This window comes from Microtus pennsylvanicus, chromosome 4, assembly GCF_037038515.1.
Source record: "Microtus pennsylvanicus isolate mMicPen1 chromosome 4, mMicPen1.hap1, whole genome shotgun sequence".
Classification (NCBI taxonomy): domain Eukaryota; kingdom Metazoa; phylum Chordata; class Mammalia; order Rodentia; family Cricetidae; genus Microtus; species Microtus pennsylvanicus.
Window position 1 is genome coordinate 121,772,082 of NC_134582.1, and position 117,151 is coordinate 121,889,232.

General features: G+C 40.0%; 2 protein-coding genes across 6 annotated transcripts; one reads left to right on the plus strand and one right to left on the minus strand.

The window, feature by feature from the left end:
- The first annotated feature begins 8,701 nt into the window (after positions 1–8,701).
- On the plus strand, positions 8,702–60,585 carry Tasor2 (transcription activation suppressor family member 2). Of its 5 annotated transcripts, none has more exons than XM_075970311.1 (20): positions 8,702–8,854; positions 17,940–18,064; positions 18,204–18,340; positions 18,422–18,447; positions 18,537–18,636; positions 20,862–20,962; positions 21,975–22,078; positions 23,187–23,259; positions 23,362–23,424; positions 27,062–27,778; positions 28,877–29,119; positions 31,783–32,656; positions 41,984–42,398; positions 47,316–51,002; positions 53,942–54,067; positions 54,731–54,884; positions 56,021–56,126; positions 58,786–58,967; positions 59,373–59,487; positions 59,893–60,585. In XM_075970311.1, the coding sequence occupies exons 3-20, from the start codon at positions 18,315–18,317 to the stop codon at positions 59,894–59,896; spliced, it is 7,116 nt and encodes a 2,371-aa protein (XP_075826426.1). In that variant the 5' UTR covers positions 8,702–8,854; positions 17,940–18,064; positions 18,204–18,314; the 3' UTR covers positions 59,897–60,585. The 5 variants fall into 5 exon arrangements, with proteins under 5 accessions (XP_075826426.1, XP_075826425.1, XP_075826428.1 ...); XM_075970310.1 differs by having other exon boundaries at positions 8,706–9,037; XM_075970308.1 differs by having other exon boundaries at positions 8,795–9,037; positions 20,862–20,974.
- Positions 60,586–60,834: 249 nt separating this feature from the next.
- Gdi2 (GDP dissociation inhibitor 2) lies at positions 60,835–83,785 on the minus strand. The gene is made up of 11 exons (XM_075970314.1): positions 83,105–83,785; positions 75,618–75,725; positions 73,255–73,354; positions 71,180–71,314; positions 69,841–70,039; positions 69,285–69,416; positions 65,848–65,947; positions 64,310–64,481; positions 62,049–62,193; positions 61,814–61,868; positions 60,835–61,723 (listed from the first exon to the last, which is right to left on the minus strand). The coding sequence occupies exons 1-11, from the start codon at positions 83,147–83,149 to the stop codon at positions 61,577–61,579; spliced, it is 1,338 nt and encodes a 445-aa protein (XP_075826429.1). The 5' UTR covers positions 83,150–83,785; the 3' UTR covers positions 60,835–61,576.
- Positions 83,786–117,151: the final 33,366 nt, after the last annotated feature.

Here is a 117,151-nt window from a genome sequence, read left to right on the forward strand (position 1 = left end):
TAAGATTGCTTATTTCTGCCAGCAAGAGCATCAGTTGGGATTTTGATTGAGGAATGTATTTTACCTATAAGTCAGCAGGAAGGCACTGTCTTCTTAACAGTGTTCAATGTTTTGACTCAAAACATGAAGTAACGGCCCATTTATTTCTGTCTTACTTTGTTTCAATTTTTTTCTCTAGCTTTCAGTATACATGGCTTCCATTTTTTGTGAGATCTATTTCTAAATATCTTATTGGGTTTTGTAGTATTGGAAATTACTTTCTTAAACTTAATAGTCTTTATTATAAATGTAGAAAACATGATTGATAATAGATTTGGTTTTTTATTGATATTTATTGAGCTCTACATTTTTCTCTGCTCCCCTCTCTGCCTCTCTGCTCTCCCCTTCAATACTCCCCCAAGGTCCCCATGCTCATAATTTACTCAGGAGATAATGCCTTTTTTTTCACTTTCTACTTCCCATGTAGATTAGATCTATGTAAGTCTCTCTTAGTGTCCTCATTGTTGTCTAAGTTCTCTGAGATTGTGGTTTGTAGACTGGCTTTCTTTGCTTTATGTTTAAAAACCACCTATGAGTGAGTACATGTGATAATTGTCTTTCAGGGACTGGGTTACCTCACTCAAACTGATGTTTTCTAGCTTCATCCATTTGCCTGCAAAATTCAAGATGTCTTTTTTTTTTTTCTGTGTAGTACTCCATTGTGTAAATGGACCACATTTTCCTTATCCATTCTTTGGTCATGGGACATTTAGGTTATTTCCAGGCCCTGGCTATGACAAACAAAGCTGCTATGAACATAGTTGACCATATGTCCTTGTGGCATGATTGAGCATCCTTTGAATATATAATGAAAAGTGATATTACTTGGTCTTGAGGAAGGTTGTTTCCTAATTTTCTGAGAAATCGCCACATTGACATCCAAAGGGGCTGTACTAGCTTGCATTCCCACCAGCAAGGCAGAAGTGTTCCCTTTTCCCCACAACCTCTCCAGCATAAGTTGTCATCAGTGTGTTTGATTTGGGCCATTCTTACAGGTGTAAGATGGAATCTCAGAGTTGTTTTGATTTGCATTTCTCTGGTGACTAAGGATGTTGAACCTTTCCTTAAGTGTCTTTCAGCCATTTTAGATTCCTCTGTTGAGAGTTCTCTGTTTAGGTCTGTACTCCTTTGTTTTTTATTGGATTATGTGATCTTTTGGTGTCCAATTTCTTGAGTTCTTTGTATATTTTGGAGATCAGACCTCTGTCTGATGTAGGGTTGGTGAAGATCTTTTCCCATTCTGTAGGCTGTCATTTTGTCTTGTTGACCATATCCTTTGCTTTACAGAAGCTTTTCAGTTTCAGGAGGTCCCATTTATTAATTGTTTCTCTCAGTGTCTGTGCTGCTGGGGTTATATTTAGGAAGTGCCAATGCATTCAAGTGTACTTCCCATTTTCTCTTCTATAAGGTTCAGTGTGACTGGCTTTATGTTGAGGTCTTTGATCCATTTGGACTTGAGTTTTGTAGATGGTGATAGATATGAGTCTCTTTTCATTCTTCTACATGTTGATATGCAGTTATGCCAGCACCACTTGTTAAATATGCCTTCTCTTTTCCATTTGATGTTTTTTGCTTCTTTATCAAAGATCAGGTGTTCAAAGATGTGTTGATATCCAGGTCTTCTATTCAGTTCCATTGGTCCTCTTGTCTGTTCTTATGCCAATACCGTGTGTAAACTTTTAAATTACTAACTTAAACCTACTTCAGATAGGTTTGTTCACATTTTCTATTGCTTTTAATAGGTTTGTTCACATTTTCTATTGCTTTTTAAATTATTTTAAATTACATTTATCTATTTGTCATAAGTATGTGTGTAGACATCAGAGGGCAGCTTGCAAGAGTCAATTCTCACCTTCCATAATATGGGTTCTGGGTGTGAACTCGGGTTGTTAGATTTAGAGGCAAGTGTCTTAGCTCACTGAAACATCTTGCTAGCCTAGATTTCTATTCCTTCTTGGCTCAGTTTTATCAATCTGTTCCTTTCTCAAAATGTGTCTATACAATTTACCTAATTTGTTGCCTTGAGTTGTTCATAGTAGTTCCTTAGAATATTTTTTTATTCCTGTGTTTTCATCGCTGTTCTTCTTTTGTAAAGAACCACCATGACCAAGGCAATTTTTTGTTGTTTTTTTTTTAAATATTTTATTTATTTATTTATTTGGTTTGGTTTGGTTCGGTTTTTTGAGACAGGGTTTCTTTGAAGACTGTCCTGGAACTCACTTTGTAGACCAGACTGGGCCTAGAACTCAGAGAGATCCACCTGCCTCTGCCTTTCAAGTGCTAGGATTAAAGGCATGCACCACCACCACCCAGGTCCAAGGCAATTCTTAAAAGAGAAACTATTTAGTTGGAGGCTTGCTTATAGTTTCAGAGGTTTAGTCCATTATCATTATGGCAGGAAGCATGGTGGCATGGAGGTAGATGCTGGAGCAATAGCTGAGACCTACATCAAAATCATTGGGCATAGAGAAAAAGGGTTTGTTGAAACCCAAAACCCATCCCAAGTGACATACTTCCTCCCAAAAGGCCAAACCCCTTATCTTTCTAATTCTACCAAAGAGTTCCACTCCCTAGTAACTAAACACTCAAATATATGAACCTCTAGGGGTATTATTATTCAAACCACCACATTCTACTTCCTGGCCTTAATAGGCTGCAAGCCTTATCAAAATGCAAAAATACATTTAGTCTAACTTCAAAAGTTCCCACGTCTACCACAATCTCAACTGTTTAAAAGTTCAAAGTCTCTTCTGAAATTCATGGCAATTGGTTAACTGTAACCCCCTGTAAAATCTAAACCAAAAAGCAGATGACAAACTTCCAACATACCGTGACACAAAATATACACTACTATTCAAAAATGAAGGTAAGGAAATATAGTGAGGAAATACTAGACCAAAGCAAATCTAAAACTCAGCAGGGTAAACTCTAAATGCTATATTTCCATGTCTGATGTCAAAGGGCATTTCAGATCTCCAACCCCTTTCAGCTTTGTTGACTGAAACATATTTCTCTCTCGTATGCCGGTTCCATACCCTGTCTGCAATTTTCCTTGACAGGTGTCTCATGACTCTGGCATCTCCACCATCTTGGGGTTTCCAACATAATCCAGAATTCACCTTGACGGTTTTATATGATAGCCTCTCTAAGCCTCCTTGCAGGGACTTCCCTGACCTGGCCTGGCCTGAGCAGCTTTCCTTAGCTACAAAGGGAAACTCCACAATCAATTTCTTGTGTCCTTGACTATAAAGTCAGAACCACTTAACTGCTCCCCCATTCCAGTCTCTCCCGGAGGCTGCCAAGTTCTACTGCTTGCCAGCGCTGGAACTTGGACCCCTCCTTCGGTCACATTTGCATGAGCTTTCTGTTTTTAATGATTTCCTTCGCCACTTAAGCTTTCCTGTAATTACTTTCACAAGTTGGAAGATTAGCTGGGTGGGGTCTTGCCCTGAGCTCAACACTCCTTTTAGTCCCTCTAAAATCAGGCTTTTCTTTAAACTTTTTCTCTTTGATCACAGGACTTGACTCCAACTAAACACTACCAAGAACTCTTTTTCTCCTCCAACTGCACACTTTTCACTTTGCTTTGTCCACCTCGCACCTTTTCATTATAGATCTGCATAAGAGTGATTACTGATAACCCCTTGACTAAGTCAATACTCCACTGTTTTTTGTTATGAGAAAAAACGAGCAACCCATTCCCAAGCTGGAAGGACCGAGTCTTACACAGTAGTTTGTCTACCTGTCTACTTTACCAATAATGTGATAATCACACACCAGCCATCTTTTTGCACTGAGCTATTTTTTTTGTGGTTATGCTTTATTTTATTGTAGGCACTTCTTGAGATTATGCCATATGTAATAATAGGAGGCCTTAATTTTTTTTAGCTTCATGTGTATTTTTTGTCTGCACATATGGCAGTGCATCACTTGCATGCCTGGTGCCCTTGGAAACCAGAAGAGAATGTCAGATCTCTTGGAATTGGGATTACAGAAGGTTGTGATTTACCATGAAGATGCTTGAAATAGAACCTGAGTTCTCCAGACCTCCCAGGAGACCTTCTTTTTAAAAACTGTTTTTTTTTTACATTTGTAGATTAATATGATTAGATAATCCTTCCCTTTCCTCTTTCCAAACCCTTGGTGTTGGGTAATTGTCTCCATCAGTTGCAAAGAGAAGTTTCCCTGATGTGGTATGAGGACTATAATTACCTGTGAGTTTAAGAATAAATGTTTAGCATATAATTAGAGAGTGGACTGGTAAAGTGGTGGTTATAGTACTCCAAGATCCATAACATCACCAGCCCTGAGTAACTGGCCTAGGTTCCAGTACCAAGGCATGATTGCTCTCTTATTGAGTAGGTCTTAAATTCGATTAGAGAGATGTTAGATGTAATGGTAAAAATAAAACAGTGCCATTTCCCGAGGGGTGGCAGCAGGAAGCAAGCAGTGAGCAGGAGGTCACAAGGGGCAGCAGGTCCCAGGCAGGTGAGAAACCTCAGGGGGTCAGCAGGTCCCAGGAGGAGTAAGGAGTGGGTAAGAGACAGAGAGGATAGGCACACCATGTAGAGAAAGTGGGTATTTATTTAGTGGGTTATAGAAGGGAAGGGAAAAGGGGAGAGGGAGGGAGAAGGGAGACAAGGAGAGAGAGACAGAGACACAGAAAAGAGAGAGAGTGCACAGGTTGGAAGCAGAGGGACAGAGGAGGGAGTGGGGAGGGGCTTGTTTCTTAAAGGGACAGGAAAGACCAGTATGTTAGCTACTATCAAGGTATGTGTGCCACTATTGTACTCTAAAGATTATGGTGCCATGTGGTTCAGTTCATTGGTGTCAGAGCTATGTAGGACTGGTGGTTGACTCTCTCATTTGGAAGTTTACGTGGTGCCTTCTGGTAGCATGAAAGCTAGTCTTCAACTAGCTTTCAGGTCAGTTCCAGTTCAAGGGTTTTTGGGTCCTGTGTCTGAAGTGCATGGTGTCTTCAGTAATAGGGACTTACTTTCCACCCCCAGGAGGTCTTCTTAAACTAAGAAGTCATTCTCTTTCTAATTTCCCCTTTTATGAATTGTTTACCTATCGTATAAAATAATGGGTATATGTGGTTTGAGTAAGAATGGCCCCCATAAGGTCATATATTTGAATGCTTAGTCACTAGGGAGTGGCATTATTTGAAAGGATTAAAGGGAATAGGAGGTGTGACATTATTGGAGGAAGTATGTCTTTAGGGGTAGGTTTTTGAGGTTTCAACAAACCCACACTCACTCTGCCTAATGATGATGATGTGATGGAGCTCTCAACTACTGCTCTAGAACCTGCCTGCATGCCGCCATGCTCCCTGCCATAATGATAATGAATTAAACCTCTGAAACTCTAAGGAAGCCCCAACTAAATGATTTCTCTTATAAGAGTTGCCCTGGTCATGGTGTCTCTTCACAACAATAAAACAGTGACTAAGACAAGGATGAAGATGTGTGTGTTTATGCATATATATTGCTTGTACTTTGCACAAGTTCACATCTGAGATTGCTGCTATTATTCAAATGAGAAAGTAAAATTAGCAGCTAACTTAAGAGCAAATTTGGAACAAGAAGATTTCAAATAACAAATCATTACTCAACCAATTTTACAGGGCTTTTCCCCCAAAGCAGTAGAATGAATAAACTCAGTATGCTGTGGCTCTTTGAACGCATTGTTCTTTGTCTTCTCCCAACACTAGTTCTTTCTTCTTTCTCCTTTGATGGAACATCCTTTGTCAGTATTTAACTACTGAGATTGTGTTTAAGTAAAATTTTGTACAAGGTACCATGGGGGATGGAAAAGAAAAGGAAACTATGATCCTCAAACTAAGTCTCCTCTACTTTCCTCCTCTGCTCCACACTTTCGAACACAGTATTCTGTGTGACCATTAGATTATTTCCAAAACACAGTTCTCATCAGACCCTATCATACCTCTGACACACTAGACACCTGGCAATGGGCTATTTCTTGACATGGCTGGTTTAAGACAAACCATTAAGGTGTAGTCTGTGTAGTTTTTGATAGGTTCTCTTGTGGTTTAGCCTGGATTCAAATTTGATATACAGCTGAGGGTGACTTTGAATTCCTGATCTTCTTACTCCCACCTTCTGAGATTATATACCCGCACTACCATACCCAATTTGTGCATTTCTGGGGATCAAACCCTGGTGTAGGAGGTCCTTCTGTCTATGTGTTGCTCTCATTGGTTGAATAAAGAAACTGCCTTGGCCTTTTGATAAGGCAGAACTTAGGTAGGTGGTATAGACAGAACAAAATGCTAGGAAGAAGGGCCGTGTGGCAGATGCCATGAAGCTCCTGCCTGAGACTGATGCTGGTTAGAATCTTTCCTGGTAAGCCACAACCTTGTGGTGTTACACAGATTAATAGAAATGGGTTAGATCAGGATGTGAGAAAGAAATTGAAGAAGACACCAGAAAGTGGAAAGAATTCCCATGCTCTTGGGTAGGCAGAATTAACATAGTAAAAATGGCAATCTTACCAAAAGCAATCTACAGATTCAACACAATGCCCAGAAAAATTCTTCAAAGACCTCAAAAGAACAGTACTCAACTTCATTGGGAAAAAAAAATCCAGGATAGCCAAAACAATCCTGTGCAATAAAAGAACTTCTGGAGGCATCACAATCCCTGACTTCAAACTCTACTACAGAGAGAGCTACAGTACTGAAAACAGCCTGGTGTTGGCATAAGAACAGACAAGAGGACCAATGGAAGTGAATAGAAGACCTGGATATCAATCCACACATCTTCGAACACCTGATCTTTGATAAAGAAGTAAAAAATATCAAATGGAAAAAAGAAAGCACATTAACAAGTGGTGCTGGCATAACTGGATAGCAACATGTAGAAGAATGAAAAGAGACTCATATCTACCACCATCCACAAAACTCAAGTCCAAATGGATCAAAGACCTCAACATAAAGCCAGTCACACTGAACCTTATAGAAGAGAAAATGGGAAGTACACTTGAATGCATTGGCACTTCCTAAATATAACCCCAGCAGCACAGACACTGAGAGAAACAATTAATAAATGGGACCTCCTGAAACTGAAAAGCTTCTGTAAAGCAAAGGATATGGTCAACAAGACAAAATGACAGCCTACAGAATGGGAAAAGATCTTCACCAACCCTACATCAGACAGAGGTCTGATCTCCAAAATATACAAAGAACTCAAGAAATTGGACACCAAAAGATCACATAATCCAATAAAAAACAAAGGAGTACAGACCTAAACAGAGAACTCTCAACAGAGGAATCTAAAATGGCTGAAAGACACTTAAGGAAAGGTTCAACATCCTTAGTCACCAGAGAAATGCAAATCAAAACAACTCTGAGATTCCATCTTACACCTGTAAGAATGGCCCAAATCAAACACACTGATGACAACTTATGCTGGAGAGGTTGTGGGGAAAAGGGAACACTTCTGCCTTGCTGGTAGGAGTGCAAGCTGGTACAGCCCCTTTGGATGTCAGTGTGGCGATTTCTCAGAAAATTAGGAAACAACCTTCCTCAAGACCCAGCACTTTTGGATATATATCCAAAGGTTGCTCAATCATGCCACAAGGACATCTGCTCAACTATGTTCATAGCAGCTTTGTTTGTCATAGCCAGGACCCGGAAACCACCTAAATGCCCCTCGACTGAAGAATGGTTAAGAATAATGTGGTCCATTTACACAATGAAGTACTACACAGCAGAAAAAAATAATGACAGCTTGAATTTTGCAGGAAAATGGATGGAACTAGAAAACAATGATTTGAGTGAGGTAACCCAGTCCCAGAAAGACAATTATCACATGTACTCACTCATAGGTGGTTTTTAAACATAAAGCAAAGAAAGCCTACAAACCCTAATCCCAGAGAATTTAGACAACAATGCAGACACTAAGAGAGACTTACTATAGATACATGGTAAGTAGAAAGTATAAAAAGACAAGATCTCCTGAGTAAATTGGGAGCATGGAGACCTTGGAGGAGATTTGAAGGGGGAAGGGAAGGGGCAGGGAGGGAAGCTGAGAAAAATGTAGAGCTCAATAAATATCAATAAAAAAATATACGAAAAAAAAGTAACAACTGGGCCAATGAGATGGCTCAGAAAAAAAAAAAGAATGAAAAGCTCTAAGTATAGCAAATTTTAAAAAAAAAAGGTAAAACTACATCCCAGTATCTCATCCAGCAGCTGAAGGGGGTTGGTTTAGACAAGCAAGCATTTAAATAGAAGTCAGCTGGGGCATATTGGCCTACGGTCTTAGAACAGAAGTGGGTAATTTTCTACAGGATCCTCCATTAAGGAGATCAGATTCTAATTAAACCTGAAGTGACCTCAGCAATAATACATGACGGAAGTCTGTGTACCATCTAGCCCTATCTCAATAGCACCTGGTACACGAAGCACAGGAAGTTGCGCAGAAGCGAGGCACGAGACACTAGAGGCCCTGACTGAGGAACTTCACTTCCTGTGCACGATTCCATATCCCGCTGCCTACATCCGGTGAGAAGTAGCGGAACTGGGTTGGCCGTCCAATGCGAAGCAAGCTGTATCCGCCCCGCGCCTGCGCAGAGAGGAAAAGCAAGCGCAACGTGGACGCCGCGGGCGGTCGCGCCTGCGCCTTGGCGTCCTCCTCGTGATTGGCTCCCGTCTGTTACGAGACCAGGGCGCTTCAGTTTTCACTTTCTGTCTGTCTAGCCCCCTCCCTATTTCCTAGGGCCACGAGGTTTCACTTCCGGTTGCGGGTGCCCGGGGCTAGAGACGGGACCCGTTCCCAGCGCCGGGGTTGAGGTGAGGCTGCTACCCGCCTGTGTGACTGAGCGACTGGTGCGCACGCGGCCCGCGTCTGAGGAGAGGTCGGGAGTCGCCTCAGGGTGAGGGGCCAGGAGGAGACAGGGACGGGCAGGAAAAGCATGGGAAGGACGCTGAGCGGTGAGCTCGACTCCTCGGGGAAGGCGGCCGCGGCGGGGACAGGTAACGTTCCCTTGAGTGGCGGGGCGTCTCGGGCGAGGATTTCCACAGACACCCGTCGGGAAGGCGGAGCGCGGCTCCCGCGCGCGCGTCGGGGGCACCCGCGGTGATTGAGGGTTGGCGGGCGGGGTGGGCGTCCCTCGGGGGCCGCTGGACAGATGGCTGGGTCGTCCCGGACGGGCAGCCGCGGTCATTTGCTCCAGCGTGGGGAAGGTAGTCATGGTGCGAGCCCGTGGACGGCTTCGGAATTGGTCTCTGCACTCGGAGGGGCAGGACGACTCGTCAGAGCGTTTTGTTTGTGTCGCCTGTCACAGGTCAGCTCCATTCCCAAGGGATGCGGTCAGTTCTGCACTCAAGTTTCCCCTTTATTCGGGGCGGACTTGCTCATTCCCTGAGGGTTCTTAGGCAAACCCTCAAGTTTGTGAAGGCTGTAGGCGGCGAGGCAACACGTGGCATTACTTACTTATTTATTACGTATAAATGGGCCTACCCATATGGCAGCAGGCGGCTGGAGTGACGGTGAAGGAATATTGCAGTGGGTAGGGTCCCGCAGTTGCTCAGAAGACAGTACCAACCAGCACTTGGTAGCAAAAGTGGCTTAGCTTCAGAATCGGAGATTGAACGTTGTTGAGTTTCCCTTCATCGCGATTTACTAGTTCGAAAGGCCTAACTTTAAGCAGCTTGAACCTGTATTCTCTCTGAAGGATGGGAAAGTTAATGAAATTCTTTCTTAACACTTGTCCAGTGACCCGAGGACTCACAGTGTTTCCCCCCTGAGACAGCAGAAAGAAGGCGGGAGCGTCTATGTGGTAGTATAGAATCTGAGATTGTTGGAAATCCTACCTAAGAGGTTTAGTAAAGAGCGCATACACTTGGTAGTGTAAGAGGGTGCTTTTCTATTGGAAAATTGTCTTGTAGTAAAGGAGAGTTCTATTGTCACTAGTACACTAATACCCAGTGAGCCCATGTTAGAAAAAAAATAATAAAAGATAGCCAAGTTATTTCTCTGTAATTATTATTTTAAGGAAGATGATGTTTGAAGTGTGTTGCCAGTGTATTTTCTCACTTTCACATTCTTTTATCTCATTACATTCTTTTAAGTAAGAAAGATAAATTGGCAGGCATCTCTTCTAGCCCAAACATTTGTTTAAATAAATTGAAATTTGAAAATTGCTAGAAAACCTGGCTGGTACTTGTTTCCCATAGCATATCTATTTAATACAAGTATCTTAGACATGTTTATTCTTTGTGTCTCATCGGTGGATTTTAAGATTTTTCTCACAGCAATACTGTAGAGCTGAATTTTGTTTTGTTTTGCACTACAGATATTATAAACAGGTTTGGGTGCTGCTGATGTTTCTGTGGACTCAAATTCTTAGGAGAACGCTAGGCAGTCTGTTAAATGCCCTGGGGTGATTGTAGTTTTACATTTTCATTTCCTCTTAGGTATGGTTTTCATTACTCCTAGGCAGCACTGGAAGGTAACAATGTTTTCTAAACATCTAAACCCATCTGATAGCTGAAAAAGATCTTGTTTTAATTTTTAATTTTCCCTAGACATTTGGGACAGTCTGTTAGCCCTTGTTTATGACCTTGAATCTGAACACTCTTTGACCTATTTAGCAGCTGCCATACTGTTTTACTTGTGGTAGCTTTATAATATAAATTGGTACTTTCTTTTAGGGAACCAGAAAAAACTGTGGATTCTTCTTCTTTTTTTTTTTTTTCTTTTTTCCAGACAAATCGTCTCAATTTCTATAGAAACTCTCACTGGAATACTTGTATTTGCAGTGAGTAGCTTATTCCTTGCATTTATAAATTTATAGATTTGCTGGGCAGTGGTGGCGCACGCCTTTAATCCCAGCACTTGGGAGGCAGAGGCAGGCGGATCTCTGTGAGTTCGAGGCCAGCCTGGTCTACAAGAGCTAGTTCCAGGACAGGCTCCAAAGCTACAGAGAAACCCTGTCTCAAAAAATAAATAAATTTATAGATTTAAGAAAAGACATTGTTTTGATTTTTTTTCCTTTCTAAAAGAACAGATTTTATTGCATTGAAAATGTATTTACAAAGAAAAAGCAAGCAGGGTATCTCTGCACCTTGCTTAGTAGAGCACTGCGGGTACAATAGAATGGCTTGTGTGCATCTATTCTAGAAGGAAAGTATCCCTTGAACTGTCATCATGCATGGTCTTTATTTCATTAACCAATAAATATTCACCTGTTTTGAACTTAAAGAGAATTATACTTTATACTTATATGTTCTGTTCCAAGATTATGTTACAGCAGTATTCATGCTCTTTCACACTTTTCTTTAAACTGTAGCCCAGGCTATCCTTGAACTTGATCTGTAGCAAAGGCTGGATTCAAACACTTGATTTTCTTGCTGCCTTAAATGCTGGGATTATAGACACACTGCCATACTGGATTTGTGCAGTGCTAGGGATTGAGGTGGGACTTTGTGTGTTCCAGACAAGCACGCTTCTACATTCCCAGCCAACTCCTTTACAATTCAAAAACTATTGCACACTCCAGGTGTATCTGTGATAGATGTTAAGCTGATTGCTCTCAAACATATTTATTGTTATCTTTAAAAAACAAATCAATTACATCTTTACTTAAGTAGCATTTTAAGTGAAAAATAGCTATTTCTCTTCCAGAAAATATTAGTGATAAGAGTGGCATTGTAATATGTTTTTGCAAATAGCCTTCCTGCCACTATTATTGTTCAAGTATTGCTTCTGCGCTTAGTCTGTTGTAATAGATTGTTTTAGTTGAAGTATATGGCACAATAGTCTGGCATTGGCTAGCTAAGTATTTGGAAAAAGAGAGACATTTTAATAGCATTTTCAGATGTGTTTTCTTTGGTATTCATCAATTTTGATAAAAGTTTCTTAAAGTTGCCTACAGTGTAAATTTGAAACCTTATGAATGAACTTATTAAAATCAGTTTATCTAGTTTGCACTTTGGCTTTCATTCTTTCATTAGTCATTTGGGAAAATACTGGTCTTCCAAATGATGGCAAGTGTTACTGTGTGTGTGCCTGTGAGATCACATTAACTAACATAGTCATCACCTCTTAGAGCCTTTGCTTATCATTCATTTCCTTTGAGATACAATTTATTGTAAGAATATGTTCTGTTCCTCACCATATCTCTGTCATTCTGTCATTGGACTGCTCCTAATCACTTGAGCCTACAGTTTTGTTTGTGGCAGATGTTAGGTTAGTGGTTTAATCTCGTTAGTGGTTAAAAGCTACTTTTTTTTGTTTGTTTTTTTGTTTTTGTTTTTGTTTTTGTTTTTGTTTTGGTTTTTCGAGACAGAGTTTCTCTGTAGCTCTGGAACCTGTCCTGGAACTAGTTCTTTCCAGGCTGACCTCGAACTCACAGAGATCCACCTGCCTTTGCCTCCCAAGTGCGGGATTAAAGGCATGCACCACCACCGCCCAGCTTTAAGATTTTTTTTAAAAATTAGTTTAGGGTGCCACGTGTGGTAAATTAGATTTTTCTAGGATTTGTTTTAATATTTTTCATTGGTTATTACAGGTATCCTCTTACTATTTTACATCTCCGTTTTTAAATTTTAATTTTGACTATCTTTTCTTACTACCCAAGTTGCTTTGATTCATCTTACCTCTAAGCTTCTCATTTATATTACTCTTAACAATGAAAACTATGCTTATTTTAAATTTCTCAGTAAACTATTTTGATATAACTAGATGGGTTAGACACTTGTATGTTTTATTTATTCATTTATTTTGTCGTGCTAAGAATTCTAAAGTTTAATACAAACTAAGCTACAACTGAGCAATATCCCCATCCCTTTACATTTATATTTCAAGTAAATACTAATGGAAGAGCTCTAAATGTTAACATATGCCTAGTATTTGTACCACCCTGGATTCAATTCCTAGTACCACTAATAAATAAAAAAGTATCTGTTAGAATTTTCTTTTTTCTTTCTTTGATTTTTTGACATTATGTAGTTTAGGTTGCCCTTGTACCTATGATTTCCCTGCCAAGTCTCCCAAGTTCTGGGATTACAGGTATGTTCCATCATGCCTGGCTGGGATTTTTTGTTTTAAGACTTCATTTTTATTTTAAATTTTACATATGTCGTTGTGAGGGTACAGTTACTTGAGGGCAGGTATCTGTTAAGGCCAGAAGAGGGTGTTGGATCCTGGATCTGGAGCTACAGGATGCTAAGTTTTGGGGCCTCTTCAAGAGCGATATGTGCCCTTAACCACGTAACCATCACCTCTGTTGCCTGGAAATTTTTAAAAGCAATTTTAAATATCTTTAGGGGCAGAGCATTACAATTTATTTGAATTTAGTGTAATTTTTTTGTTGTTTGTTTGCCTTGTCCTATGTTTCTAGTCTTTTCATTTTTATATTGATTTAAGATCTATTTGTTTGGAAATTACATATTTTCCTACAATTCTATGTTCTTGATTATTCAAAATTAAGTTTACAAGCATCTTTATCTTAGAATTGCTAACTTCAATCACCCTCCTCATGATTTATATGCTATTTTTGTCATGTAATAGAACTCCTTTTAAAGTTATTATCACATAGCTGGCAGCCTGTTGAGATTGTTGGGATTTAGAAAGCCAGTACTTAATATTTCTCAGATGTCTTCTGTGCTCTCCACTCATGACTGTCTTTATCCATCTGGAGCTATCTTCCTTGTGATTAAAGTAGAGGCTTTTATTAAAAGTTTGTGGTTTTTTTTTTTTAGTTTTGATGATAAACTTTTTTGATTCGCTTTCTTTCTTAGAAAATGTTTTTGCTGAATGTAAACATTGTACTTTGATGATTGTCTTTTAGCATGTTGGTTTTAAATACTCCTTACATGTCCTCAGATAGCCTCATTTCTGTTTTTGGCTTCCATTCTTGCTACCAATTCACCTGTTAAAATCTTTGGGTTTGTTTTTCTCTGACTGCAATTATATAAGTTTGTAAACTGAAAGTGTTTTTTAATGCTTATTGGCTATTAAATGGCTCTTGAAATGTGAATTTTAATTTTTTTTAAATTCTGTCTTAATGTATTAGTATAAATCTTTTATTATTTGTATAGTGAATATTCTCTTCTAGTCTTTTTCTTTTTGTCTTTTTCAATTGGTTTCTGTTTTAATTACTGCCTTTGTCATAAGAAATGTGCCTAGGGCATACTTTCTGTTTTTCCTTAATAAGATATAATAACATTTAATTGGAGAACTAAACCCCCTGCTAATAGTCAGTACACTGTTGCTTGATCAAATACGCCCTTTAATGTACAGCTGCTCTCTAGTTAGGAGAAGAGATATTTGACCTCAGCTCTTAAGGCCCAGCTCATTTGGTACAGGACCTGTTTCACCTCAGTGGAAATCCTCTACTTTGTGCTCAGAGCATTTGGGGTGGAATATATCTAGCGGTGAAAACAGTTTTAAACATTACTTTATTTTTGCCTCTTTGTAAGATACAATGATGGAGAGAATCAAAGGTGGATTTTAAAATGTAATTGTCACAGAAAAATTAATTCAGCTTTTTCTTTTAGATTTTCTTCTAAGAGAAAAACTACTTAATATCTTTTTTGGAAGGTACACAGCATACCAGTGAGTTTGGTGCAACCACTTCATTGAGAATTAATAGTTTAAATGCCATAGCACAAATTCATAAACCCAATTTGATGAGTCAGAACATTGTCACTGAGATTATATGGATGTCATTATAAAGGACAGGGAGGGTGTGCCTCGAAGGATTTAGCATGTGGGATCCCCAGTATCACAAGAGAGAAATGCACATACCACATACATGTTAAAATAATTTTAATAATAACAAAATTATATGATCTCAAACAATTTATTTACTTTTGTACATCATGCCAAAACAAAAAATAATACTTTCAAAATTGTAAGTATCAGCCTGGTGATCAGAAACTTTGTATGTCAAATTTTAAGAATATTAAAAACAGTCTTCAGAAATTGAATGTTGCACTTAGGAGACTGAGACAGAAAGATTGCTACAAGTTCAAGGCCACTTTTGGGCTACAGGATGACAGGGACCCTGTATCAAAAATCATGGAGGAGGGGGCAAAGTAGCTCAATGGATAAAAAAAAGCACTTGCTGTCAAACCTGATAGTCTGAGTTTGACCTCAAATCTACTTGGTGGACAGAGAGAACCAACTCCTTCCAGTTGCCCTCTGACCTCCACACATATACATGTTTAAAAAAATGTAGTTTACATTTATTTTAAAGTTGAATATTGAATCCAAATGTAAGCAATTTGCAGTCAGATGAAAACGTCATCATTTGTAGATATAACTTGTTTATTGTACATGAGCTTGTTTTGAGCTATGAATATACAGTGATCAGATTGTATATTGCTTTATAGATTATATAAATTATATTTTAAGATTTATAATTTTAATTTTAACATTTGTAATAAGCAAAATAGTTCCATTGTTAAAAGGCAAAATTGGCATGTCATTGTGCACTCTATATTGGCCAAGTGCTGTTACCACAGATAACAGCCAGATGTAGGACTGAGGAAAGTGAATTTCGACTTCTACAAAATGAAGTGAGACTTAGTTATTTCCCTGAGATGACTATAATAAAAGCTAGATTCATTAGTGTTAAGAAGGTCATAATCTTCAATTAGAAGTTTAGACATAATTGAGTTTTGAATCTAAAACGATATTTTTCAGTGCCAAGAGATTAGTACTTTGGTAAGACTCCTATGCCATTGTAATGATAAAAGAATAGAGAACAAATAGATCTGAGCAAGCTTGACAACTGTGGAATGTTAGGGGTGAGCGAGACTGTAATGCTGTCAACACACTGCAGTGGTGCCCTGAGTAGAAAGAAAGAAAGAAGAAAAGATTGACAGGGATGTTTATGAATTCAGGGCGATAAGTAGGTAATAGTTAAAAACATAATCAGCATGAAAGTTTTAGGCTTTGTTTTCTTATTTGGAAAAATAGTTAACTTTGTAGGATTACTGTGAGGATTAAATGACATTTAGAGTCCTTTACCAAGGAAAAAGAACTTGTACTTAATAATTTCTCAGTAAGTGGACAGGTACTATTTTATGAATTAAAGAAATACTCAGCCTTTCAAGATGTTTCTGAAATAGCCTTGTAGTAATAAAAGTAGTGTAAGAGGGATCCAGGGTTGGGGGTATTAGTTGAAGCCAAGACGGCATTAGGTGGCTTGTATAGGAATAGTAGAGTAGATGAATCTAGATAATAGGGAAGTGGAGGAACATATGCACCCCACAGCAGCAGGAACTCAAAAAGAGGGTGTTTAGTAGTGTTGATAAAGCAAAATATAACAGAGGACTGAAAAAGATCATTATGCACGCTGGCTGATTATTGATGATTGTGGTTTTTAAGGTGCTTCGCAGTATTTCCTGTGCAGTAGTATTCACCCATTTAAATTGTGTAGTCTAGCATGTGTGTTGTTCTCATGTATTCAGATTTGTGAAACCATCACTGTAATCAATCTGCGACCCTCTCGTCACCAACCCAGGCAACTAGTCTATTTCCCACCTTTTTAGATCTGTCTATTTTAGATATGTATGTAAATAGGACCACACAGTATACAGATTTGTTTTTAGTTTGTATATGAATGTTTTGCTTAAACATCTATCTGGATACAGTATACATGCCTGGTGCCCGAGGAGGCCAGAAGAGGGTTTCAGATCCCCTGGAGCTAGAAGTAACATTCAGTTAATAGTCATCATTTGTATGCTGGGAATTAAATCCAAGTCCTCTAGAAGAGTAGCCAGTGTTCTTAATCATTTGAGCCAGCCCCTGTTCTTTTACTTACTATAGTAGTTTTGTTAATTATTTGAGGATTTCATATAATGTATTTTGATATTTACTTCTTGTAATTCTCAGATTCATCTCCCGCTTCCCTAACCCTTCTCAACTACCTGTTCTTTTTTTCCCCTAAGTAAACTACCTAGTCCCATTTGTGCTGCCCATATAACCATGAGTGTGGTGTCACTCACTGGGAGTGTGGTGGACATATTGGGACTATACCCTTAAAGAGAACTCTCCCTCCCCCAGAAGTCATCAACTGTCAGTAACTCCTCAGCTACTAGTAGAGGCTTATGAGCCCCTCCCCCCCTTAGCACTTACTCATTCTATGCCAGTTCATCCTATGTTAAGACTTGACTTTTTTTTTTCCTATTGCTAGAAATCAAAACTAAGGCCTTTCCCCTATTTGCCCACGTTGGGTGAGCACTCTACTACTTAGTTATACTCCTAGCTTCAGGAAACCCGACTTTTAATTCTTCATCTAATCTATCACAGAAAATACTGTTGTATCTGCCTGTGATTCACTTTATTACATGTTCTCCCTTTGAGGACTTTCTGGGCACTGGCTTAATTTACAATTCATCAATTCTTTGCTTTGGAACCTCATCTTGTTTTGTCTTTTGAGACAGGGTTTCTTTGTGTGACAGCTCTAGCTGTCCTGGAACTAGCTTTGTAGACCAAGCTGTCTTCCACCTCACAGAGATCCACCTGCCTCTGCCTCCCAAGTGCTGGGATTAAGGGTGTGTACCACCAGTGTCCAGAGGAAATTCATAATTTAGGTTTTATTTGTTACATTTCCTATTACAACTACTACATAGCCGTTCAGTGAAGTTTCATTAAAGGTAATTGGTGTGATCAAGTATTCCTTTGATACTTGATGGAAACTTTTGAAAGATACCCAAGTACAGCTATTTTTTCAAGTTTTAAAGTGCTTATGAGTGATTAAAACCATCAGTGACTATAAGATGATTATTTTTCTAAGAAGCATAACTTTTATTTTTGTTACTAGTGAAAAAAATACATCTATATCCCTATTTTAAAATGAGCCCTACTGTTAAGGCTATTGCTATTTGAAGACATCTCATGAGTCTTTTGTTTTAATTCTAGGGAAAAATCAAGTTTGTGTCTGAGAATTGTACAGGCCATCTTCTGATAGTGTCTGATATGTGGCTGCAGATACCTACATGTTTTCTTACAAAAGAAGTCATTTTCGTGCCTTCGAACTAAGTCAGGTATAGTCACTATAAATAAATTATGCCTAAAAAATATTTCTTAGACTAATGTCCTAAATTTCAGGTTTGACTAGGGTTGGGATGAATTTAATCCATGGGTAATTCTATAGTACTGATAATACATTTTTCCTTCTTTCAGAATTTTCTTTCAGAATTACCTCTATGAACTTTCACGCAACACTGTTATTAAATGACCCAGACAGAACTTTCCTCTTATAATTGTAGCTTTTCAATCCTGGGAACCTAAAAGATGGCAACGCCCACTTATAAAAACATGTGAGTGATTGCCTATGTACTTTGTTTGTTTGCTTTGGTTTTTTTTTTCCTCTAATAAAAATATTTTTTGTTTCTTTCTAGACTTGAAAGAAGTCTCAATAAAAATGGTAAGGAATTAAATAATTCTTATAGATTTTGTTGTTTTAGTAAATGTTTCACAAAGTAATCAGCTTCTTTCTGTCCTCATTTCTTCAAGCTCTCACCTCTCCATGGAAAGGGCAGTTAATTATTCAGGGTTGTTTCCTGTGTGATATAACTCTTTGTTCTACTTATGGCACAGTAATTCCAGTACAACTGTAAGTATTATATTTGATGTCATCCTTAATGCATATTTTGTTTTTCCAGTCCTAGGTACTTGGTACTCTTTTCAAGGTGTGAAATATATTTTATATATTTTACTTGGTTTTAGGTTAGAATACATTTGTTTAAGTGTGTAGAGTAGAAGTACACAAGTGACCTGAATTCTGATCCTTAAGGGAAAATAGTATTTCTCTTGTTGTAGTTGAGATGGGATCTTGCTATATTGGCCAAGCTGGTTTGGAATTTATAGGTTCAAGTGATCCTCTCACTTCAGCTTCCTGAATAACTGGGACTCCATGAATCTGTTGTCATGCCTGACTGAATTACTTTATATTTAAAGCTTGCATTTCCTCTAAAGCAAATGAAATTTGTCCAGTGAGCAATACAGCTAATGATAGTCCCTATTGATTCTTCATTAAGATTTATGTTATCTGATGTTCTAATACTCAAATCACTCCCTTGCAAAAAATAGTAAAAGTAACTGTTAAATCTGTTTGTAGTATGATGAATTATGATAATGAAGTTGTTTCCGTTTTTTTCTTCATTTCTCTCTCTCCTGGAGAACTGTGAAGGACGTCTTAAGAAACCATTTTGCTTCTTCTGTTCATACTTTGTACTCCATATCACTGAAAGATAGATATAGTTTAGTTGACTTGACAATTTTATTCTGTCAGAATTCATTTTCTTTTGGCCATTTGTAAGAACAGAGAATAGGGATAGTATAGCCCATAAATAGTAAAGTAAGAATTTTGTCAAAAATAATTTTAAAAGAAAGAAAAGCTCTTTCTTGCTGTAGAATGTAGTTACTAAATGTAGGAAAAATGGTAGCACATAGTATTCAATTAGATGATAAAGTGAAAATCTGGTTGTGTATCTTTTAATATTTTCCTACAACCTGCATATTAATCAGAAATGAAAAAAAAGGCAGACTCTTCACTGGAGACAACTGAAAATCTTTTTGGTTTTTCAAGACAGGGTTTCTCTGTGTAGACCATTCTGGCCTCGAACTCAGAGATCCACCTGTCTCTGCCTCCTGAGTGCTGGGATTAAAGGTGCGCTATCTGTCTAGCAAAATCTATTTTTAAAGTTTTTTGTTTTTGAGACAGTTTCTCTGTGTAGCTCTGGCTATCCTGGAACTTGCTTTGCAGACCAGGCTGGCCTCTGCCTCTCAGAGTGCTGGGATTAAAGACTTGAGCCACCACTGCCCAGCTTTTTAAAAGTTTTCAAAAATGCTTTTAACTGAAATAGATTTACATCACTTTACGCCTTCCCTTTCTTTTAGTCCCTCCCCTCAAGCTTCTCTTTTGTCCCCTCCTTAAATAGATAGCCTCGTTTTCTTGATTACTATTTGTGCAACTTTCTCAGTCTGTTTTTCTTAGGGATAGTTGGTTTTTGAAGAATCTTAGCAAAGTTTGGATAAGGTATAAGCTAAGTAATAGTAATCTGTGATTGTGAATTTGTTCATTTTTGGTAATTTATTGTACAAGGAAATACTATTTGGGGGAGGAATGTGAGGAAGTATTTTGAGGTAATAGGGTATCAGATATGCCTCTCAAAAAAAAAAAAAGAAAATTAGAAAAAACAAAAGCATGTAGAGTAAGCAAATATAGTACAGTATAGAATTTTTTTGTGCTGCTTTTACAACTTTTATATAGGTCCGATACCATTTCAAAATAAATTGTGAAGAAAGAAAAATTTTGGGGAGACAATAGAATAAAGATCTGCACATGACTCATTCTATGGTATAACCCAGTATTTCAGAGACTTTTCAATTTAGTAAGTTTTGAAAAGTCTCAGTTTTAGAACATAATTTTTAACATACCTGGATAATTGAGCGTTGCCAGAAATACATGTATTCAGAAGATGTAAACATGTTTATACATGATATCTGTGGGTCATATGTGTGAGAATTTATATTGTTTATAGATATCTAAATTACCTAGCCTGGAATTTAAGGGCTTTAAAACATTGTGTATGTATGCATGCCTTTTGTGGGAATATGTATGTGCAGGTGCCAGTAGAGGCCAAAAGGAGGGGTCAAACTGCCCATTGTGGGTGCTAGGAACCAAACTCAGCAAGAGTAGGACTCTTTAACAACTAGGCCATTTCTCCAGCCCTGAAGGACTGTTTTATGGTTATATTTTTGTTTTCATTTGAATTATAAAGTGATAAGCTTATGTCACTATTTATTACACTGATTGATAACATTCTTGTTTTTTAGGCCACAGGAACTAGATTTTAAGTATGTAATGAAAGTATCTTCTCTGAAAGAAAGCCTACCAGAAGCTGCCTTTAGAAGACAGAATTATTTGGAGCAGAAAGGTCTGTCAAAATGTAATAGCACAGTACATACTCTGGGCTTACTATAGTTACTGTCCACTCTGTCATCCAATCATTCGCATACATGTCTAAATTTCATCTTAAATGATTCATAAAATGGTCTTTTGAGAAAGCTGTAGAATTACCTTGTTGTCTACTTCTTGGATGCCTGTTAGAAACTGACTGATTCATCTGAGATGACAAAGATTTTATCTTTAATACAGAATGCTTAGAGAATTGAGCAAATGCACTTAAAAAAAAAAAAGCTGAGGGGCTGGAGAAATGGCTCAGAGGTTAAGAGCATTGCCTGTTCTTCCAAAGGTCCTGAGTTCAATTCCTAGCGACCACATGGTGGCTCACAACCATCTGTAATGGGGTCTGGTGCCCTCTTCTGGCCTGCAGGCATAAACACAGACAGAATATTGTATACATAATAAATAAATAAATAAATAAATAAATAAATGAATGAATGAATGAATGAATAAATAAATAAATATTTTTAAAGAAAGCTGAAAACTCTGACCCATTCCTCTCCTGCACAAAGTTTTTATTGTTTTTAATTTATGCACTGTTAAATTAAAAATAAATAAGAGATCAGCATTTGGGAGGCAGAGGCAAATGGCTGGAGCTCTAGGAGTTCGAGGCCAACCTGCTCTATAGAGCTAGTTCTAGGGCAGCCAAGGCTGTACAAAGAAACACTGTTTCAACAAACAAATGTTCTAAAGCATGGTAAGGTGGCTCATGCCTTTAATCCCAATCCTAAGGAGGCAGAGGCAGATAGGTCTCTGAGTTCAAGGTCATTCTGGTCTATAAAGCAAGTTTCAGGCCAGCTAGGAAAACACAGTGACACACTATATAGTGTCTGTATGTACGTAATACATACATATATGTCTTAAGGAGAGGGCATTGGGAGTGTATGTGATCAAAACACTTTATACACCTATATGGAATTGTCAAAGAATACTTTTAAATTAAAATTTAAAATGTTATTGTGTATTTCTGATTCCCTCTACAGTTTGTTGCCAGGATTTATGCTTTGATTTATATGAAGTGGAACTGTCAAACAAACAAGGGGAAAACATAGATAAACTAATCGAGTACATTAAAAATCAGCAATTGGTAAGAATCACTAATTTCAAGTGTAATTATTTTTTTCCTTAAACTGGGAAATTAGCTGAATTACTTAGCTTGTTGGTAGGGGTTTCATTGTTGTGTATAATGATATATTATAACTGGCATTTTCATTTTTCTTACATCTCAGCTTACCTTTTGTCTTATTATTCAGTTTTTATTTCTAACTAAAAGAACAAGGTTTTTTTTTCCTCTTAAGTCTTTGTTCTTTGATACATTGATAGTTATCTAGGTGTGTTTGCGTTAGTTGCAGTACCACTTCCGAGATGCTTCTTTGAAAGCTACGTTTACCATTTTTCAGGGGTTTATGAAAGTTTTTCTTGTGTTTTCGTAATAGAGGCAATAAGACTGAGGAATAGCCACTGGTTTAAAGGACTCTGTCATGTTAGCCAAAGTTGCTCAGAGTAAAGATAGAAATAGATGCTTGACCCAGAGTTTGAACTAGCTTTTATGATGAGTTATTTCTAAATATTACAACGGAAATGATGCAAATGTTGAACTACAGTAATGAAGCAAGCCAGGACTTGTCTGTCCCCATAACAGACATTAAGAAATCAATGAAGTGGGCTGGAGAGATGGCTCAGTGGTTAAGTCCCAGCAACCACATGTGGCCCACAACCATCTATAATGAGATCTGGTGCCCTCTTCTGGCATACAGATGTATATATAGACAGAATACTATACATAATACTTTAATCTTAAAAGAAAGAAGTCAGTAAAGTAAAACAGACCATGCATTCATGCACATGTGTTGGGACAGTGACTTGTCTTAATGATAACGTTGGTTTAAACACTGACTTGCAAATAACATTAGTTTCTGTGTGATTGTTTTGTCCTGTGACTGCCAGTCAGGGTTCCATGCTTCCTTTCCTCATGGGTGGGAAGAGACAGAGCTCCTTCTGACCACCACTTTAGTTTCATTAGAAAGGTTAGTATGATCTGCACACCTCTCAGTAGCTCAAAATGGCATGAGTTACACTGATAAGTGGAAACTTTTATGGAGCCCACCTTTCAAAAATATCAGTCCTGTTCAGTCTGTAGTAGTTCTCCTGAAGTAGATTGAATAGACCTCTTTTATTTTTGTTTTTTTAATTAGGCAATCATCAAATGCTTAGAAGATAGGGAATTTTTCATTTTACTTACATCATCAGCCTTAACACCAGAACCAGGTAAGAGCAAGTTTTTGGGGGAAAATTTTTTTTTAATGTTTTTACTTTTGTTTCAAAAGATTAACAACCTACATTTTCTTCTCCTGATTCTTACTCTTACAGATTTTGGAGATGAGCAGATGGGTCTACACGGTTTACATTTATTCCACTCACCTCAATCAACAGGTGAGGTTACAGTGGTACCCAGTTTACTTAGCCTGTTGCATACTTTCCAAACTGTATCTTCTCAGTAGCACAGAGCACTTGTTAACTGTGTTTTTTCTCCAAGTATCTGCCTGTCTTTTGTCTTCCTAGTTGACCTTTACAAGTAGACTCTAAGCTTCAGACCTGGGTCTTTACCCACTGACAGCATATCTAGTATGTCTAAGCTTCCTCAAATTCTAAATAGCCAAAATTGAATTCATTTGTTGTTCAACGGTAGCTAGGATATGCTTTTTCCATGCCTGTCTAAAAACAGTGACTTGGAGTTTTCATGGCTATTATTCATATCTAGATGGTGGGACTTTGTATTTGGACCATGCATTCCCAAGATGATATTGACCCCAACGACAAATACTTGATTGATAGAGACAAAAAATTTTTTTTCTCTTTTTGGTTTTTTGAGACAGGGTTTCTCTCTATAGATTTAGCTATCCTGGAACTTGCTCTGTAGACCAGGCTGACCTTGAACTCAAAGATATAGCTCCTCTTGCTTTTGCCTCCCAAGAGCTGGGATTAAAGGCATGTGCTGCTATCACCTGGCCTCAAAGGGTAATATTAATCACGTTAGTGACTTTTCTGTCGCAGTGATAAAACAGCGTGACTAAAGCAGCATAAAGAGAGAAGCGTCTGTTTGGGCTCATGGTTCCAGAGGACTAGGATCGGTGATGTTGGATAGGAGACAGCAGACTGGGGGCTGGAGCAGCAAGCTGAGAGAACTTGCTAGTAATGGCAAGAGGCTCTGAAACCTCAAAGCTTGCCCCATTGACATGCTTCTTTCAGGAAGGCCACACCTTCAAACCTCCCAAACAACTGCCATCCATTGGAGACCAACACTGAAACATCTGAGCCCATGGAGGACATTCTCATTCAGACTCTCACAAGTCAAGTCATATAGTACCTGACACAATATGTCACGTGTATCATATTGCAGTTAAAACATTTCTGGGATGGGAGTGTAGCTCAGTTGGTAGAGTGTTAGTCACATAGGCATAAAGCTCTGGATTTGATCTTCCAGAACTGCATCACCTGGGATTTTAGCTATTTGCCATCATACCTGGCTGTGCTTATCATACAAATATATTAATGCACTTTATTTGGTTTTTGGTTCATGATGCTGGGGTTCTGAGCATGCAGTTTACCGCTGGGCTACATAATGTCTACCTTGGTTTTATTATGTATCTTCAGAGCATATGTGTGTCAGGCATCTAAAGAAATAAGGTGTTTTAAAGAAATGTAACAGGGTAATCCTAGATTTAATATTTCTAAAATTATAAAATATAAAAATGTTCTTTAAAAATTATTAGACCAATGATGGTGGTGTAGGCCTTTAATCCCAGCACTTGGGAGGCAGAGGCAGGGGATCTTTGTGCGTTCAAGGCCAGCCTGGTCTACAGTGTGAGTTCCAAGATAGCCAGGACTCTGTCTCAGAAAAAATTAAAATAAAATGATTGTACTTTATGTTTATGAGTATTTTGCCTACATGTATGTATGTGTAGCACATGTGTGCAGTGACTTTGAAGGCTAGAAGAGGGCATTGAGTCCCCAGAAACTGGAGTTTGGAGTAGTTTTGAGCCTCTGTGTTTACTTGAACTGAACTTAGGTCCTGTGGAAGAGTGACCACTGCTCTTAATTGATGAGCCATCTCTACAGCCCCTTAAAGTTGATTTTTAAGTATATATAAGGTAGTCGAAGAAAGAGCACAGTACTTTTTGACATTTTGGAACAAATAAAACAACCAGTTATACAAACAGATTGACAAAGGATATTTACATTTATTGTGTTATGTATTTTTTCTAAGTATAACTGATTTTTTGCAATCCTTAAAGTAAGTATTTTTATAATCGTTTTAAAGATGAAGAAACAGACAGATTTGCCCTAAATCAACCTGATTCCAGGGCTGCCTCTCTTTTTCTGTTAAGGTTTTTTTTTTTTTATTTTGGAGCTGTAGAGGTGGTTCTTTGGTTAAGAACACTTGCTGTTCTTTTAGAGGATCCAGGTTTGGTTCCCAGCACCTACCTTAGTTGATTCAACCTGCAGCTCTATCTTCAAGGGGTTCAGTACCAGCATTTGCAGATACATGTGTAGTCACATACACAAAAAGTACAATAACCTTATAAAAGATTTATGGTTAAATTCTTCACTTTTTGTCTCTCACTTCCCTTTCCCCTACTTCCTTTCCTTTCTCCTGGAGATTTGAATTCAAGGCATCATCATGCTTCTTGAACCCCCTGCTACTGAGCCACATCCCAGCCCTCATTTTTCCTCTTTAATTATAAACCGCCAGTCTGATAACTCTTACTTGAACCCAGGAAAAGCACAGGAATGCTGTGTGAATGAATAAAACAGTGTTGGATTACTTTTTTATATCTTCCTCATTGAGACAGTTCTTAGTCTTATTCAGAGCTTTAGCTACTTTTCTTAAGTTGAAATTTTGCTTAGCCAACTTAATCTTCATGTTTTGTGGTAAGTCTACTACAAAGCGTATTAACTCTTACTTTTCTTTTTGAGACGCGGTTTCTCTGTGTACTAGCGCTGGTTGTCCTGGAACTCACTTTGTAGACCAGTTTGGCCTTGAACTCACAGAGATTCTCCTGCCTCTGCTCCCAAGTGCTGGGATTGAAGACTGCATTACCACTTCCTGGCGACTTCTGTCTTTCTAAGTTTCATGAAAAAGGAACATTCCATGAAACTGTCTTTAGTAATACATACAGATCTTTTCTATATTTTCTTTTTCTTCCTTTTGGTACTCTGAATAATGAGCTTTAAAGAAAGAAATTTTATTTTAATATTGAACTACATTTTTTTATTTGCTCTTTTTGCCTTTTCTAATATTTGCTACAGTGTTAGTGTATTTAACTAAGATGATTTTGGTATTTCATAATTCTACATTTTAATGTCATAATTCCTGTTTCGATTTAGTAGGCACTGGAGTTGTTTCTGTAGATTTATAGTACTGGTGACAGATATTTTTAGGATTTTGTTAAGTAGTTCATAGAAATCTGACATTCTCCTTTTTTCTCATTTGTGAGGTTATTGATTTGCTTTAAAAATAAAAACAAAATTAATTGGAGAGTGGACCAGGAAGATGAGGTACAATACACATTAGACAGTATAGTTAATTTTTAAGATATGTGTAAAATATAATTTCATAGAGAACGCAAAATAGCAGCTTTTAGTTCAGTTACATTTGAGGTTTAAGGCCTCTGTTCTGTTTGTATTGTAGCTTCTTAAAAGAGTGTAAGTGGAGCTGGAAGCGGGCTGCTTGTCCTTAGGGTAGTAGTACTGCTGCTATAAGGTCCACTGGGCTGTCTCTAAACACCCTGTAGGTGAGGTGGAATTGGAGGCAGAGTTTTTACTCGTTGTAACATAGTATTCATATATCAAATCATTCTTTTTCAATGTATGTGTGTGTGAGAGAGATAGAAGTATATGGAGATACATATTTGTTAAATTTACTCATTAAACTTTTACTAGTTGCCACTTTGGTTTTTATTTGCAGTACTGTAGCATATTTAACCTGGTAATAATTTTGAAATCTAATATTTTTTCTGTTTGTCTGAAACAGTGTCAAATTTTTAATGTATGTGTATATGTGTTTTAGGGGCAAAGGACTTAAAAGTTGAAGATGACATCTCTCTGAAAGTGATACCTATTATACCCGCCCTTAGTTGTGCACTTCTAGAAGCAAAGAAATCACTTCCTGAAAAAGGAATCTCTCCAAATGTCTTAGTAAAACATAGTTTCCAAGACCTGTATAAGGTGGACAAAAGCCTGTCATTGATGGCTCCTCAAGATGGAATGAGAGACACTGCGTTCATTAGGAAACTGTCCTATAGTTTTGACTTGGCATCCCCAGATGAAAAGTGCCCTTCAGAGTCTCTGATTCAGTTGAAGAGTTATTTTTCAGACCCTACTGGCTACACTCTGGATCTGTCTACTACTTTAGACTTGTTAGCAGAGCATCCTCAGTGTCCTCGTATTTCAGATGGGATTTGTGATGCTGGATTTTCTTTAGTTATGGCTTCAGATCCTGTATTTCTTGACTCAGAGATGGAAGTAAGAAAAGAAACTGAAACAACAAAAAAATCTGGGAAAAGGCTTAGAGTGAAGAAGAGAGCTGTGGCTCCATTAACTCCACCTTCAAATCTGAGAGTTCAGCCAAAGAGAAAGGCCAGCACATCAGCTGTTACGCTTCCAAATAAACGATTAAGCCTGGGCCGCCCCCTTTCCAAAAGAACTGCGCCCAGGGCAGACAGCGGATCATGCATCCCAACTCTTAAGTTAGTTAAAGGGCAGTTTCCTCAGAAGATAAAAAGAGGTAAGAATTATATATGTGATTATTATAGTTATGCTTCACCTCAAACCCTATTATTTGACTGGATTCATGTGACCTAGAACTTAACAGTTTGTTAGAAAAGCCATTTTTTTTCCTGAGTGATACGCACGTATATAAAAACTAAGACAGTGATTTAGGTAAGGTACATACTTTCTGGTCAAGTGGGAGGTCAAGGTCAAGTTTGAGGAAGGATGAAAGACAGGGAAGAACAAATGGTTTTTTCAGAAGCTTCGCTTTTAAGTAAATATGTTTCCCATCATTAAAAGAAAAGATTTGCAAACATTTCCCACGAAGAACCAGAAAGTATATACTTCCAGCTTTGAAGGCTATATGATCTCTGTCTTAATTTTCCAACTCTACCTATATAAAGTGACAGAGCCAGAGATGATCAATGTATGAATGAATAGAAGAAACATTGGTTATATAATGTGTTGACCCCTTTGCTTATGGGCTGACCTTATGTTCCAGGGCTGGATCTCTTGTTGACAACAGTTTTGTCCAAGGGGATGTCCACAGAGGACCTGTGGGCATGAGGCGATGGTACTTACAAACCTTCACAAAGGACATGATCTTTGGTCTCTTGGCGATTTTCTTCTTGCTCGTGGCAGCTGTCACTTTTTGGGGATAAGGTTAATTCTAGCCACCAGGGCATGGCTGTAAGGGCGGTCTGAGGTGCCCTTATCTATATTTATCACAATGATGGCTTTGTATCCAGAGTAGCATCCAGCCAGGACCAGCACCACGTTCCTGGGTTTCATGAACTTACCCATTTTGACAACAAGCAGCTGGTCTTGTTTTTTGTTTTTAACTTGGAAATGTTGGTGTCTAAGAAGCATAAAATATGCTGATTACCAAGATCTGAATGTTAAGCTTGACCCCTGTAATTTAACAACTAGTTATTTTCCTGCATTTTGCTTTAATTTTGAAATCTTTTACTGATACCCAGAACTTTCTAATGTATTTCCTAATATTAGTTAGCTCCCACTTCCCTGAAATAAAATAAAGGACGGGTTATGCCACTAAATTTCTGGGTAACACACACACACGTCCTTAAAACGGTCTTGTTTTTCTCTGCATAAGGTGCAGAAGTGCTGACTGCACAATTTGTACAGAAAACCAGACTGGATAGGAAAAAGCGTGAAGTTTCTGTCTCTAAAGATGCTCCAGTAGCTACAAATGCTAAAAGAGCAAAGAAACAAGAGAAATCTCCAGGTAGAGTTGTTTCCCAGCCTAAACCACCTGTGAAAAAGTGTCCCCCAAAACAAAAGGTAAATGTAACAAGAGGTCGTCGGAATTCCAAAACCAGAAAGCAGCTGCATCCTGGTAAGAAACCCTATTCTTGTAACTATGAACACTAAAATAAATGTCTTAACAGATTGTAAGAAAACATATTGCAATATATAACAGCAATTGAAACATATCAATAACACTATAGCCTTCAGTTCAGACATGAATGAAAATAATATGATTTCTTCTTTCTTAAGTTTAGATAAGTTTTATGTGTAAAGTGTGTTACGTGCATTTATGTCTGTATGCCATGTGCATCCAGTGCTCATGGAGGCCAGAAGAAGGAGTCTGGTCCCCTGGAACTGGAGTTAGAAATGTATGGGAGCCTCATGTGGGTGCTAGGAACTGAACCCAGATCCTCTGCCAGAGCAATAGTGTTCTGGATCCCTGAGCCATACATAGCCCCTGGTTTCTTAATTGTGCTATATACTTCAAAGACAGAGAAGTAAAATAACTTAAATTGCTTCTTTTTAAACCTAATACATTATTTTAGATTATTGGCAGTTTTGAGCAAACTACATATGATTTTCTTTAAATAACTTAGAAAACCTGTAAGCTTCAAACAGTAGTTTCTACTTTAATTTTAAAGCCTGAACAAAGATTTTATTAGAGTTAAAGGATAAACAATCCTTTTTTATGATTAAATATTCTTGCAGGTAGTATCTGCTAGTGTTTGTCTGAACTGTAATCATTTAGAAAAGGCTGTAAAAGTTTTTAAAAATAATTACAAGCAGTAACCAAAAGTGTGTTTGTTTTAAAAGGTGATGTAATTTTAAGATACCTTATTTTTATTTTTTTATTTTTTTATTTTTTGGTTTTTCAAGACAGGGTTTCTCTGTAGCTTTGGAGCCTGTCCTGGAACTAGCTCTGTAGACCAGGCTGGTCTCGAACTCACAGAGATCCGCCTACCTCTGCCTCCCAAGTGCTGGGATTAAAGGCGTGCGCCACCATCGCCCGGGTTAAGATACCTTACTTTTGATAAAACTTATATACATAAACTAAAAGCGGTCTGTTATTAGTCTTATATTTCCACCTCTTGGACATTAATTCTTTTTTTTAAAATATTTATTTATTTATTATGTATACAATATTCTGTCTGCATGTATGTCTGCAGGCCAGAAGAGGGCACCAGACCTCATTACAGATGGTTGTGAGCCACCATGTGGTTGCTGGGAATTGAACTCAGGACCTTTGGAAGAGCAGGCAATGCTCTTAACCACTGAGCCATCTCTCCAGCCCTGGACATTAATTCTTGATCAGAATTATAAGTCACCTCAACCTTAACCTTAATACAACCGAACATACAACACCCTACCCTTAGGCCTATTTTTCTTCTTAATTTTAATCTTCTTTATATGATGTGTTTTTTCTTCCAAATGGAAAAGTCTTGTTTTTAGATTTTATTTATCTACCACCCCATTATTATATTTTAATTGATTGAGAATCAGTAAGAACTCAGTAATTTTTTAATTAAATTATAATTAACACTACTTTTCTTGACATTAGTAGTCATTATCATAGTAGCCATAACTTATAAGTGGTACTCGATATAAGAAATAGATGAGTATATGTAAACTAATGTTAACAAAAGTAGAGAAAAATCAGTGTAACTTACAGGACATCAAGTCATAAAATAAATTCAATGTTTCCTGTGTGTCTCAGGCCAACAAGAAAATTCTTTACTTTGGACCCTTTTCTATCTGGCTCTCTTTAGGTTTTGCTATGTTAAACAGCTAAGCTGTGCTTCATTAATTTTTCCTTCCAGTACCCTTCTCATTCCAAATGAAGCATCATAGGCTAGAATTTCCCTCTCCTTAAATGTATTAGTGAGTTAAATTTATGGACTGGCCTTTTACAGGCAGTTTATTGATCCATTTCAGACATCCTGTGATTGATCCAGCATCCATCTGGCTCTTCTCTGTATCCATTTATCTGCAAAGGGAATTGTTATATAGTATAGTTGTGAATTTTATTTTTTATAATAACAGCATTTAAGAAAGATTAGTGAGAATGCCTTGCAAACCACCAAAAATTTAATTTTTCTGATAAGGGAAAATGGTTACATTCTATTATTACAGAAAGAAATTGTTAGGAGATTGCCTCTTTTGTGGGTCATAGTGTTTTTATTGCTAAAACTAAAATTTTTAGTATAAAATTAATTAAATTTAAAATTAATTGATTATAGTTGAATATTCACCACTTTTATATAATGTTTTATATGCCGGGTGGCGGCGGCACACGTCTTTTAATCCCAGCATTTGGGAGGCAGAGGTAGGTAGATCTCTATGAGTTCAAGGCCAGCCTTGTCTACAAGAGCTAGTTCCAGGACAGCTAGAGCTGTTAAACAGAGAAACTCGGTCTCAAAAACAACAAAATGATAATAATGATGATAATAATGATAATAATAATGTTTTATGCATATCATTATAAAGCAAAATATCTATGTTTTGAATTTAATTGCTTCTTGGGAAATGGGTTCTTAGAAGTGTGTTAGCAAACGGCATAAAACTTCACATTTCTAAATTACATTTTAGCTAGAATGTAAGCACGCTAAAGGGAGAACTCTGGATTTTTGTTTTCCCTACCCTCTTTTCGTAAATCTTTTGTATTGACTGTTAGTTCAGTTAAGTATAGGAATGTGTAAGATATTCTAAGAAAAACAAATATTATATCTGTTCTTTTTGTTTTTTATTATGAAGCTGAAAAAGACATTACTTTACATCTTCAATCAGAAATTTCATCAAATGGTCAGAAAGATGGAATTAACCTAAGTACTACTCAACAAGAAAGTATTGCAATGATTCCTAAAGGTTTTCCTGAAAACTCGGTTGTCAACTGTGACTCCCAGGCCTTAAATATGTTGGCTGATCTGGCATTAAGCTCTGCTGCTTCTTCCATACCACCTTGTGAGCTTAGGAACCTTCCCAGTGTCTCTGAATTGCCACAAAATAATGTTTTACTCTCTAAAGAAAATTCATTGCACGGTACCTCTGACCATGAATATCATAGGGGAGTTAAAAGTCAAAAAGGTGTTCTACTAACTAAACCATCTTCTGATGAGAAGCTTAATTCAGAGTCAGATTTACCTGTTAGCCAAGAAGAAAACTTGGTACCTTTTTCTCAGTTTCCTACTATTGCCCAATCAGTACCTCCTGAGGAAGGCCAAGAATCCTCAGATGCAAGTCAAAACTCTGTTGCTGTGGAACATTCCTATGCCTTGCTTCTTGCTGAGCAGTCAAAGAAACATCTGCATCAGAGAAAGTTACCAAGCCCTGCTTTTGCAAAGAATGGGGCAAAAGGCCCCGAAGCTGGAACTCCTATAGGAAAGGTCATGCCATTTCGGCATCTTCAGAACACCTCCCCTCTACAAAAGCTTTCTGAAGATTCATTGACTAAGCGCAAAAGTCTGTTCGTGTCTTCCAGTCTCAAAGATTTTTTTTGCTCTCATACGGTTCTTAGTTGTGATGGCTCCTTTAAGATCACTTTCAAATGTGAAGGAGAATATGCATTCAGCTTAGATAGCAAATACACCAGCAACCCTCTGGAGAAAACTGTTGTGAGAGCATTACATGGGTAAGTAGGAAGGGTACAACAGCTGTTTGTCAAGATCTGTGTGGTAAGATGGAAGACTTGGGGAAGAAGAAAAAGTTATAAAGCTATAATATAATAATAATATAATATCAGGTAGGTTGAATATGACAGATTTTGCCATTGTTGATGATCACATGGAGATTTATTGTATAGATAAATGAGACTTATGAATGGATTTTCATTTGCTTGTTCATCAAATTGATGGGAGTGGCCAATGAGTGATTTTGTAAGTCTTCCTTAAGGATTGATAGAGCTGGGTGGTGGTGGTGCACACCTTTATTCCCAGCATTCAGGAGACAGAGACAGGTCTGTGAGTTTGAAGCCCGCCTAGTTCAGAGTTTCAGGACAGCCAGGGCTACAAAGAGAAACCCTGTCTCAAAAAAACAAAACAAGGGGCCTGGACAGATGGCTCAGTGGTTAAGAGCACTCACTGACTGCTCTTCCAGAGGACTTGGAGCAGAGCACCCACATGGCAGATAACAACTGTCTCTAACTTCAAGATTTTTTTTTCTTATTTATTTATTTATTAAAGATTTCTGCCTCCTCCCCGCCACCGCCTCCCATTTCCCTCCCCCTCCCCTGATCAAGTCCCCCTCCCTCATCTGCTCGAAGAGCAATCAGGGTTCCCTGACCTGTGGGAAGTCCAAGGACCACCCCCTCCATCCAGGTGTAGTAAGGTGAGCATCCAAACTGCCTAGGCTCCCCCAAAGCCAGTACGTGCAGAAGGACCAAAAACCCATTGCCATTGTTCTTGAGTTCTCAGTAGTCCTCATTGTCCACTATATTCAGAGAGTCCGGTTTTATCCCAGGCTTTTTCAGACCCAGGCCAGCTGGCCTTGGTGAATTCCCAATAGAACACCCCCATTGTCTCAGTGTGTGGGTGCACCCCTCGCGGTCCTGAGTTCCTTGCTCGTGCTCTCTCTCCATCTGCTCCTGATTTGGACCTTGAGATTTTTGTCCGGTGCTCCAATGTGGGTCTCTGTCTCTGTCTCCTTTCATCGCCTGATGAAGGTTAATATTCAGGAGGATGCCGATATGTTTTTCTTTGGGTTCACCTTCTTATTTAGCTTCTCTAGGATCACGAATTATAGGCTCAATGTCCTTTATTTATGGCTAGAAACCAAATATGAGTGAGTACATCCCATGGTCCTCTTTTTGGGTCTGGCTTACCTCACTCAGGATAGTATATTCTATTTCCATCCGTTTGTATGCCAAATTCAAGAAGTCATTGTTTTTTACTGCTGAGTAGTATTCTAATATGTATATATTCCATACTTTGTTCATCCATTCTTCCATTGAAGGGCATCTTGGTTGTTTCCAGGTTCTGGCTATTACAAACAATGCTGCTATGAACATAGTTGAGCATATACTTTTGTTGTATGATAGGGCCTCTCTTGGGTATATTCCCAAGAGTGGTATTGCTGGGTCCAGGGGTAGGTTGATCCTGAATTTCCTGAGAAACCACCACACTGCTTTCCAAAGTGGTTGCACAAGTTTGCATTCCCACCAGCAATGGATGAGTGTACCCCTTTCTCCACAACCTCTCCAGCAAAGGCTATCATTGGTGTTTTTGATTTTAGCCATTCTGGCAGGTGTAAGATGGTATCTTAAAGTTGTCTTAATTTGCATTTCCCTGATCGCTAAGGAAGTTGAGCATGACCTTAAGTGTCTTTTGGCCATTTGAAGTTCTTCTGTTGAGAATTTTCTGTTCAGCTCAGTGCCCCATTTTATAATTGGGTTGATTAGTTTTTTACAGTCTAGTTTCTTGAGTTATTTATATATTTTGGAAATCAGACCTTTCTCAGTTGCAGGGTTGGTGAAGATCTTCTCCCAGTCAGTGGGTTGCCTTTTTGTCTTAGTGACAATGTCCTTTGCTTTATGGAAGCTTCTCAGTTTCAGTAGGTCCCATTTATTCAATGTTGCCCTTAATGCCTGTGCTGCTGGGGTTATATGTAGGAAGCGGTCTCCTGTGCTCATATGTTGTAGAGTACTTCCTACTTTCTCTTCTATCTGGTTCAGTGTGCTCAGACTGATATCGAGGTCTTTAATCCATTTGGACTTGAGTTTTGTGCATGGTGATAGATATGGATCTATTTTCATTCTTCTACAGATTGACTTCCAGTTATGCCAGCACACTTTGTTGAAGATGCTGTCTTTTTTTCCATTGTATATTTTTAGCTCCTTTATCGAAAATCGGGTGTTCATAGGTTTGTGGGTTAAAGTCAGGGTCTTCTATTGGATTCCATTGGTCGACTTCTCTGTTTTTATGCTAATACCAAGCTGTTTTCAGTACTGTAGCTCTGTAATAGAGTTTGAAGTCAGGGATGGTAATGCCTCCAGACAATTCTTTATTGTATAGGATTGTTTTAGCTATCCTAGGTTTGTTGTTTTTCCATATGAAGTTGATTATTGTCTTCTCCAGGTCTGTGAAGAATTTTGATGGGATTTTGATGGGGATTGCATTGAATCTATAGATTGCTTTTGGTAGAATTGCCATTTTTACTATGTTGATCCTCCCAATCCAAGAGCAAGGGAGATCCTTCCATTTTCTGGTGTCCTCTTCAATTTCTTTCTTCAAAGACTTAAGGTTCTTGTCAAATAGATCTTTCACTTCCTTGGTCAGAGTTACCCCAAGATATTTTATGCTATTTGTGGCTATCGTGAAAGGTGATGCTTCTCTGATTTCCCTCTCTGCTTCCTTATCCTTAGTGTATAGGAAGGCAACTGATTTTTTGGGGTTGATCTTATATCCTGCCACATTACCAAAGGTGTTTATCAGCTATATGAGTTCTTTGGTAGAGTTTTTGGGGTCGCTTATGTATACTATCATATCATCTGCAAATAACGAAAGCTTAAGTTCTTCCTTTCCAATACGAATCCCCTTGATCCCCCTATGTTGTCTTATTGCTATTGCTAGAACTTCAAGCACTATATTGAAGAGGTATGGAGAGAGTGGACATCCTTGTCATGTTCCTGATTTTAGTGGGATGGCTTTGAGTTTTTCTCCATTTAATTTAATGTTAGCTGTCGGCTTGCTGTAAATAGCTTTTATTATATTTAGGTATGACCCTTATATCCCTAATCTCTCCAAGACCTTTATCATAAAGGGGTGTTGAATTTTGTCGAATGCTTTTTCAGCATCTAATGAAATGATCATATGGTTTTTTTCTTTCAGTTTATTTATATGGTGGATTACATTGATAGATTTGCGAATGTTGAACCAGCCCTGCATCTCTGGGATGAAGCCTACTTGACCATAATGGATAATTTTTGTAATGTGTTCTTAGATTTGGTTTGCCAGTATTTTATTGAGAATTTTTGGGTCGATATTCATGAGTGATATAGGCCTGTAATTCTCTTTCTTGGTTGGGTCTTTGTGGGGTTTTGGTATCAGGGTAACTGTAGCTTCATAAAAGGAATTTGGCAATGACTCTTCTGTTTCTATATTGTGAAATACATTAAGGAGTATAGGTATTAGCTCTTCTTGGAAGTTTGGTAGAATTCTGCATTGAAACCATCTGGTCCTGGGCTTTTTTTGAAAGGGAGATTTTTGATAACAGTTTCTAATTTCTCGCGACTAACAGGTCTATTTAGATCATTCACCTGGTCTTGGTTTAGCTTTGGTATATGGTACTTATCTAAAAAAAATGTCCATTTCTTTTGCATTTTCCAGTTTTGTGGCATACAGGCTTTTGTAGTAAGATCTAATGATTCTCTGAATTTCCTCTGTGTCTGTGGTTATGTCCCCCTTTTCATTTCTGATCTTATTTATTTGCGTGTTCTTTCTCTGTCTTTTAATTAGTTTGGATAGGGGTTTGCGAACTTGTTGATTTTTCTCCAAGAACTAACCAACTTTTTGTTTCATTGATTCTTTGGACTGTTTTCTGTGTTTCTATTTTGTTGATTTCAGCCCTCAGTTTGATTATTTCCAGTCTTCTACTCCTCCCGGGCGCATCTGCTGCTTTTTTTTTCCTAGAGCTTTCAGGTATGCTGTTAAGTCTCCAATTTATGCTTTCTCCGTTTTCTTTAAGTGGGCACTTAATGCTATGAACTTTCCTCTTAGCACTGCTTTCATAGTGTCCCATAGGTTTGGGTATGTTGTGTCTTTATTTTCATTAAATTCAAGGAAGACTTTAATTTCTTTCTTAATTTCTTCCTTGACCCAGGTGTGGTTCAGTAGTTGACTGTTCAGTTTCCATGAGTATGTAGGCTTTCTGGGGGTAGCATTGTTGTTGCCTTCTAACTTTAATCCGTGGTGATCTGATAAGACACAGGTGGACACTGATATTTTTTTGTATCTGTGGAGGTTTTTTTTTTAATTATTTATTATGTATACAGTATTCTGCCTGCATGTATCTCTGCAGGCCAGAAGAGGGCATCAAGTCTCACTGCAGATGGTTGTGAGCCACCATGTGGTTGCTGGGAATTGAACTCAGGACCTCTAGAAGAGCAGGCAAAGCTCTTAACCACTGAGCCATCTCTCCAGCCCTGGCGGTTTTCTTTGTTTAGGAGTATGTAGTCAGTTTTCGAGAAGGTTCCATGAGCTGCAGAGAAGAAGATATATTCTTTCCTATTTGGGTGGAGTGTTCTATAGATATCTGTTAAGTCCACTTGCTTCATTACCTCCAACAATTCTCTTAATTCTCTATTAGGTTTCTGCCTGATTGACCTGTCCATTGGCGAGAGAGGTGTGTTGAAGTCTCCTACTACTAGGGTGTGTGGTTTGATGTCTGCCTTGAGTTTTAGTAATATTTCTTTTATATAAGTGGGTGCTTTTATATTAGGGGCGTAAGTATTCAGGATTGAGACTTCATCCTGATGAATTGTTCCTGTTATGAGTATAAAGTGTCCATCTCTATCTCTTCTGATTGATTTTAGTTTGAAGTCAGTTTTATTAGAAATTAGTATGGCCACACCTGCTTTTTTCTTAGGACCATTTGCTTGAAAAACCTTTTCCCAGCCCTTTAGTCTGAGTAGATGCCTGTCTTTGTGGTTGAGATGTGTTTCTTGCAAATAGCAGAATGTTGGATCTTGTTTTCGTATCCAATCTCTTAGACTGTGCATTTTTATAGGTGAATTGAGACCATTAATATTAAGTGATATTAATGACCAGTGGTTGTTTACTCCGGTTATTCTTATTGTTTTTGGTAGTAGAGTTTGTGTGTCTCCCTTCTTTGAGTTGTGCTGGTGAAGGGTCACTAGATGCCTGAGTTATTGTAGGCAGTGTTGGCAATGTTGGATTCCTTGGGTTGTGATTTTCATTCTATTACTTTCTGTAGGGCTGGATTTGTGGCTACGTATTGTTTAAATTTGTTCTTATCCTGGAATGTCTTGTTTTCTCCATTGATAGTGAAGATAGCTTGGCTGGGTATAGTAGTTTGGGTTTGCATCCATGGTCTCTTAGTTTCTGCAATACTTTCTTCCACAATATAACACAGTATCATCTACTCCTCTGAGTCACTGGTCCTCTTTCAACACAGAACATGGCATGATTCCTTCACCGAGCTGAAGCCTGCATGTATTGCCACATCAACATAGAAGGCATATATGAGAAGAGTTCCATTCAAAACGTATTTTCCCAATAACTAAATCTCAATGATCTCTCGGAGAAGCCCAAATAACTCTAATACACATGTGCGAATATTTCAGTTACCCCATATATTAGTGATTGGCCATCAAACCCAGAAAAGTCAAGGGACCCATCCGAGGTCACTGAGTTCGGCCTGGCAACACCAGAAACCGCATCTGATACACAGATCACACTCCCTGCACAAACTCTCATTCCATTGCCTTCAGCTCCTCAAAAACTCGTTCAGTCCTCAGAATGAGTTCAATGCCTCTGAGTGCGAAGCAAAGTAGAGAACAAACGATATGTATTCAGCAGTGCTGTTTCTAATACACACCCTTGCGTTGGTGCACAATAATCCAGGACCTTCTGGCTTTCATGGTTTCCAATGAGAAGTCAGGTGTAAGTCTGATCGGTTTACCTTTATAAGTTATGTGCCCTTTTTCCTTTGCAGCTCTTAATATTCTTTCTTTATTCTGTATATTTTGTGTTTTGATTATTATATGGCGAGGGGATTTTTTTTTTTTGATCCGGTCTGTTTGGTGTTCTGTATGCTTCTTGAATATTTAAAGAAATATCTTTCTTTATATTGGGAAAATTTTCTTCCATAATTTTGTTAAAAATATTTTCTGGGCCTTTGAGCTGTGAGTCTTCTTTTTCTTCTATCCCTATTATTCTTAGGTTTGGTCTTTTTATTGTGTCCCACATTTCCTGAATGTTTTGTGGTGAGAATTTGTTGGCTTTGCTGTTTTCTTTGATCAGTGCATTTATTTTCTCTATGGTGTCTTCAGAATCTGAGATTCTTCTATCTCTTGTAATCTATTGATTATGCTTGTTTCTGTAGGCTCTGCTCGTTGACCTAGATTTTCCATATCCAGCTGGTCCTCAGTTTGTGTTTTCTTCCGTGCTTCCATTTCAGTTTTCAATTCTTGAACTGTTTCCATTACCTGTTTGATCGTTTTTTCTTGGTTTCCCAGGGTATCATTTATGTATTTACTCATTTTTTCAAACTTTTTGTTATACTTCTCATCCATTTTTATAAGGGCATTTTTTTACATGTTGTTTAAGGGACTCTATTTCATAAAGTCAATTTTTTCCTCTTCTTCTGTGTTAGGGTGTTCAAGTCCTTCTGTTGTAAGATCATTGGGTTCTGGTGTTTTCATGTTGTTTTTCAGATTGTTGTGTGAATTCTTGCCTTGGCGCCAGCCCATCTCCTCCTATTGATGCTATCTAATGGGTCTTTTAAAACAGGATCAGGTTTCCCTGCTGGCCAGGGGCCCCACTTACAAATTGCCCTCGCTCTGTTTCCTGGCTTCTGCCGCGGGCCAAGATCCCTCTCACCACTCAGAAGGGTCTTCAGGACCAGGCTCCCCGTTCGCCAGGGACCTCACCAACTAAAGGCCTACCACTCTGCAGGCCAGCCACCAAAACAGAGAAACTCCCGCTGCCCTCTGCCTTGAGCTCCGGACCCAGCGCCCCACAGGCTAAACTGGGTGATCCTGTGGCCCCGCAGAAGGGAGGGGGAGTGAAGGAGGCCCCTGGGCTCAAGCTGGGATGGGTCAGGGAGAGTGAGGTCACAGCAGAAGAGGAGCAGCCCCAGTAGAGGGTACCAGCCCTCGCAGACTAACGGGGGGGGGGTCAAGAGTGTCGGGGGAATGCCTCGCCAATGAAAGGCCTACCACTCTGCAGGCCAGGCCCCAAAAAACCTACTTGATTTAATTGTAGTGGGGCGATCTGCTCTCAGTGTGGGCTTAACTGTTTCATGCTTGGACTATCCCGCAGCGTCTGCGTGGCGTGCGGGCCTGCGCGCTGATCTCTAACTTAAAGATTTGACACTCTCACACAGACATACATGCAGGCAAAGTATCAATGCAAATGAAATAAAAGTAAATTAGTAAAGACAAAACAGTAACAAAAAGGAATCCTGGCAATAACAACAGACTTATTAGCATTACAGGGTTTTGGAGCATAAACTAATGGCTTTCCTAGTTAAGCCTCTTGTGAACTGGAATAAGTATGTACTTCTAGGCAGTGATTCTCAAGTTTATTGTGTAAATACAGTTTACTTAGGAATCTCGTCAAGCTGCAGATTCTGGTATATTCTGGGGTCTACGTCTCTTAAAAAATTTCAGGTGTCAGTGGCAGATTCCAGCCGTCTGGAGAGTATGGTTTTTAAGTACAGGTTTAACAGAAGCGACATTCTGAGGGTCGTTAATATATTATTTTTTGCATAATGACTGGCCCACTCTAATAAATGGTAGCCATTATTGTTTACAAGAAGAATTAACACCATGAAATGACACTCAAATATTTGTGGACCATTTCATATTTACTAAACGGCATTCGACATTACCAGGTTTCTTCTTTGCATGGGTTCACATACATAGAGATAGTTAGCGTCCTAATTAGTCTGTCTCCAGTATGACAACTGTTGCCTAACTCTAGTTTAGCCTGTGTCAGCTGTCTGTCATCTTTTTCCCTAAGGACAAGAACTGTTTTGTGTCTATCTAGAACTGTAACGTGAAAATAGTATAGTTTTTGCAATATTGCCAAGAATATTCTCTTTATTATTTTTCTATTTAATTTTTTAAAGATTTTTTTTGAGCTATATATTTTTCGCCTCTACCCTCCTTCCTTCTTCCCTCCTCTTCTACCCTCTCCCAAGGTCCCCCATGTTCCCAATTTACTCAGGAGATTTTTCTTTTTCTACTTCCCATGTAGATTATATCCATGTATGTCTCTCTTAGGGTCCTCTTTGTTATCTAGTTTCTCTGGGGTTGTGAATTGTAGGCTGGTATTTTTTGTTTGATTTGTTGTTTTTTCAGGGTTTTTTGTTGTTTTTGCTTTATTTCTAAAAGCTACTTATGAGTGAGTACATATGCTATTTGTCTTTCTGAGTTACCTCACTCAATATAATGTTTTCTATATTCACCCATTTGCCCACAAATTTCAATATGTCATTATATTTTTTCTTCTGTGTAGTACTCTATTGTTTAAATGTACCACATTTTCCTTATCCATTCTTCAGTCAAGGGGCATTAAGGTTGTTTCCAGGTTGTGGCTGTGACAAACAATGCTGCTTTAAACATAGTTGAGCACATGTCTTTGTGGTACGATTGGTATATACCCAAAGTGGTTTTGCTGGGTCTTGAGGTGGGTTGTTTCCTAATTTTCTGAGAAATAGCCACACTGATAACCAAAGTGGCTGTATCAGTTTGCACTCCCACCAGCAAGCCCAGAGAATATTCTAATCATCATACTTTTCCAACTATTAAAAGGGATAAAAGGAAAGCTAATTACAAAGCTACTTTCAATATAGCCAGGACTGTTGCACAGAGAAATCCTGTCTCAAAAAAGAAAAAAAAGAAAGAAAATTAAATTAATTAACAATCCTCAGCCTAACTAAAGTGATAAGAATTTGAGTAGTTGCAAGAATATTAATCTTACAATAAAAAGACTGTCTCCAGAGTGAGTTTGTGTGGTATGAAAGACAAGTGCTGGGCCAGAAATCAGTAGACCCAGCTGCTCTTCCATATAAGTTTTGTGATTTGAAATAAGTCACTTAATGTTCTGATTGTTGGTTTACTTCTCTTTAAAACACTTTATAATTATTTGTTAAATTAACTTGTACCACATTTGTAATATTTATAAGTAAACACAATTTATTATTGATAGAACTTGTTTATGATAATTAAGTAAAAATAATATTTCAATTATTTTTTGTGTTCCCTTTAACATCATAGACCCTGGAACACTGATTGGCCTGAAAATATGGAAGATGTGAAGCTTTTACTTCATATGTGGGTAGCTCTGTTCTACAGCAAACAGAACAAAGTCATGGGGTCACCTCGAAAGGTGGTAGAACACAGAAACCCAGCAAAATACGTATGCATCAATAGGTCTATAGAATCTTTTGACCAAAGTGAAATTGAGGAGTTTCCCAGTGTGGAACAATATTCTGAAGACTCTCTGTTGGAGAACAAGGAAGCATGTGAAGGTCATGCCACCAATATGACCATTCCTGGACCTTTCGTTAATCCACCAACCACCAGAAACTTGGAACTCTGTGTACAGAATGAACAAAAAGAAATATTTACAGGAGAGAGTCACCTGGATACTTCAGGAAGCCAGAATTTCATCCATTCTTGTAATAATGAGGTGAGGTACTATTATAAATGCTGGGTTGTTTTTCTTTTTTTTTTTTTTTTTTTTTAAATAGTGCCTTTTCATTTTATTTGTGGTCATATTCAAAAGAAAAAAATGGATCTTCCAGCTATGTAAAGGATTTTAATTTTCCAAACAAAATTTTCATAAAGTGTTCCTCTGTATTGTCCATAGGTAGGTTTGTCTACCGTCTTCATTGAGCAAGATACAGGAATCAGTTATGTGGGACCCCAGCTTGATAGTTATTTATTAATATTATAATTTGGGACAAAGTGTTTGCTCTGAACTTGTTTTAAAATAACTAGCTATAAGGACTAGGGAGATAGCTTCATGGATAAATTGCTTGCTGTGCAACCATATGGACCTGAGTCCGAATCTGGAGCATCCGTGTATAAGGTAGGTATGGCAGTGCACATCTCTAACCTGGCACTAGGGGAATGGGCAGGGGTAGACACAGATTAATCCCTGGAGCTTGTTGACCCTAGCATATTCAGTGCACTCCAAGCCAATGAGAGAAAATACACGGTGAATGATACCTGAAGAACAACAACCAAAGTCAAAGCACACACAAATAACTTAAGTTCTGACTTACATATACACCACAGGAGCACACACAACTAACTGAATATGGTTTACCTACATACTAAGGATCTGTGAGTATCTATTTCTAAGTTTGGAAAGCATACTTTGTTTTACTCTTTTTCAACCAGGCCAAGTAATCCATATTTTATATAGAATAAATGCTATAGTGGTAACAAAAACCTTCTAAAGCTCATAGCCCAGATTTAATCTAGAAATTTGTGACAAAATGTGAATATCATCTGGTACTTTTCCCTACATTGGGTAGACTGTGTTGCTGCACATGAGGTATGAATAAGGACGCTTAAAAGAAATCCCACACTAGATCAGAATTGGGAAATAGGCGGTTATTTATTTAGGGGTAGACTCACAAATCAGAATCCTCAGCTGGAAAAGGGCTGGATGCATGCTCCACATCGGCATAAATAGTTTAAGGGGCCACGCCCCAGTGGGCAGGTAACTACTGGCTTGTAGAACTTCCTACAGCAGAGGTCAGTGGGGACTTGCAGAGCCAAGAATGAGCCAAGGAAGATGAGTATCTTCAGGTGACCCATCATTAGCAAATTTAACATATCTATCATTAGCACTGTATACCAAAATAGTGTTCCAAGTGCTTCCCTCATAACAACTCAGTTAATTCTGAAACAAAGCAAGCAAAGTAAGAACTGTTAGCTTACGAAACTATGATGAGGAAACTGAGACCAAGTCAGTTGTCTGAAGTCACAATGTAAATTGCAAAGCCAAATTCATTTCCAAATAGTCTAGTTGTTTCTGCATCATATTCTGTGGATGTAGTTTTGTATGTACACAAATCCAGATGACTATTTTGTGCATAGTAATATTTTTTTTTCTAAAAATGAGGTTCAGAAATTTTCACCTATTCTCAAGGATATAAATAAAATTCAGTTAAGAGCAACTATACATTAGACTAAGAAAATAATTAGCAAGGCAGACTTCAGTTACTACCTAAGTCCATACTAGTTTTTTTCTCTCATTCATTCATTCATTTTTTTCTTTTTTCTTTTCTTTTTTTCTTTTTCTTTTTTTTTTTCTGAAAGGAAGGTTTCTCTGTGTAGCCTTGGCTGTCCTGGAACTAGCTCTTGTAGACCAGGCTGGCCTCGAACTCACATAGGTCCACTTGCCTCTGCCTCCAAGTGTGTGATTAAAGGCATGTACCACCATACCCAGTGAGGATGGTTTCTAACAAACATGAAATAGGGTATAAAGAAGGCGGAACCTGGCTTGGTAAGATGGCTCACCAGGTAAAAAGTCATGCAAGCCTAATAACCTAAGTTTGATCCTGGAACTCTCAATGGAAGGAGAACCAGCTTGTAAAGTTATCTTCTGACCTCCATAGATGAGCTGTGGCATACTCTCTGCATGAGTGTGAACACACACATGGAATAGTAATAAATACTTTTTTTTATTTATTTAAAAAGAAGATGAAGGGTAAGCCAGGCATGGCACAAGCCTGTAATCCCTGCACTTGAGATGTGAAGACAATAGAATCAGGAGTTCAAGGCCAGCCTCAGCTACGTAAGATCCTGTTTCAAAAAAGGGAGAGAGGACACTATACATATAAAATTGAAGAATAAAAATAGTATATATTTTTTAAAGGTTAAGCATTGAGTAAAATTGTACTAAATGTTTATGTGAAACAAATTCAGAACCTATTCATATCGTTCATTAAATTTGCTAGTTGGAGAAAAAATAATTACAATGAATGACTTTTAATTGATCTTTATAGTATATGCTGGTTAAATATTTTTCATTCAAAAATTTTAGAACCAAAAATTGAGATATGGGAAAACTTCCGAATTTAGAATTTTGCTTCTGGAACATCACTGTCTCAAAACTCATTGAAGTAGTCTATTCAAAGCTTAAGTATCATGTCACCAAGTAAAGACTTTAGATATCAAAAAATGTGGGTTTCAGATTTTCAGATGTTCTAGCTTATGGTCCTAAGAGTATTTGAGGGTTGGGGGCAGGGGCTGGGGATTGAGTAGTGTGCCTGCACCTAAAAGCATGTGACTGCTATAACATCCCCTTGTTCCACAAATGACACACGGAGTGTGAACAATATTTTACCACAAAAGACTAGAGGCCAAAGTGCCGGGCGGTGGTGGCGCACGCCTTTAATCCCAGCACTTGGGAGGCAGAGGCAGGCGGATCTCTGTGAGTTCGAGACCAGCCTGGTCTACAAGAATTAGTTCCAGGACAGGCTCCAAAACCACAGAGAAACCCTGTCTCGAAAAACCAAAAAAAAAAAAAAAAGACTAGAGGCCAATACCATGTTGCTTGTGGTCACAGGTGTATTTGACCAATTTTTAAATAGACAATTTTTAGAAATATCCCATTGTACCTTTAATTAAATATATATCTTAAGTATAAATATACCAAGATTGTCACAACTAGCATTTCACTAATCGCCATAGTGTGTTTTAGAATTTTGGTTGGATGTTTTCAGGCATGGTGTTACTAGGAAGACTGCAGGAAGATTCTAAGGTTTCTTCTCGTTGAGACTTTTCTTTAGCCAGATGGTGGTGGCACACATCTTTAATCCCAGCACACAGGAGGCAGAGGCACACGGATTTCTGTTGAGTTCCAGGCCAGCCTAGTCTACAGAGAGGGTTTCAGGAGAGCTAGGACTTAACAGAAAAGCTCTATGGTCTAAGAGAAGAAAGAAAGAAAAGAATTTTCTTTCTCCTTGTCCTTTTAAAACTGACATCTTGGTGTTCCCTACCCTGACTACTAAAGTTAATATCTCTTTGGTTGGGACAGAAAGTTTTTAATGAGTTAAGTCTTCACTTAGACCATATGCCTGTAGACATAGCAATCTGTGAGCATCGTGCTCCAAACATTGCCATGTGTGGTAAATTGTATTCGTTTGTTTTTCAACAAATTTAGACAAGATTATGTGGAGACTTAACAAAACAACCTCCTTATAAATTCATCAAAATTATCCTGTTGATAGTTTATCTAAATTCTATTTAATACTGTTTATCTCAGTCCTTTTATTATATGAATGAAAAGTCATTGACAAATTTTCTGTTGCTTTGTAGAATAAGAGGCAATAAAATGAATAGTTGTCTCCACATTTACACAAAGAAGTAGTTAGGGATTGAGGAAGGACTCTTACTAACAGAATCAGTTATTCAGAATTCATGGGGTGTAATTATTACTGTCTCATGGGAAAATTCCAGATGTCAGTGTTTGTATAGTGTAGTTGGAAATTGCTGTTTAAGAATAAAAGGTTAGCCGGGTGGTGGTGGCGCATGCCTTTAATCCCAGCACTCGGGAGGCAGAGGCAGGCCTGGTCTACAAGAGCTAGTTCCAGGACAGGAACCAAAAAGCTACGGAGAAACCCTGTCTTGAAAAATCCAAAAGTAAAAAAACAAAAGAATAAAAGGTTATTTTTGTCCTTAAAAGTTATTTAATTTCATTAATAGCAAAATTGAGTGCTATTATTTCTCTGGTGCTTCATTTCTGTATTGATAAATGACACATTTAAATTTGGGAGTAGGGTGTGTGTGTGTGTGTGTGTGTGTGTGTGTGTGTGTGTGTGTGTGTGTGTGTGTGTGTGTGTGTGGTGTCTCTGTGAGTGCAGGTCTATGCGGCCCTGGCTGGCCTCCAACTCAGAGATGTGCCTGCCTCTGCCTATCAACACCTCACACATTTAAGATCTAGTAAACTGGTCAATTAATAAAGTATGGAACTCTGTCTGTGATACTTGTTTTTATTTTTTCTTCCTTTTTGAATGTTTGTTTGTTTGTTTGAGACAGGTCTTAACTTTATGGCCAGGGGCCTTGAACTCATTATTTTCCTGATTCAATCTTCTGAGTACTGGAGTTAACCGGGGTGTGCCACCACCTGCACTTCATCTGTGATTTTTTTGTTTAGGGTTCTTTTGTTGTTTTCTGTTTTTGTTTTGGGACAGGGTTTCTCTGTGTAACAGCCCTAGCTGTCCTGGAATTTGCTCTGTAGACCAAGCTGGACTCAAACTCACAGAGATCTGCCTGTCTCTGCCTCCTGAGTGCTGGGATTAAAGGCGTGTGCCACCACCGTCCATCCAGTATCTGAATATTTTTAAAGGAGAAAAAACAGTGAGCTTGGGGTTCAACTAAGAAGAATACTCACTTAATGTAAACAAGGGCCTACGTTCAATACATTTGGTGGGTTTGCTTATCTCTATTGTATGATAATGCTTATAGATTAAGAGAATTCAAAAAACAAAGTACAATTATCCCATGCCTTTTTTCATAACAGTAATTTTTCTTAATCTGTTTATCTTTTTTTGAAATTGCTTTTTTTTTTAACCTTTTATCATTTCAGGTGACTGGAGGTAAAGACAAACAAGAATTATCAGATATACCTGAGACTTCTAATGTTGGGCTCTCTGATGTCACATGTGCCCAAAGTAATGGATCTTGTATTCCCAGTGAAGATAAGACCTTACCAAACACAACAGCTTATGATGGGGCTGGCAGTGAGGCAATGATGTGTCATAAGTCTGTGTTGAGCACCCTTGAGAACAAAGTTGATACTTTTCATCCATCGCTGCTGATAAAAACGGGTGCTGTACAGGATGCTATCCAGTATAGTAGCCCCATCAATAACAAATGTCAGCCCTCTGCAGAAAGGACAGATGATAACGTGGAATATATGATGATTAATCTGGAGCCGGTTACTCTTGCTCTTGAAAAAGCTGCCTGTGTACCAATACATACAGAAGTAAATACAGCTGACAAACCTACAGACTTTAATACTGAGCTGGTTAAACAAGTGTCCTCTGCCTTGAGTATTCAGTATCCTGTGTCTGAATTGGAAGAGGCACAAACACAGTGCCCTAGGGACATTCCTTCTCTTGCCATTTCAGAGTATAGAGAGAGTAAGTGCCTTTCTGCCTCCTCCCTAGAAATGGAAACAGCTCCTGAAAGCCTGTGTCCATTACAGAAAGAGATTCCTCCTCCAATATCAGCTGATGGATTGATAACTGAGGCACTGCCTTTAGTTAAAAGTTCTAGCTATTCATTAGCCAGTAACAAAACAAAATGTCCACAAGATGCCTCTCTACAGACTCAGAATGGCTTCAGCATGTCTATAAATGAGGTTCTAGAACCATCACAAGTTAAAGTAGTATCATCATCAATCTCTGCTACTCTGGGAAACAAACCATCCCTTAACTGTATTTCAGCAATACGTAATATATCAGATGGCCCCTCAGAAGTACGGATTAATGACAAGAGTAGTCTAAACCAAGAAAAGACTTTGCAAATACTTAATTCAGTATTTCCCAAACAAGCTGATCTATCTATAAATAGGGAGGAGGTTAGCATGGAGTTGTCAGGGGAATATACTAACCCAACTTTAACGGTATTACCACCTACAAACCCCAGGGAGGAAATGGCAGCTGGTGAAATCGAACAATTGCAGAAGACCCCAGTGTCAAATTTAGGACTGCAGAGTAGAACTGAAGAAGAGGTTGAACCAGAAGTCCAGGTGAGCCTCATAAAAAACAAAACAATAAATTCAGCTAGCTATATCTCAGTGTATGCTGTGGACCCCAGAGAACCATTAAAAGAGACACAAAGCAGTGATTTAAAGCCAGGTACATTAATACTTTCTAAAGAAAATTGTGCCCCTAAGGTGGCAGAGGAAATTAACATTCCCTCAGACTTTCCCTTTGGTACTCTAATAGAAGAAGTATCACCAGCTTCTAGTCCTGATCCCATAGTACAAACTGAAGGAACACAACCCACTCCATGCTTAAAACTTCATGGTACACAGTCTGAGAAAAGTAGCGAGTTCTCCCAAGTTAAGTCAGGAAGTTTAACAGGAAAAGAAAATTCTTTTGTTGGTCCTAAGACTTCAATGGGACAAAATAAGTTAACTCAAGTACAAGTACAGCTCTCTGCAGAAATGCCACAGGTACTAACCAGTGCAGGAATAGAAGGCAGAGTAACAGTACCTGGTGAGATAGCTGAGTTCAATGTCCCAAGTGAGCAGAATGAGAGTTTATCTTTTTCAGAAAAGGTACAGTGCCATGATAGAGAGTTAAACAAGCCTACCTCACCCCCTAAATATGGAGGTAACTTCAAGCCTCTTGGAAAACTCTTAAAATCAGGGAACTCATTGCAGGCAATTTGTATGGAGAACAGAAATCTGGGCATAAAACCTTTTGCCTTGGAGTCCATTGTACCCTTATGTAGTACTAGAAAAACTGTTGAAAATAAGTCTTTGGCAGACACATTGGTTTCTATACCCAGTGTAAGTGAAATAGTAAATATGTCATTAAAACACACTAGCTCTAAAAACAGTAAGAAAAATAGCTCTGATTTAAAAACAGTGGCTGATATTAATATGCAGCCTGGGTCCATGAACTCTGCCTCCATTGACAAAACTGAAGAGTTTGTTTCTTCTTGTGACAGTGCTCAGTGCACCTATCACAAAAAACCAGCAAGTGTAGAGCCAGGGTTTCAAACACAAGAAATACCAGTAGTTAGAATGGCCAGTTTACTTCAGAATATTGGAACTGAATTACGTGAAGAAAGGATGGATCTCAGTGCTGTTGGCCTTCACTCTCACTCCACATCTACAAAAGGTGAACAAAAAACAATCTGTGTGCTCCAGGACACATCAAAATGTGAAGAAAAAAAGCCCCTGAATGATGGAGTTTTCTCCCAAAATGATCGTTCTTACCAAAATACAGCAGACATAAGTAAAAGTATCAATGAAGAGCCTTCTGCTTCCTTTGTCCCAGAATCCCTTGCCTCTGTTTGTGACATCTACAAAGAACATACTGCCAGTGAAAACCCTAATATGGGACATAAACCCAAGGCAGATTCTAAAGCACTGAGCAGGAGTACAGAGATAAGTGTGAATGCTTCCACATGCTATGAACCACTTTCTGGAGATACTGACCCAGATTCTCTGGATTGTAGAAACTGCAAATTAGATGTAGAGAATTTGTGTACTTTGGGAGGTAGTCATGCAAGCCACAAAGATGCTGTAAAAGATAGCAGTGATTTTTTCACAGGCTTAAACAACAGTGACACTTGGGTCAACTCCAGCAAAATTTCAGAGCTGGGCACACATGTTCCATCTAGAAGCTGGGACACAGAATCGTGTCCTATCTCAACAAATGATAAGTGTATGCCACGCTACGTCCAGATCCCAGATTCCAGTGGTATCTCCAAGACTTATGCTAACTTTACTATAACAAAAGAATCCAAAGATACCACAAGAACATTGCATAGCCTGAAGAGGCATCGGAATTTCACTGCAAATTGCAATAGCCTTAGCTCCTGGACTAGCACTTGGCATGTGACAGATGACCTCACGCAGAATACTTTAGACCTGGAGTACTTGCGTTTTGATCATAAGCTAAAAGAAATACTAAAGAAGGGAGATTCTCAGCCATCTTCCCTTTCCACCAACATCTTCCCTAAGGAGTCACTTATCCGAATCTCAGTTGAAACATGCCCTTCAACACAAACATCTGATGCCTCGCTTCTGCATCTTCCACCTAAGAGCAGAAGCCCCATCCTAGTAACAGTTGTACACTCAGACACCAGGCCGCAAAGTCATTGTAGAAGAGACCACTCGCCCAGCAATCTAGACCGTTCCTCCTTTTGGAAGGAGAAACATAGTCAAAGTAGAAATCCTGAAAGAAATCAGATTATTCCAGTCCATCTCAATAAACTGAAATACAACAGTACTTTGAAAGAAGCTAGAAGTGATATTTCACTTATTCTAAATGAATATGCTGAATTTAATAAAGTTATGATGAATAGCAACCAAACTGTTTCCCAAGATAAAGAGTTAAATGTAGCTTCTGCAGAAGCTTGTCCACAGGAGACATATCAGCCAAGACAATCGGTATCCTACAAAGATGTGATCACGGACTTGTGTGCCACTCTGCATATCAAACTAAAAGGAGTTATGAGGGAGGCTTGTAAGAGCCCTTTCAGGTTCTACCTCGTTGAAACAGAAGATAAGTCATTCTTCTTAAGAACAAAGGTAAAGTACCAGCTTACTCTATACTTCGTTATATTCTAATTTTTAGTTTAATAGTAATAAAATTTTATGCTTAAAAAATGGTACGGGATGTGATTTAGGTTTTAATCTTCAGTTTTTGTTTACTACATGGCAGGTGTTATCAGTAACTCAGAGGGAACATAAATTCTAAGAGGACAAAAATGAAAAGCTAATGGTGAATCAAGACAAATGCTGCCCTCCCCCAAGTTAGGCTTTTACTATGATTACATCTATTTTCAATGAGCACATTTTTAGCATTCTTTTTTTTTTTAAAGAAAAATTATATTCCAGGGTTGGGGAGATGGCTCAGTTAGTAAAGTACTGACCATACAAGCATTAAAGCCTGAACACAGCACTCATACAAAAAGCTGTGCACGTGGCCTGTAATCTAAACACTGGGGAGACAAAGACTGGCAGGTCCCTGAAGCTTGCTATTCAGTCATTCTAGCTGAATAGGTTAGCTCTAGCTTTGGTGAGATACCCTATATCAAAGTGGTGGAGATCAATAGTAGACACTTGATGTCAATTCTGGCCGCATGTTCATACATAAAAATCACACACCAAAATGTCTTTTTCATTGGTGTATAGAATAGAGGAAAATGAGTAATGATAACTTCTAAAATGAAGGCATGTCTACCATATAACATTTTGTGAAAAGTAATCTTTGTACTAATTCAGACACACAATACAAAGGGCTTAGTGTTGCAGAGATAAAAGCATGAGGGGTGCCAAAAGACAAGGTATGTATGGGACACGGGATCAGAAGGGACAAGAGCCAAGCAGAGGGAAGACCTGATTAATACTACTGCGCATAGAGTATACTGCCAAGAGATGAATTGGGAGACATTATGAGCCATGCTAGAAAGGGGCTCTCCAAGATACCATATTTAGACTTCATCCTGAGGTTACTGGAAAGACTCATAATATTCTTAGAAATAGCAGGGATTGGAGAAGTGGCCCAGCAGTTAATACCGACCGTTCTTACAGAGGACCTGGAATGGGTTCCCATCACTTAAACAGTGTCTCATGACTGTTCATAGGCATCATCTTGTTTCTTTATTGATTGTATTAAAAAATATTGACAGTTTTTTTTACCATGTGGCCACTGTTTTTAATACAAAGTGCATGTTTGTACAAAGGTTACAACTTCTAATTGAACATATACTAAAATAAACATAACATGCATTCAAGAGCACAATGTTTGTTGGGTGTGGTGGCTGGCACCTGTAATCCCAGCACTTGGATGGTTGAGATGAGTGAATCCCAAAAGGTTTGAGGCCAGTGAAGTTACAGAGTAAGATCCTGTCTAAAGAAAACAAAAAACAGTACATGTTTTTTAAGCCTTGGGAACATCCTGAATAATTCTGGCAAGCCCTGAACTATTCTTTAGTGATGGGATATAGACCTGTTTGTAAGATGAGAAGGATCTGCAAACAGTGACAGCTCAATCTTCAGTATTTCAGTTGATTCTTTCCTAAAAGAATTTCTTCAAAAATTATGCTGACCTTTTGAGTGTAGGTGGGATAGTCAGAAGTTCATCTGTTTGGGTATTCAAGGTAGACAATGTAATACATTATAAAGACAATAAATGTTCTGAGCGGAGTATAATTGGGTGTGCAGAGTAGAATATAATTGGGTGTGCAATGGCAAGCCATAATCCTTCATGAGGAAGGATCACGTAAGAGTCGCAAGGGACCAGCGGTAGTGGCACACACCTTCAGTCCCAACACTTGGGAAGCAGAGACAGGCAGATATCTGAGCCCAAGGCCAACCTTGTCTACAAAGTAAGTTTCAGGACAACCAGGGCAACACAGAGAAACCTTTTCTGGGGACGAGGGGGGAGACAAACAAAAACCAAAGAGTCATAAGGGAGATTGGATTTAGGAAAATCTTTGATGCACATTCACCTTCCCAATGAAGCTACTCAAAGAGGTGCTCTGAGGGAAGGTCAGAACATGCAGTTCCTTACCAACATGCAGTTTATGTTATATGGATAGCCAAGGAACAATTAATTCTTCAGATTGGTTCCGATTAGTGATAGAGAAATGCACTGCTATGTTGCTAAAGTTCTAGCTACATAATGACATCATAGAGACAGCCAGCAACCCTGTCCTGTCTCCCTTGAAAGTCCTAGCTGCATATTACAATAATGACATTATAGAGACAGCCAGCAACCCTGTCCTGTCTCCCTTGAAAGTGAAAATTTATGCGAATTAGTTTAGACTTTTTAAAATCAGCCTTTGATATTTTGTAGTCATAAACTGCTTCATCATCAAATTAAACTTCTTGGGCTGTAGAGATGGCTCAGTAAGAGAAGGCACCAGCCACCAAGCCTGACAACCCTAAATTTGATCCTCCCAGGACCACATGATAGGAAAAAAACCAAATCCTGAAAGTTATCCCCTGACCATGGCATGTGTGTGTGTACCTACTTACATACATACACACTAATTTTATAACTAAAAATGAAGCTTAAATCCAGTTTATAGTAATATGTGCATGTGTTTATTTAGTAGTAAGACCAGTAGCTATGTTGCCTTGTAAATAGGATTTGCTTTTTTCATGTATTGTTAAATATTTTTGTTTGCTTTCTTTGAGATGTGCTGCTAAGTAGCAGTATAATGATCCTTCCTCAATCTCCAAGTGCTGAGATTGTATGCACTACCAGGCCTAGCTGGTGGCTTCTTTTTATATAAAAATAGTTGTACCTTGGTAGGCGTGATGGCACATGCCTTTATTCCCAGTACTTGAGAAGCATAGGCAACCGGATCTTTGTGAATTTGAAGCCAACCTGGTCTACGTTGTGCATTCCAGGGCATTCCAGCCAGGGTTTTTTCAGAGACCTTGTGTCAAGAAAGAAAGAAAAGAAAGGTCTGTACAAGTATCCTTTTTTTAGTAAAAGCTGTTTGTAAATCTTTCAGAGCATTCTAAAGAAAGGAGGCCATACAGAAGCGGAACTTCTAGATTTCTGTCAAGCCTTTCAAAGAGAGACTGAGACACTATTAGTTATCATCAAAAATGAAGACATAATATCACATTTGCATCAAGTAAGTTTGGAATCTCACAGTAAAAATATATTCTAGGCACTGAAATTGTTCTGTATTGTGATTCATTGCTGCATTCTGTACATTCTGTGTAGGGAGTAGCTGACATATACTTCCATTGGACCTTTACTGGGAATATAGTGGGGAATATAGTACAGTGTGGCATACTCATTTAGAATCACCCAGGTGTCTGTAGGGCAGGTTGATGCCATGTTCACTGAAAAAAATGTGAGCCAATGCTAAGTTTTCTCACTTGAAGAAATCTTTATTACTTGATGTCTGACTATTAAGAAATGCTTTAAAAGGACTTAGATTGGCTAGTTGATAAGAAATAATTACTTGTCACAAGAAGCGACTTGTGGACACAGGATAGTGACATGAGCTTTGTGGTATTGGCACCACCAGAATGAGTTTGTGTGACTTAACCTTTTATAGGTCCCCTGAACTTCAGACATGTTCTTTCATGAGCTATATCTAGCGCTCTTTTTAATTAATTTTGATGAGCTAATGGCTACTCATGAGGTGAGAACTGCTCTACGTGTGTGGCAGCATTGTCAGTGGTTCTGGCTGAAGTATTTACAGCTGCTCATGGTCCTTGAAATCTATGAGAATGTTAAATGTGCCTATATGTGTCTTTTTTCATGGAAGTCCTTTTATGTCTAACAGATTCCTTCTCTGCTGAAGCTGAAGCATTTCCCAAGTGTCATTTTTGCCGGGGTAGACACTCCTGAAGACATTCTGAATGATACCTACCAAGAGCTGTTTCGCTCAGGCGGCTTTGTGGTATCGGATGATGACATACTAGAAAATTTAACATTAGGTTTGTCTTTAATTTTGAAATCTAGGCATCTCAATTTCTCCTTACCCAGTGACACAAATACTGTTTCATCAAGAAGAAATTATCAACTCTAAAGAAATCATTTACCATATGTTGAAGGCTTATTTTGTGCCAATTGCTGCACCAAATCCTTTTAATGTAGTCATCCTTAACACTTGACAGATCAACACTATTTTAGGGCTTTGTGGGTTTTTTGGTTGGTTGATTGGTTTTTTTTTTTTTTTTTAGAATCAGTTCTCCATTTCTAATGGCACAGGGCCTAATATCTTAATATTAACAAAAAAACTTTTTTAAAAAAAAACAAAATGGCTTCCTGACCAGGCAGTGGTGGTGCACACCTTTAATCCTAGCACTCGGGAGTCAGAGGCAGGTGGATCTCTGAGTTTGAGGTCAGCCTGATCTACAAAGCAAGTTCTAGGACAGGCTCCAAAGCTACACAGAAAAACCCGTCTCGAAAAACCAGAAAAAAAAAAAAAGCCTTCCAAAAGTCATCCTGGTTAATACCTTGAACAGTCTAATGTAGAATTTACTTCTTTTTTTTTTAATATTTATTTATTTATTATGTATACAATATTCTGTCTGTGTGTATGCCTGCAGGCCAGAAGAGGGCACCAGACCCCATTACAGATGGTTGTGAGCCACCATGTGGTTGCTGGGAATTGAACTCAGGACCTTTGGAAGAGCAGGCAATGATCTTAACCTCTGAGCCATTTCTCCAGCCCCTAGAATTTGCTTCTTAAACCTGCCTTAACTCTGATCACATCAGGATAATTTGAATACCATTTTGCAATCAGCTTACCTTCATCAGCATAAATTCTTCATGGAAACTAGGTTAATAAAAATACATAACTTTTCTACTGCACTGGACTACTGCTTCTGTCTGTCATGTGGCTGGTTCAGAGCTTTAGCACAGGCCCCTTCACAGTTGTTTCCCATTATAGTGTGACTGGGTAGAACTGGTTTGAGGAGTCTCACAGGTTATGTGTTTCTGAGGCTGGACATTGCCTGGACATGGAAGAGGTGGAGATGTGGGTCTGATTGTTCCTAAGTGACAACTAATGGACCTTGCATGAATAAAAACTAAGACACATCTTCTCTTTGCTAAACTTATTCTACAGTTCAACTGAAGGAAATTGTCAAAATCCTGGAAAAACTAAATGAAAATGGAAGATGGAAGTGGCTGCTTCACTACAGAGAGAATAAAAAGCTCAAGGAAGATGTCAGGTATGTACATGTGGAGAAAGGTGCAAATACCCTAGTCCCAGTTTTCCATGTGCCTTAGATTATGTGTAACTCAAGCACCACAGCTACAAGAACGGTGTCAGAGTGAATATTAAAGCTTGGCTTCCTAAGATTTAGGTCTGCTGGATAGCTTTGGGATTTGTTTTTTGTAATAGGGCATCCAGTGAGAGTTGTATCTACAGCAACATCAGCAGCTAAGTCAGGCTCTGCTGCATATGCAAAAATATGGTGAAATGTGAGCTTGGTGCTGGTGCTTTTTTTGGCTATTGATTCTTATTTTGAGTTGTCAGGGTATTGGATTTAAACAGTAGGCAGGTTGCTATAAATCTAAAGCAGTGATTTGTTGTTTTGATTGCTTTTAGAAAGTTTTTTGCAGCCCAATCAGTGTTCCTTCCTCTCCTCAGTCCCTCCCCAACCCCCACCCACAACACACACATCTTCTCTTCAGAAAAGTGCAGGCCTTCCAGCCAGAGCATATCAAGTTAAAGCAGTGATCTGTGTGTGTGGTTTGTGTGGGTTACACACTTGTTTGCAGGAGCCTGGCAGTCTGTCAGGTGTTTTCTATCACTGCCCATCTTATTTCTTAAGAGAAGGTCTCACTGAATCTGGAACTCATGGATTGAACTTGGCTGGTTGGCTGGCCAGTGAGCCTGCCCTCACCTCCCTGTGTTGGAGTTACAGATATGTGCCACCACACCTGGCTTTTTACATGGATGCTAGGGGTCTAAACTCAAGTCCTCATGCATGTCCACATACTGACCTCATACTGACCACATCACATCCCCAGCATCAAAGCAGGGATTTTTTTAAAAAAAGAAAATTAGTTGATTTGGTTCAAGAGACTTGGAGTCTATAAGAGTTTCTGCACATTCAAAGTGTGACTCCAAATTCTCTGCGAACAGTAGGAAACAAGTAGATAAAAGATAAAAGGCACCAGATACTAGATACTGTACATACCAAGAAAACAAACCTGAACATGAGCACATTACTAGTTCCAGACTTTGAACGCTAAATTATTGAATACTTTTAACACTGCTTTCTTCAGACACTAGGAGCAAGTATATTGTGTGAGTGTAGAAATAGCAGTTAGCAACACTTGCTGCTCCATCAAGAGTTTGGATATTAGCACCTGTATTCGGTGACTCACAACCATCTGTAACTCTAGCCCCAAAGGATCCAGTGCCCTGTTCTGGCCTCTATGGGCACCTGCACATCCATGTCACTTACATTGACCTGCAGGTGCATACAGACACATAGATTATAGACAGAATAAAATTTGAGGTTTTTCCTTGGGGCAGGAGCTAGCCAAGATAAGGCTCACTAACAAGGTAGGGATAGTGAACCAAGCAAACCTGACTGGAGGGTATGGCCAGGAACTCATAGAAGATCTTGCTAACCAGCTTTTTAAAAGATGGTGTATTATTGGTGTCTTGCCTGTATGTATGTACGATATGCATGCAGTGCCCCCGGAAGACAGAAGAGGGCATTAGATTCCCTCAAAGGTGGGAGCCACCATATGGGTACTGGATCAGACCAGTGCTCTTAATAGCGAAGCTCTTCATCCCCTGCTAACCATTATTTTAGAGGAAAGGCAGCAATACTAATCATGTATTAAACTGCCAGGTACACACCTATAGGTAAATAAATTTAAAGAACTAAAGAGATTTTTCTCTAGGAGGAAAAAAAAGGAAAAGTAAGATTTTATAGAGATAAAAAATTAAGAAAAGGGCTGGAGAGATGGCTCAGCGGTTAAGAGCACTGGCTGCTCTTCCAGAGGTCCTGAGTTCAATTCCCAGCAACCACATGGTGGCTCCCAACCATCTGTACTGAGATCTGGCGCCCTCTTCTGGCATGTGGGCATACATGGAGGCAGAATGTTGTATATATAATAAATAAATCTTTAAAAAAAAATTAAGAAAAGTCTGGCTACTCCTTAGTTTCACTGAGATTGGTTATCTGGCCACAAAATTTAAGTATGAAACATAAATTAGACCAGTTGCTGTCAGATATAGCAGCAGAGTCTAATCCCAGCACTAAGGGCAGAAACAGGGAAATCTCTGGATGACAGTAATAAGCCAATAGGAACTATGGAGCAAGACCATTACGTCACTCCTAAGGAAGATTTGTTGGTTTACATGTTAGTGCAAATGTCCACTAAGATCAGTGAGAAAGCATAGTTCTAATTGTGTAACTGCCTAAGAACTTTAAAGGACCTTTAGTTATCGGTGAAGTAGCAGTAACTACATGGGTTGTGTTTGTCCCAAGGTTACAGTCTATATTTTCAAAGGAGTTCATTATTGTTGTAAAGTTTAGAGGCAATTAATCAGGACAGTGCATACATATTGGCCATTATGCCATGAAAAAGAACATCAAGAAAAAAGGGGCAGGCTCTTTGAGCAAGTGTTGTTTTAATATAAGTAGCTAAACTGAAAGCAAAGAGCAAAAGTCTTAGTAGTTGAGAGGTGAAGTTCAATTCCCAGCATCCACATTGGGTGGCTCACAACTGCCCATAACTCCAGATTCAGAGTCTCAGACACTCTTTTGGACTCTTAGGGTGCACATTCTTTCACAGATACACAATTTAAAATCTTTTTCTTTTCAATGAAAGCAAGAAAAGCTAACATTTCTTTCTCTTTTCCAGGGTAGATTCAATCGCGCATAAAAAGAACTTAATTCTGAAATCATACCAGAGTGTAAATATCATTGAATTGCTTCATTATCACAACTGTGACTCTCCATCACCGACAAAAGCTGAAATTTTGAAATGTTTGCTAAACCTGCAAATTCAGCATATCAGTGCCAGGTTTGCTGTCTTCCTAACAGGTAAATTTAATCTGAGTTCTAATCTTCATTTCTCAGTATATGCTAACACAGGACGGCTCTAGAAATATCCTTTCTGAGTAGTTATTGAATGCCTTAGATACATGTGGGATTACCCACTGCTATTAGTGCCGTGTATGTTTTGACAGATACCCAGAACCAGAGGATGCTTGTTCTAGTTAATAGTCCTCTAATATTATTAGGTCCTACAAAGTACATGTTTTTTTTTTCACAATTTCTATGAGCCTTAGTTGCCACCTGGTTTACTGAAAACAGTACCGTGTCCATTATGCCCCTTCCCTCCTCATTCTACTACCATATGTCTTAGTGTTTCTCATTCTAGTGAATTCTGCTACCTCAAAAAAAATGGGAATACTGGCTTTTTGTCACAGTTTTTCTTCTTTACAGACAAGCACACGGCATCCCCAGAAGTCTTTGAAAATAGTGGAATCCTTGTTACAGATGTAAACTACTTTACTGAAAATATACAAAATATAGCAGCTCCATTTAGGAGTAGCTACTGGTAAGAACTTTTTTTAAAATTTCCAGAGTAAGCTGGAATTACTGACAGCAAACACTGCCATTGAGGGAAGGAATGTTTAAAATGGCTCTTTAAATTCAAAAGGTTTTTTTGGTTGGTTGGGTTTGTTTTTTAGTTTTTGTTTTTCGAGACAGGGTCTCTCTGTAGCTCTGGAGCCTGTCCTGGAACTAGCTCTTGTAGATCAGGCTGGCTTCGAACTCAAAGATTTACCTGTCTCTGCCTCCTGCTGGGATTAAAGACACAGGTCACCACTGCCTGGCCTGTTTTCTATTTCAGTTTACTTGCAGCCAGCCTGGGTTGACAGGGGAGACAGTAAAATGAATGTATAGTTGTCCCAGTTATGAGTATTTCTTAGTCATTTATCATACCAATTTTGTGTTTCTACAGGTGATTTAAACTACATTTTGGAGTTGAGGCTAGGCATGGAAGATGCCAACAATAAATTAGTATTTTCTTGTGTCTGAAAAACTTCAAATACATACAAACAATCCTCATCTGAAAAAAATCCATGTTTCGTTTTTATACTTTGCTAGAATGTCGCATTTATCAGACCATAGTTGCCATTAGCTTTGGGTTACAATGTTGAGTACTGTTGTAAAATTTTCATTCTAAATATAATGCCTTCAAAACTATTGAGCTTAATATTAAAATTGAGACCTTCATATGTTTACCTAGCTAAAGTAAAATCTATTTTAACAAATAGCCATTTTTGCGTGTGGTTAGAGGCTTATGAAGTGCATGTTTCAGAGGTTTTACCACATTGTAAAAAAGTATAATCTGTAATGGTTTTGTTTGCTATTGCCTAAGAAACACTACAAAGAGAAAAACCATGTTTTTCGTAAATGACAAATTTATACACTTTTCCACTTACTCGGGTTTTTTTTTTAATGCTGCACTACAAAAAAAATCAATCTGAGGAAGAAATTATTTATGATATTAGAACTTTCTTAAGTCTTTAAAATATACACAAGAAACCATTTGTATATTATCTATTTGGAACAAAGGATTTTATACATAGTTTGGGGTTGGGTTGGTTGTTTTTTTTTTTTTAATTTTTTTTTAAATAAAGAATTAAAATGCTGTTGTTTGTGTAGTGATTCAATCTGTGTATAGTCTTTAGCAAGGCTTAGGCCTTTTATAAGAAGAATCCTACTACAATGAGCCTGGTACTACATTAAGAATAAAATGTAACTAGTCATAATGAAGCCAGGAAATGGCTCCCATCCAAACCTATGAGGTAATAGTAGTAATACCCTCAGCTCTCCTGAAGGCAGTGCACAACACTTGTGTTGTTTACAAGCAGGACACAGACAATATGGAGGACAGTGGTTTCCAGAGTTTGGCTTTATTTTGCAGTACAGAAATCATTTGGAGCCATTTTGAGACAGACATCATTGAAATCAAGGCTCTGTCAAATCAATACTGCATTGCAGCTTGGTCCATTGAAGAAGCCATACCTGGGATAAAAGGTGCTTCTATATTTTACCTGCTTACCGTAAGATTCCTTTCCCCTTCTCAGCAATTGTAGTAGGTTAAAATACCACATACTAGCTTCCTCCAAACAACTCGCTAAGTCTGAAGTTTGGTTAGAAGTTTATGCCCACATAAAACATGTGGGTCAACTATTTGGGCCCTGCTTTAATACAAAGTAGAGAAAACAATGTTTTCCCAAACCAAAGGATATTCAATTAGACTTCCAATATCAGGATGGCACAAAATGTATAGATCCAGCTCTTGAGCAGAGGCACACAATTGCAAAGGCTACACTGATTAAAAGATACAAGTACTGTATCAAGTTCTCTATCAGTATCAATATTTGTTTAGATCAGCTCCTTCACTAGAAAAAAAGCCAGTCTGGTTAAACTGAACAGAACCAACCAATTCTGACTAGCCATTCCATGAAAACAAGTTAATACATGATATTAGAAAAGTGAAGGGGAGAAGTATTCACTGGTATAGCACTCTTCAATCTCCATTTTGATCATAAAAGCAGGGCTTACAATGTTGATTTCATACAATACACATTATTTGCCAAATTTTGTTTGTCCTAATTACATAATATGTACTGCTGTTAGTCTTCTCCATAAATGTCATTCTTCTTGCGCTTCATTTCTTCAAAGTCAAACTCAGATCCTGTCATTCTCTTATAGATATCTTTAATGTCATCACAGGTTGTCTCAAAGTGAGTGGTAGCATCATATGCACGGGAAATAAAGATCTGGAATTAAGAATTATAGAAGACTTCAGACTATTTAGGGATGCTCCCCAATAAAAACTGGTAACATCTTTTTCAGATCATCACACTCACCTGGCTCTCTGATCCCAAATCTTTAGGTACAAAGAGGTCACTGATGCTGACAAATCTATATGGGGAGAAACAGACCAACATCACTGCTTTGCTTTGAAAGCATAAGACTGATAAGGGCAAGGCATTCTAGGGATTCATAGCAGCCAATGGCTGGCCTGTCTTGTTCCCAGAATTACCTGACCATGAAGCAGACACCAACACTTCAGTTTTAGTTGACAATGAACACAATACTCACTTCTGTTCAATTGGTTCCAAGAGCTCCAAAGCTGGTCTGATTTCTTTCTCTGGTTCCTTGGTCTCCACAGTTGTACTTACAATGGCAATATATTTGCCCTGTGCTGCCACATTGTGTGCAAAGGAGATCATACAAACATAGATATCTAAAAGCAAAAAATAACACACACTCTGGTGTTTGTAAACTTTGGGCAAAAGTACACTCAAGTATCACATGGTTTCACTTTGTTATAAATTAAAATTACTTCAAACAGGCTCTTGTCTAAACTTATTATAAACAGAAATAAACTAAGTCTTGGTACAAATATTTACTAACTGAAATTTCTCTTAACCACATAATCTGGATCTAAAATCGATTCATACATTGAAGGATTGGTCCTCTGCTGATGGTGTTTTTGACAGATGAATGGGTTGGTGAGTGCCAATTTCATCAATCCATTGATGAGTTCAGAGCTGAATAATGAATGGGCTGTTAGGAAATAGGATCTATCTAGCACAGTGCTTTTCAGCTTTCCTAATGCTGCAACCCTTTAATACAGTTCCTAATATTGTGACTCCTAGCCATAAAATTATTATTTTATTACTATTTTTTGGATTTTTTTCTTGTTGGTTTATTTGGGGTTCTGAGACAGGTTTTTTTTTTTTCTAACAGTCCTGGCTGTCCTGGAACTTGTTTTGTAGACAAGGCTGGCCGTGAACTCAGAGATCTGAATGCCTCTGCCTACAGAATTCTGGGATTAAAGGCATGCATACCACTGCCCAGCCATAAAATTATTTTCATTGCTACTTCATAGCTGTAATTTTGCTAGTTAGGAATCATAATGTCAATATATAATATGCAGGATATCTGATATCCCTGTGAGAGGGTTGTTAGACTCCCCACAAACCCTAAATTCAGAACCTCTCTAGCATGTCTATGAAAGGGTATAAACTTGTACCCAAGACCCTTTTATACTTGCTGTCTTTGCTGCCCTAGTTTGCATGACCTAAGCAGATTTCGCTGCCACATACTCCCACTGTCATAATACTCTGCCTTCAACACAACTGAGTAAACTGACTACATTGACAGCATGAGCCAAAATCTTTCCTTTGACAGGGCAGTTTCCCCATGGAAAAGCTCGCTGAAACTAAGAGAGTGATGATCTATGTGACCGTGAACTACTAAACCTGGAGATAAACTCTGCACTAGACCAAATTTTAGATTTGGCCAAGACCAAATCTAAAAAATCTTATTAGCTGGATGTGGAAGCATATATGGTGAGTTCAAGGCCAGACTGTCTCAAAAAAATATAACATGAAAAACAAGAGATTTTCTGCTGCTCTACACTCTGTATTTGGAAAGGTTTTGAATAGTTATGAGGCTTTTAAGTACAAATTTCCGGTGGCTGGAGAGATGGCTCAGAGGAATAGAGCACTGGCTGCTCTTCCAGAGGTCCTGAGTTCAATTCCCAGCAACCATGTGGTGGCTCACAACCATCTGTAATAAGATCTGGTGTCCTCTTCTGTACTGCAGGATACATGAAGGAAGAAACCTATATACATAATAAATAAAAATATTTAAAAAAAATTAAGTACAGATTTCCTCATTTACTTATTGGAAAATTGATACAGATTACCACATCTAACCTCTATTCTAAGTATAATTTTAAATGTAGAAATAATTTTTGGAATTTTTAAGTTCTTCCTGGGTCTAAGTATCTGCTTCAGAATCACTTTAAAAAATGTGTATCTTTTTCTAGTGAAAATATTCTGTGGTGTGGTTTTCTTATGGGAAAGGGGGAAAAAATCATAATACTGAAAACTCAGTGAAACCTGAGATGTGGGGCTTCTAGCTAAAAATAAAACAGTTGAAAAATCACTGGTTATATCAAAATTTGAATTGCAATTTTAGACCAAGTCCTGACTTGAATCACAGAAATAAACAGTTTCTAGCACATTGCTAAAACAAACACAATCATTAGAACCACGATATAGAATCAGCTCAAACACAGTGATGTGAGTTGAATAAATGAAGGCTGGAAGCTTGAAAGAGTCCATCTATGTAGTATGTTCATTCTAGCCGTAAAGCCAAGATTCAAGGCAATAGGTACCAGGCTGACATTTCAGTGCACTGCTGCTAGAAGGACCACATTCGGCTTCCCAGGTCTGCTTCCAATAACAAACTAAAGTCTCTACTAAAGTAAGGAGTAAAGCCAGGAATATCAGTGAAAACACTAAGAAATCTCACAATTCTACCCTCACTGGCTGTTTTCCAAAACTCACCTGACTTGCGGTTGACTTGGTTCTGTGGAATGATGATCTGGCAGGAATTGGCATCATTGGTGTTCTTGATAGGGTGGCTAAGGATACAAATCACTCTGATTACCTGGCCCACTTTTTCAACCCGATCTTTTACGTAGCTGGGGTCGCAGATGAGCTGCTTACAGCGAGCAATCTGTAACAAACCATTTAAAGGAATATTTTTTTAAAGATTTATTTATTATGTAAACAGAGTTTTGCCTGCATGTGCAGAAGAGGGCACTAGATCTCATTATAGATGGTTGTTGCTGGGAATTGAACTCAGGACATTTGGAAGAACAGTCAGTGCTCTTAACCTCTGAGCCATCTCTCCAGCCCTTAAAGGAATATTATAAAGAAGAAATCAAAACATGGCGTATGTCCCACATTCATGTATTAGAAGGTTAAGCTCTTTAAATCAATCCTAAAGTGGATATTGAATTTTTTTAAAAACAATTTATTTAACATTTTTTATGTGCATTGGTGTGAAGGTACAAGATCCCCTGGAATTGGGAGTTACAGACAGTTTTGAGCTGCCATGTGCTAGGAATTGAACCCGGATTAAGCCGGTGTTAAGCCATCTCTCCAACCCCATGGATATTAAATCTGAATTCATTAGTAACTAAAACCAATTGAAAAAAGAACACAGGAGGATTCTACTAAAAAACTACAGCAGTCAGTATGGTATGGTACCTGGTACTAGCACAAAGACAGATACAGAGGCCAAAGGAACTGAGACAAGAAGCCAGAAGTAAATCTCCATACTTTAAGTGATTTGGGGGAAAAAAAAATATGGGATAAGGAAAATCTTAAAAACTTGTGCAACATACCTATAATCTGAGCACTGAGGTGCAGAGGTAGGATATACACAGAGTTTAGGTGAGTGAGGGCTAAAACATTTTTTTAACACAGAATCACAAACTGAATTTCATGAAAAGTTAAAATTTGTGTGTATCAGCAAGTATTAAACTCATAATGCAGCTAAAAACAAAAGGAAACGTATGCCTTTAATCCCAGCACTCGGGAGGCAGAGGCAAGCAGATCTCTGTGCATTCAAGGCCAGTCTGGTCTACAAGAGCTAGTTCTACGAAAGGTACCAAAGCTACAGAGAAACCTTGTCTGAAAAAAAAAAGTAAAAAAAGGAAACATAATGACATAATGAGAAGAAATATTTGCAAGTACTATATCTGATAAGGGATTAATAGCCAAAATATATCAAGAATTAGAAGAACTCAGCAACTTAAAAAAAGACCTAATTAAAAAAATAGGCAGTGGTGGCATATGCCCTTTAATCCCAGCACTCAGAGGCAGGTGGACCTTGAGATCAAGACCATCCTGGTCTACAGAGTAAGTTCCAGGTCAGCCATAAATAAATAAACAAATAAATAAATAAATGGGGGGTCTATAAAGAATTTGAAAAACCATTTATGTGTGTGTGTCCCCAGGATATACTATCAATGTCCACACCACATTAAGTATTTAGCAGATGAAACATTTTATTCACAGAAAGAAGAGTTACTTACCTCTCCTTCAGATTTTACACCAATCACTTTTCCATTTTGCACAATGATTTCTTCAATTGGTTTATTCAACATGTAGGTACCTCCATATATAGCACTTAACCTAAAAAAAAATTTTATCAGTTATAATTCACAATTATTTGAATTGTTAAAATCTTCCTTCTTAAATCTAAATAAATTATAGTACCTACGAATTAAAGGTACGAGGCCATAAACAAAGACATGAAAATATGAGGAAAAACTATTGGAAAGAAAGGGTTAGAGAGCGGCAGAAAAGAACACATATAGGGGCCAAATAAAGAGAAAAGTATGGATGAGTGTAGACAAAAATGAAATTATGTCATTTATATAAAAAAAGATGAATCCGGAAATCATGTTACGCAAAATAGAGACTTAAAAAAACAAATCACAATTTTTCTCACAGGACTTAGATATGAATAAATTTTCTCTACATATTTATAATATATAAAGTAATATATTAAAAAATATACATATACACATAAATGTATGGCATAAAGTTGAAGGGGGTTCTATGTGGAAGAAGAGGCTTGAAAGAGCAAGTAAGTAAAGAACAAGGGAAATTAATGGAAGACTAAAGAGTAAAATACCTCATTTTTTTTCATATAAAAATAAAGATATAACTACACATATAATAGTAGAAGTCTTGGCTAACATACAGGAAAGCCCTGGGATGAATCCCCAGTGCTAGATAAAAAAAGCAGGCAGAAAAAGTGATAAAATTTATGACAAATATACAGCACCCAAAATAAGACAAAAAAAAGAACATTCCAAAAGAGAGCCAAATGAGCAGAGCCTCATTATCTGAGGGAGTGGTGCAATGCCAAGGACTCAACACACAAGAGACTGGTGCTCTGCAGCCAAAGGAAAAATTGACCAAATAGCAGAATAAATAATGACCTAAAGCTCTGGATGGGCTCTTTTTTTTTTTTAATTTATTTATTTATTAAGGATTTCTGCCTCCTCCCCACAACCGCCTCCCATTCCCTCCCCCTCCCCCGATCAAGTCACCCTCCCTCATCTGCTCGAAGAGCAATCAGGGTTCCCTGACCTGTGGGAAGCCCAAGGACCGCCCACCTCTATCCAGGTCTCGTAAGGTGAGCATCCAGACTGCCTAGGCTCCCCCAAAGCCAGTACGTGCAGTAGGATCAAAAACCCACTGCGATTGTTCTTGAGTTCCCATTCTTCCTCATTGTCCGCTATGTTCAGCTAGTCCAAATTTATCCCAGGCTTTTCAGACCCAGGCCAGCTGGCCTTGGTGAGTTCCCGATAGAACATCCCCATTGTCTCAGTGACCCTCGCGGTTTTCAAACAGGAAGAAAACCTGAAAGCCAGATCTCTGACAGAAGAGAATAAAGAAAGAAAGAACAGCCACTTTCTCATTCAAGCCAAAATCTGCCATGGAGAAAGCTATTTCCAATGTGCTAAATGAAAACAGGTTACAACCAACAAAGTCCTTCAAAAAGAAGGCAAAATATTTTCAAATAAACAAAAGCTAGGCTGAGGTTGTAGAAGTCGTACAAGGCTCAGCATGGAAAACTGGTTGCAGGCAAGGCTGATACTGAGTTTGACCCCTTGAGCCCACATGGTGGAAGGAGAGAACTGACTAGCAAGTTGTCCTCTGCTCCACAGGGAAGATGTTTGACACCCATGTTTTGGTATTGATTTTGTTTTGTTTTGTTTTGGTTTTTTTAAAGACAGGGTTTCTTTGTTTAGCTCTGGCTGTCCTGGAACTGGCTCTGTAGACCAAGGTGGCCTTGAACTCACCTGTCTCTGCCTCAGCCTCACCAGTGCTGGGATTAAAGGCATACACTACCACCACTAAACTTAAAACATTTTAAAAGACAAAATTATGATGTGGCATAACCTACCCACTTAGGTGTTAAAAACATAGATTCAACTCAATCTCCACTGCTGGGGGGAAAAGTATATTAAAAATAAAGATGGAGACAGGTGGTAGTGGCACATACTTTTAATCTCAGCACTCGGGGAGGCAGGGGCAGGCGGATCTCAGTGAGCTCAAGGCCAACCTGGTCTACAAGAACTAGTTCCAGGACAGTCTCCAGAGCTAAAGAGACCCTGTCTCAAAAAACCAAAACAAACAAACAAATTAATTAATTAATTAAAAAATACAGGTGGTAGACAGAGGCAAGCATATCTCTTAAGAGCTCAAATCCAGCCGGGTCTACATAACAAGCTCCAGGATGGCAAGGGCTATAGAGAGACATCGTCTCAAACACCAAAAAACCAAACCAACAAAAGCCAATAAATAGGGTCAGAGAGATGGCTCATCAGGTAAAGACACCTGCTATAAGGGATATCTGAGTTCAGGTCACAGGATTCACTAAGTAGGAAAGAGCAGACATACATGTACACACACTCAATTAATAAATGTAATAATGTCAACAAACAGTACCAAATATGACATAAGGAATAAGTAAAACTCTCACTGCTGAGTATAGAAAAATGGCACAAGTGTTAGAAAAAACAGCAGTTCACACAGTCAGCAATATCAGATGTACACAAAACTATTGAGAATAGCTTCATTTGTAATAGTCCCAAACTGGAAACCTAGACATTCACCAAGAAGTGAGAGATGAATGATACTCATGTAACACTGTGACTTTAGGGAAAAAAAGTGGCATACACCTTTTATCCCAGCACTTGGGAGGCAAAGGCAGGTAGATCTCTGTGAGTTTGGGTTCGGTCTGGTCTACAAGTTCTACAAAGTGAGTTCCAGGACAACCAAGGCTACACAGAGAAACACTCTCAAAAAACAAAAACAAACAAAAAAACAAAACAAACCCGGAAGTCAGAAATGGATGAGCATAGACCATATTTTTCGATGGGGAAGGGACTAGTTTGTGGGGAAAAGAAACCATTTTTATCTTGGTTGGAATTGTGACAAAACAGGTCTTCTCAAACTGCATTTCATTTTATTGAAGCTATGTGTTTCACTGTGCATAAATCTTATTTTAATTAAAAAAAAAATCTCAGCCAGGTAGTGTTGATGCACACATTTAACCCCAGCACTCAGGAGGCAGAGGCAGAAGAATCTCTGAGTTTGAGGCCAATCTGATCTCTAGAGCGAGTTCCAGGACAGCCAATGCTACATAGAGAAACACTATCTCAAAAAAAAAACACCAAACTAATATTAATAGCCGAACGGTGGCAGCATATGCCAGCACTCGGGAAGCAAAGGCAGGTGGATCTCTGTGAGTTCGATGCCAGCCAGGTCTACAAGAGCTAGTTCCAGACAAGCTCTAAAACTACAGCGAAACCTTGTCTCGAAAATCCAAATAATAATAATAAACATAAAACAAATAGCATCTCATTATTCAGAGACATTTTTCCACTTTCAGTAGGCAGGATGAAGTCTAGGATCAGCAGGGCTATAGCTAATGGGTTAAACAGATGCTCACCTTGCAAATCCTTGCGGCAATTCTCCAAGGCCATAGAGTGGATAAAGGTATGGGCTTTTACCATATCTTGCCAAAGACTCACTGTAAAGTTTAATTCTATTAATGGTATCACAACATGGCTGATCCAAGTAGCTGGGGAAAAGTAAAAGAAAATTAGAAAAAAAGTACTTTATTTTAAACTCTTTTTCTGAAGCAATCCCACTACCCTCTTATTTCTCTAAAATGCCCTAACGCTAATTTGAAACTAGAACTTCTTTCACAAGGCCACACAACAGCATATAAGTCCTAAAGCCTCCATCTGGAAAATTGGAGATTCATTTGAGAATTTCAAGAAAAATATAAATCTGAAAACCAAGAGTTTCTCACTGGAATCTTCACTCTCACTCCGTTGTTGATATTCTCTAATAAATGTAAGTTGACTAGAAATTGAAGCGCTTGGAATTATCTATAATATAGACTAGGAACTGCAACATTGCCTAAATCCACTCATGGTAAAACAGACCTCACTGTTAGCAAGTATTTCACAGCCACCAATGAGATTCATTAGCCTACTTACTCATCTGTTCTGTACAGTGCAAGAGAATGGCCAGTAAAGTCTATAACATCTTGGCCCAAATCAAACTTCTTATACAGATCTCTCATTGAGGTCTTCTTAGGATCAACACCCTCAAAAGTTCTAGGATCTTTTTCATCAAAGTTGGCAACATAAACTAGGAATTTCCTGAAGCGGCGTTTTTCAAATAGTCCCATTAAGCCTGAAAAATATTTTTTCAAATAACACATACTCACAATAGGACACTGAGAAGTAAAAATATAAACAGACCCTTTAAACATCAATGTCATGACTGGACAAATATAATTTGTGTAAAATGAAATCTAGTCAACATGGTTTTCAGGGGCACAACACTTTAATACAGATCATTCATAAAGTCTTCAATTTACCACACAAATTCAGGTAACTAGTACATAATTGGAGAAGTTGAAACTTGGAAGAAAAATTGTTTCAAAAGCATCTATATCAGCATTCTTCCTCTAATAATGCCAATCTGTAACTAAGCCAGTTCCCAAAATTATGAAAGCTGTTCCTTTCCCCTCTTCTAAATGTTATGACACTCTTAGACCTAACGGGAAAAAGACGCAGAAGACACCAAGGAAGAATTATCAGCAGCTACCTTTAGGAGCTGACTACACTGTAGGTCATTTACTTTGATGAAATCTTAAACAATCAGTGCGCTGCTCTACACACTTTTTAAAAACGGCTATAAGCAGGGCCAAAGACATGGTTCAGCAGTTAGGAGCACTTGCTGCTCTTGCAGAGGATTCAGGTTCAGTTCCAAGCACCCCCATAGTGGCTCACCAACCATCTGTAATGCCTGCACCTTCTGGCCTCCATGGGCACTAGGTAAGCATGTGGTTTACACATATATACAGGCAAATCATCATACAAAATAAGAATGAAATATCTTTAAAAGAAATTCACTGGCAATGGTGGGACATATCTTGTCTAAAAATAGTAAATTAATATTTAAAAAAAAACGTGTGTGCAGAGAGAGAGACAGACAGAGAGAGACAAAGAGAAACAGAGAAAGAGGAACAGAGAGAGGGAGACAGAAACATAGAAAGCAGTATGTAAACTCCAAGCTCTTTCTTAGTCGGTACTCCTATAATAACATACAGCTGGTAGTAAGATAAAGCTGAGTTCCCCTCCTCTCCTAAACAGAATAGAACATTAAAGGTAACTAATGTATGCCTAAGTGCCTAAACAGTGCCTGGAAATTTCCAGTGCACATAACTGGAAATCAATAACTATTTTTTGACCAGATAAATGGGTTTCTGAGACTCCTTTTCACAATAAAAACCTCATCATTCTGATAAATAAAATGAGAATTACTTACTAGATGCCAGGGCTTCTGCTTCAGTGGAAGGAACCTTGTAGATTTTCCCCCCCTTATACACAAAGCTCCCTTCAATCACTTTGAAATCCATATAGCGAGTGACCTCCGTGTAAAGCAGCATCTTCACCAACTGACCTAGAAAGTCACATAATACAAGCTGTCACACAAACCTTACTACCAATAAAAATTAGCAGAAACTGCTACCAAAGGTACCCATTTTTTTCCCTAACATTGTATAACAACTCTTACCAAGAAGCCCCCAAAGCAACACTTTCAATGGTGCGACTAGAACACACACCTCAAGCACATGTTTAAGCTTAATGTTTACAACTCCTAAGCTAATGAAGCTCACCAGCTTGGGTCTGCAAAGGCCATGAAATGTGTGCTAGCAGTGAGAAGCGGCCTGTTTTCCTGCACATGGATTCAGGCTACTTTACTGTTCTACATCATAGACAATTCCAAATATTGCAATTTCTAAGTCAACTTATATTTGAGAATATCAACATCAGATAGAGAAAGGACTACAATTAGGAATATCACTGCCTAAAAGCCAAAGGAGGGGTATGGGCCCAAATCAGACCAGAATCCTTTTAAAGCTCATAGTCACATCTTTGTTCAAGTCAGGGCTTGGGAACATAATTCATTTGTCTAGTATGTATGCAATCCTGTATTCAAACTCCAGAACCAAAAAAAAAAAAAAATTATGAAATAAAGTATGAAGAGATACTTACGCAGCAAATATTAAAGTACATTGAACAATTCTATTACATTGAACAATTCTATTAACTGGCCCCAATATTAAGATTCATTACTAAGAATTTAATACAGCTGGACATGGCACACCAATCTAACTCAGAAAGCTGAAGAAGGATTGATTCAGTGTTCCATGTCATCTGGGCTACACTGAAGACCATGTTTCAAAACAACAACAAAGTGCAAGAGTTCAATAGAATAAAAATTCAAATCAAAATGAAAACAATGAAAGCCCTCTTTGAAAGGGTACAAGTTTTTTGTTGTTATTGTTGTTTTTTGAGATAGGATTTCTCTGTGTAGCTTTGGAGCCTGTTTTAGAACTAACTCTGTAGACCAGGCCGGACTCAAACTCACAACGACCTGCCTGCCTCTGCTTCGAAACAAACAAACAAACAAACAAACAAACAAATCACTAAAAGCAAATGCTGATATTCTTATAATCTAGTGGTAAAAAGAAAATAATAAGCATATTAAACATAGTAAGATCCCAATAAAAACTAAACCGAAAAGACCAATGAATGTTTTGTACAGAAAACACATGCCACAGAATCATGCAGCAAAGTCACAGATTACCAAGGCTGCTCCTGTGTCTTTAGAACTCTAAGGAATTCACTGCAAGAACACAACTTCACAGAAAATATGCCAATTCACCAATAAGCATAACATTTAAAAGATATTCCAGTCCTCTAAAAAATTAGTGACTAGGTATTCTCAAAAGCTTGCACACTAGAAAAATCTTTAAAAGACCATTTAAGACTCAGGTTCACAGGCAGGCGGTGGTAACACACGCCTTTAATCGGGAGGCAGAGGCAGGTGGATCTCTGTGAGTTCGAGGCAAGCCTGGTCTACAGAGCAAGTTCCAGGAGAGTCAGATGTTACATAGAGAAACCCTGTCTCAAAAAACAAAGCAAAACAAAAATGACTCAGGTTCTTCTAGCTCACTGCCTATAAATTAAGAAGAAGGTCTCTCACAGGTACTTACAATGGTATTATATTTAGAATTTTAGTTTGTACAATACCACACCAGAATTGCAACAAATGTTTTTGTGTGAAATGCCTATAATATTTTACAAAATTTATACATATATTACAAAATCTTCAATTTTGGTACACACTGTGCCACATCATAACTTTCTTTCCAGAGCTATCTACTATATCCCCTTTTCTCCATTCTTAATTTGACACCAGACCTTTTAATGGAACATATTACCAAACATACTGTTAACATTAACAAATTGCCCAGGGCCTTAGACCTGGGATAATATTCTCTACTTCCAAACCAGATTCTAGACACTGCCATAAATGATATTACAGTTCTTTACCATTGGCCATAAGGAACTTGGGAATTAAGTCAACATTCCAGTCTCGTCCTCTCCCCATTGATGCTGGTGGTTGTCCTGGTAACTTAAATCTTTTGTATAACTAAAAGTAGAAAAAAATATATCAATTATGTAACAAGATGAAATTTTCACTAAAACATCAATAATTCTTGGATTGAGAGGCTGAGGTATAGCACAACTACAAGAGACAAAATACAAAGCATTTTAATTTTAGTCAGCTAAAACATTTATCTGTCATAGAAGACTTTCAGGTCTCAATATATTATGTAGTTAAATACAGTATTTAACTCATGAATGCTAATATAAACCAGAATTAGAAAAGTCCCATTTATCATAGAAGCATTTAAACTCATTTCCCCCTAATGTTGCTTCTCTAGTTACACAAGTTAAATACTTCAAATCTAGAAAAGATAGCTAAAACTCATTCTTGTTAACTTGAAGGTTTTAGGCTTTACTGAAATATAACTGATGTATAAAAAATTGTACATACAATGTAAACACTTTGATAAGTGTGAACATAAGCACACAATGTACCAATGGCTACCATCATCAAAGAATACTAAGCACACATTCACTTCCAATGAGTGCCTCCAAGCACAATACAGTATGAAGTAATCAACAATTTATTTCAAACTAGTAGCCTGTACTTCTCCAAAGACAAACAGAGAGGAGAGAGGCAGTGAGAATTGTAGATTAAGAGGACAGAGAAGAACACATACACTACTTAAGCCTTTAGTTAACCCTGATTTTAAAAACAAGCCTACTCAAGAACTATCACTCTCTGAGTTATTGGAAACCTGAATACAGTCTAAATATTGCTCCTCTTCATACATGTAGCTGTATTACGATACTGTAGAAAATGTCATCTTAACAGATGGAAGGTGAAACACTTAGGTTAAGTGCCACTATGTCTTTTTTTACTTTCAGCTTTCCAAAGCCATAAGAAAGCTAGGTCTAGTGGTGAAGACCTATAATCTAGAACCCTGGAAGCTGAAGCAGGGAATCTTGCGTTCAAAGCCAGCTAGGGCTACATAACAAAACCTTGTCAAATTTAAAAATAAAAAGCATAGTGACAATAACAACAACAAAAAAATTCCAATCAAATGCAACAAGATGCTAACTGCTGGATTCAGATGGGAGGTTTTGCCACACTGTAATAAAACATTCTTTCAACTCTTCTGTGTTCCTAAAGACAAGAATAAATTTCTTGGTTTAAGTATTAAATGTAATTGGGCAGTGATTCAATACTAGTGGAAGAAGTGTACATTATTTCAAAGTGTTAATCCTCATATATGTAAATATTTAAAAGCTCCAGGTGCAGAAATAAATTTAGAAAAACTCACTTATAAAATGAATCATGCATCATGTGCCGCTCCTCGTCCTCTCTTCCCTCCGCCCCCCCAAAAGGAAAAAGGATAGTGGAGCAAGCATCATTAAGCTTGAAATTACAACTATGATTTTTTAATATTTTTTTTCATTTGCATTCCTTTTTTGTTTGTTTGTTTTTTGAGACAGGATTTTTCGATGTAGCCCTGGTTGTTCTGTAGACCAGGCTGGCCTCAAACTCACAGAGATCTGCCTGCCTCTGCCTCCCGAGTGCTGGGATTAAAGGCATGTGTCACCTTTTGCCTGCATATATGTCTGTATGAGGGCATCAAATCCTCTGGAACTGAGTTACAGACAGTTGTGAACTGCCATGTGGGTACTGGGAATTGACCTTGTGTCCTTTGAAAGAGCAGTTAGTGCTCTTAACCACCAAGCCATCTCTCCAGCCCACAGCTATGATTTTTTTAACCCCACAAACACAATTTTGTAGTCTGGAAAACAAGGATAAAGAATACGTGACTTTAAGAGACTGAGGAGGCCAGCCTGGTCTACAAAGTGAGTTCCAGAACAGCCAGGGCTACACAAAGAAACCCTATCTCAAAACAAACAAAAAGACTGAGGCAATAAATAAGGCCAGGTGGTGAGAGATGGCATTCTGTTGGCACACAGGGAACCTTCCCATTCTTTCCACAACCCCCAAACTAGAAGCTCCTAAAAATAACAGAGTTGAAGACTTATTAATTTTAAAAACCAAAACTGCCAGGCATGGTGAGCCATGCCCTTAATCCCAGCACTACAAAGTGGAAGCAGGTGGAGCTCTGTTAGCTTGAAGCCAGACTGGTTGTGTATAGTGAGCTCAAGGAGAGCCAGGACTAGGTAGAGAAAGAGAGATCCTGTGTCACCCCCCCACTCCCAAACTGTAATAGTAACAAGCCAAAACTGATATCATCTCCAAGAACTAAAGTGGAGACTCACAAGGAATTCCGACATGTAAAGAAACATTGACCACAGAGACTTACATCTTCCAGTGGTGTTATTGATGCACTTTCTCCTCCATAGTACGGGTTCTGGTCCATGTGAAGAACCTTCTTTCCATTCACTGACATTATCCCTGACAGGATACATTCCTAAGGGTAAACATGTATTTTTAAAAGAAAAGACATATATACAACATGTTTAAAATATATTCTTTGTTAAAAAGAAAACTCTTAGTAATTAAAACACTCAGTCACCATGACAACCAGTAGGCTTAAAGATTCTCTCGAACTCTTGGGAGTTCTGAGCTGAAAATTAATTTCACAATAACAAGACATATCAGTCACTGCTTTTTCCTGGGCTGTCATTTATATTAAGGCCAAATCACAGTCAGACAGAACAAAGGCAGAGGCTTTCAACTACACCCTGCCATTCTATTCTTTTCTGCCAGGCATTCATTAAGGTCTTTAATGAGGCATTGAAATTTAACTTAATAAAAGCGCATCTAAAATGTGCACCTTTTTTACACTGCATGTGACAGATAGCACTTCTAGCTCAAGGAAAAATCTTTGGTGCCATTCAATTACAAGCTGTACATAGACACTTTGTTCCATGAGTAATCACTTATTTGAAAGAACTATGATTATTCAGCTTTGGTAAACATTTTTCAAAAACGAACCTCTTAAAAGTTGATACATGTTGGGTATGGGAAAGGAGGAAGCCCTGAGTGAGTCCTGAGTCAGTGTGTATTGTTGACACGGCCATGCTCCTGGAAAATGGCAGACTTCCTTTCAGACAGATACGGGAAAACGGCAAAGCTTTCCCTACTTGTCCAAGTGTAAACATTGACAGTATATGCAGAAAATGTCCACCATAGCAAGTTCCAGGACAGCCAGAGCTGTTATACAAAGAAACCCTTTCTCAAAAAAAAAAAAAAAATCACCTATAGGGCCTGGAGAGATGGCTCAATGGTTAAGAACACTGGCTGCTCTTCTAAACGACCCAGGGTTCAATTCCCAGCATCCACACGGCAGCTCACAACTGTCTGTAACTCCAGTTCTAAGGAACCCAACACGACCACACAGACATACATGCAGACAAAACACCAATGCATACTTAAAAAAAAAAAAAAAATCACCCAGAGGCAGGCAGTGGTAGTGCATGCCTTTAATCCCAGCATCCAAGAGGCAGAGGCAGGATCTCCTGTGAGTTTGAGGTCAGCCTGGTCTACAGAGAAAGAAAGTTCTAGGATAGCCAGGGCTACACAGAGAAACTCTCTATCAAAAAACAAAACATAAAGCCAGGCGGTGGTGGCGCACGCCTTTAATCCCAGCACTCAGGAGGCAGAGGCAGAGGCAGAAGGATCTCTGTGAGTTCGAGGCCAGCCTGGTCTACAAGAGCTAGTTCCAGGACAGGAACCAAAAGTTACGGAGAAACCCTGTCTCGAAAATAAAAAAAAAAAAAAACATAACAAAGAGGACTCACCTAGAATACTGACAAAGCACACCTCAAGGTGTGTCTGTGAGAGGGAATAACTATGGAGTAAGACCTGCCCCAAATGTGGCAGCTACACATGGAAGGATGGTGCAGGCATAGGAAATAAAAGGGAAATGCAGTAAGGAGGCCACTTGTTTGTCCCGCAACCCAGAACCAAAATAACCATACAGAAACTATATTATTTAAAACACTGCTTGGTCCATTAGCCCTAACTTTTGATTGGCTAACTTTACATCTTAATTGAACCCATTTCTAGTAATCTGTATATTGCTGTGGCTTACCGGCAAGGCAAGATTCCAACTGGCATCTGTCTCTGGCAGGACTACATGGCTTCTGACTCCGCCCTTCTTTCTCCCAGCATTCGGTTTAGTTCCCCCCCCCCCCCCCCCCCCCCCCCGCCTAGCTCTGTTCCCCTATAAAGCTGTTATAGACCCAAAGCAGTTCTTTTATTAACCAATGATATTTGCAACATACAGACGGGAATCCCAATCAGGAGGAAAAGGAGAAAGCCAACCAGTACAAGCATTCTTTCCCTCGGCTTCCTGTCTTTGACTATGTGGGCTGCTCTGCTCATTAGAGCCACTTGGCCTCTGAAAGGAGGAGAAAAAATAAATTACCCTTGGGTTGTTTGTCAGCCGCTGAAGTCTAACACAAATGTGTTGAAAAGATGGGCTGAGGAGAAAATGTGGTCCATATCCTTCCAAGAACAGGGATGCAAGTTAGAACCCTTAAAGCCATATGAAAAGAAGTCAGGCATAGTGACACACACTTGTAATCCCAGTGCTGGTGAGTCAGAATCAGGCAGATCCTGATTGGGCCTCAGTGGTTACCCAGGCTAATACACTCAGTGAGTTCCAGGCCAGTGAGAGACCCTAGCTTCAAAATAGGTGGATAATGCTTAAGGACTATTAATAGTTCACTTTTCCTAGTCTTCCTCACACACATAACACATACCTGCACCGAATAAATGTGTGCACACACATATGCCCCCAAAAGGATTTGTTCATGTTTTCTGTCTCTTGACACAGTGTCTCACTGTATATCTGTATCCCTAGTTGGCCTGAACTCAGTATGCAGACAAGATTGCCCTGGAACTCAAAGAGCTCAAACTCTGCTTCCCAAGTGCTCGCGTCAAAAGTGCAGATGCTTGTCTGTGGTCTTCTGAAGGCATCACTCATCTACTCTCCTACTACAGAGCAGGGGCTCCTAAGGTCCATGGCCAAATCTAGCTTACAGACTCATTTTATAAATCATCTTACAGGTATAGCATGATGCTTGCTTGTATATACACTGCCTGTGGCTATTTTTCCCAGTAACAGAATAGCTGTGACAGAGCCCACATGGCCTGCATAGCCTAAAATATTACTTCCTACCTGAAAATCTGACTAATCCTGCAAGCAGGAGATCTCATTATGTTTACTGGTTTGCCACAATCTGCCACCTTGCTGTGAAATGTTCATTCTAAGCAAACTCCAGAGGTCTTGAGTTTAATTCCCAGCAAACACATGGTGCCCTCTCTGGAGTACAGGCATATATGCAGGCAGAACACTGTACACATAATAAATACATATTTTAAGAAAAGGAGATAATGGCAGCTTATCATGTGAGTTAAAATAGTAACCTAGAGCAGCCTTTCAAATCTAATGTGACATGAAATGAGATAAAAATCAGACATCAAATCAGACAAATACCTGACTTTACCTGTAAACATGCTTAAAAGCAACTCTGAAACACAAAGTGCTTGCATCTTCTAAGGCTAATACAAGCTGCAAATCCCTGATTGAAATGCCTGGGAACAGATGTTTCAAATCTTTGCTTTTTTTCACAATTTAGGATATTTGCATACATAAGAATTTTTATTGATTTTATTTGGCTGGCCTGGTACACTCTAGATAGACCAAGCTGGCCTCAAATTCAGAGATCTGTCTCACCCAGCCTCCTCAGCCACCCAAAAGCTGGGATTAAAAGCAAGCAAGCCACAGCAAGGTTTCTTGGGAATGGCATCCAAACCTGAACATAAATTGTACTTATGCTAAGAATATACACAGCCTGAAAAATATCTTAATACAGTAATTTTAGTGAATCTGCATCTTGACAACCACCCAGCTAGATGATGTCAGGGTGGAATTTTCCATTTGTGGTATTACATTAGAGCTTCAAAAGATTTATTTGGAATCCTCTTTTTTTGGTTTGTCAAGACACGATTTCTCTGTGTAGCCCTGGCTGTCCTGGAACTCACAGAAATCTGCTTGCCTCTGTCTCCCAAGAGCTGAGTTTAAAGGCAGTACACCACCACAGCCCAGCTAAATTAAATAGTTTTAGGCTAGTAATAATAGGAATTAAGAAAAAAAAAAAGCACTTGAAACATTGGTCCTATGACCACTACTGCAGGGAACACAACTCTCGCAGCTATGGCAGAGTTTTTCAAGACTAAATCTAATGTGAGCAAATTTAAATTACAGTTTAGGATTTTCAAATCAAGTACAAAACCTCAAATTGATAATCATGTTTTAATAAAAGAAATGGTAGGGGGAATGTTCTGCAATATAAAATAATTTTTAAACATGCTTAGAAAGTTGTTTAAATGTCAAAATACATGTTTCTATTCATAATTTCTAGGCTTACTGTGAAGAAAACAAAAAAGCTCTTGGGAAGCACAAACGGCTGCAGAGTTGGCTCCTCTTTTCAAATAAACTAATTCTAGCACAACACATTGACTTCTTACCAAGCCCATATGAGTTGTGTGCCAATTATGTGATAAAAGTCTGCTTACACACTCAAAGCACAGAAATGCAGAAATTGCCAGCAAATCAACAAAGGAGGGGTGGGAGGCAAAAATGAGATGGAATAACTCAAAAGGCAAAGGAAGCAGCCCAAGACTAGTCAAAGAGGGCTGGAATCCCTATAAGGCTTGCTATATCATAATGCCTTTGTTACGTTCCAGCACAAAAATTAGTCCTTTAAAAATACTAGTTATCAAGAAATTTTTTCTTACATTGTCATCATTAGAAAGGCTTTTTTATGAAAAAAAAAACACCCTATGGGTTTGTTTTTGTTATATGTTCCCCTTCGCCACCCCCAAGATAAGGATTTTCTGTGTAGCCCTGGTTGTCCTGAAACTCTGTAGACCAGGCTGGCCTCAAACTCAGAGGTGGCCTGCAAATACAACACATATACACACACCATGCTGGGATTAATGGTGTGAACCACCACCACCACCACCACAGGGTAACCAAACTAGAGTTCTTTAAAATGACAACTCAGAATCTGCCATTTCTAACAGAGAAAGAAGTAAAGGTCTTTACTAAACTTATTTTTAATACTTGTGGATTAATTTGAGTTTAACTGATAGAAAGCAATGCCAATATCAAGGGACATTGAAAACACAACACTATTTAAAAGTAACAAGTTTCCTGCACTCAAAGTCCTTGACATACCAATATTATACAGCATTTGGTACCTTTTTATTAGGTTCTTAAATCTTCAACACTAAATATAAGTCAAAGATTCATCAAACGTTTTGTGTCCACAGATAGTCAAAGTTACTTCTAATTTGAGTTTTTAAATTTTGGCTGCAAGTCTCTTCAAGATTTAACCTAAATCAAGATTTCACCTGCTATTATTGCTTCTATCAATAATGGTCCTAAAGTCACCACCCTGCACTGATATAATTCTAAAAGAACACCTCCCAGTATACACCTTTAAGGCCTACAGAGAAGGAAAGTTAGCATAACTATAAGACACAGAAACTCTTAGAATTCTAGCTACTTATGTATCCACTACTCAAGAAATTCACAATTTCAGCGAAAATGTAAATAAAGGGTGTTATTTTGTTAAACAGACTGTGCTATCTTTGATAATAGTGATGCTTCTGAACTAGGCGGGTGGGAACTTGCAGGATAGCTCTGCACTCACTTAGCTATACTCAACTGACCTTATTAATGGGCAAATATGAAATATTAGCAATGACAATAAAAATGGAAATAACTGGCTCTCAAAATATGCTGGCAGCCACAGGACCAGTGAGAGAGCAAAATCCACCACAAACTACTTGGAACCCCAATTAGACATTTAAGTCAGAACCTGCGGCCTCTCCTGGGTAGAGTGATTCATTTTGGCACCCATCTTCCCAATTCACACTCAAAAAACTTCAGTCACTGGGTGTGAGGGTACATACCTTCGAATCCCAGCACTGGAAAGGCAGAAAGATCTCTTTGAGTTATGGCCAGCCTGGTCTACATAAGGAGTTCTAGGACAGCCAAGGCTACACAGAAGTACCTTGCCTCAAAAAAAAGAAATTAGGAAAAAAAGAAGGGGAGGAGGGGAAGGGGAGAAATAAAATCAAATCATTCAAAATAAGTAAGTGACTTTCGAGATAAGCAATGGAGCCTATTTGACAGTCTACCCCTGGGCAGGTACATGTCTATTGAGTCTTAAGCAGGACTTTTTTGTTTGTTTGATTGGTTGGTTTTTTTTTTTCCGAGACAGGGTTTCTCAGTATCTATGGAGCCTGTCTTGTAATTGGCTCTGTAGACCAGACTGGCCTCAAACTTACAGAGATCAGCCTGCCCCTGACTCCTGAGTGCTGGATTAAATGCATGCACCACCACTGCCCCATGAGCAGGACATTTTGGCCTTGCCTTTAATACCAATACCCAGGAGGCAGGGATAGACAGACCTCTGAGTTCCAGGCATTCAAGGCTACATAGTGAGACCTTGTCCAAAATAAAATAACCTTCTTTAGCAAGCTTCACTAATTACTATAAAGAGAAAAATAAGCTTTTCCTAAAAGTAAAAAAGTGATATAAAAATCTTGAAGGTTTTCTCTAAAACAGTTATTTCAGAGTATTTTATCTAAAAAAAATTTTTGATCAAAAGATTTCAATGCATTTCAACAAATTTGAAAGCCGTGGCTTTTATTAAATGACTCAGGCATTTGTATGGGATGCATGAAATAACCCAGTCATAATTTCACACACATCCAAAGTGAGTCAAAATGATTGGTTCTCTCTGCAATTTCTTTTGGCAAATGATCCGCTGTTTTCTTAAACAAGTCAAGAAAAAAAAACACAAGATATAGAAATTTGTCTAGGTTTTTTGCAGATCATCTAAACAACTCAAAGTAGGCAGATATCCACAAACATAAATATACTACAGCACTAGGTACTGACTTATATTTATATATTGTCAGTACATTCACGCTGCACGGTTACCTTCTAACCTGCCTGCAATGTAGTACAGAGAAATTAGCCTCCCCTCCTCAATCCATTTCTTAAAGGAAAACACTAAGAAACTGGTAGCACGCAATAAACCACACAAAAGGGAAACACGGCAAGGGCCCGGGGTGAAAGTACTTAATAGACAATTCATTTCCCATTCTACTGAGAGGATGAGAGGACGCCAAAGGAATACGTAAGGGTTTCTTTCTTTAAGAAACGTTTCATTATTTTCTCTAGAAACTTCAGTTGGCCAGACTCTAGGACAATTACCGACCAGCGATATCCTTCAGCCTGGCCTTCCCAGCCAACTGACTAGCTAAGCAGTCACTTCTGCTGGCCACTTAGGAAATGCAAGCGCCAGCTGCGGCTCCCTCCCGCTCTGTGCAGGGCTTGCCTGCTTCCAATCGGGAGAGGTCATCCACCCAAAAGGGAAGTGGAAGGAAGGCGCACAGGCTGTTTTCCCTTTCTTCTTCCTTCCTGCAGAAGGACGAAGCTGTTTCTCTCCAGCTGTCCGGCGATTCTGTCCTCAACTTCCCAATGGACTAGCTTCCCAGACACCCGTCCCAAGCTCCACATCCTGGTTTTTCCTAACACTCGGCGCCTTCAAATCAGTGCATCCCAACAAGCCATGACCTCCCTCCCCAGACACAAGACGGATTGGGGGGGGGGGGATGGACGGTCCCCAAGGGAGTGCAGACACCGGCTGTTAGGGCGCGGGCGGAGCTAGCTCAGTGTCCACCGAAGGGACCCGCCCTCTGCCCCGGGCCCGGTAGAGGCCGGACGGACACGTCTCCCCGCCGTCCACCGCAGCTCACCGTCAGGCCAGTGCCCAGCACGATCACATCGTATTCCTCATTCATGGCGGGGGAAGGAGCGCACGCAGGGGCTTTGGGCCACCGTAGAGAAAGAAATGAGAAGTCTGGCCGCTCTGGGCCCCGGGGAAAAGGGAAGACTCGAGGAGAGGAAAAGCGAAGCTGACTAGGAGGCGAGGCCGGCCGCCACCTCAACGGGAAGAGAAGAGCCGGGCGGGGAGGGAGGGAAGGCGGGGAGAGCGCGGGGAGCGCAGAGCGAGCGCCGCAGTCAGGGAGGGGCGTGCGAGAGGCCGACGGAGCCGTCAGTCGCTCAGGGCCTGCCCTCTCATTGGTGCATTTCCTGCTCGTCCCACCTTCCCCTCTCCGCTCCTCTCGCGAGAGAAGGGCGGAAAGCTGGCTTCTTGGCTTCCGGTGTTTCCACCCGTCTTGTGGCACAGTGGTTTGGGCGGCGACACGCGAGGCCTGGGCTGTAGTTGAATGGGAGGAACAGGGCGGAAACTGCGGCTGGGCGACCACGTGCCTGACTCCCGCGGTGTGGCTCTCTAGTCCTCAGTCCCAGGAGCCCGAACTCCGCCCTTGGGGTCTGGAGTGGGATGTGCACCGGCTGATGCGTTAGGGGCCGAGTCGTGAGAGCATCATCCTCTTGGAAGGTTGGCAGCCGCGTTGCCTCTGCAGCTTGGCTCCAGCCCCTGCCCGCAGGGCAGGGAAGAGCTTAGGGTACCTCTTTTAAAATTGGGTGGTTCTGTTCGAACAAATCTCTTCTAAGCTGGTATCTATATTTTATAGGTAAAATTGGGTCCAGAGTGACCTTCCGATATAATGGTCTGCACTCTAGCTTGAGATGCAAAGCAGGTTATAAAGTATATACCGTGATAACCAAGCAACTGGATTCAGCCCAGGCTGAAGGCTGCCAAAGTGTGCCCATAAAAGGCAAATCCCGAATTGCACTGTTGAGGTAATTTTGTATGTTTACTCTGTTTCTATCCCTAATTACAGTTCACCACACTGGAGGTGGGTGTTCTGAACCATCATTGGGATGCTACTTGGTTCCAGAGCCTGTTCTTCGTTAAACTTTGTTAAATTTTATAATTTGAGGGTTTTTGACAGGCAGAGCTGTCAGAATCCAAAGTAGACCTTCCACTAATCCCCAGTAAAACAATCCCCTGGATTTCAAGCTCCACTGGTTTTGAAACCACCATACTTATTCTCAGCCAACATTTTTATTTATTTGTTTGTTTGTTTGTTTGTTTGTTTGGTTGGTTTTTCAAGACAGGGTTTCTCTGTGTAACAACTCTGGCTGTCCTGGAACTAGCTCTGTAGGCCAGGCTGGCCTCGAACTCAGAGATCCATCTGCCTCTGCCTCCCAATTGCTGAGATTAAAGGCGTGCACCACCACCAGGCTTCAGCCAACTTTCATCGTCCTTCCCTTACCCTCACATTTTACTAAATGAGTCAGTTAAGTAGTCTCATCTGTTGGCTGGGTTAGTATCAGCACTATGTTAAGAGTCATACTGGGGATTGGGGACTTAGCTCAGTGGTAGAGCGCTTGCCTAGCAAGCCCAAGGCCCTGGGTTCAGTCTTCAGCTCTGGGAAAGAAAAAAAGTCATATTGGAATGTACAGTTAAGAGGATTGGATCGATTTAATGGCCTTGAGCAAATACTTTTGTTTGTTTCAAGTCAGGGTTTCTCTGTAGCTTTGGAGCCTGTCCTGGAACTAGCTCTTGTTGACCAGGCTGGCCTCAAACTCACAGAGATCCACCTGCCTCTGCCTCCTGAGGGCTGAGATTAAAAGCATATGCCACCACTGCCTGATCAAGCAGATACTTTTTTAAACTTTTTATTTGAGAAGAGGTAATTCTTTACAAAAGCTCTTTCTAATTCAAGAAGTCCAGGACTCTACTTTCTTGTACTCCAACTAAAGTTCCTGTATTAAAATCATGAGCCCAGACTATGTATAATTTGGAAGGACATAGTTAATCTAAACAAACATCTTGGAAAAGCAATAACCACAATAGAAAAGGTTTTAGGTTGGAGAGAACTGTTTTCAAAGCATACTTGGGGGGAAAGAAACAAAAAATGGTCATCAACAACCCTGAAAAATGGAAGGGATGTAGCTCAGTAGAGTAGTTCCTAGCATGCTCAAAGCCCTAGCCTGGTTGGTTGGAATGCCAGTTTCATGCCTAGCACCACAAAAAAGAATTATTTTAAGGTTCCCTGCCTAAGCAATGTTAGGTTTTTAGTTAGTATGTAGAAGGATCTAAATAAATCAGAAGCTGTGAGCTGATAAGGCATGTAAAAGTGCTTGCTGCAAAGGCGTGACAATCGGACTTCACTCCCCAGAAGCCACCAAGGTGGAAGGAAAGAACTCCATGTTGTCGCCTGGCCTCCACTCACCCACATGTGCAGGGTCACAGGCATGTGCTTGCCATAGTAACAAGTACAAGTGAAAAGGAGAATCAGAAGTTGCCTCCTTAAAGTTTTCTTTGGAAAGGAAAAGTCTGAGCAGCAAACTCAGGACTGTACTTTAAACCTTGACCATTCCCTTTATCTAAATACTCTGATTCTTCTAAACCCTTTGCACAGTTGTCTTTTCCCCTTGAAGACAGGCAGACATACTTTATAAGATAAAACTGGCCAACCAGGCCTGCATGCATAGCAGCTTTCCTCCATGCTATGAGGCAGAGCGCTCAGTCATCACAGGAGAATTTCAAAATCTAAAAGAAAACCTTCAAAATTACTGAGTATTGCTAAAATTCTTTCCCAAGAGGAGCTGTAAACACCTACCCACTCCTGTGAGTCCTAAAGGGAAAACCAAAGTGTAATTCCACCATAGTTTGCTCTGGTCAATCATCGAGCCTATTGGGCTTTCCCTTCAGAGAAGTGAGTGAGGGGTTTGGGGAACACTGGAAAGTTGACACCCAGCTTAAAGACCACAAACCCCCACACTTTATCGTGTAGGTAGTGTCCCTTCCCCTCATCCTTCTCCACCTATATACCCTAACTCTTCTCAGAAGACACCCCTCTTGCCTTCTCCTACCTGCCCCTCATGTACAATTAGGGCAAAATTGCATACATCTGGATGGGAAGGGTAGCTGGCTATTCAGATGAAGGTCCCACAGCCCTCTCCACCTCCTTCCTCCCTCCAAGAGGAAATGCCAGCAGTCAGCAAGCCCACCTGTGATGATCTCTGGCAAGCAGGCACAGCTGAACTGAAGATGGTGGCAGTTTAGCTTGGAGAATGCTTCTATACAACAGTTTAGATCTGTCTGCCTCTGAAGGGTTGTTTTAGCTTTAACTTAAAGTCTCCAGCAGTTGTATAGTTTTAAGTGTCTGGAGGAGCCCTAGTGAGTTGAGAGGTTTGAACACAAACTTTAAGGCTCTGAGACTCTGCTCCAATGCATAAGAAAGTGGTGTTGAGGACTGAGGGGTGGTTCAATTGGTTAATTGGTGAGTTAATCCCCAGAGCACGCATCAAAAAGCTTCATGTGGTATCTTGGGTTTATAATTCCAGCAGTGGAGAGGTGGAGGCGAGCAGGTCCCTGGGGCTCACTGGCTAACCTGTCTACTCGAATCCATAAGCCCCAGGAGAATAAGATCGCTCCTGAGGAATGGCAATTGAGGTTGAACTCTGGCTCCCACAGGCACATTCTGTAAATGCAGTCACCTACATGAACACACATATACACAGAACCTGGAATCAGGCTGTTTGTGGTGATTAGTACCTATAATCCTAGCATTCGATAGGTGGAGGCAAGAAGATTAGGAGTTAAATTCATCTGCTACATAGCAAGATCCAGGCCAACCTGGGCTACATGAGTCCCTGTCTTTAAAAAGAACTTGGCAGGTTTCTTTCCAATCAGAAATGTAGCCTTTCTCTGATATCATTTCCTGAAGACCTGGCAAATTCTAAAAATCTTTTACCTGATGAAAATAGACTCTGGCATAATGCACTAAAACCTGACAATGGTTTGATACCAGAGTGGGAAATACATGAGGCTCTTTTAAAGGTATAGACGTTCCCAAACTATCAGAGATCAAACTGCTTTCACCGGGAGCTGATCTGCTGGCGATTCAATACCAACACCATAAATTCATTCAGCTAACTGCCAATTTAAATTGTATTATTTAGAAACATGGTCTCACTATATATCATTATGGTGTCAAGGCTGGCCTTAAATTTTCAATCCTCCTGCCTCTACCCCTCTTTCCCCCCAGTGGCATTACTATACCAGGTTCCAATTTCAAAATCTCATACATCCTCTTCAATAGTCTAGAAGAATTAGAAAATGGCCATGTGATGGTGTTCATAGTACCCGATTTAATTGCCTTTTAATTTGTTCACTGAAATTGGTTCCTTTATCACTAAACATTTTGGGGAGAGGGGTGTCTCAAAAATAAACATTTTCTAGAATTTTTAAGTTAATAATATATCATCACTTTTCTACCTGAGAAAACCTCTGTCCTGAAAACATACAAACTTACAAGTACATACTGGATGGAGCCTTAGGGTTACGACTGCAATCCATCTCTAAGTGTCCAAAGGGTCTGTCACATGGGCTGGATCACCAAAAGTTTTTTATTACCTTCCCATTAAGGAAATTATAGGTTTAGCAAACCAAACACTCACAAACCACTTTTGCAGCTAATTGCTTGGACTAACCAATTTCCCACACCGTCTGATGGAATAGCAACCACTGGAAATGCTAAACTTGTTCCCAGTGCCCCTCAGGAAGACCAAATCATTAAGGTTTGGAAGGTGTTTTTGTTTGGTTTTGTTTTGTTTTTCATTAAGTTGTTTGCAGCAGTAAGGTCTGGTAGCTGGTGTTAAAAATTCCTTCCCAGAGGAAGACATACATAAAATCTACCCCTCCCACTAAAGTCCCAACAACAAACTGGGGCATGAGTTCACCAGAGTTCTCTCTAGGGAGCCAATGAGTTTGCTGGGCATAGGTGAGGGATTACCCATAGGGTGTGAGTGCTCCTGCCCCAAAAGGCCACACCAGAAAGTCTCAGAGCCCCCTTCCCCTAATCTTCCCTGGTCTTTATTCTCTAGTCCCTCCCTTAGGCCATGTGCAATAGGGCAGAATTACATACAAAGGTGACTGGGGGTGGCTGGATATTCAGGCAAGGGTTCAGTGACCCCTCTATGATGTATGTAAACAGTCAACAAATCCAGCTGGGATGATCTTTGGCAAGTGGGCACAGCTAAACTCCAGAAGTTGATGTCTGGCTCAAAGGATAATCCTGCTTATTGTTGTAATGAATCAACTGCAACCCCAAACAATGTATCACATTCAAACTTGAGGAATGATACAACTTGAATGGGGGTGGGACCCCCTGCTGGGACCCCCCCCCCCACCTACCCCCATCTCCACCCCTCCTACCTCCCCCCCATCTACCTCCTGCATTTTGTGGAAGTGGAGGATAAATGTGATACTGTTCTCAAATCTGGTGCATGCAGATCACTTTTTGGTTTGGGGGCTTTTTTTTGGTGTTTGTTTGTTTTTCGAGACTGCATTTCTCAGTAGCAATGGAGCCAGCTCTGTATACCAGAGCCTCGAATTTGCAAAGATCCACCTGCCTCTGCCTTCTGAGTGCTGGGATTAAGAGCATGTGCCACCACTGTCTGATGCAGATCAGTTTTTAATGAGAAAGGGTTACTTGTAGTGTAAGTAAACTAGAAAGCCAGATTCAGTTTGGAAGCAGATCTTTACCTACTGAGTGATATACTGATCATGTACAAAAATGACAACTGATCAGTGTATGAAAAGGTTTAAGCCTTGAGCAAAGAAGAGATTCTTCCCTGGTGCTCACCACTTTTTCCCTCCCAAGTCCCTTTTCCTTCAGCTGTTACTGGAATCTCCAGTTTTCCTAAAAGACATGTAAGCCTGTCAGTCAATCCAAAGGGGCAGGCCTCGAGAAAGCTTCTGTTTTTTGTTTTGTTTTATTTTGTTTTGAAACAATATCTCACTTTGTAGCCCTGGCTGGCCTGGAACTGGCTTTGTAGACCAGGCTGGCCACAAATTTACAGAGATCTACCACCACACTGGCTAGACCAGGACTTATTTTAAATGTCTCCCACTAGTAGCCCTTCTTTAACCTGATAAATTTTTATGTAACTTTAGGTATACAGATTAATGTGGAATTCCCCTCTGTATGCTGTGAATGTGTTTTGTTAATGAATAAAGCTGCTTTGGTCCTGTAGCAGGGCAGAATAGAGTTAGGTGGGAAAACTAAGCTGAATGCTGGGAGAAAGTAGGCGGAGTCAGAGAGATGCCATGTAGCCACTGGAGGGGACAGACACTGGAACTTTGCCCCTTAAACCATGACCTTGTGGCGATACACAGATTAACAGAAAGGGGTTAATTTAAGATATAAGAGCTAGCTAGCAATATGCTTAAGTGATTGACCAAGCAGTGACTTAATTAATGGGTGGTTAATTTAATTAACGAGCAGCCTCTGACTACAACAAATAAAATAGGTATAAAAATCATTTCCAGATACTATATAATTTTATTTTAGAACAATTATTTGATATACAAAAATGTCACTCATAGACTCACAGAGAGCGGCACTATTAGGAGGTGTCTTGTTAGAATAGATATGACCTTCTTGGAGGAAGTGCATGGGCTTTGAGGTTTCAGAAGCTCAAGCCAGGCCCAGTGGCTCATTTTTCCTGCCTTGAGTCCAGATGTAAGAACTCTTAGCTACTTCTCCAGTACCATGTCTGTCTGCATGCCACCATGCTTCCCACTCTGATGAGCATGGACTAAATTTATGAACTGTAAGCCAGTCCCCAATTAATGTCCCCTTTATAAGATTTGTCATGTCATAGTGTCTCTTCACTGAATAGAAACCCTAAGATACCTTTTATTAAAAGATTAAAGTGGTGGTGGTGCATGCCTTTAATCAGTGCTTGGGAGGCAGAAACAGGTGGACTTCTGTGAGTTCAAGACCAGCCTGGTCTACAGAGCAAGTTCAAAAACAGCTTCCAAAAGCTACAGAGAAACCCTGTCTTAAAGCACTCAGGAGGCAGAGGCAGGCAGATCTCTGTGAGTTCGAGTCTAGCCTGGTCTACAGAGTGAGTTCCAGGACAGGCTCCAAAGCTACACAGAGAAACCCTGTCTCAGAAAAAAAAAAAGATTAAAGCAAATCTGTACACTAATGATATTGATGTGCTTGATATTGATATTACAGTATGTAGAACATCTTCAATGTTTTTCAATGGGCTTTCCTGGCTTATCACAGCATCAAGCCTTAGCTATTGTCTGTGACCCCATCATGCCTTCAAACCAGTACCACCAAGTGACTCTTACACATTACCATGTCCAACTGCCTGAACAAGGTACAACTTTGACCACCTCTAGAACACAGCTTTTTTGTGCTCTCAGGAAACACTTCCCTGAAGATTTTACCTTAGTGATGCTGGTGTCTTCTTAATCACCACTAATTTCTTAGCTCCAGCTGATTAGCATCAAGTATTCCAGCAAAGCAGTTTTGCTTTAGTAATTCTGGATTCTGGTATCTTGTCAATCATAGCTGATTCTTCAGCCCCAGCTAACCAGACCCACAGATTCTTAATTCAGAATAATAGATGACCCCAATACAGACTTGAAACTTCCCTCTAAAACTTCACAAGCCAAGCCTCCATCCTCTGTACCTTTATACTGTTCTCAACATTCTTATCTTCCAAACTCCTAAAGAACATCCCACTGAGCCTTTAACACTCAATAGCTCTTCTAATCCAAAGTTATATCCTCCCACAAGCCTCCCCAAAAATAATGGTCAGGTCTGTCACAACAATACCCCACTACACTAGTACCAACTTGTCTTAGGGTTTCTATTGCTATGACAAAGCACCATGACCAAAAAGCAAGTTAAGGAGGAGAGGATTTATTTGGCTTACACTTCCACATTGCTGTTCATCACTGAAGGAAATCAGGACAGGCACTCAAACAGGGCAGGATCCTAGAGGGAGGAGCTGATGCAGAGGCCATTGATGAGTGCTGCTTACTGGATTCCTTCCCCTGGCTTGCTCAGCCTGTGTTCTCATAGAATGCAGAACCACCAGCCCAGGGATAGCACCACCTAACATGGCCTGGCCCTCCCCCATTGATCACTAATTGAGAAATGCCTTAGAGCTGGATCTTATGGAGGCATTTTCTCACTAAAACTCCTTCTTCTCTGATGACTCTAGCTTGTGTCAAGTTGATACAAAACCATCCAGTACAGATATTAGAGAGGCTTTTAAGTGTATCAGCTGAATTATACCATGTTGTTTTGAATGAACAGTATTTCTTCAATGATACAGTTATCAAGAAATATAAAGGCACTGGGATACAAGAACCGAATTTAAGGCTACCAAAGATCCTTTACACTGAAATTTAATGTTGGCAGTACAGGTCCAATAGCCCTGCAGGAAGAACAGTAAGCAAAATCAAACACCTGAGCTGAACTAACCTTTCCAGACAGAACCCGACCACACCTCTGCAGCCATTTTTAGTTCTTGCATCACCACCTATCCCAGTTGATAAACAGCTAGTTAAGCAACAAAAACTACCCATGACGAAGTGACTTTAAAAACACTAATTGGTTCAGTAAGTTACAAAGCCACAACTGTTCTTAGTTCCTGCTGGAGTGAAACCTGAATAAGAGGAAGTAGGTTGGGTGGTGGAGAACGGTAGAAAGTACACCAATCTTAAATGTATCAAATCTTGACACTGTAAGTATATTGGAGTGTCACATATCTCAGGGCTTGGGAACAGCTGTTTGCTGAACTGTTTTTACTAAGCTTCTATTCTCACTCTACAAAGGAAGTAACTGAGTTTAAGGAAAGAATGGGCGAGCCTTAAACCAGGCGGGTTTCTTCTCTTCTAGGCCACTGATCACATTGATCACATGATGGTTTCTCAATGGGCTTTCTCAATACTCTGACTGTCTATATTCTATCCATTGTCTTCTAAAAAAATGAATCTGGTCATGTCCATGCCTCTGCATATATTTTGTATCTATAAAAAAATGCCAGGCTGGTAATACAACTCACAGCAAATTGCTTCATCTAGCCTCTGCAGGCCCTTCAATTTGTCTTGTGCTGGGCCTCTGCTTCTTGACTGGCACAATCCAAACACATTCGTTTTTCAAGTCCTAGAATCTGGCCTTTAACCACATAACACTGTTGTACTCTTCTTGGTTCCACAACGATCATCCTCCACTTCCTCCTTGAGCATTTTCGCACAGCTAGCCCTTCCCACTTCCCCTCAACCAATATTCTGTCAGTTTTCTGCTTATTTGTTTTCCACTGCTTTATCAGATTGCAAATTATTTTCTTCGCTTGCTCTTTGCCTGCCAACTAAAATGTCAAAGTCCATGAAGGCAGGGATATTATCTGCCTTGTATGCTTCCAACACTGTGAAAAGTGCTGAGCACATGAGAAGTGATCAAATACTTGAATAAACAGGATACTTGGGCATGCTGCCATGATCAGCTGGGATTAAATGCAATGGAATAAAGTGGTAAGGATATAGTTCAGTAGTAAATGTTTACCTAGCATTCACCGGGCCCTGCATTCAATCCCTAGAACTAAAAAAAAGAAAGAAAAAGAGAAGGAATGTTGGTACGCACCTCTAATCCCGGCTCACAGGAGGCAAAGGACAGGGCATCTCTATGAATCTGAGGCCAGCCTAGGCTATATATAGTGAGGCCGTCTCAAAACAAAAACAAACTGGTCGGTGGTGGTACCTGCCTTTAATCCTAGCCAGGAGGCAGAGACAGGTGGATCTCTGTGTGCTCAGGGCCAGCCTAGTCTACAAAGCAAGTTCCAGGACAGCCAGGGCTACACAGAGAAACCCTGTCCGAGGGGGGGGAGGGAGAGGGAGGAAGAAAGAGGAGGGGAGGGGAGAGGAGGAGAGGAGGAGAAAGATTTAGTATCAGCTCTTCTGGGTGTTTTGAAAAGTAGGTGTTTTGATTTCTAAAAAGGATTACTAAAACCTCACACTGAGGATGTAGTTCAGTGATCCAGTACTTGTGTGCACAAGCAAGGAAAAGACCCTGTGCTCAGTCTTTAATGTGTCTTTGTCTTCTGTGGGTCTCCACTACTTTTAAGATAAAGTCCAAATGCCTTATCATTTCCTAACACAGCTTGAAGCACCTGCTGTTGAATTATCTATTGAACCAAATCTCTCTTCACAGCCCTCCTCCACCCCATCTTATTTTATGACTCAGCTGCTATTTTAGGGTCCAGTCAGAAAGTATTTTAAATATAGGCAATGTGATAAATGGAAGTGTTAAAAAGACTTAGAAGCGTAAAAAGGTCTGTTTCCCCAGAGATTTATAACTGCGTGGACCTAAGCTGGAGAAGTGTGAAAATGATGCTACCTAGCCTCAGCAAAGGATGCTGTCGCCACCAGCACAGCATGTATCCACCATTGTTCCCACCACTGCTGGTGAGGCTGATGTAGTGACCCTGCCATGGCTGCTGGTGGACCCAGAAGGATTCATTCACTGGCTGCTGTTGCTGCCAGTAGTGGAGATGCTAGCGATGTGGAAGAACATGGCACACACATACACACAAAACACCCATCGCCATCTTCCTCCATTGCTTTCCACTGGCAAAACCTGGCCAATAGCCAGTTGGCAAAGAAATCCGGGAACTGTAACTTGCTGGCTTTTTGTCCCCTGCAATGCAGAGAAAAGCAGAACTGGAGTTAAGAGCCAACAGACAGACCACTGGCACTGCTACACTTGCCATGCTGTTTCCTTTATGGACATTTGGTCCTCTGTTGAATGTGCACTCACACACTCATCTTCCTACGTGGCTGTGCTTCCTCTGGCTTGCCTGAGTTCTCGGTGTATATGTCATGTCGGTAGGGCTCTTTCCTTACCTCTCCCAGCTCAGTGAAATTCCACTGTTCTGGAGCCTTAAAATACCCTGTATCACCCTTCTCTTAGCACTCATCACCCTAACGTGGTTTGGCTTATTGTCTTGCTTTGTTTTTTAGATAGGGTTTCTCATGCATTCCAAGTTTGCCTCAAACTTTTCTCTGTAGCTGAGTCTGGCCTTGAACTCTTGATCTTCCTCTCTCTTCCTTCCAGGTGTGCCATGACTGGTACACCCTGGCTCTAACTGGGTGTTTTCTACTCTGTATTCCTGGTGGTTAGAAAGAAAATGGCCCCAAAGGGAGTGGCACTTTAGGAGGTATGGCTTTGTTGGAGGAAGTCTGTCACAGTGAGGGTGGGCTTTGAGGTCTCTTCTGCTCAAGCTTCCCTCAGTGTGACAGTCAGTTGACTTCCTGTTGACTGTAAGATATAGCACTCTCACTTCAGCACATCTGCCTGTACACTGACATGTTTGTTCCCCTTCATGATCAAAATGTACTGAATCTCTCTGAAACTGTAAGCAAGCCACCCTCAATTAAATGTTTTCTTTAGAAGAGTTGTCATGGTCATGGTGTCTCTTCACAGCAATAGTAACCCTAATTAACTAAGGCAGTATTGTTTCTAGGTTGTGGACCTTTCAGGGGTAGAATGCTGCATTGTTCATTATTGAAAGGAAAAACCAACATGCAGAAAGACTTGAAGCTAGGACGTAGAAAACTTGCTGGGGCAGCAGCTCAATAGTACAGTGTTCCCCTCATGTGCTTGAGGCTCTATGTTGAACCCCTTGATAGAAGAAAAGGAGGCAGAATCAGAAAACTGTCTCTTAAGTTTAGCTCCTCTCCACACAGCTTCTCTGTGGTTGACCACTCCTCCTGCACGTGTGATGAGAGCCAGGGGTTTCCATCAACTGGATTTGCATTATCTAAACCTAATGATGCATTAGGTAAGATCATTCTTTGCTGTGGAGCTATGCTGGGCATCATAGGATGTTTAACAATATCCTTGACTTATAGCCACTGGTTATCTGTACCAGCCACCCCCATGACTCTATTGACTTAACAAAATTTCTACAGATGCTTGGCATGGTGGCACATGCCTTTAATCCCAGCACTCTGGAGACAGAGACAGGCTCTTCTTGTTTGTAGGGAAGGAAACCCATGGCTAAGAAAGTTTAAATAACTTTTGCCATTAATTATCTTCTCTTAGCAAATTATATTTAAATTGCTCATTTGGTGCAATCATATCAAATTGTATGGTTTGGGGAAGCCTAAATTTATGCTATTTTTTTTAACTTTAAAGTATTCTCCAAAAAGTAATAAAGAATTTTAAAAAGTTAAAAATATTAGTATAAATGTTTTTTGTTTATTTGTCTGTTTGTTTATTTGTTGAGATAATGTCTCTCTATGTAGTCCTGGAACTTGATATGTAGACCAGGCTGACCTCATACCCACAGAAATCTTCCTGCCTCTCCCTCTCCAGTGCTGCATAAAAGGCATGTGCCATTGTCACTGCTCTAGAGGAAGTGAGACATGGGAGAATGGAGCCTAGATGTGAGGTGAACTAAAGTCTCATGCAATAGCCAACTTTATTCAGAGCATCAGACAATTTATACTCTGAGGGTTGAGAGGAATCATATGAGTAAAGTGTTTAATTACAAGGGCAAGCTGAACATGACAGACAAGCTGATCACAGCAGAACCATGTTTTTCCATAGAGGCATATTAACAAATAATAATAGCCAGTCGTAAAGAAGAAGAAAGAAGGAAAGAAAGGAAGGAAGGAAGGAAGGAAGGAAGGAAGGAAGGAAGGAAGGAAGGAAGGAAAAGAAAGAAAGAGGGAACATTTTCTATGGAGCTGGGCATGTTGGAACATAGTCCAAGAATGGACTTCTGAATGCTTGTGAGAAAACTCCAAGAAACCAAGGTAAGAGTCTTACGACCTTAGTCTCTTCAAAAACAGGAAATTGTTCTGAGATTATGCTCTTGTGCCCCTCCAGGTGTAACAGATAGGAGTGAGTTCACTTCAGATTATTTTTTTTTAGATTCATTTATTTATTATGTATACAGTATTCTGTCTGCTTGGATGCCTACAGTCAGGAAGAGGGCACCAGATCTCATTACAGATGGTTGTGAGCCACCATGTGGTTGCTGGGAATTGAACTCAGGACCTCTGGAAAAGCAGCCAGTGCTCTTAACCTCTGAGCCATCTCCCCAACCTTCAGATTATTTTTTATGACTGGCTCACAGAGATCCGCCTCCCTCTGCCTCCTGAGTGCTGGGATTAAAGGCGTGCACCACCACCGCCTGGCTCATAGAAATGTTCTTACATGTTCTAAAAAGAATGATTAAAACATAGTAAGGGAAAAGAAGGATTTAAGATAATTTTTTGTTGTCGTGGTTTCTCTGACAAGATCTGATGTAGTTCAGTCTGGCCCTGAACTTGAACTTCTGACTTGTTTGTCTCTACCTCCCCAGAACTAGTTATAGATGTGCACCACCATGTCCCATTTATGTAGTACTAGGGTTTGAACCCAGGGGCCTCTTGCATGTCAGATAAGCACTCTACTAACTGAGCTATATCCCAGTCCCTGGACTTGAGATGCATCTAGGGTATGAAAATGAAGAATATTTTAGGCTTTTGTTAAGTCCTTGTATTTATTTTAAGGGGTGCTAGAGACTGAATTTCTAACCCTCCCCCTGACACAGTACAGAGACTAACTGTAGATAGACAGGAATTACAGGAGAGATTTGGGCAGTTCAAACCAGGGCAGTAGTTGTGTGATGTACTGAAAGTCAACTGGACTCACAAAACACAATGAAAGGAGGGTGGCTCTATAGGTTTGAGGTTGAGTGAGTGTAAAATCTATAATTAGTCAAAAATGTCTGACATTTATTGACCGAAACAGTTTGATGACTGACAAGGAGAGCTCTCTAGGGGAGTCATGCTGTCTTTTAGGGGAGGATTAGCAGGACACAGCAGATCCTGTTAAGGCCAGTTAGGAGACAGAGTAAGCTAGCTTTGCTTTGAAGGCTGTAACTTCAGGCAGGATAATTCTTCAATTTTCTGTCTAATCACTTCAAAGAAAGTATTGACACTGAAAATCTATTCTTTATCTATGCAAGGGCAGCTAGGCTGATAGGTGTGGCCTGACTCACTGTTTTCTTGATTGTCTTATTGGCTGGAACAGTAAGAAAGCAGCCAAGACAGAAGTTAAATATGCGCATTAAAGTTTCAGCTTTCTGCTGGGTGTGGTGGTACGTACCTACAATTCTAGTATCGACAGGAGGATTACCATGAATGTTTGGCCAACCGGGGCTACTTAGGGTATGGAGACTTTATCTTAAAAACAACAAAAGCTGAACAAGAATATACTTCAATGCAATAGCTTTTATTTGGTTAGTTTTGGTGCTGGGACTCAAACCCAGGGGCTCAAGTATGCTGTACAAGAGCTACTTGGCTACACATTGAACCCCACAATTCTCTCATTTTAGGCCAATCTTCACTTCTCACATAAGTGTTAAAGCAGCAGTAACTGGAAAGAGAAATGGCCAATGGGCCGAAAGGTCAGTATTTGTCTTGGTTGATTTTATATTAAACTAAAATAGATGGAAATTGCATATGCTTTGTTTCTCTTTTTAAAAAAAATTTTGTATATATCCATTGCACATGACACTATTTTTTTAAAAGGTGTTGTTGTTGTTATTTGTTTGTTTGTTTTATCAGGGTTTCTCTATGTAGCCCTGAATGTCCCAGAATTTTTTTATGTAGACCAGGCTGGTTCAGATTCACAGAGAGCCACCTGCCTCTGCCTCTGAAGTGCTGAGTCTAAAGGCTTGTGCCTCCATACCCAGCTTGATATGGTAGGTACAGGGACATTTCATACATACCTCTATACTCTTCCTCTTTCTCATCTGCCCCTTCCATTCGCCCCCTTTGTTGCCCTAGAAAATTTTCCTTTTACTTTTAAAAATAGATTTCATTTAAATTTTATTATAAAAACACATTGCAAAATTTAAAAGTCACATTACTTGTACATTCATATATACATAACATGATTTTATGTGTCTACATAAAATCTAGGATCCACATGGAGAAAACATGCGCTATTCCTCATTTTGAGATGACTTAGTTCATACATGAGATTATCTGTATCTGTAGCCCTTTTCCTGCATATTGCCCTGGCTTATTAAAGTGGCCCCACTGACTCTCTTCACTTTTTTGCCACACTTCCTGTTCTTGTCTTCCCTTTTGTTTTTTGTTTTCTTTTTCACCCTGTCCTCCCTCTTCCTCTTAGGTCTTCTTCCCATGGGCCCTGCCAATTGTGCTTGTATCTTTAGTGCTTCCTAAGCCACTGGCATGAGGAGGCGTTTGTTTGGAAGATGAATAGCTAACCTTCCACTTGCTTGGTGTGTCCTGAGCTGCCTGACCCTCCAGCTGATACAACTCAATGTTCCCCCCCAGTTCAAGTGGTGGGTTTCTCATGGCTCTAATTCCAATTGTTTTGCACACTCTGGTGCTAACAGACCTGACCAGTGTATGAGTAAAAGAGGCCAGGGATGTTCTTTGAGAGGCTTCTCCCTGTATAGAAGTCAGGCATTCATTCAACACAGTATCTGAGTGCTACCTGGGAACACTGCAGGGAAGATCAGAAGCTTGCCTGACCAGTTCGATTTGCATATTTGGGTCACTTAGCATTTGTTGTTCTGTAGGAAGTAGGATCCCACAATGTAGGAGGACTTTCTCACCCTGCCTGTGATGCCCGAAACTGCCCTGAGTGAACTGAAGCTTAGCCTTAGCCTGCTTGACAGGAGAGGTCTCCTCTGACTTACACCCTAGCACTCCCACAGTGTTTAACAGTTTACATTGTGAATTTAGATTACAACGTCAATATTATGTGTTTTTATTACGTGTGTGTGTGTGTGTGTTGCACATGCAGGCATGAGAAGGCTAGAGGACAACCTTAGGTATTATCCACAGATATCTCATCAACCTACTTTCACACATGATTCACTTATTAGCCCGAAGCCTGCTGATTTGATTCTTTTGGCAAGCCAGGGAGGGGGTCCCTAGGGATCCTCGTGTCTCTGCCTCCCCTTTGCTGGGATTACAAACTTATACCATGACCAGGCTGGCCTCAAACTCACAGAGATCTGCCTGTGTCTGTCTCTTAAGTGCTGGGATTAAAGACATGCACCACCACCATCCAGTAACCCTGGGCATTTTTACAGGGTTTTGGGGATAGAGTAGAGGTCTTCATACTTCAAGGCAAGCACTTTATTGACTGAATTATTTCTCCAGTCCCTTTTTGCTTTACTTTTGATTTTAAAATTAGACGTGGTATTTTGCAAGTAAAACAACACTTAAGACAATGTGTTGGTTAATTTTTTTGTTGCCTTGAAAAAGCATCTAACAGATGTGAGAGGAAGGATTTGTTCAGGGATACAGTGCGTCAGGTAGGAAGGCACAGGTCAAGGGCAGTTCACGGTGGTGGCAGAGCAAATATGAGGGAATTAGTGAGACCATCTGAGCAGTCAGGAAGAACTCAGGCCATAATTATATAGCACTTGGCCTTACATCTGCTAGCTAGTCCTCAGATCCCAAAGGTTCCACAACCTCCCCAAACAACACAACCTCCTGGAGATCAAGTGCTGAAACAGACAAGTCTGAGATGGGGTGTCATTTTATGTTCAACTTACAGAAGACACAAAGAGAGAAGCAGGATGTGTTTATTTCATAGAATGAGGCCTCTAGGCCCTCTCCTTGCTATTAATTTTATAGCATCTTGTGCCATTTGAGAAATACACTATATATACACTAGCAAAGTTTATGTGTGTATATGTATGTATATATGTGTGTATATTATATATGCACATATAGGTTAACACAATGGGCAAAATAACATTATTCCTTTTTCACTTCATATATTTGATAGATCATTTCATTTATCCACATGCAGATCTCACTCTTCCTATATTTTTGGTTGTAAACTTTACCTTTAAGATCTCACTCAGCCATTAAAGAATAAGCTCACAAAGCTATAAGAGCTTACTTATCAACAGTTGTGTAGCAACCATGACTATAGTACATATTAAAAACATTTGGGGTTATAGTGTATATATAAAAATTCTAATGTGGTTATGAACACTGACTACTTTTGTAGAAGACCAAGGTTCAATTTTCAGCACCCACATAGTGGCCCAGTTCTAGGGGATAAGATGCCCTGGTCTGAACTTCTGAACTACTGCATGTGCCTAATATATATATATATATATATATATATATATATGCAGGCAAAACACTCATACATGTAAAAATAAGCAAATAAGTAAATAAATAACAACAAAAAGAATTGTCCTCTGACATTTACATGTTCACTGTGGCATGTGTGCCCCCACACACATTGTATGTATGTATGTATACACAGGAGTAACAGAGAGAAGCCAAGGAAGGAAGGGCTGTGGTTGCACCTCAGTAGTAGAGTACTTGCCTACTAGCATGCACAAGACCCAAGCTCAGTCTCCGCTAGAGAGAAAGAGATGGGGAGGAGTTAATAACGAATCATTAAGTAGACAAAATTAATGAACTTTTTCAAACTGGAGAACTAAATTGAACATTGGATATATGTAGTGATTCGAAAAGGGCTAGCACCCTTTTGTTACCATTCTGCCAAAGAGAGTAGCTTGAGAAGAAGATGTACACCACCCGGATCCTCCCTTGGTAATAAGAAACTTTTTACCTAAATGCTTGCAAGATACACAGCTACAGAGAGGCATTTGCCCAAGGCCGTGTCCTCCCCAGGGCTGGGTCCAGTGACTGATAGCCACAGAGCCCTGAGCCGATGTTCTTGCCCCCACTACTCAGGACTCTTGTGCTCTTGTAAAACTCCCCTGGGGCTAGCCAGGCTGATGTTGATGTCTGTTTTAATTAGGGTTACTAAGGCTGAGATGAAATACCATGACCAAAAGCAACTTGAGGAGGAAAGGGTTTATTTGGCTTACATATCCTGAATCCGTTCACTGAGGGAAACAAGACAGGAACCTAGAGGCAGAAGCTGATGCAGAGGCCATGGAGGAGTCCACCACAGTCCAATGGGAGGTGGTGCCATCCACAAAGGACTGAAGCCTCCCACATCAGCCACTAATTGAGAAAACGCCCTCAAGCCTTGCCTACAGCCTGATCTTACGGAGGCAATTTCCCAATTGAGGTAGGTTTCCTCTCTCGGATGACTCCAGCCTGCGTCAAACTGACATAAAAACCAGCCAGCAGCTGGGCGTGATGGTACATGCCTTTAATTTTAGCACTCAGGACGCAAAGGCAGATAGATCTCTTTGAGGAGGCCAGCCTGGTCTACAGCCAAGACTACATAGAGAAACACTGTCTCAGGAAAAACGACAAAAAACTAGCCAGCATAGCCCCTCTAGCCTGATAAACTCAATGGCTTTTCCTATCCTCAGGCAGGACCCATTGGTTTCTGTAACCAAGAAAGTGACACAGTCTCAGAAGCTCTGAGCCAGAGCCCCTATCCTGAGCTGTCTTATGCTGCAGGCCGTGGACCACACACACCTGGTGATGGTAAGATCAGGAGTCAAGGTCATCCTCAATAACAAGAGTTTGAGGTCAGCTTTGGGGTGTATGAGACTCTGCATTAAAAACTACCCCCATCCCCCCGCAAAAAAAAAAAATCTAACCCATCCTCCCAGTTCAGACTGAAGCAAACAATAAACTGTAACATTAAAAGACTCTTGTCGCCGGGCACTGGTGGCTCACGCCTTTAATCCCAGCACTTGGGAGGCAGAGGCAGGCGGATCTCTGTGAGTTCGAGACCAGCCTGGTCTACAAGAGCTAGTTCTAGGACAGGCTCCAAAACCACAGAGAAACCCTGTCTTGAACCCCCCCCCCCAAAAAAAAAGACTCATGTCATCTGGCAGGGCGTGGTGGCACAGGTCTTCAATTCCCAGTACTTGGGAGGCCGAGGCAAGTAGATCGTTATGGGTTAGAAGCTAGCCTGTTCTACATAGCATGTTCCAGGCCTGCTAAGGATACACAGTGGGAGCCTGTCTCAAAACAAAACAAATAAAAGACAAAAACACAAGAATCAAATCAAATTTGTAATGCCAAAACACTATCGAAGTAGATCTGGATGTTGCTTCCTCCTGTCCCCTGACCAGTGTCAGGTCAGGAAGCCATATAGGAGCTGACAGGGCAGATGCCTTCTGAGCTTCTGGCTGGCTTTTCCACTGCCTGCATTGTTCCACTACCCTGTATCATGAGCCAGGATCAAGAGCTTGATCCACAGAAAGCAAGCAGATTTGGAGTCACGTCTCCATGGTGGTCTGTGGCCCAGCAGGTACTCAGCTGGGTGAGTAGCAGTGTCATGACTGGGTTTGACTGGAAGTCCAGGGGCTAAGAGCACAGGAGAGATAGAGATAGAGATAGAGATAGAGAGAGAGAGAGAGAGAGAGAACTGGCAAGGCAGCATGGCCTCTGGGACTGATTTCCCACCTGGTGTGCAGAGCCTGATTTTCCTGAGCTTTGTGTCCCCACATTTTTGTCTGCGTGGCATCAGATGAAAGTTAAAGGTGCCCTCCAGCCAGTATCCAAATGAATCCTCCTTTAGTCTTTGAACATACATGACTGACAGAAAGGGAAAACATTTCCTTGGGCACTGGCATCTTGAGATCAGTGCCTTAAATCAAAGAGATTAAATGCTAAGGAAAGAATTCCAGACTTCTGCTGGGACTGCACTTGGTAAATACTCTGGAAACCTGAGGGGACCTGCCTTGATCCTAGAGGCAGCCTCCACTGAAGACTAAAGGGTGAGAATCCGCAAAATGTATGGCTGAGCTCTGAGTTTGGGGTCACTCACATCTGCAGATGTTTATTATAGCCTTGCTCTCCTGTCCCTGTGCTGGTCCCACTGTGGACACTTAGCTAGCATCGGTGGTGAGTAGATAATTGGCCAGCAACTCTGGAGGGACTCTTTAAGGACTATCTCTGGGAGATGTTCTAGAGGAGAAAAGTTAGAAATTATGCAAATCTAAAATAAAACTGACTTTTTGTTTTCTTCATTTTTCCAGGAAAAATTTGGGGAAATCATGACTATCCCAGGACTATTGACTAGTAAGTTTTCATAGGCAAGATATAGAAAAAACAAAACAGACTAACTACATTTTAGACATTCTTAGATACCCTTTATAAGTATATGGTATCATCAGAGGATTTGTTTCAAGTGGAAGAAAGTAATTTTCTCCTTCAATCAATTAGTGAAAAAAATCAATCATTCAGCAAATACTACAAGGCAACAGCATACCAGATGCTGTGATGAGGATAGGAACGCGGCCGTTGTATGTAGTTCCGGTTCTTCTTCTTCTTTAAATTATTCTTCTCGTTTTATTTGTTTGGATAGGAATGTGGTATACATTTTTCTATAGTTCCTATTTTTATGAGAGTCTGGCATTAAAGATAAGCATTGCTCCATTAAGCAGGAATGGAACACTTGTTCCACAAGACAAGTGAAATAACAGTGCTGGGACTCTCTGTCCCCCTCAAATATCAGACAGCCTCTTGGGGTGACATGCTTCATGATCATCACAGCTTCTGAGCAGGCTGCTCCCGCCTGCACACAGTCAAGACTTCCATGAGAACCTGGTAAAGGCGCTCATTGCTCTCATTTGGATTATATTGTCATAGAATTAATATCTCTTCCCGGTGAGAAGTCACTCTACACACTTAAGACTTTAATGATTAATAAATGAAAAAAATCTCTTTAATATAGCACAGATATGGCTCTGGCTAATGCCCAAAGGAGAGTGGGCCTCTAATAGAAGATTTTACTAGTTTACATAGACCTTAGCTTATGCTTTCCACATACACTGCCATCCTTGAATCTCTTTCAGGTCCTGGCTCAAGGTTCCTGTTAGTATTTGGGCATCTGTACTGACCTGCTCTTGGGGTCCTGACAGGATATGTCCTCAGCTGCAGCCACTAAGAGCACCTCTTGTACACATTTGCTATGTTCCCTTTTAAGAGGTGGTCCTTGCCCATCTTCTGTCTCTTTTTTCTGTCTTTCTCTCTTTCTCTTCCTCCCTCCTTTCCTCCCTCCCTCTTTTCTTCTGCTTCTCCTGTTCCCAGAAGTCAGTCTCTCCACTTCCCCTTCCCCTTTTCCCATTCCCTTTCCCCTAATAAAAATTTTTCATCCTGACATGATGTCTTTCTCTCGCACACTGCTTGTTAAATTATAACATTAGTTCCCTGACTGTGAAAGGCTCTCCTGGCATTTCCTCCTGCAGCTGGCAGTCCAAGGTGTGCTGAGAACTTGGAACGTGGAATACGGCAGCCTTGCTTCTCCAGTATCACTGGGTCCCCCCATCTAATAACGGCGGGATTGGTGACCCCCCTCTTCTCCACCTCTGGCCATTCCCACTCATATCTCGAGTATGGTTTCTCACCTTTTGTCCTCGTCAAGTCCTGGTACCAGGCAACCATGTCTCTCTCAATAGCCCTTGGTCCCTACTCTGTATTTGATGAATCACTAAGCAGCTTGTGCTTTCACGAAATCGACCTTCTCTGAGCTCCTGGGACGCTAGCAATTACAGACCCTAGAGTCTCACTTATCTGCCTCCCTCATGGGATCTTTGACATGCTCTATACCTCCAACTTTTGCACTCAGTGTCCAATTTAAGGGCTTCTAAACTCATCCCCCTTTGCAGTCAGATCTGACCCAAATATCCCTTACATACTGCTTTCTGATTGGCTCTCTTCTGCAACAAATCTGCTTTCTCTTTTTATCCTTTCCTTTTTTTATTTTTGTTTTTGTTTTTGCTTTTCAAGACAAAGGGTTTCTCTGTGTAGGCTTGGCCAACCTGGAACTCACTCTGTAGAGCAAGCTAGCCTTGAACTCACAGAGATTCACCTGTCTCTGTCTCTCAAGTGCTAGGATTAAAGGCATGGACCACCATACCCAGCTATTCTACTTATCTACTTAAGTCAGGTTGGAAGCAGTACTCTTTTATCTAAATTCTACTTCGCGTAACTTAGTATTTCTTAAGCAAGTGTGAGTTAGTAAACTCTTTATGGCATCAATTTTACTACTTCAAATTTCTCCTTTAATATGCTCATCATTTGTCAATGCAGAACATAATTCTTATTTTGAAAGAGATAGTTCATCTGAATTAAATATGAGTGACTGTGACTGGAAGCATTAATTTATGAAATGTTCTGTGGAAGAAGCTACATGAATTTTTATAGTTGTAGAATATAAGAAAGTCTTAAATTGGTGGAGAAACAAAACATATTGGTGAGACATCACCTAAGTGGGTTACAGCAGAGTTAGAAAATATCCTCTGTAGGTCTCAGATAGCATTCCTAGCTTTAGAGCTGGTGGAAGGCAGTGGTCTGGTAAGATTAACGATGAATTCCAAAAGTTTTCCCTATAAGTTAGTCATGAGGTTCTTAGGCAGCAGTTTTTGGGTCTTGATCTGTAATACCATATCTTCTCCCCAGAGTCATGAAGTTCTGGTCAGTCATCAGGATGCAGGATTGGCATAGAATGTCTCAGAAACGTCAGTTCACACAGGCCTGGCTGGGACTGGTGGGCGGCAGTAGCCCTCCCACCCACTTTGCAAAGAATTGGGTCTTCTCAAAGACAGGGCTCCTGTCTCCAGAAGGAAAAGGGAAGTCGAACAGGCCAGATCCCTGTCTAATCCCTTGTGCATGCAGGAGATAATGCAGCAGATGCTGAATAAGTGTGAGTCCCACCTGACAGCCGCTGTTTTCTCATTTCTCTTTGTTTCATGCAGGTTAACTAAGCTACCCCATCCAGGCACCGTTCTGGGTCCTGGAACTGAAGCTCTTGTTTTTAATGCCTAGACCCTGCTCATGAGGAGCAGTATATCTTGCAGGGAAGGAGGAAAATCTAAGAAATTGAAAGGTGGGGCTGGAGAACTGGCTCAGTGGTTAAGAGCACTTGCTGCACAAGTGTGGTGACTGGAGTCCAGGAATCCAGCACCCGGGTGAAAAGCAAGGTGTGGCTTTCCATGCCTGCAACTCCAGCAATATGAGGGTGGAGAAAGGATTCATCCAGCTGATGAGAGACTCTGTCTCAAAGGAATAAGGTGGAACGTGGCAGAGCAGGACACCCATTCCATCTTCCTCTGGCCTCCATGCATTAGCAATGCACCTCCTCATGTATACACACACCACGTAGTCATTCTCTCTCTCTCTCTCTTACACACACACACACACACACACACACACACACACACACACATTCAGAATAAAAAGAAATGGATCTTGATAAGGCTATGACAGGTAATATTATATTAACAAGCGAATCAAGCTAGGACAAAGCTCACATATAATGTGATTCCATTAAAAGGAAATATCCAGAATAAGTAAATCCACAAAAAGTAGATTGGTTGTTCTGAGGGCTGACAGGGATGAGAGGGAGAAGGATAGCTAAGAGATTCAGGATTCTATGCTGGGGTAAGGAACCTACTGTGTGACTGTTTCCTGCAGAGATATGGACAAATGTCTATTCATCCCAGACATGGCATCAACCATGGAGCAAAGAACAATCCCGGGATCCCAAGTCTAGCTTGGTGAACTGATGATGAGTTTATTAGGTTTGCTTACAGGAGCATGGGTGATCCCCCCGCCCCAGACAGCCGCATCACTGCAAACTCTCACCCCTGCATGAATGACAACTTCCCTTCATCCCTCTTTAGTCAGCTTTCCACCATGCCACTGAATGGTTCATTTAAATTATTATTTTTACGTTATGTGAATTGCACTCCAATAAAAACCAAAAAGGCTTCTAAAGTTGTTGAGCTATGTAAAGCATAGTCAAAGGCAGGCCAGAGAAGACATTGGCTCACCACCATCTACGGGAGTTATGGAAAACCTCCTGAGTAGCCCAGATTTCTCCCGGCAATAGATTTTTGTCTGAGCTCCTCAGACAAGTACAGCTGTACACAAGACTCAACACTCCATTTCTTTGTATGCACTAAGATGGCACATGCTTCTGCCCTGGAGGTGGGTCTTCATTTCAGGGTCAGGCCTCAAAGCACAGCTTGTGTTTGCTGGAGTCATCATCAGCATGTTTGTTACTTTGATTTAGATACTGGCATAAAGAGCCATTATCAAAGGACTGCATGTTCTCTGCCTGGTCACTGTGGGCCTGCATAGCATCCCTGGAGGCTATGAGTTTACTGATGGAGAACAAAGGTACCACTGTTGTGCACACCAAGCAGTTAGTAGATTTTTCTTTGCTGGCACTATGAGGCAGGACAATCTATTTCCTGTCTTCAGAGCGCTTAAGTGGGGTCTGTGGGCAACAGTGTTTACTTAAGTCCAAGGCTGCTTGCTACAGAAAGCGGGGAAATGGGGAGGCCCAAGGGCCCTCATGTAGGCTGATCCAATTAATACAAACCTCACCATGCACTCTCCTGGAAGCTCTTTGATGACTAAAGAGAGACTCAGACAAGGCATGATAGGATGTGGCCTTCCCAGAGGCAGTGCCATATGTCCCCAGGAAATCTTGTCCACAGCAGTTGGCTTGGCAAGAGCTTAGCACAGTGAGGGGTGAGCTAACGACTAGCCCTAACAGGAAGCCACCCAGGCTTATGAAGTCAGCCCCCAAACCCTCTCTTTATTCCTGGCATTTGCTTCTCCTAAAAAAATTCTTCATTAATACAGTGTCACACGGCTCATGGCCCAGCATTGCTTTTGGATAAGGGTCTCTAGCACACCACCAGTACTTCTATTTTGGGCAGCCCTCACTAAGTATCTGACACATATTGTTTTATTTAATTCTAGTAATGACCACCTAAAAGGAACTGACTCAGAGAGATTGGGGTATGACTAGGGTAAACAAACCTTAGGAGCTATGGAGATGGTAAAGGGGCTTTCTATACAAGTCTGGCGACCTGAAGCTCTGCAAGTGTGAGCAAAGGAACTATTTCCTCCCTTTAGTTGTTCCCAGCTTTGCAAAGGTAAGTAATATATTATCTCATCCAGGGTTCTTTAATTCAGGGAGCAAAGGGGCCAGGGAAACAGCTCAATGGCTGCTCAATGGTCTTATTTCGATCCAGATAACCCAGTAAAAAGCTGGGTGCAATGGTAGGCATCTGTAACCCTAACACTCCTGTGGTGAGATCAAGGTAGAGCTAGGAGAATCCACTAGAAGCTCTCAGGCCAGCTAGTTTATGGTATGCAGGGTTAGAAGCCACTCAGGAAAGTCGTCTTCTGACCAGCACAAATGTGCTGTGGCGTGTACACCTACACACACACACAGACTAAATAAAAATGTTAAATAAGAGAGGAAAAGTGGCTGGGCAGTAGTAGCACACAGCTTTAATTCCAGAATTCAGGAGGTACAGGCAGGTGGATCTCTGAGTTTGAAGCCTACATGGTCTATAAAGTGAGTTCTAGGGCAGCCAGAGCTACACAGAGAAACACTGTCTCCAAAAAACAAAAAACAGAGAGGGGGGCAGAAGGAAATGGAAGGAATTACAACAGAAGGCTTACAACTAAGTAATAAACTAGGCTGTGGTGGCGCACACCTTTAATTGGGAGGCAGAGTCAGGCAGATCTCCATGAGTTCGAGACCAGCCTGGTCTACAAAGTGAGTTCCAGGAAAGACTCCAAAGTTACGTAGAAACCCTGTCTCAAAAAAATAAAAAAAAATCAAACAACAACAACAACAAACTAAGCAATAGAAAGATAACTCAGTTAGAACCTGGGCAAAGGCTCCAAGCAGAACATACAAATAGGCAGTGAGCACAAGAAAAGATTCAGTCTCGTCCATTCCTGCAGAAACACCAGTGAACCTACATGGGCTGTCACTTCACTTTCACTATCAGAAAAGGGTGGAGAGGCTGTGGAGACACTGGGTCCCGTACATACTGTTGGTATTGGCGAAAGAGAAAAATGGGGCAATCACTTTGGAAGACAGGCTGGCAGGTTCTTAAATGATTAAACAAGTGCTTGAAAGAATGTTTAACAGTAGAGACATTAGTCAAAAACAAGTCAGGAGTAATGGTGCACACTACAGTCCTAGAGCTTAGGAGGCTAAGGCAGGAGATTGTGAGTTTAAGGCTACCTTGGGCTACATAACAAGACCCGAGATGGCTCAGTGGTTAAGAGCACCAGCTGCTGGCTTCCAGAGGACCCTAGTTCAAGCCCAAGCACCATATGACGGCTCACAACTGTCTATAAATCCAATTCCAGGTGGATCAGAACCCTCTTCTGGTTCTTACAGGCACTGAATATTCCTGGTACATAGACAAACAAAACACTCATACACATAAAATAAAAATAAAAATTAAAAAAATAAAATAAAAAAATAGAAACAATCCCAGCCAAACATGATAGTATATGCCTGTAATCTCAGTAGTTGAGAAGCAGAGGCAGAGAAATTACTTTTAAATTTCCAGCCATCTCAGCTTCCATAGTAAATTCAGGCCATCCAGAGCTACTTAGTCAGACCCCATCCCAATACAAAACAAACAATCCAATAGCCAGTCAGCTGATAGATGGAAAAAAAAACACAATGAATTCATACAATAGATTACCACTTATTGTCAACAAAAACCGAATGAAGCAAAGACTGGCTGACGCATGGATCATTCTTGAAAATACACTCAGTTAAAACAGTCAGACTCAAAGATCATGCTTTAAGTCTAGTTATATAAAATGCTTAGAATTTGCAAATCTAAGTACAAACTATAAATTATAAGTAGGCAAAGAGGGAGGCATAGAGGGGTGATAGCTACAACAATATGAGTGTTCTTTGAGGTGACGAGAAATTCTAAAATTGATTTAATGAAGGTTGTATATACCTGTGAATGTACTAAAAATAGCCACTGAACTGTTCTTTATAGATTGCTTTGTCTTGTTTTCTGAGACAAGGCTTCACTAGGTAGGCCAAGCAGGCCTGGTATTTTCTAGACTGGCCTAGAACTCACCTTCCATGCCTCACCTCCTCTGTGTTGGATCTATAAGCATAAACCACCTCCAAGCTTATCCTTTAAATGGGTGAACTATGGGACGGATGAATTATATCTCAATCAAGATGTTATTGAACAGAAGGGTGGGGTTGGCAAGATGGCGCAGCCAGGGGAGAGTTTGCATCACAGGCCTGACAGCCCATGTTCCACCCCAAGAACTGTGTAAGGATGGGAGAGGGAACAACTGCATGCACATACCATAGATAGGCACATATGAAAATTATAATAAATAAAATGTTAGGGCTGGTAAGGTGGTTCAGTAGATAAAGGTGCTTGTCACAAAGGTGATCCAAGTTCAATCCCTGGAGCCTACATAATGGAAGAAGAGAACTGACGCCTATAGGTTGTCCTCTGACTTCCACATGTACGCTGTGACACACCTGTGCCCCCCAATAAAAATAAAATGCAATAAAACCACAAAAGCTTAAGATAATAATAGGGCTGGCTGGCTGGCTCAATGGGTAAAGGGAAGTGCTTGCTGCTAAGCTGGAGGATCTGAGTTCCTTTCCCAGAATGCATGTGGTGGAAGGAGAGAGCAGACCCTATGCATGTCCACTCTTACACATGCTAAAAAAAAATTTTAAATAGTAGGAAATTATTTTTTAAAGTTTCATAAATGCCCTAAACTCCTGCTATAATTTCTCTTTGTTCATGCTAAATATTATTACTTGAAATTTAACTGATATAAAATATGTTAATGGTTTATAGGCTTCCTATTTGGCTGTTTTTTGTTTTGTTTTTATTTTTGTTTTTTTGAGACAAGGTTTCACTGTGTAGCCCTGGCTATCCTGGAACTCACTCTGTAGACCAGGCCTTGGACTCACAGGGATCTGCCTGCCTCTGCCTCCTGAACGCTGGCATTAAAGGTGTGTGCCATCATACCTGAGTTTATAAACATTTTAATAAATACTAAAATTAAGTTTAATATCTTTTGAGTTTATGAGTATTGTAGTGGTATTTCATTTGTATTTTAATAAATAAAGCTTGCCTGAAGTTCGGAGAGTAAAACAGTCTCACTGATCAGCCTTACAGACCAGGACGTGGTGATGCACACCTTTAATCCCAGTAGCCACACGAGAGGAATATAAAGCAGGAGGAGACAGCTCTCACACACAGTCTCATTCTGAGATTCCTGGAAGCAGGATCGCCATTTCAGACTGAGGTAGAGAAAAGAGCCAATGGCTGGCTGTTTTGCTTTTCTGACCTTCAGGGTGGACCCCAATTTCTGTCTCTGGATTTTTATTAATCGTGCTACAGAGTATGGCTTATGTACCTTATATAGAAACCATTTAATATCATTTATTTATTTATTTATTTTTTACCATTTAATATCTTAACATAGAATTTTTTCCTCATGAAAGCATAAGATTCGTGTACTCATGACATGAATTAACTTGCCATTCCCATGGTAAGTCTAGGACTCGGCTACTCTCTTATCTTTAGTGTCAAAAAGGAGTGATGGACTTATAGTACCTGCCCTTGTATCTCCAGGACAGAAATGGTCCCCAAGCCAGTCCACCTCCTGCCTGGCCCAGGAGGAATTGAGAAACAGTGAGAAGGATGATCACCAAGACCAACGCTGACACACACCAAGGAACTGCAGGGATCCTAGGCGGGAAGAATGGGAATGGGCTTCCTGGGTACCAGCCGAGACATAAGACCATCAGTACATCAGCTTCCTCTGGGACATTGGCATGACTGTCAATAACAGCCCAGTAGGTAAGGAATTTAAAGATTTAAAAGCAGACAAATTTCAAGCACTTGACTGGATAATCTCCAGCTACTTGTAACTCATTTTCAAGTGCTCACCTTGTTGGCCTGATTAAAAATCAGCCAGCACTGGCCTTCCAGTGAGTGACAAAGATCCGAAGGCTGTTTGTTAACTAACTGCAAGGTTAAAGATGAACCAGTGATAGCAGCCGTAAACGGACTACAGAGAGAGGACTAAAGCCAGCAAATGTGGTGAGCTATTCCTTCCTAGCCCCATCTAGCAAATCTAAAACGTAAACTGATGGCAAGAAACAGTTCTTCCTCTCTTAGACACATCCTGAATTCTGTATCACTTCCTCCCCCTAATCACAGGACAAAAGTAAGTGAAAGGAAGACTAAATTGTTTTTTGTTACTTGTTTTGCCAAAAAGGATGGAGCCCTGCTTTCATGCTGAAGTCACGCAGCTCCTTGAAACAAAGGCAGTTTTGTGCTACTTCAAGGAAAACTACAGGGGGTCTGAGTAGATGCTCAGTGGTTATGCACACAGTGCCTGTTCTTTCATAGGACCAGGGTTCAATTCCCAGCGCCCACACAACAGCTATAACTCCAGTCCCAGGGCACCTCACTCCCTTTTCTGGCCTCCTCAGGTACCAGGCACCCATGTGGTGCACAGACATACACCCCGGCAAAGCACACATATCCATTAAACTGACTGTTTTCATCAGCAAAAGGAATAATTGTCTTCTACTAATCCACCTTCTTTCTCATTCTCTCTAAATTTTATCCACAAGGGAGTGGATCGGGAGGCATCCGTGTTGTCTCCTTGGATGTGGTAGCTGAACGAAAAGCAACTTCGGAACAGAGAATGCAAGAGTAATTGGATTTGGCTTAGTTGCTCAGCTTTGGTAAAAGTTACTTCATGGGGCGAGGCATTGGTGGTACAGATCTTAATCCCAGCACTCAGGAGGCAGAGGCAGGTGGATCTCTGTGAGTTCGAGGCCAGCCTGGTCTACAAGAGCTAGTTCCAGGACAGGCTCCAAAGCTACAGGGAAACCCTATCTTGAAAAAAGAAAAGTGGGGACATCAAGATGGATCAGTAGGTAAAAGCATTTGCAGGCCTGATGACCTAAGTTCGGCTCCCAAGAACCCATGTAAAACAGCCAGAGAGTGTATCACACGTCTGTAATTCCAGCACTCCTGTGATCAGGGGGGAACAGGAGGGTTGCAGGAAGCTTGCAGGTTAGGTAGCCTGGAGTTTGCAGCAAAGCAGTGGCAGGGACAATAAGAGAGACTTTGCACCAAACAAGATGGAAGGTGAGGAACAACTCCTGAAAGTTGTCCTTTGACTCCGATAATCATTCTGTAACACATACACACACACGTTATTATATGAAAAATAATTTAAAAAATAAATAGTTAAATGCAACATGCAAGGTTTTGATTTTGAAGCCTGGAAGTTGACTAAGTGACTTCTCTTGGTTTTCCATCTAGGACATAGCTTAACTCAAGAGCAGCAGTGTCATAGGATACTTATTCTTTCCCTGTGGATACACAGCCAACAAAATGTGACTATGACCCTTTTTCTTGGAGAGAACACCCTTTCAAATATTAACTTTAAATTCATCCTCTAACCAGATGGGCCCAACCCTTTGACAATGCAACCCAAAACTACTGTCTCTAAAGTTCATGCTCCAGAACCAGACAATTGAAATACAAAACAAAACAAAAACTACCCAATCTCAAAATGTTTTAAGCAAATTTACAATTTTATGTTGGGCTGCATCATAACTGATCTGACCCTACAGGCCATGGGTTGTACATACTTGCTAATAAACCATAAGATTCACCTTAATTTTGTCAAAGATATATTTGAGTCTTAGCATAAAACAAAGTGTTTCAATTTATAAGATAGAAATAGTGAAAATATTTATTTGCCAGTCTGCGCAGAAGTATAATCTTTACTATTTTCCCAGAGGAAGTGCAAGCAGTATGGTGATTAATCTCCAGTGTCAACTTGATTTGGAATCACATAGAGGCACATTTTTAGGTGTATTTTAGAGAATTACCAGAGAGGTTTAACAGAGGAAGGAAGGCCCACCCTGGGTATGGGCAGCATGATTCCTGAGCTGAAGAGCTCTTGATGAATAAAAAGGCAGACAGACCTCTGCGTTGGAGGGCAGCCTGTTCTATAGAGCAAGCTCCAGGAACACAAGGGTACACAGAGAAACCCTGTCTCGAAAACAACACACACACACACACACACACACACACACACACACACACACACACGGTAAGGGGTGGGAGACAAAGGAAGAAGCAAAATGAACACCAGCATTCATCTCTCTGTTTCCTGACTGTGGATGCAACGTGGTTTCACACTCTTGCCACCGTGCCTTGCAGCCGTGGGGAATCGTGTCCTTCTTTAAACTGTGAACTAAAACAAATCCTTCTTTCCACCAGTTGCTTCTGTCAAGCCTTTTATCACAGCAGTAAGAAAAATAGCTAGTACAGACAGCCTGTCATTTACCTATGGAAATAAGTAGACTAGAGAATGGTTATTTTGGTTTGTGACAAGGGGATTAACCCAGGGCCTCACCCATGTTAGGCAAGCACTCCCCCTGTGACCCACATCCACAGCCCAGAATGGTATTTGGTGCTTGCTGAAAATACTCCAAAAGGAGAAGAGCTGGTTGCAGATGTCTGTGGTTATACAAGGAGGGCTCTGAGAGTATGCAAAGCTGCCTGCCCATCCAGTATCCTGCCTCATCTTTGAGGCAAAAATGAGTTCAAAGAAAATCAAGAATCGTTATTTGCCCAAAAGATCTTGGATCAATTTTTCCCCCATAAATGTGTCTGTTGTTTGGATGCTGACAGATGGGAAAGGCCAACAGAATGGACAGGCCAAAGCTGTCACAATACGTCACAAAGCAGAGGAAGTCCAGTAAATTGATGCTATGGTCAGTTGATTCCTTTTCACTGGAAAAAAGATGTAGTAAAGATAAATCCACTCAAGCAATACAGACGCTGGCTATTGTAGAGGAATAGTAACATGATCAGCCTTCTGAGAAACTTCTGCTGGCTTGGCAAAATAAAACCAAGTTGAAAACCAAACAAGAAAGCAGGAAGATGTGGTTAAATGGTTGAAGCTATCTGTTTGTCTGTTGCCATTAGCAACAACTCACTTTTTTTTTTTTTGAGACAGGGTTTCTCTGTAGCTTTGGAGCCTGTCCTGGAATTCACTCTGTAGACCAGGCTGGCCTTGAACTCACAAAGATCTGCCTGTCTCTGCCTCCCGAGTGCTGGGATTAAAGGCGTGCGCCACCACCACGCGGCCGAGGTCCTTGTATGTAGATGGAGACACATGTTTACTATTGTGGTAGCATGTGACTAGAGTGGACTAGAGTAGAGAGGCCATGTAATCTCTTACAATCTCTCTTTTGCCAATTGTGCCAAGGATTCTGAGTTGGAGGCATCGCAGGTGTCCTGCATTTTCTGCTTTAGCAAGCTGTTGAGAGCCACCAACTCAGCATCCTGTTAGCTGTTTCATCAACAAGAATTAGACCTGGGGTCTGTTAAGTTCCTGAGATTGTGAGGCTCAGGATTTCGGCAGCCGTTGGGACAAAATGGACTCCAAATTCAGTTCACTTTTTTTAATATTTAGTTAAGAAATCAAGTTTATTTCTGCCAATTTGAAAAATAATTCAAGGGGCTGAAAAGATGGTTCAGAGGTCAAGTGTATGTCTTTTTTCCAGAGGAACTGGTCCAGCTTCCAGCACCCATATGGGGCAGCTCACAACTGCCTCTACCCCACTTTCAGTGAGATCTGACATTTCATCTGGCCTGGGAGGACACATGCACACACATGTATTGCACACACAAACTCACACCACAAACATGCAAACCAAGAAAAAAATTAAATATGTAAAGAGAAACTAAGTTGCCCTGTAAGTTAACTTTTCATAAAAAGTCACCAAATTCAGTGAATAAAAACAAGTGGTTACTACTTGAATTTGCATTTGTTTAAAAATACAGGACAAGTATTTTCTGCAAAATGTTTGGGTCAGTCTTACTCTAAAAATCATCCATTGTTTATTTCAAATTCAGATTGAGTGAGTCAAGCAGGATGACCTGGTTCTATTTATTTAAAACTGTTTTATTGGCATATGATTGGTATATAAAAACTGTACATATTTAATATACACATGCAGTGAGTTTGGGGCTAATTCACAAAACCGTCGCTTTATATTGTAAACAGATTTATCTGTCTAGCCCCTCCAGACATTTTATGCAGCCCTCTTTATTGCTGCTTTTCTAACTACTATGCTGCTATGGTTTGAATGGCTATGTACTCCCCTACCAGGTAATGACGCTAAGAGTCGGGGCCTTTGGGAGGTAACTGGGTCATGACAGTGGAACCTTTGAGAATTGGGATTCATATATATAAAAGACTTATGAGATTCCCCACCTGTGCGCCAGAAAGTGGTCCTCAGCAGAGACTGACTGGGCCAGTTCCTTGTTCTTGAACTTCTTAGTCTCCAACACTGAGAAAGATTTGTTGTTTAAAAACCACCCTGTTTATTGTATTTTCCTTAAGCAACCTGAGCAAACCAACACATAACACTTAACAGCAGATTCATCAGTTAGTCAAGTTCTAAGTATACACACACACACACACACACACACACACACACACACACACACACACACATCCTTGGTGGTAACTACAGGTATTATGTAGTACAGTATTTTTTGACCAGCATCTCCGTATTCTCCACATCCTCCCCAGCCTCTTCAAGGAAACATTTACCCTCTGTCACTATGAATTTGACCTTGGAAAACTCTGTCTGCAAGGGTTGGGAGTAGAGTAGAGGTTAATGGTTGAGTGCCTTGATTCCTCATGAAAGTTAAATCCTGTGTCATTGGAGTGTCTTGGGCTTTTTTTGTACCTGGTTTATTTACATTAGTAAAATGTCTTCTTGGTTTGCCCACCTTGTTACAAATGCCAAAATTTAAGGAAGGGCTTTTAGAGTGAGATCAGGGACAATAACTCTTGAGGAGTGATGTTTATTAGGCTGGGGACAGAAGGCAGCAGAAAGCACATGATATCTCAAGAAAAGAAATAATTTCCAGGAAGACCCTGAGATAGAAAAACTTACAGTATGTTCTGTTTGAGGAAGTGAGAAGCCTGTGCTGTGTTAATGAGGCTCAGGGTGGGGGATTCCCTGCCCAGATGACAAGGGCAATTTATCCCAAGTGAAGGAGTTTGTATGGCCTATTGTTAGACGCTTTCCCAGGGCTGGGGAGATGACTCAATGGGTTAAAGTGCTTGCCACACTGGGCAGGGATCTGAGTTTGGATCACCAGAATCCAGGTGAATCTGTGGTGGTGTGCATCTGTAATCCCAGCAATGAGATGGGAAGGGGAAACAGCAACATCTCCTTCAATGACATGGGAACAAG

Bases quoted from the DNA above. Each gene is read 5' to 3' on its own strand.
- Tasor2 (XM_075970308.1), top strand. From the start codon at position 18,315: ATGGCAACGCCCACTTATAAAAACAT. The intron at 29,120-31,782 runs GTAAGAAACCCT...TTTATTATGAAG, and splicing joins CAGAAAGCAGCTGCATCCTG to CTGAAAAAGACATTACTTTA. The intron at 56,127-58,785 runs GTATGTACATGT...TCTCTTTTCCAG, and splicing joins AAGCTCAAGGAAGATGTCAG to GGTAGATTCAATCGCGCATA.
- Gdi2 (XM_075970314.1), bottom strand. From the start codon at position 83,149: ATGAATGAGGAATACGATGTGATCGTGCTGGGCACTGGCCTGACG. The intron at 69,417-69,840 runs GTAAGTAGGCTA...ACTTTTCCCCAG, and splicing joins GCACTGTACAGAACAGATGA to CTACTTGGATCAGCCATGTT. The intron at 64,482-65,847 runs GTAAGTAACTCT...GGTTTGTTACAG, and splicing joins GTGTAAAATCTGAAGGAGAG to ATTGCTCGCTGTAAGCAGCT.